Source organism: Passer domesticus, chromosome 2 (genome assembly GCF_036417665.1).
Source record: "Passer domesticus isolate bPasDom1 chromosome 2, bPasDom1.hap1, whole genome shotgun sequence".
Taxonomy (NCBI): domain Eukaryota; kingdom Metazoa; phylum Chordata; class Aves; order Passeriformes; family Passeridae; genus Passer; species Passer domesticus.
In genome coordinates this window covers 2,515,933-2,637,828 of record NC_087475.1, presented here as the reverse complement: position 1 = coordinate 2,637,828, position 121,896 = coordinate 2,515,933, and the positions used below count along the sequence as shown (strand labels likewise).

Below are 121,896 nucleotides of genomic sequence, written 5' to 3'. Positions count from 1 at the left end.
GTGGGTCCCTCCCAGCTCAGCATTTTCTGTGACTCTTTGAAACACCTCCAAAGGCCTTCAGCACACTGCTCAGTTTGTGGCTCATATTACAACAGGTAATATTGGGTAATATGGGCAACATGAGTGTGGACCATATTCAAATCATATTATTGAGTCTGTTAGAAGTGGTTGATGAATGACTGATTTTTTACCTGCCTGGATAAACTTACTCATCACCAAAGTGTGCAGGGGTAAATCAAACCTCCAAGGAGACATGGAAAAGAGGAATATTTTTACAGTATGGGCGGTGAAAGGCTGCAACAGGCTGCTCAGAGAAGTGAAAAATCCCTGGAAAAGTTCAAGGACAGATTGCATAGGGCTAGGAGCAACATGATCCAGTTGAAGATGTCCTTGCTCACTGCAGGGAGGTTGGATTAGATGTCCTTTTAAGGTCCCTCCAAATAAACCATTCTGGGTTCTGTGTCTCCATCTTTTCCTCTCTCCTTGCAGCACAGCCCTGTACAACTGCTCTCCCCTGCTGAGCCCTGAGCACAGTCTGCTGCTGCTGCAGTCTCAGGGCCCCCATTTTATTCCCAACACAGCTCTCAGAGGCTCTTTATTGAGCTCTCACTCAGCTGAAGCAGGGAAGAACTCGAGCTGCTGTGCTGAGCATTAAACACTCCCAGGAGAAAGCAGCCACACTCAGCACCAGGAGCTTCTCCTGTGGCTGGTGAGACACAGCAGCTCCATTGCAGCTTTAGGCCAGTGCTGGGTGCTTTTAGTTTTGTTTATTTTATTTTATTTTATTTTATTTTATTTTATTTTATTTTATTTTATTTTATTTTATTTTATTTTATTTTATTTTATTTTATTTTATTTTATTTTATTTTATTTTATTCTATTTTTAAATGTAGCCTCTGTGCTGCAGAGCCACTTCCCAAGTGTGACCCATGGGACCTGCTTGTGATGAGCACCAGGAACATGGAGATGAGAGAGCAGGAGGCGTTTGAGTCAGACCAGCTATCAAAGGCACCACTCCCTATATCTCAAAGGGAAATAAAAGCCCAAACCCACAGCTAAATCTATATAAAGGCAAACTCTGAGTATTTCCAGCATTCAGAAGGACGGGTGGCCGGTGTGATGCCAGCTAACAAATTCAAGCAGTCACTTGCAAGTGTGAAGAGTAACTAACACAAAAAGCTGAGTGTTGTGTTGCTTTTGGAAGTGCTGGTGCCTGCTGCTCCCTCATCAGCAGGTTGCTGACATGCCAAATTTCCTGGGAAACGGAGAAATACACAGCTTTTAAATAGAGACAGCAAAAAAAAAAACCCAAAAAAAAAAAAACCCTCACAAGTTGTGTTGTACTTGTTTTATTACAGTGAAAACCTGTGCAGTGCTAGCCTACAGAGAGAATAAAAGCTACCAGTAACTTTTCATCAGAAAGGAGTCAATCCCAGATAAGGAACAGCCTGGAAATCATGGCTGTTGCAAAATGTAAAGTCTGAGTTGGGACCTCCGCCTGTCGTTCCACTGGAGTAGATCCAAAGGTTGCCAAGTTCTCGGTGGAAGTTTCTCCTTTAACAAGCTGGGGAGGTAAAGAGGAGAAGCACATTAAGGTTTTCTCCATAAATCACACAAGATGCAGGAATTGTTTTGCCTAGGACATCCAAAAGGCAATTTTTTAGCCATCTCAACCAACCCCCACATGTAGATGTGTTTCCCAATTATGATCCAGATCAGTAAAACCAAATTATGGTGAGTTGCATGAAGTACAGAACACAGTGTGGCTGAAGCTACTGGCTATTAAATATGCTGAAAGGTCAATCCTAACTAAAACAAAGTTAGCTGGGAATCAGAAATTTCTGTAAGTTTCAGTCCACATTTCCCAAAGCAAAGCTTTTTATATCTCATGATAATGTGGATGTGAGTTGGGTGATTGCAGCTCTACCCTGGGATTAGTTGGGTTTTTAAACTCACACTGCCCACAAACCCTGGCTCAGATGCACCAGCAGCACCCCACTCTCTGCTGTACAAAAAGCTGGTTTTTTAGGGTTTAGCCACCTTTTTATGCTCACACCCTTAGGATTCTCTGGCTGGCACAGCACACCAGGCCTGGCAGAGCAGGGATGCCGCCAGGAGCTGGGGGCAGCCCCAGGGACACGGGGACACCTCCTGGGGGACATTACCTTCCTCCACGACACGGTGGTAGAAGCACCAGGGGACACCGGCGGGGTGTGCCCTGAAGCAGCAGCCCTTCCTTGTGCACTCCCTGGGCTTGATGCCAGGGTAGCCACAGTTTATCCTGGTGTAGGGATCGTTGGGACACACTTTCTTCACTGTGTAAAGCAAAAAAAACCCCAAACAAACCCAAATCAAAACAAAGGAAGGAAGGACAATATGTTACTTCATGCTCTGTCTGCCTGGTGCTGTAATTCAAGATGAAAGGACACAAAGGTGAGGACACTGGGCACATGGATGGTCACCTTGACCTTCTCTGAACCAATTTCAGCCAGCAGATTCACCCAAATCCTCACCTGACCTCCTAGGAATATTAAATTCCAAAGGGTGATGGATTGCTGCTGTGCCCCAGGGATAAGAGGAGGCAAAATTCACCCCTGGAAGTGTCTGGCAGCAGCCCATCTTCAATCCAGCAATGGGCTGAAAAGCCCTGTGTCTCCTGTAGTGGTATCACACACGCTGGCCTCAGAGCAGGTATGCCCATGACCTGACCCCAGGGCAGCCTGGCCAACACAGGGAAAGGACCACCCAGCCCTCTCTGCATGCCAGCTTCAGTTATAGAAAGGAAATAAGTGTTTTAGGAGGAAATCACAGCTTTTCCAGGCACTTAAAACTAAAAGCCCAAATAGAGAGATTATACAACCCAGCTTGAATACTTCAGTTTTGCTCTCATGGAGCAGTTCTGATCAGAAAAGCAATTCTATGGGAATGCCACCCTAAGTTGCTGCTGCTCCTTTTTCAAGGTTTACAAGAGTTGCAAGCAGTGCTCAAAAGCAAAACTATTTTTTCCTACTGTAATTCTGATCCCTGTTGACTAATTCCATTTTATATCAAGTTCTTCTGTTGGGTGACATTGCCTTTGCACCCTCATTTCCTTTCATGTCACCTGTGCAGCTGCTGAGACTGCCCTGAAGTTCTCCTAAGAACGAGTTGTGCTGTCAGCCCAGCAAATGTAGCTTACACAGAGTTAATTAACACAGCTAATTACACTCCATTACTTAAGACAGCTATGTAAAATATACAGCTAATCCTAGAAAGACTAGGAGAGCAGCTGTTATCCTCTCTGAGAAAATAATGGCAAAAAATAGAAGCAGGATGCTGACAGATGTCAAACAAATAACCACACAGCAAACCCACTTATTTAAGTGCTGAGTACCCCTTGCTCTACCCATGGACAAGACCACAAACGACAATGAAATGTCTCTAAGTAATCAGCACAGGCTGTTGGATAACTAGAAGCCTGAAGGAAGAGGAAATATATTGTGTGAAGAGGATGAGGCAGAAGTCAGGTAAGCAAGGCTGAACTTTGCATTTTACTGCCACTGGTCTCCTAACAGAGGTTTGTGCCCACTTTTCTTGCCTAAGGAGAAAAGCAGGACTGCTCCCTGATTGTACACGTTTCTGGATAATCAAACACGAGGTAAATCAGTGTTTCTGGCAGAGATATTACCTTTCTTTGGCTTAGGATTGTAGCACCAGGGGACGCTGGGGACTGAGGCGTTGAAGCAGCACCCAATTTTCTTGCACTCTGCTGCTGAGATCCCTGGGTAGCCACAGTTTGTCCTCTCCTTGGGAATCACTTTACACTGGCATTTTGCTGTTCAGGACAGAAGGAGCGAGTTACAGGCGTCAGTTTGCACACTTCTCATGGAGGGATGTTCATCAAATGCTCACTGGGAGCAATGCTCTTTCCCTACATGCTGTCCATCTTTTCAGTCCCCTGCTAAGACCATAACCTGAGAGGTTTAAAAGTTGTTTTCAGACCACTACCAATTTTGGTCAGGGCTGTACACGACATTTTGAGAGTCTGTGGTCTCACTGCAGCCAAGCCAGCCCAGCACAGTGGGGTTTGTGGGCTTCAAATTGACCACACCAAACGGAAAATCCCAAGAACTTCAAATATCAGGCTATTAAATGTTTGCTGCTTTGCCCATCTCATGTGAAGAGGAAAGGACTTAAGGATCCAGTGGATATTCAGTAGGTGTAAAGATACAAAACTTTGCAATATTATAAAATATAGGATGATGTGCAAATACCTGCAGCCATTCTTTTAAAATTTTAAGTCATTTGCACAGTCAGCCACAACCAAGAAAGTCTGGAGCTGTCCTCATTGTGCGACTTGCTTTCCACTTCTGGAGCTGTCTGAATGACTTGCCTTTAATGAGGAGGCAGACAGACTCCTTTTAAACTGTATTCACAAGGCAAAGCAGCATAAACCAAATGTCAGAAGAAAATTTAGACAAAGCTGGCTCGTGCTCCAGCCCTGGTCCTGTTCTAGCGACCACCTCTGCCTTTGCAGTGAGCTCCTGTTTATTCCAACAACCCAAGAGTCCAGCTGCAGTCTTTCTTTGCTATCGATCTCTCTGATAAAAATTAAAAAGTAGGCTCCACTTTGGGGATACCAGCAGCACAGGAAGCCTTTGCTGCCTGGTGTGCCAAAGCTGCCAGGCTCTGGCTGCAGTCGGTGGGATGAGGGTCCCACACGTACCTGGAAGGCAGCAGCACATGGAAGTACTTACTTGGAGGTGCAATTCCCTCTGCCAGGGTGCTGAGGGCTATGATGAGGGTGATGGAGAGTGCACAGAGCACCTTGAGGTCCATGGCTCTTGCAGGAGGAGAGGTGCTGCCTGCCCTGGAAGCCGCGGGTTTTATGCGCTCCCCGTGTTTGCCCAGCGAGGTCCGATAACATTGTTCCATCTGAAGCTTCACCCAGAAGGTTGGGTTTTCTTTTGTTTGGTTAGGAAGTGTTGCCATGCATATTTTGATATCCCAGAGATAAATTTCTGGGCTCCCATGAGCTATTGATCACATAACTATTACGTACCTATAGATCCATATCTATTACGTGATCCCATAATCAAATGGATGCTGCTGGGTGCCTCTGTGTGCCAGAGGCTCTGGCTCTGAGTGCCAGACTTCATTGTGCTCTGATTTCATTGCCTTAAGAGTATTTTAAGCCTCCAGGCAGTTTTGTTTTCCAGTCACTACTGAAGAACATGTACATATATTTTCTACTCAGTGCATCTTTTCTGCCTCGATTTTCCCCTGGCCTTTAGGTTTTGGTTATGCCCTTTGGAAGAGGGCTGGAGCTCTGATATCTCTAAGCTTCAGGAGAGCACTGTGCACCTGAAAACATACATAAACACAGAATATGGAAGGTGGGGCTGAGAAATACTGAGCATATGAGGCCACTGTTGGTTTCCACACAAGGGGATTTAGGAAAAGAAGGTAAGATCAAGGCAAAAAACAAACCCCCCAAAGCCCCAGAGGTCCAACAGCAAGAGACACAAGAGAAGAACTGAGAGTTTCTGTATGATCTCAGCCTGCCCCAGAGGTCATCCAAGCATCAGTCCTGAGTGTCCCAGCTTTATTTTGGAGTTGCTGCCCTGTGCAAGGTCCTGTTCCAGAGGTGCCACCACAGGGGCTGTCCCTCTGCCTGATCCCCAGGGCAGAGCAGCACTTCCCAACCCCTCCAACACCACCTGCATGTGTTTTGCCAAAACTAAACTTCTGAAGAACCGTGTTTGACCTAATAACTTCCTGATTGCTTTTCTCCTTGTTTCAAAGGTGGCCTCCCAGGCAGCTTTTGGGTTGTTTTGGGACAACAGGCCTTGGGACTTGGACTGCTGAAGGCTTTAATCTTCCTTTTGGACAATTTTCTCCCATTTACTGTAACATTTTTTAACTCCTAGCTACTTGTCAACTCTTAAAGACAATCAGAGCAGTGCCAGGGACGGAGGAGAAGCAGTGGGATGGTGGAACCATCTCCCCACGGGAGGCACCTGCAGAGCAGGCAGGGCAGGCTGCAGCCCCTTGGGTGCTCTGCAGCCTCACTTTTCCTACAGGAAAACCACCAGGTAACCCTTCCCGTTCATCACCAAAATAAAGAGATTTCAATGTACCTTTTGGATCTTTGACAGAATTGTGTCTTCTTGCTTTTGAATATAATATATTAATTAGTTTTGTGCATATTTCCATTACAAAGCTCAAACTGGGAACTTTCAGCTTCTATGGTTGTGCTTTGGAGGAAGTTTATTTGTCGAAAAGTATTTCCAACAAAGTGGGAGGGATTTTGTTCTACAAGGGAAAAAAAAATTAAGGTTCTTTTTCCTAAAGGTTAACTTATTCAATACTTTATGGACTCCATTTATATCCATGCCTACTTAAGACATGGGCGGCGTTTCTCATTGACAGTCACAATTGATAAATTAGATATTTTGTGTATCCTCCATGCCACAAGAGGATGCAGGAAGAAGAGGGAGATGGAGCAGAAGAGGGAGATGGAGCAGAAGAAGGAGATGGAGCAGAAGAGGGAGATGGAGCAGAAGAGGGAGATGGAGCTGCTGCAGCTCCATCACTCAGCAGCTCAGATCACACTTCTCATCTCCATCACTTAGAGAAAACATCGGACTGAAAACTTTAAAATCCAATTTTCCCCTCATGTGCAAAGGTCCACCTTGATGCCTGGTGCAGAGAAATCATGGGGAGCTTCTCCAGCAGCCTGGGAGACGGGCAGTGAGGTCGGCTGCAGGAGGAAAGCAGCGATCCCGAGGGGGACCATGGAATTCTCAGTAGATTATCAACCCATCGTGTGAGTCAGCTGAAACTGCCGATAACGTTTGTCGCTCCTGCTCCTTTCTGGACATTAATTAAACCCTTATCTGCTGGCTGTCACCTCTTGGGCCCGATCCCAGCTGCGGGCACAAAGGCAAATCTAGGCCCGAGCTCTCGCTGCGGAAAGAGCGTTTGATTGGCATCTCAGAGCAAACACAGGGCAAGGAATGAGCTGCCTGCTCTCTGCCAGGGGATTACTTAAAGATCTTTAATATGTTTATATAGCAAAGCCTTGAAAATTATCTGGGGTTTCCCTGTAAATGTGTTTCCTTCTGTGAGGCCGGCGCCTGCCTGAAGCTTTCGGTAACTCTGTGATGGAGCTCAGGCTCTGCAGGTGCCCATGGCCAGGAGGGGCTTGGAGGGTTCCTTCCTCCTCTCCAGGCTCCTTCCTCCTCTCCAGGCTCTGCTTTCTCCCTTATCATCCTCCCCTGGTCCCTTTTAGCTGCACTGTGGTGCTCTCATTTCCTTCCCAGCAAGGAGAGCCCAGAGCTGGAATTGGATTTTGATGTGGATTGGGGGCAGTCTGCAAATCCTTATTCTCCTAATCCAGAATTTTTGAAGGATAAAGGTACTTTTCTCTATATCTTTTCACTTAAAATAACAAGCAAACAATTACAACTTTGATTTTCGTCCTAAAGGGAGCGTTTTGCCCTGAAGGGAATTTCCTTTTGTGGTAACTCTTAGTTTGAATGCTGACATGAAGAAATCTGTCACTGAGCCAACATCACTGCTTATGAACCCACGAAGTAAATCCCAAGTTTTAAGTGCTCTCTAAAATAAATCATCATAACAGAGAAAAAAATTCAGTGGCAAAGGAGAGGGGTGTCTGCAATCGGCTCCTTCCAGCTGTGCCAGGCACATAAAAGTATTGAGTTGGCACAAGAAATTCCTCAAACCAGGACAATATCTGTCTGTCTGAGGGGTCAAAAAACAAACAGAGAGACCCCTACATCTTTATTTTGAAAATGGACAGCTCAAAATCATCCCTGAGATCTATAGCTTTGATAAAATCCCTACCAGAGATGTATTAATGCAGTTGTCAACATCAACGTGAACTTTGTGAGTTCAAACTCCTTCAGGGGAATTTTTTCAAGAATATGTCATTTCTGCAAACCACAGACAGGGCTGGAAGAGGACTTTTGTCACATTTCTGTGGCAAACATCCTTGCCCAAGGTGAAAAGAAAGATTTAATTACTGAAGTGAATCAAATGTGTAACTCAGAGCTGAGTCAGATCGAAAAGCCTGAATTTCAGCATCCAATACACTACAAAAAGGTCTGATTGTGACTGCAAAGCCCAGTGCCAGTTTAGAAATACTGATCTGAGCCAGTTATTTTCCTTAATGCTTCTGGGATCTCCAAGCAGTCCATGATCTCAGCATTGCCATCATTTTCTGTGAGCACCAAAATAACCCCAGAAAATCCTTATTGTTCCTGAAACGAGGTGGGGATCAGCCTGTGGAGAAGAGGACACACTGGCTGGAGCCAGCAAAGCAGGGAAATATGTGTTTTGTTTTTTTCTAGACCCCATCAGATTTGTAGTGACCCAGAGAAAGGAAGAAACTCCTGAGAAATGCAGATCTGATTCAAAATGTGGCCACTGAAAGTTCTTGTTATGATAATGGTGATGATGCATTCCAGTTTACCATGCCACAGGCAATGAGGCAGCCCAAATCCTGGCCTATTACCATCTAAAAAGGGAAAAATAAATCAAGAATACTTATTAAATTGGGCTTAAAGGAAGAGTAAAATGTGTGAGATGCTGGCAAACAGCAGGGTGCTATTGAAAGACACAATATGAAAAAGAGTAAATATTTACCATCGAAAAAAAATATGAGAAGGATGTCCTGAGGCACACATATAGACCCAGAATAATTAAATGAGAGAGAAAAGGAAACTACTAGAAGAAAAAAGACTTTTTTTTTTCAAAGTAAAATAAAGAAAATAGAAAAAAAATAATGCAGGGAAGTAAATTCACAAAGTGGTAAACAAATAACTTCAGAGAGAAGACAAAGGTCAGCAATCACAGGGGAGAGGAGAGGATTTTTGTTCAATATATTCATAAATGATCAGGAAAGCTTGGTGAATAATGAAGCAATGAATATGCTGATGATTCAGAATTATTATTTTTTTTTAAGTGCAGCTGAACAGTGGTGGAAATATTTCACAAGATTGACTGGGTGATAAATGGTAAATGAAATAAAAAGTAAAGTGCATGGAAGAAGAGTAACCTAAGTACATAATCACCAAGATGGGCTGCAAATTAGCTGCTGTCACTCACAGAGCTTCCCCTCACTGTGCGTGTGCCAGCTGAATATTCAAAGTCAAAAAAGACAAATTGCTTTCAGCAGTTATTAAGAAAGGAGTACAAAGGGGAAAACACAATTCTGGTTCGGTCCCAGTCCCTTTGTGACGTTCTGGCTGCCCTGGGTTAAAGAGGAGACAGTGTAATTAGAAGAGATGCTGAGAAAAGCCCTCTGGCTCACGAGAGCAATGAGCTACGGAAAAATGTTTTGAAGAGAGAAGGGATCTTAGAAACTGAGCAATCCCAGGCCAGATGGGGAAATTGTCTCAGCAGAGGGCAGGATGGTTTTCTCTGTGGGGAGAGGCCATGAGAGGGCTCCTGCAGAGTTATGCTGGGACCTTTGCAGCCTAACAGGCTCACAAAACCACCTGAAAGGGGAGGTGAGAGGGTAAAATCTGCTGGTGACACAGAATTTCCGTGGCAGTGAAAATACGAGGCAGCAGCTCGGATGGATTGTGGATTCCAAAATGGAATGACTGCAGGGTTGGACGGCACGTGAGGCGTCGTGTCTGGAAATGTGGAGTGATGCACACCTGGGAAAGGAGCAATCCCACTTTTTCAGCTCCAACAAAGGACCCTGAGCTGATTGTGATCACTCAGGTGAGTGCAGGGTGAGGATGGCAGGAGCATACGGAGGATAACAGACAGTTTTGGGAAAACACCAGCTCAGTGCTTAGCAACCATGACAAAAGCAAATGACAGACTAACAATTCTTAGGCAAGGAATCGAGAATCGCAGATTTACAAAGTTTTTTCCATTTTATAAACCCACTCTGTGTCTACTTTTTCATGCTGTGCTCTCACTCTCCAGCCTGTAAAAAGTTTTTTGAAGGGGACAGCAGTGTGGGACAGCATCCACATCAGGAATATTTGTGTACACCAGGTCTCTCCAGGTCCAGACAGGTCACAGCAGGCACAGCTCATGGTCTCATCTAACCTAAAAACTCAGTGGTAAGTTAGAAGCACATGAAGGAAGGTGGTTCATCACCTAGCACCGGGATGTGATGCAATTCAGCTGTGGATGCTAAAACTTCCCACAAGTCTGAAAAGCAATGGCATGAACTCAGTGAAGAAAAACTGTTTTGGGCTGTAAAATCCCCAAACTGCACATCTATCTCAGGAAATGTCTAAGCTGCAAATCCTTGGAGGTTGAAAGGGTATTTTTGGGAAAATATCATTGCCTGTGGCTGGCTGGACTTGAGCAAAAGTTTCTCATCAATTCTCAGAACAAAACAACCAGAAAGCATTTAATAAAATGATGTAGCAGGATTGGGAAATGAGAATAATGTGAGGGATGACTGCATTACCTTTGCTCCCTGTTGAAGTTTTCCTGTGAGCTCCTGTAACTGGCTCAGGAAACTGGGCTAGGGAGGGATTAATTTAGTTTGGCCAATCCCATGATTTTATCATTGCATCTTTTGATTTCCATCATTTCTCAGGGACATCTTTTCAAATAATCTAGTGAAAGTTTCAAGCTCAAAGCCAAGATAATCTAATTTGGGTTTAATACTGAATCTGGTAAAAATGTCCTGGTTTGGAGAATGGAAAATGCTGATGGGTGGAGCTTCACAGATCATTCAGAAACTCACCAAAACCTGAAGCAAACCCACGCCTGTGGATTGGTTGTGATTCCCAGAAGAAAGACCCAAATCCAGCACCACTCGTGATGTGGAGAGGGTTTTTCTGTGTCTGTTCTCTTCCACTGGTGGGAGGGAGGGATTTTTGCAGGTGCAGTGAAAGAGCAACACCTGCAAGGGGCACGAGCCAACACCTCTCACTGCACACAGGGACAGGGACAGGGGTGTTGTATTTGCAGGGGATGCCTCAACAAAGAGGGGAATGATGCATCTGGCTCCATGTTCTCAGAAGGCTAATTTATTACTTTATTATACTATATTATATTAAAGAATACAATACTATACTAAAGAATACAGAAAAGATACTTACGGAATGCTAAAAGGATAATAATGAAAACTTGTGACTCTTTCCAGAGTCCTGACACAGCTTGGCCCCAATTGGCCAAAAAGTCAAAACAACTCACAGCAGAGTCCAATGAAACAATCACCTGTGGGTAAACAATCTCCAAACACATTCCACACATGAGCACAACACAGGACAAGCAAATGAGATAATTATTGTTTTCCTTTTCTCTGAGGCTTCTCAGCTTCCCAGGAGAAAAATCCTGGGAGAAGGGATTTTTCCAGAGAATGTGAATGCCACACAGGGAGTCACTGAGATCACCCAGCAGCCCCAGACACTGATGTTCTGAGGGCAATGGCATGGAGCAGCTGATATATCTTGCCCATATTGCATCACTTTAGCATAATTCATTCATTAATGTCAGAGCAATTAGCAGTGGAAATAGGAGCAGGGTCAGCAGCCATTCACCCTGCAAGCTAAAATAAAATGTTACCCCTTTATTTTCCTGGCAGTTTCTTAGAGCAGATTGAGAGCTCTGGGTTTCACCTCACATGTCGAGGACTGAATATTATTTGGGACACATGAGATTAGAAAAAAAAAAAAAAAAAAGAAGAATCCATGGCTCTCATTTGCTACTATGAGAACAATGATCAAAACTTTGAAAACCAGGCAATGCAGGCAAAGGGCTGCAAGGTTATTTCTGACACAAATAACTAAAAGATAAATACAAATGAGAAATGCCTGAAATTGGAGAAGCAGGAGACTTAGGAAATAATAAGTGAGCCTAAGACCCCGTGTGGGAGGAAAAGGTCATTTCAGAGAAGTTTTGCCCTAGTGGTTTCAAAAGTGGGCAGCAAAAAGATGCTGCTTGAACAGCTGATGGTGAGGACTGGAAAGGCTGAGAGGGATGAACAGTGTGACAGGGTCTGTAAAAGAATTGAGGTCAGAAAGTGACCTGGGCTGGCTCAACTGAGCTGATAGCAAAAATTACCTACAGAGCTGCCAGAGTGGAGTCAAGATTATTGCTGTTTTTAGCAAGTTTCACTTACTGCTCTTTTCATTGATGGCTGTGAAGGGAGGAAATATTGGCTAGGAAGTGTTTCTTCTGCATCAATTAAATGTGGTTAAAAATAGAGGGAGAAATATTAAGCTCCAATGTTAGCAAGAGCTGATATATGATGATTAGTGGGAGAGCTACTTCAGGGGAAAACTGTGTCTATTCAGTTCAATTCTTCAAGGGATTTAACAAAATAATGATAGAGAAAAGTAGAAAGAAAAGAAGTAGAAATTTCAACAGAAAAAAGAAAGGCTAGCTACAAAATTCCTTTGAAATCATCACTTTAAAGATTTTAAAGAGACTGGGCATACAAAATGAACTGTAAAGTTCTGGCAAGAATCAGAAAAAAAATTCTCTTGAGATGGAAAAATCTTAACAAGAAAGAATGTCTTATTTTACTGTGGGTTTGGGGGTTTTTTTTAAGTTACTGCAGATGGGAGCATTGCAGAAGCCAGAGCTCAGCCTAGAGGAGCACACTGGAGGTTTCCAGCTGGGATGAAGGATGCCAAGGATGGCACAGGAAAAGGCACCTGAGGCTGCCCTTGCTGTGTCCTGCTTACCTGGAGTAACCCCAGGAAAAGTGCTGCCAACACTCACTGAGCTACAGCTGAGGGGCAAGAACTGGATCAAATGCACCCAGCAGCATCAAAATACAGCTGCTAGAGCTGGCTGGGATCTCTCCAACATAAAGTTTTGCCAGGATGAGTGGATTGAAGCAGAAATTGATGCCTGCAAGGATTGCATTGGCAGAACAGGCGCTGTGACAGCTCTTCCCACCCAAAGGTGCTTTGGGAGAGGGCAGACAGCAAAAAAGAGGAGTCCTTGTCACCTCAACAAAAAGCCATTTGCAATAGTTCCTGGGAGGGAAAATCCATCTGGGCTTTTAAAAACATCAAAAATATCACACCTGGTTCATGAATTCCCTGAGTCTGGAACAGCCAGCAGCGGGGAGGACACGTGGAGAGGACATTTGTCCTCTTGCTGTGGCCAAGTGTGTCCAGGCAGCACAGCTTTGCCCTTCCACACTTGCCAAGCACGTGGCACTGCCTCAGTCTTCACCACTCTCTCATGAAGTCCTATCTCAGATCTTCAGGGCAGAGTGAAAGCCAGAAAACCTCTCAGATACTGAGAACACAAAGCTAGTTTGGTGCAAATAGCAGAGCAATCAAATGTTGATGATGAAAGCTTTTGTTTTTTTGTTTTATTAAACATTTTCTCTATATGTTAAGCAGACAATGCAGCAGCCCAGGAGGGCTCTCACGTTGGATCACTGGCTTAAATCTGTCATTTGTAGCACAATAAATTGAATTGTCAAACATATTTCTGTCCACAGCAGCACAACAGCAATTAATTCATCCCATAAATACAGGGGGGGAAATGCTAATGCTGCAGTAACCCAAGCAGCTTCCCTCTCTAACATATTTTGCTTTTCGTAAATGAGACCTGAATTCTCAATGTCTCTCTGCTAATGGGAAAATTCTCAAAACCTAATTAAAAGGACTCTATTCAATAGGCTGTGGAGAATTTATAGCAGTGAAACTGCCTGTGTCAGACAGATAGGCTACTGATAGTCCTGTGGGAGCTGATGATGAAGGGCTGCAAGTCAGGATGGAGAGGAAAAGGAGCTGGGAGAGCAAAAATAACTGGGCAGCAGGGTGGGCATGGCTTCAGACAGCTGTGGTGGTGTGCAGGGAGGCTGGGGAAAGGACAGGGCTGGTGTGAGAAACAGCTGCTCACTTTAATTTAGAAAGGTTTTTAAACCTTATCAAAAATACAACAGAAGACTGAATAGAGAAAATGTTACAGTGCTGGGAGCAAAGGATTTTCCCCACCACGTGCTCACCCACACAATGGAGGTTTTGCCTTTTAACTCTTTAGCCCCTCCCAAAATTCTGTCCATTGACTCCTTCTTCACTGTCCAGTGGTGGAGTTTGCTTCCTCAAATCCTGATTGGAGGTCAGATGTCTCCATAGTGACAAGCCAGCCCTCCCAAAATCCCAACCCCAGCTGTCCCTTGATAAAAATACAGGGGAAAAAAGAACCCCAAACAAACAAAAAAACCCCAAAACAAAACAGACAAACAAACAAAAACAACAACAACAACAACAAAGCAAAACAAAAAAAACCCCCTTTTTCTTAACCCATATACCTAATATTTGTCTCTTAATTGTGAGAGTCAATCATCAATTACTCATCTATCACAGCTGGGGACGTGCTGCTGTCAGCTCTAAAATGTGCTGGTGAGATCCAGTGGCTGTGGTAAAAGCCACTGAGGCTTCTGAAAGGGCAACAGCAGCAGCATCTGTGAGGAAAAGCAGATGTGCTGAGGGCAGGCTTTGCCACTGATGACCTTCATGCAAACCTGGTGGATTCAGGGGGAGCTCACAGCATTTCTCATGTCACCAACCACAGAACAAACACTGCTTTTCTCCCAAGGTAAAACCAGTTTGCCCAAAGCTGGAACAGCTCTTGCCCAGCTTTACAGGCATGTTCATGCCAGGCAGGTAAACAAAGGAAAGCAGCCCAGCTCTTTCACCAGCCCTGCCCCACTGAAAATGCTCAATTGGTGGCAAATGTCCCCCTCCTGCACCTTCAGAGAGCCCTGTGCTAAATTCTGAGCTGGTCACCAGTGCAGAGCACAGGCACACAGCACTTTGCAGCCAAGGGTCTCTCACTGGAGATATTCCAGAGCCATCTGGACACAATTCTGTGCTCTGGGATGCCCCTGCTTGGGCAGGGAGGAGGGACCAGGTGAGCCTGACCCATCCTGTGGAGGGAGGGCTTTGCAGTGGCAGCACCCACTGCTGAGAGGAGACCAGTGGGGTTTAATTGCTAATCAACTGAGCTATGAGTTTCTGGTTGTTGGAACCCACTGTTCCTCTGCTCTGCAAATGCTCTTTCTGGGTTTTAGTCCCAGCCTGGCTGGACTTTGTTTGGAGTGGTTCAAAACCTCTTTACTCACCTCCTCGATAACAAAGGAGAGGTTTGGAAATGTGGAGAACATGAGGCCCCTGTAAAAGATAGGGGGCTGATTTCTGAAGAACCCTTCCCTGCCTGCTCAATGTCCTCCTCATCTGGCAACAGGAGCAGCCACTTTCACCTAATGCCCATTTAATTGTTTGCATTAAAAAGGGCCACCTGCAAGGGCAGAAGCTGAGAGGGGAATTATGTGAGCCAGAAGGAAGCCTTGGAAGTTGGGAGCCCCAGCCTGCTGCTCTCGCCTGAAGGTCTCAGGTTTGGGGCTTTTCCCTTCATTCTCTCCTCCAGCCTGGACTGGAGGTGAATCCCTGGCTCAGTCCCTTTGCCCCTTAAAGATATTTTAACTTAATAAAATTGCATTAGCAGTAAAAAAAAAAAAGTGCTGCCAATGATTTAAATTATTTGTTGCCACCTCTACAAGCCCTGCTGCTTGTGCTGGGATCTGTTCAGAGTAACTGTTATTTAGTAAATGCTTTGTTTGCTATTCCTTAGGGTAGTTTTATACAAACTTTGATTAGAACGTTCCCTACCAGTTATGGGAGTGAACACACTGGTCAGGAATTTTTAGTCAGAGGTTTTCTTCCCATGCTGGAACTAAACTTGGCCATTGTAACTGCATGATGTAACAAAATAATCACTACTGCAAGGCCTAATTTGGTGAATTCCTTGCTATTACATTGGTCTCAGAGACTTGCAGTGTTCAAAGCAAGTGATCCCTACTGCTGGCCTTAGGGAAGCACAGGGCTGCAGAGGGTGTGAAGTGCTGAGATACCCTCGGCTGAAATGCTCCTGAAAAACAGCTCCCAAACAGATTTCAGGTGAGAGGACAGCTGGGGAGTCCTTTAAAGGGCAGCCTTGGCAGTGAGGCTTTTTCCCTTTTTGGAGGAGCCTGTCGGGACATGGAAAGGTGAAATTAATTTGCTTTAGATGTCACCAGGGTCAGGATCAGCCTGGCATGAACATTTGGCTCCCATTCACATTAGGTGGGTCATCCCAGTGCCAAGAGGACTTTCTGGGACTTTTCTGACCTCATTCATTTCACATTTTCATAGAAAGAAACAAAACAAGTTTGCTTATATCCTTGGAGAGACCAATTCCTGTGCCATGGTGGCAGCAAAGTGAATGGGGACAGGATGTGGACAAAGGGCTTTGTGTGCTCCATCTGTCATCTTTATGTTCCTCTAGGATATAAAAATGTGAGTCATGTCTGTGGGACTGATAGAGAGAAAAGGAACCCTTAAATAATCTTTCTTCCTCTTTTGATTTGGTTAAATCCAATAGGCTTTGTGCATAGAGACCCCTACAAAGCAGATGTGCCTCAAATCCTGCCCTTCACTAAAGTTTGGGCCACTCCTCTCTTGAACTCATCCCTCTCTCATGCCACAGCTCAAAGCAGATTTAGGAGAAGGAAATAATTTTCTTTTAGCATCCTTTTACCTTTCTAGACATTTTAAAACAAAAAAAATTGCTCATGCCGTAGTGAATAGTTGCCCTAACAGGTGCAGGGCCCCTGCACTGCAGGTCACCCCTGTGATTCCAAGTCACCTGAAGCTCAGTGTGTGTCACTGGTGTGACTGCTCGTGGTCACCAGGGAAAACAGCCCTGAAACAGCCCCATCCTAATGTTCCTGCTTGGGCTGGTGGATTTCAGCCTGGTTCCAGGAAAATGCTACAACAAGCCCAGAGTGAGGTGGCCAGACCCTTTCCCAGCTCCCTGCACAGCCCAGGAGGGAGCAGGGTGTCCTGGGCCCCTCATTCCTGCTGGGTCAGTCATTGCTCCTGCAGGAGCAAGGCTGGAATTGCTGGATCAGCCTCATTCCCTGGTTTTGGGAGCCAGCCTTTTGCTCCTACCTCATTTTCCACACAGGAGAGAGTCAGCAATCCCTCTCCTCAGGAAAGCAGTGGGGTGGAAGCAGATTTCAGCAGGTTCTCTGCTTTGCCATCCAGCTAAACTTAGACGGTGCCTTTCCTCTCCAGTCCTAAAAGTTAGCAAAACTGGTTTTGAAATCACCAATTAATTAGGTTGGAAAAGACCTCTGAGATCACAGAGTCCAAAAAATTCTCCTCCACGTGCTGTGGGGTGTGGTTAATTATTCAGAGCTGAAGTCATGGGAGTAAAACCCGTCTGAAATGTGAGATCCCTGCAGGAGATGGGGAGGGATGAAGCCACAGCCCAGCACTTTTTGCCCCTCTTTCCCTGAAACCACAAGTGCCCAGGGATAAAGCAGCAGGAGTTAAGCCTTGCTGGGCCACAGGGAGGGCAGAACCTGCACCAGCCATGGCTGGACCCTGCCTGTGCCTGGGTCTGGGGCCATCCCTGACCTGGAGGAGCCAGTCCTCAGGGCTGCATGGGGAAAGGCTGATAATTCCAAATTCCATTTTTCCTCCAGCTTTCCCCTTCTTCAGCACTACGGGGACAGGAAGTATGAAGGGATCAGTTACCAGAGACAGAGGATTTTATTTTTTTATTGACGCCCAAGTCCCTGAGTGCTCTCTCTCAGGGCTCAGTTTGGTTGGTGCCAGCTGCAATAGCCCATCCCATCTCCTGGGAGGATGGAGGACCTGGGGAATTTGCACAACACCCCAGTGTGAGCACCCCAATCCATGCCCAGCCTCTCTGTCCTGCCGTGGTTCCTGTGCACAGGTGGGCCAAAGCTGCTTGTTTAAAAGATTCCCATAATCCAGGGGTTCTGGGGGGTCAAGTTTCCCCCTTGCCCTCCCTCCCTCCACCAGCATCTGAGCACATCCATGCCTGAGCTTGCTGCAGGAGAAAGGAATTTATTTTTTTCTGGTTAATTGGCTCAAGAAAAACCCCTCAGCTCCAGCATGGCACTGATGATGGGTTTGGTGGCTGCTTTTGGCCTGCTCTGAGGCAAACCAGCCCTTCTCCTCATGCCCTGGCAATGCTCTGCTCCAGCCACCTCGTGAGGATGCCCCAGGGGCCACAGGTCCAGCCAGGAGCTCTGAGGCATCACAGCTTGTGCCACCCTGCCTGGGCACAAACACCTCCAGCACAAATGCTTTTATCCTGTTTCACAGAGTACTGCCCAAAAAACACCTGAGAGACTCTTTGCCAGGTCAGCTAAAGGCACTTCCATAAGAAACCTTAAGGATTTCCCCATAAGAAACCTTCAAGTTAAAGGTTTCTCCATAAGAAACCTTTCTGAGCTGTGTACAGCATGGATTATACAGGATGATGCCACAGAAACTTATTTAAATAAACCTTACACTATTAGCAGATTAACTAAACGTTTGGAAAATCTCTTTTCCCTTCTGAATATTGGCTTGTTTTTTGAGTTCATTTATCTTGGGGAATGGAAATTGATTCGAACTTTTGTAGCACAGTCCTTGGGGTGTGTTCTCAATGCCACTTTTTTTTTTCCCTGTTGTCACCTACACAACAGAGTAAGAGGCTCCCATACAGAATTTGAAAGCATCAACACAGCTCTACTCCCTAATTCTCTGCTGGTAGGATGGGGCTGCTCCCTTTGAGCTACTGAATGGTTTAAATCAGCTTTTCACCAACTCAAGAAAGAAAGAAGCTGCAATAATTCCTGATCTGATTCAGAAAAATGTTATTTTTGATCTGCTCAACAAGCAGCAGATCTCTGTGTGAATGTGCTACCACAGCTCAGAGAAACACAAATCATTGGTGTCCCAACCTTTACCCCCAATCCTTTTCTGAGGAATAATGCTCAAATTGCCTCCATTTTCTGTGTCCATCATGCTCACCATGATCCTCTACTGAGCTACATTTCACTTTACAGCTCTAAGCACAGTATTCACTCAATGTTTAGTATTTCTTGATAGTGAAGCAACACTTTCCTATGAAATGCTATGCAGCAGCCCAGGCTAATTTCAGATGCTGGATTTTGCAGTTCCTGGATGCTGATAGAGAAACTCCTGAGCTTTGTCTCTGGGTCACTGCTGCCCCACAGCCAGGGAGGTGGTTGGATTCAGGATAATGTCCATCTGCAGGCTTTAGGAAGGATGTGTATCCAAAACAAACAATCCTTTTTGAGGCTTTCATTTTACACTGGTTGTGTTTACTCAAACACGCTGATTTTAATTGTGGGGCTTTGTTACTGTTTTAATTTTTTTAGTCACTTTTGATTAACCTGTTTTTAGCACATTTAAAGCAGGCTGGTGGCTGATTCGAGCAAAGGGAAGTTCAACCATCAAGCTGGGCATTCTCACCAGCCTGGCTCTCATTTATCACTGGGTGTGTGTGTGTTCTGCTAGCTGCTAAATAAGTTATCCAATTCAGTGAATCACCAGATCAATGCTTTCATATGTGTGTGCAGCAATATTTTCTATTTGCTTCCTCAATTATGCAAGTGATGGGGATCCTTCAAGCAGTGCTCAGTCCAAGGGACAAAATGAACAGGGGCTGCAAGTGATGAGGGGGAAAAGGGAGAAATTGGCTTTTTCTTTGTGAGGCAAATATGTGCAGACCCAAATGAGACAGGATTTGCAGAGGGGCTTTTATTGTTCCTCCTTTCTTTTGCCAGTGTTTGGTAGATTTGGTAGCTGTGCTTTCAGGTAAAAGGCAGAGCAGTGGTGCAGTCCTTCCACTCCAGGCTCTCCCTGCCTTGCTGGATAATGTGCAGAGGTTGTAGCACTGAGGAAATTGGGATTATGGGTCTGGTGGAGCTGCAGCTCTGCTGCAGAACCATCATTGGCAAAAAAAAAAGCCTGGGAGAAGCCCCATTCCTGTGTGTGCCTGTTGCTTCCTGGGAACTTGCACAGGGCCTGAAGAGAGCTCATTCAATGTTACACTCATTGCAGAAATTGCTGTCCACAGGGGCTGATTAGGGCTCAGTCAACACTGCAGGGCTGGTGACGTCAGTGGGGTACAAAAGGTGACACTGCTGCCTGCCAAGCTTTGGGGTGCAGGGGTTACCCCAGGCAGGCACCAGCTGGGTGCAGGCAGCACGGGGGAACAGGCAGCTTTTGGGAACAGGCAGCTTTTGGGAACAGGCAGCTTTTGGGATCTGGCAGCCCTTGGGATCAGGCAGCCCTTGGGAACAGGCAGCCCTTGGGAACAGCCAGCTTTTGGGAACAGGCAGCTTTTAGGAACAGGCAGCTTTTGGGAACAAGCAGCTTTTGGGAACAGGCAGACCTGGGGAACAGGGAGCTTTTGGGAAAGGGCAGCCCTTGCAGGACTGCAGGAGCCCTTCCTGGGGTGGGGGAAGGATGCCCTGTGGGCTGGGAGCTCTCCCTGACAGCTCCCCTGTCCCTGGGATGGCTCTGGCTCCATCCCTGCTCTGCTGCAGTGCCCACACTTGGGTTGTGTTGGTATCTGTGTGATTCTCATGAGTGACAAATCCCCCTGTCATGCAGGTCCCTGTGAGGACAGGTCTCACAGTGACATCCCTGTGTCTCACAAAGGGATGCTGGCAGCACTCAGAGGGCTGTTAGGAGCAGCAGCCATCACCCTCCTCCCCAGTAAAACCCTTTATCAGGCAGGGACCAGGATTTTTGGGTCCCAGAATCAGCATTTGCAATGGGAAGGGGATTAATTAATTACCTGAAGCAGCATTTCTGAATTTCTAGTCCTAATCTGTTGGTGACCAAAGCTGTTGCTGGCCACCACAGCAGCTGCCAAGGAGAGGAAAGGAAAGGAAAGGAAAGGAAAGGAAAGGAAAGGAAAGGAAAGGAAAGGAAAGGAAAGGAAAGGAAAGGAAAGGAAAGGAAAGGAAAGGAAAGGAAAGGAAAGGAAAGGAAAGGAAAGGAAAGGGGAAAGGAAAGGAAAGGAGAAAGGAAAGGAAAGGGAAGGGAGAGGAGAAAGAAAAGGAAAACTTTATAAATAGGAGCGCATGCCCATGCATATACATGGGTGAACAGGAAAAGGGAAGTCACATAAACAAAGAAGCATCTCTACTTGTAAATAAAGAATCATTTGGCTGCGTGGTCCAAGATGGTCCTGACTTTGTTTAAAATGACTGTGGCCCTCGGGCTGAGAAAGCTGGGAAGGGCTGATCCACAGGGCAGCACACCTGGCACTGCCCAGCAAGCAGGGCTGGCATTTGCCGACACACAAACTGGGATGCTCCCAGTTTGCTCCATCTGCTGCTGGCAGGGAGGGGAACAGCCCCGAGTCCCACAGCCCCCGAGGCAGTGAGGTGTGCTCTACCTCTGCTGCCACTGAGCTGGCCCTGAGTTTCTCTGTGGAGCCCAATCTCCACCAAGCACACCCTTTTGGGAGCTCCTGGACTGGGAAAGGGGGAGCAGAAGGTCCTGGATATAAACCACAAATGTAAAGCTCTTTAACTCTTCCAAGGCATTGGAAAAGTTTTTTTCCCTTTTTGTTTTCTGGCTTATGTTTATTTTCAAGCCTATCTGCAGTTTGAGGCTTCATTCCTTTCTCTGCTTCTTTCTCTGCAAACACCCAGGAGGCTCAGTTCCACAAGAGTGAAGGGAGAGGTGGCCAGAGGGGCTGTGGTTCCCTTGGGAAGGTGTCACCATCATTTTTTATGAAAAATCCCTTCACCGGGATTTTTTCTCCTGAGAAGCCTCAGAAAAGAAATGTAAACAACAATTATCTGCTGCTTTGGAATGTGGCAGGTGCATCTTTGATTGGTTCCATGGGAATTGTGTTGACTTCATGACCAATCCCAGTCCAGCCGTGTCAGACTCTCTGGTCTGTCATGGGTTTTTATTATTCTGTCTTTTCTAGATTTCTGATGTATCCTTTTCTATATAGTTTAGTATAGTTTTAGTATATAATATAATATACTATACTCTAATATACTACACTATAATATACTATACTATAATATACTATAATATGATATGATGTAATGTAATGTAATGTAATGTAATATAATATAATGTAATATATAATATAATATAATATAATATAATAATATATATAATATATATTGATATAATATATATCATATATCATATCATACAATATAATATCATATAATATAATACAATATAATATAATATAATGTAATATAATATAATATAATATAATATAATATAATATAATATAATATAATATAATATAATATATCAGCCTTCTAAGAAATATGGAGTCAGATTCACCTCTTCCCTCATCCTCACAACATCACCAACAGGAAGGAGCAGTGCTTGGTGCCCAGATGTGACAGGAGCAGGGACCAGGATCTGCTGCAAGTGGCACCTGTGCAAGGACAGCAGGACAAGTCCAGGGATGCTCAGGGACTGGCTGGAACTGTGATGGGGGCACAGGGCAGCGTGACAAGAGGCTCCACCCCAGAGGGGTGAGGAGCTGAGGAGAAGAGGGTGCTGCCTTAGGAAGGGAATGAAAGCTTAAAGTTTTCTTATATTTTGGTGTTCGCTGTTTCTTGCAAGCAGGGAGCACATCTGCCCTCCTCCCTCTGGGCTTCCCAGTCCCCCAATCACTCCATGCCCTGGTTTTGGCTGGGATAGAGTTAATTTTCTCCTCAGTAGCTGGTGCAGTGCTGTGTTTTGGATTTAGCAGGAGAAAAATGTTGATAACACACGGATGTTTTTGCTGTTGCTAAGTAGAGATCACCTTAAACCAAGGACTTCTCAGTCTCCCGTGCTCTGCCAGTGAGGAGCTGCACAAGAAGCCACGAGGGACAGGACAGGTGATCTGAAATGGCCAAAGGGATATTCCATGCTGTGGAACCTCATCCTCAGTGTAGAAACTGGGGCATTGGTCAGTGCATGGTGAGCACTGGGCATCATCTCTTGGGTTTTACTTCTCTCCCTCTCTCCTTTCCAGTGTTGTTGTTGTTATGATTAATATTATTATTTTCAGCTATTAAGCTGTTCTTATCTCAACCCACAAGGTTCACCTTTTCCTTCTGATTCTCCTTCTTCTGAGGCAGCTGCGTGGGACTGGAGCGAAACCTCAACGCTCCTGAAGCTGCTGGACAGAATTTGGGAGAGAAACTGCAGGAGAAACTCCTGAAGCGGTGATACCAACATCTGACACGTTTTGTGCCAATCTGTGACTGCTCCCACTGAGGGAAAAGCAGGGATGTGGCAGGTTTGGCATGGCAGCAGCTGCTGGGCTGGGGGTCTGGTGCCTGCCATGGGCAGGGGACATGAGGGGACAGCCAGCAGAGGGAAGGTTGGCATTTAGGGACACGGACCTGTGGAGAAAGCAAAGGGCTTGTGAGGCAAGAAGGTCTCTGAGAGGCTCTGGGGTATTGCAGAGGAGGAGCTGTAAAAATCAGGGATTTTCATGGCATGGATGGATGTGGGATGCAGAGCCACGGGGGGACAGGGACACAGAGCTCTCCAGCTGCCATGGACGTGTTTTCCTCCTTCTGCAGAGAGGAACAGGAGGAGGAGGTGAAGGAAATCTTGAATAGGTGAAGGAAATCTTGAAGGAAATCTTCAATAGGTGTCACCTTTCTCTTCCCTCTTCATTGCAGCCATGGTGCAATGAATTATTTTGCTTCTAAAGTTTAACTTCCACTTCCCTACCAGGGAATTTTTAAAATTCAGTTGTCTGTACATGGCTGTGTCTAGCACCAGGTACCTGTGCTGAAATATTTTTATGTGATGGTCTTAATTTTGCCCTGAGGACTGCAAGTTGTGATCCATCCCAGTCCTAGTAAAAGTGCTAATAAAAAGGAAGGTTGCTAAACCTCTAAATAAACTTTTTTCTTTCTGTCATCAGTGAGTAACAAAGTAATTTCTAAGGAGAAGATTCTTTTTCACTGCTAATGTCCAATTATAAATTCAGCCTCCAATGGGAATAGAGAGGTATTTGGAGATGTGGATAATAAACTGCTCAAGAGATCTCTCTGGATCTGCAGTGACATCTTACTGCTATTCCACTGTAATATTTTTATTTTAATATTTTGAAAATAACAATATATCAAAGCATGAGGAATCCTGAGGCTGTGATTTCCAGGGCATCCCACAGCGTGAGAAGCCAGCAGCACCAGCACACAGCAGTCACACAATTTGGGGAGCTGGGGCCAGCACCCCCAGAGGAGACCTGGGGAGGTCTGAGGATGCTCTGACCACACTCCCAGGTGCCTGAGAGTCCTCTCCTCTGCTGGGGGATCTGCATCTCCTCAGTGACCTCTCCACAGCCAAAAATGTGACAAGTGCTGTGACTGCATTTGCATTACCCACTGCTGGTGGCTGAGGCATGAACTGCTCAGCTTTTTTTCATTTATTTATTTATTTTTAACGGAGGGTGGAGGCAAAGTTTTGCTGTATGCTGCCATCTGCTGTGGGCTTCATATGATTATGAGCATTTCAAATTTGTTTCTGACAGAAATAATGCTGCTTAGAGTAAAGGGGATCAAATAAATGACACATGGAGTTGTAAGACAAGGATCTAAAACTCCCTTCCACTTGACCCCCTATGCAAAATGTCCTTCAAACCTGTAGGAAGGAATGATGATTTACTGGTGATTTTAAGGGCAAATTATTTCCTCTAAGTGCTTCATGCTGTGGTGCTTTAAGTCATTCTTGTTCTTTTCTCTTTCCTTCTCATTTTCCCCCCTCCCTGCCTTCCCTCTCTCACCTGAAAGCTCCAGGGGGATGAATTTAAGGCTGGCAGCCTCTGAGCAGAGCTCTGACCTGGGTGCCCGAGGCAAGGCCAGGCTCCTGTCTCAGCTGCCAGCCCTGTGCCTGCATCTACCTTGAGTAAATACACTCCAGCATTAGGAGGTGGGGAAATCAATAATCTTTTTTCCTCTGGCTCATTGCATTTTACAATTGCATTGCTCAGACTATCAAAGCTCTCTTCAGGGAAATGAATTGGTGATGGAGTCAGTTTCTTTTGATCAGGAAATACTGGTCTGGTTGTATTTTGACAGACCATAAGATTGGTGCATTTTTTACCTCTCCCTTGCCAGAAATGATGCAAACTATACAAAAACTTACTCATATACCTGATGTCCTCTACTGGGGCTGGAGCTCCACCAGCAAGAAAACGTGTGACAAAAGCAACAAAACAAACTTGGAAGCCTCTGCTGGTGTTAAACACATCAAAAGAGAGATTAGAGGCAATGATCAAGTGTGCTCTTTCAGTCCAGATAAGAAACATTTCCTTGTACCTTCCCTAAAGTCAAACACACCAGGTAAGCTCCTTTCTTACTGTGCTTTATGTAATCTGGGGCTCTTGGTGCCCACAACTCTGATACTGCTTCTCACAGGGCTTTTTGTTGGAGGAAATAAGTTTGGCCTGCAGGTCTTGAACCAGTGCTGCACTCCCAGAGATGCTGGGGTGTGTGCACCTTTCAGGGATGCAACCAGGCTGGAAGCAGCAGGATGCACAGTGCAGCACTTAGAGTGAAAGCTTTCAACCTGCTTTGTTTGGGTATTGGAGGCACTCTAAGAAGTGAAGAGCCAGATCTGATTTTTTTTAAGCTTAATGTGCAGTTCTTAAATTTACATTTACAGACTTACTTGGATCTTGTCCTAAGAGCAGAGCTGGGCAGATCCCCACCTCTGTGCTGGGGTGTACCCAGTGCAGGATGTGTTAAAAGCATGTCAAAGGCAAGTTAAATGCATGTCACCTCTTAGAAGGCACTTTGCCTTTCTCAGACACCAATCTTAGGCTGTCATTTTTATGCTTATCTCTGAAATTTCTTTACAGAAATTTCCTGCTTTGTACATCACAAGTGGAAAAAAAAAATTGGATTGGCCAAAGGAGAGTTCATCCATGTGATATTTCTCAGAATGTCTGGGAAAAATGCTTTTTGAATAAAAGTCACATGTGGTTCATCCAAACTTTCCAGCTCTGTCTCAGTTTCCTGGCTAAACTGTCACAGTGACAGGAACAGATGATGAATGGCAAAGGAATTTTTCTTTGTGTGCTGGACATGTCTCACAAAGTCCAGCATGTGGAGAACATTGGGTTAATTTCCTGACAGTCTGTGACATGTTGCTGCAAGGCTGTGCCCACAAGCAGGCTGTGCTTCTAAGGGATACTGTGGTTGTAATTTAACCCCGTATCACAGCAGTGATCTGAGTTCCCAAACCAGAAGCTGTTTCATCAGCCTCTTTAATAACGTGGCAAATAGACACTCCCCTAATAGAAAGGTGTTAAACACTCCCAAGGTGTTTACCATTAAACCCCTAATCAGGATTGCTTAAACCAGAGCTGCCGTCAGCCCCACCTGCTTTGGCAGCCCTCTGTACCTGCACGTGTGGTGTTGAAAGTGATTTTTGTTGGATGAAGAGAAGAAATCTCAAGGAAAAGGAAAAGTTTGGTAACCTGCCTTAAAAGCTCTCTGAAAAGTTGCTCTTCTGTGCACCAGTTCATTCCAGCTGTAACACTGATACCAGTTCATCAGCCCTGAATAAAACACAATGCCCATGTCCATCCAAAACACCTCCCACAGCAAATGTCCTAAACCCCCAGGTATATTCACTTGGCTTAATATAAATACATAGGTTAATATTGGGATTATATTTATTTTAAAGCATCTGGTGTGAACGTTAATGGCATATGGATGGAGAAGAAAATCCAGCTGTAGGGAGAAACTTTTTTATGTGGCAAGGGGGTTGGAGCTGGATGATGTAAGGTCCCTTAGAAACCAAACCATTCCAGGATTCTGTGATTCTGCATCCTGCCTGTGCATTATTAAGACAGCACAGCAAGGAGTCTAGCAGAAATCAGAAGGAAGAATGAAGGAAGATTTGCAGGCTCACTGGGCTGGGACCACCCATAAGTGATTGTCATTGATCTGGGGGTCAGTGTGGCTTTTGGTTGGGAAGATTTCAGTAGCTTTCCACATTTTACACTGGATTTCTCTTTAATACAAAAGCCGACTACAATGGATACTTATCATACAGTCTCTTTATAGAAACAGAAGAGTTCAAAAGGAATTTTCAGGGGTCCTTTTAGAAATATGAAATAACAACACTGTCAGTTCCAAAAGCAGCACTCTCGTCTCCAGACTGCTGACACTACTGAAATATCAGCCATGCTGGGCTGTGAAAATGTCATGATAACAAGCAATGAACATTAAAACTCTTCTGAAAATGTCTCAACTACACAAGGGTTCAACATACTTTGTTGTAGTTCTGTCGTGCTTCTGTTGGTTGAAATTAATTCCAGTTTTGGTGTCAGCTTTGCAATAACAATTCCGTCTTCTTTTTAACAACACCCAGGCTTGGGAAGTGCTGTTTCCATTGCACTGCAGTTTCTTCAGTCAGAGGGAAAGGTTTTGGAGCAGTGTCCTGTGATATCAAGGTTTGTATCCACAGAACAAAGTGGAGCCCGACAGTCCATGTGGGTTTGCTGTTTTCTCTCGGATTTGACGCGATGCATTGCAGCAAAAATTAAATTCTGATTCTGCCGGCGCTTTCATGCAGCAGTGGTGATGAAAATACTGATTGAGAAGCACAGAGACTGCATCCAAAACCACTTCTCAAGCAGATCACCACACCTGATCAGCTGATAAGATCAATTTTGGCTGATATTGGAATGCTCTGACAATATTATCCATTATTCAGCCCACACCATCCTTGGTGATCAATTCTGAAATTCACAACTTTCACCCTGGGATTTTTACAAAGGTCAAGTTCAAACAATCAGGCATTTTCCAGCCTAAAAAAAAAAAAGCTGAGACTGTTGTATTAAAATGGAAATCAGGAAACCACAGCAGCATTTCAGATATTTTGTCCTTTGTCTGGCTGGCGTCATTCCATTCCCACACTGATGTCACTAAGGGGCACAAAGGGTGGGGGATCTGTATTGTCCCATTAGCAGAGAAAAGGAGGGAAAGCAGGGCACAAAGAAGCTCCTCTTCCATTTAAGTTCAGTAATCTCAGAACTTTCCAGTCAAGTTACAACCTGATGCTCATTTCAGAGCTATTTACTGCAGGAAAACACAGAATAATTTGATTTTTATGAAGTTTGTTCACAGCAAGATAATATTACATTTGAATTCAGAGATTATTTTTTCTAAGAGTTGAACATACTTGTCAAAAGTGCCAACCCTCTGCTTCCTGCTTGCTTTTGGATTCAAAGGAAGCTGCTGCTGCCTGTACAACAGAGCACAGAACTCTTGTGCACCTATACCAATACTTTCAGGAAAAAAGGTATTTTTGTAGTCTGGTTCTTGGAAGGTAAGGACTAAAATAACAGTGAGCCACCTGATCTATAAATATTCTAGTCTTTTTCTGCAAAACTTCATTGTGACAGCATCCAGGGTTATCAGTCTTAGCTTTTTTCCTCCATGTAAAATCTGTAGCTGCCAGTAAACAGACATGCTGATCATCCATCATCCATCTGCTTCTTGCACCCAAAACAGGCTGAATGTGCAGCAGTTTGCATCAAGTGCAGCTGCCAGTAACAAAAAGAAATGGTGAAAGGTGCTCTGTGAAGGCCCAGAGCTCAGAGCAGGTGACCAGAAGAGTGGGCTGGGTCCTTCTGCAGGGCTGGAGTGTGATGTGGGTTTTCAGGAGCCCAGAGCACGGCCACCCCCCTCAGGTCTGCAGTTCTTCTCTCTGGGGGAAAGAAGAACATTTGTGCATCTGTTGCAAGTGCTGGTGTTGCCACAGGTTAAACTCTGAAAGGGTTTTCCCACTGCACTCAGGTCTCCAAGAGGACTGAGGGGCTGCTGGAGCTGGTCCTGCCAGCAGGATCATAAAAACATGGAATGGCCTGGGTGGGAAGAGACCTTAAAGCTCATCTCATTCCAACCCCCCTGCAGTGGGCAGGGACACCTTCCACCCTCCCAGGTTGCCCCAAGCCCCATCCAGCCTGGCCTTGGGCACTGCCAGGGATCCAGGAGGAACCACAGCTGCTCTGGGCACCCTGTGTCAGCCCTGCCCACCCTCACAGGGAAGAATTTATTCCTAACATCTAATTTAAATCTACTCTCTGTCACTTTGAAGCCATTGCCCCTTGTCCTGTCACTCCAGGCCCTTGTCAATAGTCTCTCTCCATCTTTCAGGCTCCCTCAGGCACTGGAAGGCTGCAATTAGGTCACCCCAAAGCTTCTCTGCTCCAGTTTGATCTGGGCTGTGCCCCAGTACATCTCTGCCAGGTACAAACCATTCCCTTGGCCACACTTCCAAAGGCACACTAATTCTGCTTTCTTGAGGTTTGCTTCAGAGTCCATTAAAAAGTGTTCAAGTCTCCATGCTGCACCTGAAAATCCTTTCTAAGGGGATAAACTTACATCTGAAGGATGTCCTTCTGAAAAATTCCAGTATTTTAGCACTTGGTTCAACAAAGATTTTGCTGTACTTTTTTTCTCCTTTGATTGCTTTATAGTGGAGGTCTTTGATTTCATGTGATATGAGCTCTTAATCTGAAATGTTTGTATATGCAAATAAATCACAATGATATATCCAGGGGGAAGAAAATCAAGTAATACTACAGGTGTTGAAGACTCAGAAATATTCTCTTTTCCTGTTTTCTTTGAGATAGGCTTGTGATAGCACAAATCATCATGTGCAACACAAGTTGTGAAAGCAGTGTGTGTCATCCAGCATTCAGATGTGGGCCGAGCTGAAATTGCACACACCACCTCATTTTGGGCATTTTCCCGTCTGTGAAGGTTTGATATTGGCAGTTTGCTTTGAGGAGGAAGTCTCACATATTTCACGAGTGAGATGGCCCCAGGGCTGCTTTCAGCATGTGCCTGCATTGCTGGGCTGCTGCTGCTGGAATGGCACCATTGCTATCCATGCATTTTGTCATCCCCCAGGCTGGCTGTGGGAGCAGCAGCTCTGTCTGCCAGGGCAAGGCTGCAGGACAGGATGCAGGCTCTGTGGCTTTGCCACATTGACAGGAAAATCACAACTAAAAGCCTGTGCACAGCTCTCTCCCTGTCCAGAATCCTCCCAGGGCACTGCAGGAGGGCTCTCCTTCCCCTGCCTAGTGCCACTTGAGTGCACTTGGCACCACCTGAGCCTTTGTAGGGTATCTGAGCCATGGGGATGGGTGGTGGATGCAGCCCAGGGTGAGCTGAGGACCCTTGCCTTCTGCAGGGAGACCTGTGAGCCTGCCAGGACAGCCTGAGATCTCTGCAATGGCTCTGGATGACCCTGCCTAGGCAATGGAGCCCTGCCTGGAGTCCCACCTGGAGCACAGTGCCTGTTTGTGCTCAGCTGCCTGAACCCAGCAGCTCTCTGGCAGCACTGGAGAGGTGCTGACAGCAGCAGAGCTGCTCTCCTCTCACTGGGCCACCTTTGGGTCAGCTGAAGGTGGCTGCAGTGTCCCCTCACTTCCCTGTCTCTGCTCTCCTTCAGCCAACACCGTGTTCCCTCTGCAATTTCTTTGGCCAGGCTCCTCTGGAGCAGCCCCACGGCTTCAAACCAAGTCACAGAATCACAGAATGGTGAGGGTTGGAAGGCACCTCCAAGATCAGCTCATCCCAACCTCTCCTGCCACGGGCAGGGACATCTCCCTCTATCCCAGGCTGCTCCAGGCCTTATCCAGCCTGGCCTTGGACACTGCCAGGGATGGGGCATCCATCACCTCCCTGGGCAACCTGTGCCAGGGCCTCCCCACCCTCACAGTAAAGGATTTCTTCCTGCCTAACCTAGATTTCCCCTCTTTCAGTTTGTACCCATCACTCCTTGTCCTGTCACTGCAGTTCCTGACAAAGAGTCCTCCCCCAGCTTCCCTGCAGCCCCTTAAGGCTCTGGACAGTCTCTGAGCTCTCCACACAACCTTCTCTCCTCCAGGCTGAAGAGCCACAGCTTTCCCAGCCTGTCTTCTTTGTGGAGGTGCTCCAGTCCTCTCAGCGATGTTGTGTCCCTTGCTCCCACCTTCCCACGCCCTTCCTATATTGGGGGCACCACAAGTGTACATGATATATTCCTCAGGGATCTCTTTCCTTGCCCCCATCTCCTGGCTCAGCCCTTCCACACCTCCCTGCTCCCTGTTCTGCTCCAGCCCCCCTCCCCTGTGATTCCCACTCCTATGGATGTGCTGTCCTCTCCTCTCTACCCCTGTGGGGTGCCCCCAGCCCCTCCCCAAACCCCTGCACCCTGCTCAGGACCAGTCCCAATCCCCAAACACCCCCTCCAATCTCACATGTCCATACAACACAGCTCAGCTTTGACAAATACGGGCCAAACCCCGTGTGGCACAAAGTGACAGCCCGAGGTGACAACCAGGGCAAGCCCAGACCTCCATCTGCTCGTGGATCCAGTCCAGGAAGGAGGTGGTTCTGCTGTAGACACCTGGCTTGTTCTTCTCTGCACAGCCCACTCCAAAGCTGGTGGTCCCCACCAGCTTCCAGACACTCATATCTTCACAGGCTAAAGGGCCCCCACTGTCCCCCTGAGGGAAAAAGAATTAAAATGTCAGTGTCCCAGAAAAGGAGGGAATTGTCTGTTTGGGGAGGTAGGGGGAGAGACCTAGTCCAGTAATTCAAAATCTCTTGTTTCTGCTCTGTTCTGGGTCCTGGGAAAAGCACCTTACAGCAAGGCTTGGAGACTTTTGAGACGTGGAGGGGACCATATTTTTCTTTCCCTGGCTCCTGGCTATTGAGCTGAGCTGAATCCAAGGTTGCAGCACCAAGCTCACATCTGGCCCCCTCCCTGCCTGCTCCTGCCTGCTTTTCCAGCCCTTCCCAGGCAGGAAGGAATCTTGCTATGCAGATTCAGCTCAATGGACTCACATCCAAGCACTGAAAACTTCCCACTTCTTCTTTGCTGGGGCAGTTTCCTGCCCTACGAGAATCAGAGCCAGCACAACAACTGGAAAAAAGGGAATTTGGAACAAGCCTGTCCCACTGGGGAGCAGGGCTCCTCCTGTCACATGGAGCTGTGTGCTGAGCATGCAGCTCTCCTGGGCACAGCTGGTTCCAAGTGCCTTTTTGGGGGGTTATGTGTAAAAATGGGATGAAATTCATATCTAGGCACCCACTGCCTTTGCTTTTTTTTTTTGTTCCAAGTGTGATTGGGATGGAGCAAATCTGGAAACATGAAGTTTGCAGAATCATAGAGAGGGTTGGGTTGGAAGGGACATTGAAGTACATGTAGATCCAAGCCTCCTGCTTGGAACAGGGACATCTTCCACTAGGAATTCCTCTCCAGCCCTATCTGGCTCCTTTTCACCGTGGTCTTTCTGTACCTTGCAGGTCCCTGGAGCTGCCCACAGTGCAGGGAAGTGCAATTGAGTGCAATGCAGAGGTCACAGCCAAGGCAGAGAAAGGATGGCACCGTGCTGCAGCACGTGCAGAAAAATATGTCTTAAGGAAATCTGGCTTCAGAAGTATCAGATAAGGCCCAGAGAAGAAGTATAAAAAGGAAATTGTAGCATGTGAGTGCACACGGTCAGTGATTGATAATTGTGGTAAGCAGAATGAATGGCACAAACCCAAATGTTTGCCCAAGAACAGCCTGGGAGTGCCTTCTGATAACTTATCACTCATGTTTTTCCATTTCCAATGAGCACAGTTGCAGTTTGGAAACTTCCATACCTGGCAGGTGTCCACCCCTCCCTTTAGGAAACCAGCACAAAGCATTGAAGAAGTTATGATCCCACCGTAGACATCCCTGTGATTGCAAATTGCATTGGAAATCAGAGGAACACCGGCATAATTCATGGTGTCAGATGTGTCACCTGTTAAAAAAAACCAGAAAAAAACCCAGGGAAAACCTTCCTGTCCTTGAAATTAATCTCCATTTATAAACAGAGAAATGTTTTATATACAAAGAATTGGCAAGGAAGGATGAAAGAAACATGGTTAAATGGCAAGACAAAAGTAAGGCAACTTGGTGTCTCATCACTTACAGAACACAGCAATTATCCATTCTGCAGAGGTGTGGATTATCACAGTGTATAAAATAACAATAAAATCTGCACATTGTGTGTTTCCACTTCAAACTAGACCATTAATGACATTAATAAACTAAAAAGCTTGTTGAACATTGTGTTCAATACTAGTGCCAAAACCTGTTCTGAATTTATTGCTTGTTCTGTTAGTCAACAAATCATCTGCAAACATCTGATTTACTTTATAAATATTTATTTTATTTCATTCAGAGCCTGAACAGATCCTTTCTACAAATGAGAGTATTTACACACTGCCTATTGTCAATTTAGGGCTGTTTTTTTTTTAATGTGGCAAACCTTGCTTTCATTTTCTCCCCACCTTTGGCTGTTATCTGTGGGTCAGGTAATGTTCTGTTCTTGTTCTCTGAACAACAGGAACACGTTCAGTGACATGAATGAAGAGTGATAAAAAACAATTAATGGGTGACAATTCACCCATTTTCGGGTGAAGGTGGTTCAGTTTATGTTATTGATTAACATGACCCATGAGTCATGGGAAAAAAAAAATCCCCTTTCTTTTTGGTTTTGTTTTATCCAATTTTACATCACCCAACCTGCCTTAAAATAACACATATGTTTTTTCTAAAAAAAGGGGATGGTTAATTCTTGAATTCATGCTGTGCTTCCTATGCTTGGAGTTTTAAAGCCTGTTTGACTGAGGCTGGGTACAACACTGGGGACATTTTATATGTGTCATTTTCAACCATTTCAGAGGATACTCATCCATTCCTTGTGGTAAGAGTTTGCACAGTAAACTTTTGCAGTACAGTTTGTGCATAAATTTTAGTATTATGTCTTCTTTCCCCCTCCAGATATTCCAGAAAATTTAGTGTTAAACAGTGCCCCAACCAAATCCTGTATTTACTGTATGTAAGATGTGTGCATGTAGTGAAATCATCAGCAGGCAATTTAAAATACCTCCTTCCACAGTTGCTCCCCATCCTGATACCCAACACATTTTCCCTGCTGGGAAATGTTCACCAAAATTGGGCAGACAGATCGGTTCAATGTGACCTATTTATGGAAAAAAAAAAATAAAAAGGAGAGAGAAGAGAATCAAAATTTAGCAAAAAAAGTTTATATGTCTCAGAGAAACTTGGGGATTTGGCTTGCAATGAACTTGTGATGAACACCACCCACTCCCTACATAAATAGCCTGGCAGTTTTCTGCAGGATTTTTGTCTTGTGGGCAACACTGAGGGTTTGAGACATCACCCACGGTAGCCCCAGAGAGTTTTGGGTATGAAGCAACACAAGGAGGTATCAGCAGCTCAATAAATTGAAGAATGAGCAAACAAGAAATGAAGATGAAGGGCAGATCAGAGGCCCTGGGTCTGCTGGGGTGAGACAAAGCACTTCTCAAGGGTGAGAAAGGTGTGCACATCCCTGAGAAGGCAAAAATATTCTTGGATCCTTTGCTTCCCACCCAGCAGCTCACAGAGTTTTGGTGCCTCTGCGCTCCAGGACATGGAATTTCATGGGATAAAATCAGAGCTTGATGCTTGCAGGGACAAATGGGTGCTGAGGAAAGAGAGGAAAAATACAAAATATAACTGGGCAGCTCCCAGGGGTTCTGTTCTGCACAGTGCAGTGATCCCTGCTCAAGGCATCAATCCCCCAGTGTGAGACACAGTGGGATCATGCTCAGGTGCACAGCCACTACTATTCCTTGCTATTCCTTCCTACTATTCCTTACTATTCCTTCCTACTATTCCTTACTATTCCTTCCTACTATTCCTTATTCTTAAATATTCCTTAATATTCCTCATTCCCAAAGCTGTTCATGAGCAGAAGAAATCAGCAGAAAACTGAGAGACGAAACAGAACAAAATCAAGCTTAATTTTCATTAAAAGTGAAATTTTAAACCATTACAAGAGAATTGATTTAGAAAATGACTGCCTAGATGTGTCAAAGAGGAACCGCTCCCCTTTGCAGCCAGCTCACAGTGATTAGGAGGCATTGGCAGGTATTTCAATTCATACAACATTATTACATATTATTTCAACTCACTGTATCAACTGCAGGTAGCATCCTGTCAAGAAAATAAAAGTAGTTTTCATTTAAATAATCATTAGATTCAAATTGCTTTCTCTTCTCTTTGAAATTCAGGCTTGATTTTCAGCTTTGGACCCTTGTGGATCCCCCAGTACTCATGGAAAGGACATGATAAAAATCTCTGTGACCTCCAAGCAGAATGAGGCAGGGTGTTTATTTTAGATAGGAAGAATATTTAGAAAGAATAAAGTTAATGTTTGCCTATTAATAAATGCCTGCAGTAAATCAATACCAGAGTGGAGTGGGAACATTTTGCAGCACGTTGTTGCTGTCCATGCCTGGATATGGAGTACAGAGGAGGAGCTCACACTGAGGCTGGGGGGTTTCTGCTGGTGTTGTGTGGACAGGGGTGTTTTAGCTGGGGAGGTGAGAATGTCAAATGCAAGCTCACAGAGACAAATTACCATTGAGAGCGAGAGGTGCTGCCAGTTTCATCAGTGCTATGTCATTCCCCATCGTCTTGGGTTTATAATTCCGATGGTAAATGATTTTTTCCACTGAATGGGGGTGAACCTGGGTGTCCTGCTGAGTCACAAAACCAACCTGAACACTCCATGAGCTCGGCAAGTACAAGCTGGAACAAAGAGGCAGAAGAGAGGGTCAGACCTCCAGGAAAACCCTCTGATTTTTCTAATTGTCCCCTGAGCTTATACATACAACAGGCAAATAACTCCAGTCTGCTGTGCTGGCTTACCTCCCTGTTAATAATGGCCATGTTTTGCATCTAATTTTTAAAAATGTAAAACTATTTTTAGTAAGACACTGGGTGAGAGATCTGAGTAAGACACTGGGTCACTGGTACATTATCAGGGCAATTATATGTATCTTACAACAAATATCTGAGAGTTTTCCATCAGCCCAGCTCTCTGTGCTCCTGTGAGACCCCACAGCTGCTGCCTGGCATTCCTGCACTCAGCCAGACCTCAGCAGCACTTGTGGCAAGGCATTTTCAAGGAGAAACTTCCCTTCTGGAAGGTGTTTCTGCCCCAGTTCATGAGCTGGCACATCCTTCAGCCTCCAGCACATGAGCAGCTCCTCTCCTTTTGGCCTCACTTCCCTGGGAAAAGGCTCCAGGGATGGGGGGTTGTGTTGCCAGTTCCCGTCCCCATCACCCTTCAAACACACCACAACCACCTGGGTTGGGTTGAAAAAGTCAAGGACAAAGGTTCTAAAATGCTGAATTCCTAAGTAATTATTCTTATGGCAACCCAGGGCTCTAAATATCCTCTAAATAGGAATTTGGAGTGGGGTTTGTCAACCCCAACTCTTCTCTCTATTGGGCATGAAAGCATCCCACAAGAACTTCTCAGAAGAAGGCATCCATGCTGCAGGTACTTAAAAGTGGGCAGACAAATCCCATTTTAGCTGTCTAAATGTCTTTGGTGAAAGTGGCCAGGAGTTTGTGAAAGCAAGAGGTGCTCCTGCACTATTAGCATCAAACAAGACTGCAAAACCAGACAACTCATTATAAACATGTTTGTAATTACACAGAGTTTAAATAACTATTTAGCATCTATTTACCACCTGAAGACCTCTTCAACTGCATAGAAAGGAGCAGTGAGTAAGTGGCAAAGGGCACAAAGCACAGTACAAGTGATTAATAATCACTGATTGGTCCTGGCAACTTGAAAAGAATCCTGTAATTTATTTTGGAGCTCCAGTGGATCAGAGGAGCCAAGTACAAATTCTGTACATGCAATTTACAGAAACTGCAGGTTGGGATACCTAAAATCTAGCACTTAAATCTTGTTTTAAAATGTTTTCCCAGGGAGCTAGGAGTGGCTAGAACATCTGGAAACTGGGATTCTGGATTTAGATCACTTCTTGGGGAAGCTTTTTTTCAATAAAGACTCATGCAAAAAGAGAGGAACAGCTTAAATGTTATGATGCCTTTTGGGACTACCTTAAAACAGATGTCAGTCAAAATTAGGGAATAAAAAGTAGTTCTATTTATTGAAGGGCCTTCAGGTACATTTAGGAGAGACAAACCCCCCTCCCAGGGGCTACACCCAAAATGGACAATGGGTCACGGGTTTTCACATTTTTGTAAATTTGGTCCATTTGCATATTGGGGGTGTGGTAGATGAGTAATGCAATGATTGACTCTCACAAGGCAAATATCTTGTATATATGTTCAGGGAAGTTTTGTAGATTTGTAGTTATGTTTTACCCCCCATGTTGTTATTATGGGACGGCCTGGGTTTGGGACATTTGGGAGGGTCAGCTTGTTACTATGGCAGCACCTGATCCAATCAAGATTTAAGGAAGCAAACTCCACCACTCGATAGTGAAGGAGTCAATGGACAGAACTTTGGGAGGGGCTAAAGGGTTAAAAGGTGAAACCTCCATTGTGTGGCTGAGCACGTGGTGGGAAAGATCCTCTGCTCCCTGCCCCTATTTGAATATTTTCTCTATTCAGTCTTCTGTTTTATTTTTGATAAGGTTTTAATAAACATTTAAAAATTTTGGAAGTGAGTATCATTTCTCACAGGGGTTAATATTCCAATTACAGCTTCAGATAATGAAGCCATTGACCCCAAGTTTGCTCCCCCCAACTCACTTTTGTCTACATTTCTTGGAGTTCAAGACAGTGAGGTATCCTTGATTCTCAGGCCTGGAGAGGAACTGTGTTGTCTGACAAAAATGGGAAAGCAGCTAACACTCTGTATGGAGTTTAGAGCTATAGACCGAAGAATCACAGCATTACAAATTCATGAAAAACATCAAACCCAAAACCCTGAGGATCAGCCGAGGGAGCGCATCCTGCAGGTTATTTTTCAGAGCAAGCAGAGTGTCCCCGGAGCAGGGGGGTTTGGGCACTCACTCGTAGACGCAGTGGGCAGCTGTGAGGATCCAGAGCGGGGTGATGACCGAGCCCCCGCACAGGTGGTGGCCCTGGAACTGCAGGCTGACCTGCCACGGCCACTGCTGGGGTGACGACGCGTTGCCCCCCACGATCCGCGGCCCGTAGCTGGCCCGAGTCCCACACGCTGCCAGGAAGCAAAGGTTACAGTCCAGAGAGGAAACACAGCCCTGGTTTGGGTCACATTCAGCCCCTCTCCTCCCAGCCTTGCTGAGGGTGGGAGGTCCCTGCAGCTGGAGCATCCTCACCCCATCCCCAAGGCCACATCCCAGAGGTTTCTCCTCCTCCCTCCCATCCCTGCAGGTCACTCATGGTCTGGGGTTTGTGGGGTCCTTGTCTCTCCCTTCCCTGCAGGTGCAGTGCTCAGCTGAGCTGTAAAACCCCCTGCTCTGCTCTCCTTAATCCTCAGGGTTCCACACAGGTTCAATCATCTCCTCTCCCCTCATGGTGATTTTGCTGTCGTATTTTGAATTTTTGTATCCCAGTCTGAAAATTAGGTAGCATGGAGAGGTGCAGGATGAGAATTCAATTAAGACAGAATTTCTCTTTTCCTGCCAAGATGCCAAAGACTTGGAATTACAGTCTGAGTCCCTGGACTCAACACACAGTCCTTAAATATACACTTCCTACTGGGATTCTCACTGAAATGATCCTGCTATCTGTTGCTCCCAATCTGCCCTCCATGCCTATTTTCACTTTCTGAAATTCTTTCAGATTTAACATAAAAAATACAATTTTTCTTTGGTGTGATAAACTGATAGTATACTATGCCCTGAGTACACAGCTGCTCCCAACTCTTGCCATGCAGTGGATAAAGAAGGAGAGTCTCTACTTTTATTTTCACTTTTTCTGATTCTTACCCAAACACTTTAAGATGATCACATTGCCAGAAGTGCATTCCTCCCTGAGATGAGAAGACAATGCAGCATTAGTCCTAATTCATAAATATCTTGTGTTTTTTCAATATTATATCCTTTTCCTGTGCACATAAAAATAAGTATCTCATATATTGAAAGAGGTGCAAAGGCATGAACTCATCCAGTCTAATCAGGGCCTTTAACTGGAATACTGAAGTCAGGAGCTTGGCCACCATCAGGAGGCTGCAGACCACATGCTGCCCTGCTGAAGAGGGCTTCACTCTTCCACCAGGGAAGATCTGAATTCTCCTTGGATCCATTGTTCCCTTCTCACTGGAATGTAACTAAAAAAACCCAGCATTTGTCAGGAGGAGTAAATGGACCATAAAGGGTTCATAAACCCACTGGGAAACGTGTGAGGATCTGCAAACTGAAACAAACTGCTTCATAATGGAAAAAGAGAAGTGCCTGGTGCCTATCCATTTGCAAAAAAGGCATCATGGGACAAACAGTCATTTCAAACAGCTCATTTGAAAGCCTTTGTTGATTTCAATGGGTCCTGGATCAGACTCTTAATTTATATTCCAGCAAGATTGCTGCTGAACCTCAGTCTAGCACGTGTACCACCACCAAACACTTACAATGTGCCTGAAAAACAGCAACAACCCCAAACTGTCAATAATTCCCCTTCTATTGATTGCTCTCCTCCTGAAGCAGCTGAGGCATACCTGAGGTTGGTGGCATTGTGCAGGGATGTCACTTGATCAGCTGAGAACCAGTGGCTGAGGGATACGAAATGTCTTTGGAACTGTTTTTCAACTGCAGCCACGGGCAGGTAACCTGAGCTCACGTAACTGCAAATAAACCATAAACACAGCTTCTTCCCCAGACAGCATTGCAGCAATCTGCTTAAACAATTCACCAGTTCTGCTAATGAAAACCACAATAATCAGATTCTGGCATTCGATAAAAGTAATTATTTCCTCCCCCTATGCTCCTTACCACGTGCATGTATTTTTGACATAATCATCATGCTGAGATGTATTTAAGTGGCAGAGAAAGTAAATTTTAATTATAATACTACAATGTACTTTTCATTGTAAGTGGTTGGCACACTACCTGAGCCACCTGCAAACTCATTGTCTCATTTTTCTAAAGTTATGTTTTGCAGCAGGGAGGATGAATAATTTTGAAATTTTTCTTCTCTTCTTTGTTGAAAAATTGAGATGTATTTTATACTAAAGGCAACAATAATTTATTCAAAGAAGATTTATACTTCTAACTATAACAGATATCAGAATAATGCCATGGTAAGAAATAACAGACATCATGCCAAATCATGACTTCAAATTTTTCTCAGTTTTATGAAAGTTTGGGAAAGAAATGGTGCTTTTTCAGGAATGGGATCAAGCCAGCAAGAACTGCCTTGCCATGCTCTTCTTTAATTATGAGGTGGACCTTAAATCCTATCAGATGTCATGACATAATTTTTATATTTATTTATTATAGGTATACAATTGTATACCTATATTTATTATAAGTATACAATTTACATATAGGGGAAGTAAAAGAAGTGGAAAATGCTCATATGTTTTTAGTGCTTCTCTGACAGGCTACTAGAGTGACAAATAAGATTTGGGCACCTGCATCACACAGGGAAGATTCAGCCAAGCCATTCTATTTAACCATCATGCAGGATTTATAGCAGTAATAAAAAGTATTTGCCCTGTACAAGTACATCACCTCAAATCCTCTCAATCATGTGACTCACAAAGGTGGATTGTTGAGTCATTTTTAAGGCACAAACTAACACAAGGTTTCATTAGAAAGACCCCAGAGCTTGTTCAAAATGCCCAGTGAAGCTGCTGGCACTTGGTGCCCATACCTGGAGAAGCCCAGGTGCTTGCAGGTGGTGTTGCCATACTCTGCCCTCCAGTCGTCGGAGCAGACCGTGCGCCAGGAGCCAAAGGTGAACACCTGCAGCACTGCCCTCTTCCCACTCAGCCTGACTTTGGGATGCAGGACAAGAAAAGCCTCAGTCAGCTGTGAAGATGGACATCAGGCACACAACAGGCACAGTGCCAAGGCACCACTGTGGTGTCTGTTTTCTGGCTCACTGAGCCACTATTTATATTTTTCATCATTTGGATTCTTTGACAGAATTTTCTGTGGTTTTTTTTTTTTTCTTTCCTTCCATTAAAGAAGGGAAATAAGTACTCTGAGCTAGGACAGCTAGGAGAAAAAAAAATCTTTGCTCATGGGAATGCCAACTCTAATACAGGTGGTGGAGGCTGCCTGGCCCTCCAGTGAGTTTGAGCAAGTCTTGCTGATTGCAGTGAGCTGGAGGTGCAGATGCTTTGCCCTGAGGATACCTGTGGTCAGGGTAAGGGATGAAGGTGGGCACCTCCTGTGTCAGAGAGGTGACACTCGTGCCCAGCTGTCCTGAGAAAAGGCACATCTGTGAGGGAGAAGGGAGGCCATGCACTTGGTCACTGCTGAACAGGGCTCTCCCACACGTGCCCAGATTCCAGTATTTTGGAATTGCAAAGGAAGACAGGAAAAGCAGAGGTGTTGCCACTGGATTCACAGACACCCCGAGCCTCCCTGGGGAAAACTCTCCAAATGCTGAACACATTGTGCAGGGTTAGCTGGGGCCAAAAGCTCATGGTTCTTGTCATTCCTGGTATTGCACAGATGGAAAGCTGTGCTGCCTCCTTATCTGTAGGTACAGGAGCCAGGATTACAAGTGCACTGAGCTAAAACCCAGTAATTCTGTTTATTAATATTAGAGTCCTTTCCCTCCAGGGGCTGTGAACACCACAGTCACCTTCCATAGAACAGGACAGGGAAGTACCATTCAAAACATCCCTGTGATTCCCAAAAATACCACAGAGCGAAACTCAGAAATAAATTATACATCTCACAAATGAAGCAGCAAATTCTTCAGCACTGAATGCACCAAAGTCTGATTTCTCCCATTCCCACATCCTTTAAGATAATACCAGGATTTTGCAGTCTTCAAAACTGACACAGCACAACAGTGTGCCAGTGAATTCAGAGTATTTTGTATTTACACACCATAAGACATTGGGGTTGCACCTTGCAGGCAGAGGAAATGTGAGCAGTCAATAAGCATCTGGGCTTCTAATGGAGATAATTATCAAAAATGGCAGTAACAATATTCAGCAATCATCACATTTATCCTAAAGGCATTTTGATTTTTTATGAACTGTAAATCAGTACCTCAGAGAGACTGTTCCTCTGAAGTGGTGATTTAGATATTCCATTGGTCTCTGTCTTTCTTGTCTCACCCAAAAACTTTACAACAAGCATTCCTTGATAACTTGCAGGTTCTACAGGAGGAGGTAAGAGGCATTTATAATCAAAATTGAATTACCACATCTGTACTCATCCTCCCCTTCTTTACAGTTGAAGACACCATTGCACCTGGCTGATTTCTGGATACACTTAAAGGATGATCGACAGCGAAACTTCCCAATGCAGTTATACTGGACTAAAAGGAATGAAAGAACACAGGCCAATGAAAACACACTTGGATTTTAATGTAACACTTCTGCATTCCATTATCTGTCCAGATTTCAGTCTTGCTAAGGAAAAGCCAGCTCCTGTACTCCAGGAAGTTTTGAAATACAACCTGGAGGTTGCTACATGGTGCTGCTAAAACTCATTTATTAATAATGACTGGTAGGAGGAGTCAGCCGTGCTGTGTGTGCTGACTCCTTCCCAGCTCCCTCTGCACAGTTTAAGTTTCACTCGAGGGTGAGTTCCTGCCTGGTGCCTCAGACCCTGAGCAGGAAATCAGGGAGACCCTTGGAAAACACATCCAGTGCTCGCTCTCCCGGGGGATGCCTCAACCTTTCACAAGCTGCTCCCTATTCCAGGTGTGGAGACACAACAACCCCTGGACCTGGGTTCAGCCACAGCTGAACTCATTCTGCATTTTCTTTTCCTTTGTAGAAGTTGTTTTTGATAGGGGAAAGTTCTTTCATTCTTTGAAAGCAAACTTAGAGAAGTGAATTACAAGACAAAAATATGGTGTGGGCTACCTACAGGAGCCTTTTTACCCCCAGTTTCTAAACTCAGCTCATTGCCTGAGGGGAGCTGACAAAATTTTACTGGAGAAAGGTTTCCTGAAGCTGCAGGTTCCCCAGTGTTGTAAATATGACACCAATCCTCCCAGGAGTGCCAGACCTATATTATGCCTACATGTAAATAAAATTTAAGCCATCACCTCAACAAGATTTTTTACTTCCACAAACAAGCCACAGTAGCAGTTTAATTCCATTCTCAGTAAAAGGCTCATGAAAAATTAAACATTTGAATGGCTAAGTGAGAACTTAATAAATAACTAATGGTACTCACCACCCAGGCCAATGGCAACTGCTAGGATTACTGCAAGGAATAAACCACAGATATATGGGAAGTATTTTAGGGAGACAAGAGCATGGCACATTGAAGGTGGTTCAATATCTCCTGGAAAACAGACAGAGAGAAAGCTTCTGTGAGATTAAACCAGCTGAGCTGGCAATCAAAAAGATTTATCTAACATTAAACGAGATGTCATCAATAACTCCTGGATATGCTTCCTGAGCTGATCTCACCTGAAGGGATTTAGATTTGCTCTTTCAGGGAATGAGGAGGTTCCAAGTGCTTTGGGGCTGCTGCTGCTCTCAGACATCCCTTGAGCATTTGCCTTGGAAGGGTCTGAGTTGTGTCCCTGCAGAGCACCTGGCCTGTCCTCAATACAATCAGCAATGTGAGCTCCAAATTTTCATTTTCATGGGCTACATGGGAGCTTTTCAACCATATGAGCACCTCTGCTGAAAACTTGAGTTGTGGGATAAAAATGAAATTCAAACCTCTTCTGTTTGTGTAATCAAACCGGTGTGCAGCTCATAAATAGAAGTTCAAGACAAGAAAGAGGAAATTCACTGGTCCCTTTGGTCTTGGAAGCACGGTTAACTGAAAATTATTGAAAGCTAAATACGAAAAAAAAAAAAAAAAAGCAGGATCCTCTACCTAGTCTCAAAAACTGTGAAAAAGTGTTTTGTTCAAAGTTTTGCTATAAATGCAAGAAGATAACTGAATGATGGCTTAAAGCTGAGTCTTGAGTTTTCAAGTACAAAAAGCTGCATCTAAAGTCAAAATATACATCAGTAGTTATTGCAGAATACATTTCATGAGCTGGATCTGTTTACCAACCACTGACCTCCAGAGCTGACCTCTGCTTAGTGATATTGCCAGTCTGGAAGATAACAAGAGATTCTGCTGAAAATAATGAGTGATTCACTTGTCTCAAATGTATTCTGATATACAAAGGGCAAACTGTGGGGAAATAGCAAACACAGCTGGGTCAAGAGTGCACACAGGCACTGACAGAACTTGTCTTTAATTTTAGTTCTTACAGCTCTTCACTTCCCCATTCCTCAGGCTTTATAATTGAGATTGGCAGATACAATCAGTCAAGGATAAGGAGTGTCTCCAAGGGTTTAGAGACTCTCTAGGTAAATCCCAGCTTCCTCAGACTCTCAGGAGCAGCTGAGTAACTGGTTTTGGCAATGGAGTTGGAGTCTGCTATGCCAAAAATCTTAGACAGCTATAGCAGCTAATGGACTAGAAAATGAAATTGCTCTATTTTCATTCTGGAAGCTCAGCCTGTCTCTGTTGGAACCCATGGTTATTTTGAAACCAATGGGAAGCAGCAAACAGACATGCTAATCCTCCAAGGCTGCTGCATTGTATATTCGGGTTTTTTGGTGGACCAATTTCCAGGTTGGCAAAATTTCAAACAAACCATTCAAAAATGTGTCTGGAAAGTGTGGGGAAACGTTTGCTTCTGTGTGAATAATCTGGCTGTGAAAAATGCTTGTGTGTTCAAGTCGACACAAGATGTCATCACATCACTGAGCTGGCAAACCTCACACCTGGGGGAGGGAGGGAGGTCGTGTTTCCTCCTCCTCGGTGTGATTGCTTGCTCTGGGTGGGCAAGCACAGATTGGCACACAGTGGCCACTGGGGTTGCAAAGGCCAGAGGGCTGTGGATTGTCCCTACCAGATCCATCTGCACTTGGGTCCACTCTTGCTTGTGGTATGAAGAAAAATCTTTTGAAGGTAAACTGAATTTGTGGTACTGGTGGTTCATCTTCTGTAACGGAGATGATTTCAAGACTTCCAGTAGTGGGATTTGTCTCTTGAACCTGGCTCAGCAGGAGAGGGAAGAAAAAAAGAAAAAGAAAAAAGAAAGAAAATTATCATTGTAATGTTGTCATAGAGGCACAGAATGGTTTGGCTTGGAAGGGACCTAAAAGATCTTCCTGTTCCATCCCCTGCCATGGGCAGGGACACCTTCCACTGTCCCAGGCTGCTCCATGCCCCATCCAGCCTGGCCTTGGATATTCCCAGGGATCCACGGGCAGCCACAGCTTCTCTGGGCACCCTGTGCCAGGGCTTCACCATACTCACAGTGAAGAATTTCTTCCTAACATCTCATCTAAACCTTCTTGTAGCCCCCTGTGTGTACTGGAAGGCTGCAACAAGATCTGTCTGGAGCCTTCTCTTTTCCAGGAGGAACAACACCAACTCTCTCAGCCTTTCCTGACAGCAGAGGTGCTCCAGCCCTCTGAGCATCTTTCTGGCCTCCTCTGGCCTCACTCCAGCAAGGTCCATGTCCTTCCTGTGCTGGGGACCTCAAAGCTGGACACAATACATCGTTATGTACTTAATTTTCATGAGAGAAGTACTTATAATTAATTTACCATATTTTTACCATAATTTATCATGTTTTTGTTCAGATTTGTCTAAGCACCAGAGCTACTTTTAATAACTCACACTGAGGCTGTGAATCCATCTCCTGCTCTATAATTGCAATAGAACACAAGAGAAAGACTAAAATGCATAGGACAGCAGCACAGAACCTGACAGGATCTTCATGCAAGGGAATTTTACTCCAGTAAACTTTTGATGACTTACTACATAGGGAAAAAATTAAAGTTAGCTACACTAGAATTTGGGGCAAATAGATTTGAAATGCTAATTTCTGACTGTGGTTCTGCACAATGGCAAAAATAATCAGATTTTTGATCTCAGAGTGATGTGAAATAGGTCCAGGTTTGTTAAAGACAGTGTAGCTGGTTAGCTGTAAAAGGAGCATGTTTGCAGGGTCAGTCCCATAAAATGCTTACAGTGACACATTTTAGGCAAAGAATACATGTTTTATCTATAATGGAAAATACCCTGGAGTATTTTTTCACCTTTCAGCAAGGTGAATGCTCTTTCATTGGGTAAAATTTCACCTACATTTCATTGAACATATATTAAACTTTCGAGAGAATCTGCCAGCATGATTGTTAAATATTAAAAGCAAAAAAGCCTTCTAGCTGGTGCATAGTTTTCCCATCAGGAAACAAAACAGCATTGTGAACTAAATTACATGCAAGCCAAACACTGACATTTCGCTTATTCAGAGGCTATCACATGCTCTCAAAGCTTCACTCACCTCTTCCTGAGAAGTCATAGTTAAAAGCAAAACTGTTTTCCCTCTTCATTATCAACAGCAGCCCAAAGGAAACTCAGAGTTTGCTGAGCCTCTCTGCTCGGGGAGGGTTTCCAGCCGGCCGCTGCGTGCGGCATCAAGGCCGCAGCCCGTGTAACCCAACCTGGAGAGGGGTATCGGGTGGCCCTGGATGGCATGGCTACGGAAAGGGGCAGATAAAAATTCAGCACGCTGTCTAATTAGCTGAAAACCACCAGGCAACACTGTGGGATCTGCAAACCTTCCCGTAAGCTCTTAGCAAAGGAGCCCCACGAACACCACGTGAGCGCTCGCTCATCCTCTGCCAAAAGCCCTGAACACCAAGAGCTGTGGGTGGCAGGGAGCAGCAGCCCCAGGGCTTCATCTCTTCATCTCTGATCTCACAGACTCATCTTTTGCTGGGTTTAGCCTTTGCCATGTGCCTGCACAGGGTTTGGGAAAAAGCAGTGTCTCATGTTGCTGAAGGATCAGCTCAGCTGTACTCTGGGATTTAGCGAATGGAAATGTACGTGCAGCTGCAAGGAATGCTCGAGAGTAGTAATAACTTGGCTGGGTTGTTTTCACTTAGAAGAGAGATTCCTGACAGAGGGAAGGATGGAGGGAAGAAGGAGAAGGAAGGATGATGCAAAAAGCCACAGGACTGTAAATAAAACAAGGCTCCTGAGAGGCCAGTGAGGAAATGAAAGTTTTCCGTGATAAAACCCATGTCCCTGGAATATGGCTGAGATGAGAGAAACTCTTCAGTCCCACTTCTGTGCACAATGGAGACTGGCACTTCCAAAGGAGAGGACACCATCTCATGATCTTGTTAATTTAAGCCATGACGTCAAGAATCCTTCATCATCTCCTGTGTCACTCTTTCAGCAGCCTTCCCTGGAAATGGGGACACTCCCCACCAGGCTTCAGACAGTTCTGATGGTTCTCCAAATGGCTGGAGAACCAGCTCAAGCTGGCCAGGTGTCCCAAGGGGAACTTCAGCCAAAGTGGGGAAAACATGAGGTCTCATTTCAGGTGACCAGCAGCTCGGGTGATTTTTCACTCCACGGGGTGAGGTGTCCTGTCCCCCAGAGGGAACACTGATACTGCAGTGAGGACAGAAAAAACTGTCTCCAATAAATTCACCCACTCTGGCCATGCTGGAAAGGCTGGGGACCAGCCAGGGCAGCTCTGAAAAGGCTCCCACAGTGGCACTGGCACCACTGGAAAGGACAATTTCTTCTCCCTGCTTCCACCCTGAGCTGCTCCAAGCTCAGCCTCAGGGTGTGATGTCTGTTTAGGACATTGGGTTTAATCTTCCACAGTTTGGTTGCTCATTGCCTTTGGCTGAGAAGACCAAAGCAGGAGCCACATTTGATATGGGTAGGGGGACTTGAAAACTGAGCCCAAAAGGAAAGTTTTGGCCCCCAGACTAACTTCCTACGTGCTGCAGGACAGCCCTACTTGTTCCCCCCTGGTGCAGTTGCAGCTCAGGTGGATTTTCTGGCTTTCAGAAGACAGTTTATAGTGAAAAGCTAAAAGATTCCACGTCAGCCCCTTCAGCAAGCCCACTCTGACTGTGGTGGTTACCTTTGGTACCCTCATCTTGTTCTGCCAGCGCAGATAGGAAAAGCTTTTGCTTTTTCAGCCACCCTACGACAAAAATTCAGAGGCGCAGATTCTATGAAAACAGGATGTCAGTTTTTGTCAGAAAAGATCACAAGGGGTGTAAGGTTGGTTGTTTTTTTTTTTTTTTAAACTTTATCTGCCTCCTTCTCTCTCTCTGTTTCATTTTCTGGCTCCCTCCCTCCCTCCTTCACACCCTCCTCCCAGTTTGTGTCAGAGCTGTGGGCACACGGAGAGGGGAGGACACGGAGGAGATGGCGGTGGCTGAGGCGCAGCTGTACGCAAAGGTGTCCAACAAGCCCCGGGGCAGGAGCACCTCTGCCCTCCTCGAGCCTCTCCTGGCCAAAGGATTCCCGGCTCATATCGCGTGAGTAGTGTGCTCAGCTGCCCTGGCACTGCCAGATTTAGTTAAGATATGAGGTGTTTGCCATAAAATCCCAATAGAGACAAACTGGTTTTTTGATCAGGAGATTGTGCTGCTCCAGGGGGGATGTCCCCAAGCAGGGATCAGATCTGTCTTGCTCTGAATTTCATATATGAAATTCTCATGTATAGTATGATATATGAAATATATTCTCGTATTATAAGTATTATATATTCCCATTTATATATTCTCATATACAGTGTGCATTGCCCATACAGCAAAACCAATCTGCTCAATACCCAATATTTTAAAACACTCTGTAAATCTAAAATACTGTGTAAATCTAAATGGATAGTATGATATGTATTCTCATATATATATTCTCATATATGGTGTATATTGCCCACACAGCAAAACCAATCTGCTCAACACCCAGTATTTTAAAATACTGTGTAAATCTAAAATACTGTGTAAATATAAATCTCTATTATGATATATGATATATATTCTCATATATATACATATATATATATATTGCCATATATGGTGTGTATTGCCCACACAGCAAAACCAATCTGCTCAATAGCCAATATTTTAAAATATTGTGTAAATCTAAAATACTGTGTAAATCTAAATGGATAGTATGATATATATTCTCATATATATATTCTCATATATAGTGTGTATTGCCCACACAGCAAAACCAATCTGCTCAATATCCAATATTTTAAAACACTGTGTAAATCTAAAATACTGTGTAAATCTAATTCTATAGTATGATATATGATCTATATTCTCTCATTTATATATTCCCATATATCGTATGTATTGCCCACACAGCAAAACCAATCTGCTCAATATCCACTATTTTAAAATACTGTGTAAGTCTAAAATACTGTGTAAATCTAAATCTATAGTATGATACATGATATATATTCTCATATGTATATATTCTCATATATAGTGTATATTGCCCACACAGCAAAATCAATCTGCTCAACACCCAATATTTTAAAATACTGTGTAAATCTAAAGGCACAAACCTTTCCACATCCTGAGTTTTGAGAGGCTTCTCAATGAGTTGAGAAGTTGACCATAGTTTGCTCTTAGGATACATCCTCTTTCATTTTTTTCTGCTTATTACTCTTATTATAAGGGAATTAAACATGGGTGTAATTTCTAGCCAAAGGTTTTTTCGGGACTGGCAAAAATCTCCTACTGGTTGGTGTCACTAAAAACTAGTTTTTTCTCCTTAAGATGCCCTCTAAGTATGTCAATTATTTTTTCCTGTCTTGAATCAGGATCTTGTTCCAAAAATCATGTCCTGCCTAGAAAATGTCGTAGTAAAGAATGAGGCTCTATTCTTGGCAACTCCAGTGGATGAGAGGATAACTGGTGGCAGGTAAACAAGTTAATGCAAAAGAAAAATGCCAGTCATTCCTCCCTCAAATATCTCTCATGTTGGACAGGCAACTTTTGTGGAGAATTTTCCAATTTCTGCATGGCAAGTAGGGACATTTTCATTCAAACTGTTAAAAAAAAATCTTATTAATTAAATATCAAAGAACCCCTCATAAAAATATTTTAGAAAGAAGAGCAATATCTGTCTACCTTTTGAATCAAAATTAAGTGAGTGGAAGAGGTTCCAACTCTAAGTACTGTGTTGTTTTTTGGGAACAGTTGTGGTAGCAATCAGTATCAGACACGATGGGCACAGCTCACAAGGGAACTGTCAGTCCCTTGTTCCCAGTGATGCACAATGGAATTTTAGCTGAAAATATGGCTCATAATTTCTCTATAAATATTGTAACTTCGGTCAGCTCAAAGTAATGGCTACTTTTTGAATTTTTTCTGTTTTATGTTATGCTTTTTTAATTCCCTTCAAAACACTTTCTGCTGTTACTGAGATGGCTTTGTGCTTCGCAGTGCAAAATCAAGAAGCAGCAGCAGAAATATAGTGCAAATTGATGTAAGATAACAAAATATCAAAAGGAAATTTAAAAATTTTTATTTCCTATTATTGACCTTAAGACCTTCAAAATTTTGGTGGGGTTTTTAAAAAAAAATTTAACTGTCTATGTTGTTCCTCAATTAAACCATTAATGAAAGTACTGAAAAGTTTCTTTTGAGATGTCCTGGCCTGAGAAATATGAGGTGGGATGGAAGTATTACAAAATTTTCCATCATGTAGAACCAACAGGCCACAGCATCATTTCCCCAATAAACAAAACTCAAATACGTGAGGGTCAAGTCTAGCCTAAGATCAAAAAATTTCCACAAGAAACTGTGCAGCCATTTTTATTTTAGGGAAGAACCAGCTTATTCTCATTGTAGATGCATTTTTAATCTACTTTCATTACAGACTCTCAATGGTTTATTCTTCTCTCTAGCTGAGCGAAATTGGTACATGCAGAACTTATTCTTTGCATTATTTTTCAGTTTTGACTTCTCATCTTGGAAGTGTGGGCTTAGTCACACCCCTAGTGCAAAGGGCTCTATAAACCTTGCTGGAAATCATGCTACTGGAATTTCCTGCTGGAAATCACATCCTCATATGTGATGAGACAAAAGGTGGGACAGGTGTGGAGAGGAACATGAGAGAACAATGAGGTAGGACTGAGCAGGATGGCAGTTCATGGCCTCAGGTCTCACTTGTATTATTACATTTAATTTTGAAGGCCCCGTGGTAAAGAAAAGCTGAAACCAAGCTCGGTTTATAGCTTCAGAGCTGTTTGCACTGAACTTGTGCCCAGGTGGGAGAGCAGCATGGCATGAAGTGGTAAAGCACTCCCTTGGATGTGCAATGAGTGTTTCTGAACCCTGGCATCATTGCCACTGACACTCCCACAAGGCGGGTGGGAAATAAGGTGTAGAGAATTCTCCAAGCCTGACAGAAGGCTCACACAGTGTGCATCTGTATGCAGACTTTGAGATAAGAAATGCTGATTTAGAAATGCTATGGAACAGGACAGATATTGTTGGGAGAGAAATGGAGTTAGAAACAAATTTCAAAGGATGGCCTTGCAAATACTGTGAAAGATGAATTGTAGTAGGAGCCATGAGGTGTAATTTTAGATGATTTGCTTTAATAACCATGCATTTACTGCATGGTGTGGCAAAAGCTGGTAGGCCAAGAAACACTTATAGTGTATTGTAAGTAGGAAATAGTCAGCTTCTGATTGTGATGGCATTAATTGTAACATCTGTATTGTCTCACCCTTCACATGAGACTGAAAATGGAATAGAATTTTTTAAAATGCCTCTCAGTTGCCCCATCTCTGGGTCAGAAAAGGGCTTAATCTGACAGCACATCAGGAAAGGCTGCGTGAGGAGAGGAACAGAAGGAGAACTCAGCAGAGGTACAGAAATTAAATGTGCAGTATTCAGTTAAAGAGGGCCTGGGCTGGCTTTAGACCTCGTGCTTGTGCGTTGATCTGGCCACAGGAGTTGATTTACTTTATAGAGAAGAGAGGTAGAAGGTAAAGTTTGAGTGGAAAGGCTCATGTTTGTCCTCATCCCTGCTGATTCCCACTGAAGAACCAGCAATGGCTGCATATAAATGTTATTAACAACCCAAGTGTAGTTTTTTGCACTGAAGAGAGGACAGAGGACTGGGAGGGAACATAAGGATGAGCCTGAGTCCTGCAGCTCAGTGCACACACTGCTGATGTGTGATGGTGTCATGGGGATGGATGAAGAACAAAAATGGGAGGAGACAACACAACTCAATGCCCTCCAGAGCCAGTGGCCAGAAAGGGTGGCCTCAAAAGAGAAGGAAAAACATCAGCAGATGGCAAGAAATGCAGTAGTTTTTTTCCAGTGTCCTCTGTCTCTACTTCCCCTTCACGTTTCTTCTGAGAAGTTTGTAGGTGGCTTTCAGGGGTGGAAATGGGGTTCATGAGTGCAGCTGCTGATTGAAAACTGGAGTCCTTCACCCATCATCCAGTATTTAGGAACAAAGATTTGCTCATGTGAGACACGTAGCTTTTTGAAAGCCCTAGTTAGAAAAGGAAACCAAATCCTACCCCAGAGAACAGAAGTTACATTAACAGAGAGAAACAAGAGATTTTGTCCCTCACCTTGGACTGAGTTGCTCGCTTAGACCTGGCTCTCTGCAGGCTCTGGGGGGTCCTCAATCCAGATTCCAAACCCCAATATAATTCTGCTTAGTTTTAATGTATGGGCTTGGCCCTGGCATCTTGAATCAGATCCTTCTTGCTATGAACCAAGAAAACCCTGTTCTTACAGTGCTTGGGTGGATGGTTCATCTAACCCCAAGGAAATTCATATAGTCAGTAAGGCTGCTAAGGAAACAATTCCAGAACACAAAGGAAGGCATCTCATGGGGAGGACAGGTTACCAATCTTCAAGGAATTAAAGACCTGCAGGGAGAAAAAAAGCTATTTGGAAAGCTTCAGGAACAATAACATTTGCTAGGAAAAACCTTCTTGTTAAAGGTACTGCCTGTGCTGGAAAATAGACTTGATGACCAAAGTCACTGGGATGCCTTTCCTTCATAAAAGTTTTCTTTCAGGAATTCTGAGGAACCAATTTTGTGCTTTTTCTAGGCAAAAAGCCTTGGTTGCTACTGGACAAAAGACAGTAGAAGATGCAGTAAAATGGTAAGTACCTGTGATTTCTAAAGTGTGCCTTTACATTCAACCTGCCTAAAAATCCTTGTTGATGTCCTCATCCTGTCACTGAATTTGAAGTCAGGTGCCATAAAAAAACCAAAAAACCAAACAAAAAAAAAACAAAAAAAACCCAAAAAAACAAAAAAAAAAAAAAAAAAAACAAAAAAAAAACACAAAAAAAAACCCAAAAAAACCCAAACAAAAAAAAACAAACAAACCCAAAAACACAAACCAGAATTTAAGATTTTTTTTTTCATTTATTTCACTCAGAGAGAGAAATATTTATATTTGTACTTATTCTAGGACACAAGGAAACTTGCAGAAGGTCCAGATAAATTAAAAACAAGCAGCTACTTTTATCAATGAGTCAGTTCTCAGGACCAGCTGGTCCGGTCAGAAAATCCTCCTGAGCTTTAAAGCCTCCTGAGAGAAAGGAACAAGGGAAAAGGGAAAATTTTTGTAAACCCATGACTGCACTTACAAACACATGCAGAAACAACAGCTGAAGGGGAACAGAAAGGCCCACCACAGATTAAGGTGAAAGGCTGATGGTCAGAGGGAGGTATTATTACAATTAAAATCACTTCTCTGTTTTGAACACCACAAAATTTTCTCCTCTCTACCAAGACTCTCACAGAGTATTTATATGTCAATCATGTGCTGATAACTGATTTTTTTTGTTGTTTTAATTCACCCTTCACATTAAATACAGTCTTTCCTTGCACTTTCTTTTGGGTTTTGTTTTGTTTTTTTTTTTTCTTTGCCTTTTTTTTTTTGCTTGGTTCAGTTGCTCTTTTCTTTTCTCTTTTCTTTTCTTTTCTTTTCTTTTCTTTTCTTTTCTTTTCTTTTCTTTTCTTTTCTTTTCTTTTCTTTTCTTTTCTTTTCTTTTCTTTTCTTTTCTTTTCTTTTCTTTTCTTTTCTAAAAAGCCAGAGGAGGCATTTGAGAATGGCATATTCTTTCTAAATAAATTTTTCAGGGATGCTGCCACACTTCTCAACAGTCATTCCCAATCCAACAGCTGCAAAGACAAACATACATCATGTGAAAGACATGGTGAACGATATCATCACATGGCATATAAATTTCTGACCTTTCCTTGTGTGTTTCTGATTTGTCTTGCTAGCTTTTCTTAGGGCTGAATAAAAAGGCCCATTCTGAGAGTTTTTTTAATCTTCAGCTGGTTTTAATTTCGTCATTCATCAACATGTTCCACTCATTGCCTTTTTCCTCCACTTCTCTGTTTCCAGTCATGAATAAGGGGAAAAAAAACCCCAAACCCTCAAAAGTTATTTTTTGTTTTCTCTCATTTTCAGACAGAAGTAAAGGCACATGCTAAAATGTAAAGTAGTCAAAATATAAGCAGAAAAAAAAATTTCTCAGTTATTTAGTGCTTCAGAGAGAAAAATGAGCTTTTACTTCAACTTTTCATTTGAAAGAAAGTAATAGAAGTGTATTTCCTTTTCGTGATCTCTGGTATGGAGGCCTTCAGCCACAGGAAACCAGAGCGGCGCACACGCTCACTCTCAGCGTTATGCCCTTGATTTCAGGTTGCATTCCCACTGCAACGACCCCTCCCTGGATGACCCAATCCCCCAGGAATATGCCCTTTACTTGTGCCCCCGGGGCCGCCTGCACAGCCGCCTGCAGGACTTCTGGAGGGAGAGCAAGCGCCAGTGCGGGAAGAACAGAGCGCACGAGGTTTTCCCACACGTCACCCTCTGCGACTTCTTCACGGTGAGGCAAGCAGAGTGCAAGGGTCGGGTTTCAGCTGGGTGATATTTGGTGAAACTGGGCCACCTGCTGTTGTCTGACACCAGAACTTGTTGGTGATCAAATGACATGACCCGGGTCCAAGCACGTTGCTTAATGTCTGAGTGATGCTGAATGTCTGAGTGATGCTGAATGTCTGAGTGATGCTGAATGTTTGAGTGATGCTTAATGTCTGAGTGATGCTGAATGTTTGAGTGATGCTTAATGTCTGAGTGATGCTGAATGTCTGAGTGATGCTGAATGTTTGAGTGATGCTTAATGTCTGAGTGATGCTGAATGTCTGAGTGATGCTGAATGTTTGAGTGATGCTTAATGTCTGAGTGATGCTGAATGTTTGAGTGATGCTTAATGTCTGAGTGATGCTGAATGTCTGAGTGATGCTGTTTGAGTGATGCTGAATGTGAGTGATGCTGTTTGAGTGATGCTGAATGTCTGAGTGATGCTGAATGTTTGAGTGATGATTAATGCCTGATTGATGCTGAATGTTTGGGCCACAGTTAATGTTTGAGTGGGATGTTTTGGGGTAGCTGGCAGCTGGTACCAGAATCAGATTTATTTCATTTCCTGAGCCTTTCATTTTCTTTGCTACAGTCATCTTGCCTTGGCCATCCTTAAGAAAATCTCTGCCTGCTCAGCACAGTGTTCCAAAAAACATGGTTGTTTCCAGTGCCATTTTGGTAGATCCATCTAGAGCAGCCTTGTGCAGTCCAGCTGCTGTCAGGCTTCCATGTGTCCACTGCTGCATGGATTTAGGATGATAAACCTTCCCAGCCAGGGCAGCAGTGGCTGCCATCAGCCAGCTGTGCAGCAGGGACAGTGTTATCCTAGGATGCAGACAGCTTTGGTACAAGCTATGGGAATCTCAGGAAATGCTCTACCTTCCCTAGAGGGCTCCATCAGCTGGTCACTGCTATGGTGGTGTGTCCCAGATTTTATTATTTTTATTGAAGCTGAAGATTTTGTGAAATCTTTTGTGATGTCCAGCACTGTACCGCTCTGGAAAAGAGCTCTGGAGCCTCCTGGAATCCAGTTTTAGCATGTTGATGGTGCAACACATGAACATCAGCTGTGTCTGGGATATGCTGAAACAGGCTTGGGCTAGAGCAGCTGGACAAAAATGACTTTGTTCATCATACTTTTGTGTTAAACCATTAAGTGTTTCCGTTCCCCTAAGGGTGGGTAATCTCAACCATGCCAAAAAGTAGAGACAGTGAAAATAAGACTATTTTGTTGCAAAATACTGAGTGGTGCTCTGTGACCATTAAACACAATTATGCAAAACAAAAATCATTAATTAATAATGAATGCCATGCTTTTGGGAGGCATTAAGTTTAAAGGCCTGTCTGGAAGAGATGACTACATTGCAACTCTCACCTTGCACATCTCAGTAAAGGACTGTAAGATAAAATAACACAAATTCCTACTTAGAAATGAAGAAGGAAATCGTGATCCCTGTCTCATTTCAGACTGGTTCCTGCATACCTGACAGATGGTAAAACATTTTGGCTTTTTCCTACCCAAGCTAGATAAACCTTGGGTTGAAGGCTCCATCTCCTGTGATAGAACCAGGACACTGTGCTGTTCCAACTGCCAAATACTGCTGGGTTTAACACCAGGAATTTCAGGGAAATTCCTAGGTATTTTGTGTTTCTCAGGAAGTTTATAGCCCCACAGTTTTCTGGCAGTGCTGTATGACAGAGGCTACAACACTGGCTGTGAGCTGGTGGGTAAAGCCTGCTCCTCCTCTGTTTTCTTTCAGTGTGAAGACCAGAAAGTGGAATTATTGTATGACATCTTAAAGCAAGTCGGTGACAGCTTTTCCCAGAGCTTTCCACCATCCATTTCCCTAACACTACATGCATCTCCCAGCTACCTTGGCTTCTTCATTGATGACAGCCAGGCAAATGTCCTCAAAGATTTTGCTGTGGCATTCTCATCAGAGGCTTCAGCCCTGGCAGGTACGACCAACACCAGAGGGAAAATGGGAAGGTTGTAGCATAAATGTGTAGCCACAGAACTGAAAACATTCCCTGTGTCTTCAGGGGAGCTTAGATGATGTTTTCCTACCAGCTAACAGCCTTTGCTCCTACAGATTTGGAAGCAGAGTAACTAGAGGAGCATGTTTTAATCTTTGAAGCACTTTTGCCTAGGAGCTGAAATGATCCTGTGTGCAACTCGGCAGGTGATTGATCGGGATATCCAGGATGGGCAGGGACATAACACATCCCAGATCTCCACCCTCATGGTGCTGTTTCACCAGGGTGGCCTGGCTGCATCCCTAAGAACAGGGCCTAATACCTTTTCCAAGGGTAGCTGCATCACCAGTAGAGACTGAAGGGGTACAGCCCCACCACAGCTTTGTCTGGGAGAAATGAGTTCAGTACACCTCAGGCTGGGAGAGGAAATCCAGCCATGATCATTTCTTTTCCTCACAGATGAAGCCAGGAAGCAAATCCAGTCCACATTTGTGAATGATTAAAACCATTACACCCTTCAAAACCATTATTCAGTAGATCTACTCTACCACTAGTTACTATAATATTTCTTACATCATGCAGATTGTGTAGGATAAAACAAGAGGAGCTTTAAATAACCTTTGTTCCTACGTTGTGATGTGATTGTTTCATCCCTAGACTGCCACGTGAAGCCCTCCTTGAAGCAGTTCCACCTTACCCTGGCTCACAGGTTTTATCCTCACCACCTGAGGACTTTGGAACAACTGGCCAAATGCATTAACCCAGGGGAGCCCTGCCAGTGGGTGGCTGCTCTCTATTCACGGGACATGCGTTTTGTGCATTACCAGGTACTGCAATCAGATTTATTTCATTTCCTGAGCCTGTCATTTTCTTGGCTACAGTCATCTTGCCTTTGCCATCCTTAAGAAAATCTCTGCTTGCTCAGTACAGTGTTTCAAAGAACATGGTTGTTTCCAGTGCCATTTTGGTCTGAAAAACTGCACTCCTGAATCAGTAGATAATAACTTTATTTTGGTAGGTTGCTTGACCTGCATGTCTCAAAATCTAATTCCAAACCCCAGAAGAAAAGAACCTAATCTTACCATGACATGAGAAAATAAGAGACAGGAAAGCATGATCCTTTAATATTTTCTAGGATTTGTCAGTTTAGAGTTTTGCAGCAAAATTCCCCTCAGAAAAATTAGTTTTCTTGATTGTTCCAGCCATGATGAAAACTGCAGCTGTGAGCAGGGGTCAGTTCTCGCTGATGATTTTCTGCTTGGCAGACCCTTAGTAGAAACCAGTCAGCATTCTTTCAGTTCTCATTTCCAAATTTAAATTACAGAATGTTCAACAGCTTTTTGTCAGATCGGTAAATCACTTTGTCACAAGTCTCGTGTTGGATTTTAGTCACACTCAGGAGAGCTGCAAGTAATCACAAAAATAGGTCAGATCTAGTTTGCTTTCAAATGAAAGCAGTTAGAGGGAAAAAAAAGTATTTTTGTGAAAACCAAGTGCCTGTTTTTAAACATATTGTAAGTGTGGTAGTGTCTTTCTTTTCTGCTGGAATCTGAAATGCAGGGATTTTTCAGAACTTTGGGCCTGGAAGCCAAAGAATTAAACACAGGACTTAATCTGAGACCTTGGAAAAGGCTTCCAAACATAGGTGCTAGAAGCAAGAATGTGTATTTATAGTTTAAAGCAGAGACACGTTGAGGAAAGTTTAGAGTTTTAGAGTTTAAGATATAGAAAAAATAAAAGTAGTTACAAAGGTAAACAAGAACTTTAGAATGCAGCACTGTAGGTTTGTGTCTCATAACATGATTGGCTAAGAAAGCTTACACTGTAGCATGAGTCCGTAACACAAAATATTTAAGGATTGGGTCAAAAACATAAATACTCTTGTTGGCAGTGTTTTATTGGTTAACAAATCATTAAAAGGTCTTGCAAGTAGAGGTCCTGTGACCTTCTGAACCATGCAGTAAAGATGTGAGCCAAACTCACCCTTGCTGTCTATGTAGAAGAAAAATAAATCGCATCATCACAAAACCTGAGAGATCCCATCTCAAATTCTTTCCAAGACCCCCATACTTTTCCTCTGCCAAAGTGCCACTAAAGAGCAGGCTCAGAGTGGAAAACAGAGCTGGTTCTGTGTCCAGGAGAGGCCAACAACCATCCCCTGAGCAGCTGCAGCACGGGGAGCACCTTGACCCTGCTGTGTGTCCCCGCAGAGGCTGAGGGCCCTCTTCCAGTACAAGCCCCAGAACATTGACGAGCTGATGATCAACGCTGGGGACCTGATCTACGTGGACCCGAGGCAGCAGAGCGACGCCAGCGAGGGCTGGGTGGTCGGCACCTCGCACCGCACCGGCTGCAGGGGCTTCCTCCCCGAGAACTACACCGAGAAAGCCCACGAGTCAGACACCTGGGTCAAGCACAGGTAACTGGGGATTCCATGGCTCTCCTTGGCAGCTCCTCCTTGTTGGGAATCCTGAGGGTCTGGGTGGGATGCTGGGACATCTGAGAGAAAAGAGGGCACACACCAGAGTTCATAAGTTCAGCTGCTCGAGGACTGACCCCTGCTTGCTCCTGAAGAACCTGAACGCCCATATGAATTTTGAAAGAGCACATTCTGCCAGGGCAGGCTCAGTCTTCAGCCTGGCTCTCTGCTCTCTTCTTTTTTTCTCCTCATTTCAAGGGCTTGTAAAGTTAGCTTGAAATAAAACCACATAAAGGTTGCTCCACCACCTTGGCACCACCCTTATCTTGTTGATGTGCCCTGTATCAGAAGGCACCTGCCTGGCTTCCTGCACTTCATGCTGCAGCTGACATTCTGCAGCACAGCTGATGCTACTTGTAGATTAGAGCTGATTTTTCTAAGCTGGGAAGTTTTGGTGCACTTCTTGATGTCTCAGAGAAAGGGAGGAGGCCACCAGGTAGTTATTTCCTGCTTGAAGGTCCCACTTTGGCAGGGTTACACCCAATATACACCATCAGTTCCTCATATTTTAACCTCATTTTTATGGGGCACATTCTAAATGAACAGCAAAGTGATGAGGTGAATTGCAAGTGTGAAAAAAGTATTGAATGGAACATGAATCCTGACTTGCTGGTCCTGTAAACAACATCATGACTCAAAAGTATCTTCTATTTGTGTGCCTGTATGTTTGTGTGTGTGTGTACTGCTTCTGCTTTTTCTACAGGGAATATGTTTTTGACACAGCTCCAAGATCCTGCACCAAAACTGAAAAGGAACCCAATGTAAAGCCAAATGGGGAAGTCCATAATCTCAGTATGTCAAGGAGTGTAACCAATGCTTTTTCTCTTCAGGTAATTGGTTTTTCCATTCCTTATCTTTGCCACATGCGTTGGCGGATGTGCTATTAATTAATGGCATTTAGTAAATTTAGTAGTATCTTCCTTTTCCTCCCTCATATTTTCATATTTTGTTGTACATTTATACAGTTTTTATTTATTATATAGTATATTTATATATACATACACACTCATACTCTATTGTATCTTATCTCATACATTTTTCTGTAATGTATATGATTTATGTCACACTTATGTTTCATAAATCTTTCCCTGTTCCTGTCAGAGTAGCACAACACATGAGTTCTCTGGTTTCTCTGAGCACAGCCTCAGTGGCTATGGAGACAGGTCTGACAGGTGAGACACAGGCACAACCTCCCCTGACTTCCACGTGGCTTCAGGAAAAGTAAATAAATCAGAATTAAGCTCACTGTTCATGGCTGCTCTTATGTTTGGATTCTACAGATGTTGTCTTGGATGTTTCCATGGCCCCAGATGAAGTTTAAATGTTCAATTTTCTTCTTTGTTTTTAGATATGTAGCTAGCACAGATAACTGCACAGAACAGCTAGCTGAAGTGGTTAGCAGCACTGGTAGGATCACATTTTTCACCCAGGTCCAAAATGTACAAGTATCAATTTTTCCCATGTCCACTGGTCTTCTGGTAGGAAGAGCAAAACAAATAAGGAATCTGATTTTTTCCTACAACACATTTTCCCCTGTGTTGCCTTTTTGGCTCTGTCAGAGATACCAACATGCATTTTCAGCACAGATGTGCCTCAGCAACCCCTTTAGCTTGCTGGCCCCACAGCTGTGCTGGGCAATAACCCTGAGCTGGTTTGTGTTAATATCAGAGAAACTGAGAGCACCTTGAGCGAACTTCCATGCCGGGGCCTCCAGGACACCATGTATATGACTGTAAGAACTTTCTGAATAAGACACACATCCTTCCTCTGGCTCTTGGCCTCTCTTATCCAGGTCAGATCTGTGGTAGAGCCAAGGCTTGGCCTGAGAAATGTGTTTTGCAGAAGGGCACATCTCTAGTCTAGAGTTTCCCTGGCCTCTGGGTTCCTCTCAAGGAGAAGAGGAAGACCACAAAATCTTGGGTTTATACTCTGATCTTGTGGAGGTTGATGGGTGTTTCATGGCAGAATTGCAAGTATTCAACAGAATGCATGAATATCAATCCTGCAGCACTGTCAACAATGCTGTTTTAAACAGTGATGCTGTTTTAAAGTTTTAAAACCTTTGGCCTGTTTCTCCTTGTCTTCTTCTCATTTGTATTTAATGTGCATTGTATACTAACCCCAAACTACTTCAAATTTATTTGTAATTCCATGCAGTCTGAGTAAAAAAAGGGTCCTTGTAGGAGATCTGGGCTCACAGTTGATTTGGCCACACAGTTACCAAAATGTAGAAGTAGTATTTTCACTAGGAAAAGGAGGAGAAGCTTGGTGTTAGTCCTGGTGTAAAAAAGGGCATTGCCAGTCAGACCTTAGCTAATTTCCTGCTTTTTGTTTATATCACCCATATGATATAAATTAAAGTTATTATTCCTTCCCACACTGAGGTTAAAAGATTTGTTACCAGCACCGTCCTTCACTTGTGCTAACACAGAATTAGAACCTGCAGCCCATGAGGGTCAGGAATGTGACAGGACGAGAGGAAGTGGCCTTAAGCCACACCAGGGGAGGTTCAGTCTAGATATCAGGAAGAATTTTTCCACTGAAAGGATGGTCAAGCATTGAACAGAATTCCCAGGTTGAATCACCAAAGCTGGTAGTGTACAAGAAACAAGTGGATGTGGCACTCAGTGCTGTGCTTGAGTTGACAACATGCTGGTCAGTCAAAGCTTGGACTCAATAATCCCAAAGGTATTTTTCAACGTTAATGATTTTATTATTCTCTTTCATTTGCTTTCAGTGGAGAGCCAGTCAGACTTATCACTGTCCTAAGATCAAGGATCTATTCTGCTGTCTCTTCTCCAGGAATCCAGGCTTTTTCTGCAGGTTGTAGATAACATCCTTATGAAACTCTCTTTTCCCAGCTGTCCCAGAACGCTGCCCTGAGGAGAGGGGTGCTGGTGATGCGCCACGGGGAAAGAGTGGATCAGGTCTTTGGCAAGTCTTGGCTTCAGCAGTGCCTGACTACAGATGGTGAGTAAGCTAACAGGAGGACCTTCAAAAACCAGGACCAAACCAAATTAACCCCAGTAATGGGTAGAAGAGATTCAATCTTTGTGTAAATGTCAAGGCTGCACAAAGGAGTGATAACAGTGCAAGTCAGGCACATCACTGCTTTAACCTGCACATAACCAGGTCACAGTGTCCTAAAGTCCTTCATGTTTATGCTCCCTACATTCTGCAGATAAACAAAGCTTTTGTGCTGCTGATGGAATTGTGTCTCACTGTACATGAACACATCACAGGAGCACCCTCATCACCTCTCATTACATGGTTCTTGTCAGACCCCTCCACCTTTCTGTGCCTGAGTCAGAATCATGGGCTCTTGATCACAGTCACACTCTGTCAGTAGTCCAGCTTGGGCAATCTGTGGTGGAAATGAAATGTCAGGATTGACCTAAATAAAAATTTCTTCTCTCTCTCCCAAAAATAAAAAGAAAAAAAGTATGTCTTCAGGTGAGGAAAACTGACCCAAAACTGGGAAATGTGTGTCAGGAGGAAGGAAGGGAACAAGAAGGTGGGAGTTCACAAGTGACAGCTTTATGCTGAAAGTCTGCCTTGCAATGCTGGAGATTCCCCATGTTTAGTGCATGGAATTCAGCAGATAAGGAGAGTGGTACCATATAGCTGCATAATCAATGCATTGTTTTCGTTTTGATTCAGTGGAAATGGGTTTATTGGTCATTTTGGCAACTGTAAAAGAATATAGATAGGGAGTCAATTTTTGTTTGTCTTTAGTCCCACAAAGCCAAATTGTCCTGATTTCCTGTTCTTTCTCTCCTCCTCCCCATTTACTCCTTATGAGCTTGAAGAAGAGGGGCTGGTCTCTTAGGACAGATAATTTCCCAAGCCAGTGTTGTGACCTTAAAACATGACCCCTTTAAGGTAATAGCACTGGCTGTTTTTCATCAGTGAGACACTGACTGTAAAACAAACATAGCACAGCTGCTGCCTCCCTGTGCCACAGCAAAATGTCCTGCCTTGTTTCAGGGAAATACTACAGAGCAGATCTGAACTTTCCCTCCTCCCTGCCAAGGGAGAAAGACAGCATGAAGCAGTTGGAATGTGATCCTCCTTTATCTTGCTGTGGTATGTTCCAGTCAAGGCTTATAGGTAAGCTGGATATTATCCTCCTGCAAATGTAAGGGTTTGAGAAGCAGGCTGTCATCCTCTGCCAAAGCTCATACTGGCCTTGCAGCAGAAAAATTTCCTACCAGCACTCAGTGTGGCCACAATTCTCTGTGGGCAGCCACTGCAATATCTTCTTAAATAGTAAACCAGAGAACACAGCTGGTTACTTGTCTTTGAGACTACCCTCTGCCAGTTCCTGGAAGAAGCCAGAACACGACCTGTGCCCTGCTTCTTGTCTGCAAGGGATGAATGTCTTATGCAACTGTCCCTGAGTGGACAGTGAGGAGTGAAGGGGCTGGCCAGAGGAAGCAGCTCCATGGTCAGCAGAGTGTGGTCACCTTGCTGCAGGAGGGTGGGTGGTGTGGGTTAGGCTGACTCAATTCACTCACCAGATGAATTTGTGCACCCTGAGAAAGAGGCATGACTGTGACAGTGCTGGTCTGCTGCAATTGCTTGTCTCTGATGGTTCAGATGTATGGAGACAGCCACATGCCTAACTGCTGTTTGCAGATTTGGGGGGAATCTTCTGTAATTATCTTTTCATTTTAAAATTGATGTTTCCACCAGAATGAGCTCAATCAGCAGGTAGTAGGAAAAAAATTAATAGGAAGGGATTGTCAATATAGCCCATGTTGATGAAATCACAAAGCTCTGAGGTGTTTTTTTTTCAGAAAGTGTTTTGTAGTAATTTCTCATCTGTCACACTTTGCTGTTGCCATCCAGGGGAAGCTCTGCTGGACCAGGAGGTGACAGTCAGCTACGTGTACTCGTCCCCTGCCCTGCGCTGCGTGCAGACAGCTCAGCATGTTCTGCAGGGTAAGGCAGCAAAACCTGCCAGGTGCTTCTGCCACACTGCAAACATCTTCACCAAACCTCTGTGAAGCCTCTGACATGAGCAATTAAGGAAGATGCACAACTTTGTGGTTGTTTGTGGTTTTCTTTAAGCAGCAAGATGAGGTGGTTTTGACTCCTGGTGGTGCAAGCAGCAACAAACCTGCTGGTGTGTGTGCATTCTGTGGGATATATCAGAGTAACTCTGGGCCTTCTTAGTTAGAATGGAACCTAAAGTTATATGAAACAGAGGTGTTTCATATCTGCTGGAATTCAACATTAGTAGGTGCTCATCAAATCACCACTGCTACCTCTTCCAGAAAATATTTTAACCCAAATATCAGATGTTTCCAGAGCTCTGAAGGGTCTGAATGTGAATCAGGGAAGACTGCTTCCATGCTTCCTTTTGCAAACCAAACTATTTTAATCCTTCATATTTCAGAACATCTTTCCCTTCCTTTCCTCTTCCTCTCTTCTTTTTTCATCTCCTGTTCCTTTCAGCAAGTTCACAGTTCATTACCATGTTTACATCAGAATGCATTCACTGCCACTCAGTAACCTGTCTTGAGAATACTCAAAATAAAATATTTCTTTTGACTAGAGAAGTCCATTTCTGGACAATTTGGACAATTTACTGCCCCACTGAGGGCAAATTTACTGAGGAATATGGAGCAAAATGCTATATAAAAATGGTAAACATATCTCCTGTCTGAAGTTTATTTAGATTGCAACAATGCAAAACTGAGTTTTTTCCTTCTAGCAGAGCATCACAAGAGAGCTTCAAAAATTATGATCATGATAATGATGATAATAATTTGCAGTGCCTTTATGTTAGTCATACAAGAATATAATGGTGACTTCCTTTAATTAATTGGTTGATAATAAGTAATTCATTTTCACTCATAAATGTACAACAGCAAACAAGGCAGAATGTATAGGCTGAATGTAGCACGTCGAGTGTATTTTTCTTCTAAGATCTATTTCTTGTTCTTGCAGGGCTTAAATTAAATCCAAAAGTCAGAATCAGGGTGGAACCTGGACTATTTGAATGGACCAAGTGGGAAGCAAGCAGAGCAATCCCTAAATTCATGACTGTGGCAGAACTGGTGGAGGCATCTTACGACGTAGATACAAGTTACAGGTAATTGCTCTGTGTCTGGCTGATAAAGCTGTGGGGTTTTTCCCTGAGGTATCTGGTCCTTTTATGTGTCACAAATCATTACAAAAGCTGCAAAGATGGGGTGATTCTGATTAAATTCAGATCAAAATGGGATATAAAAATAAGACATGCTGTCACCAGCACATGGGTGCACTAGCACAAATGTCTTGTGCATGGGACCAGCCCTCCTCTGGTGTTGCCAGGTCCAGGAGCTTTGCTTTTGTCTTTGGTTCACATGAAAAACACTTTGGAAATGTGAAGAATAACCTGATTTTCGGTGACAAAGAAACGTGACATTATATAAGGTCAGTCAGCGCTTGGCTGAGGGCCTGCAGGGCAGCAGCAAGAGGTTTTGGTGTCAGGCAAGACAAGAGCATTTCACTTCAATTGATGTTTCTGGCATCATTTTAAGTTGCTCAAAGATTAATACTGTGCTCAGCAAGGACCTTTTGGAGCCCTCATAACTTGGTGGGGTGAGGGTCGATGCCTTTTCTGAGCACTTGCAAACCACAGCCTGGCAGGAAATGATAAACCTCCAATTCAGTGTAGCTCCCCATCTTGTTCACAAACCAGGCTGCTCAGTGTTTGCAGTGCACAGCCAGATCCAGGAAATTACTCAGCTGTCTCTGGGATTTCCCACTTATTTAAGAAAGGGGGAAAGGAAGCATCTCATGTCTTAACACATTCCTTACAGCCAAGGATGTATCTTTGAGTCTGCATGAAGTCTCCAGAATCCTTCTCTTTTTAGAGCACAGGTCTTTCTGGTGTGTTCTTCACTAAAAGACTGTGTTCTCTAGGGGTTTTTTTTGGTCCAAAATCACCTCAAAAGAAACTGTGCAAATGCACAGCAGTGGGAGGTTCAGAGGGGAATCTCTAAGGCAATGTTAAGTACAGTGTTTAGGGCCCTCATAGCTCACTCAAGTCCAAGCAAAAACAGGGTGGATGAGCTATAAACTCACACATAGAATGCCAGTTTCCCATCACATGCAGGGCTAAAAAATCCTTGGGTGCCAGGTGTTATGAGTGAGTGAGGTCACTTAAAGAATCACCAGTAAACGGTATCAGCAAAAATCAGATATAAAATTAGGTGTCAGCACAACAAAATTCATTGGCAACGTTCACTCTACTACTGAGCACGTTGGACAGCAGGGTCTGGTTTTACCAATTCAACCCCTGCAAAAGCTGTCCATCACACAAGCCCCACCAGACCTCTGAGACTGCCCTGATTCACAGCAGTGTGAAGGTCTGGCTCTAAGTTTTTTGGGTGCCTAAAAGGCCTTGGTGCATAAAAGAAAGAAGAATGCCTGGTCTCAGCAGAAGTGCTCAGACATTCTGGAGTGATGCATTGTGATTTCTGTCCCTGGAAACACCTTTTTTTTAAACTCTAGCAGTGGAAATCTTTACTATCCATTTGGTCAGCAATGCAGATAAGCCTCATTCATTAAAGCTTTTTATTTATTTGGTTTGTTGAGGAGATTAATGCTGAGGTACCAAATGTTGCAAGCATTCTCATCATTATTGTCTCTCTTTTGGTTGAACTCAGGCAGGATTGGAAGACCCAGGCAGCTCTGCAGCTCATGTCTAAGCAGTGGTCCTTGCTGGCAGAATTGCTCAGAGCTTTTCTTAACCATAAATCCTGATTTAAATAATCTCCATTGTAAACTTCAAGTTTTTTTATTGAAGCCTGGTTTTCCCTGTATCTGGTGCTTTATGAGCTATGAGACTTAGCCATGAAATTTAATGGAAATTACTCAGAGAGAAGGTGATGCTTCAGACAGTAACTTCAGAGGTAACAGTGTGTCAGCCAAGCCAGTAGATAAAACTTTTAACTAAGTGCCTTTTCTCTGCTGTAGTCATTCAATGCTGCTAAGAGTGAATTAATCTAGATTAATACATATTTGTGATTTTGTTGTCAGGAGTAACTTCCCACTCTCCTCTCTGGTGCCATTGGAAAGTTATGAAGACTATGTCAGCAGAAGCTCTGCAGTTATAAAACAAATCATCAGTGCCTGCCCCTGCAAAGGTAGAGGTTTCAGGTCTTTGAATATTCTGTCAGGCCCTTGCAGTAACAGAAACTGGCCATCAGAACTTTGCCATGAGAAACACATGTAATGTGAGCTGTTGGCACTGCACAGAGCTTAAGGTAGACTCAGTGCTTGCCCTGGGCTACACTGAAGTAACATAAATGCAATTTATGGAACAGAAATGGAAAAAAAGTAAAATAAAACCGAGACAGTAGAGTAATAAATTGCAAAAGTATATGCTTTTCTTCATCTTTCTACATGAGGATGTAGATCAGCAAAAGATAATATGCTTTTCTGGAAAGCTTTTTTCTCCTTCCCTCACAAATGCCTTCTTTCAGTAGCTGGCATGCTCAACACACCAGATATTTTCTGCCCATCACAATGCACTCTGCCACATTATCATTTGCGAAGATGAACAGCCCTGAAGCCACTTCATCCCCATCTGCTGGTGGGGAACGTGGCAGTGCTGCAGCTCCCTTACCATGGCTCTTTGCTTTTCCTGCTGTGCCAGGTGTCATCCTCATTGTGGGCCATGGCTCCTCCTTGGTACCACTCACCCGAGCGCTCACAGGGCTCCCCAGCAGAGACAGCAGAGACTTTGCCCAGATGGTGCAGAAGGTGAGAGGATTTTATTCCATCAGGAAGCCTTTGGGTTGTTTCATTATATTTTTAATAAGGAGACTGCTTATGCAGCTAGGCGTGTGTAACAGCCCCAATGACATCAGCTAGATGTGTGTAACAGCCCCAATGACATCAGCTCTCTCGTTCCAAAGGGAGTCTCACACAGTTGTAGCAGAGCACTGGAGGTAAAGAGAAGGATTTTATTCTGGGGGCTTTGTATGTGACTGGCAGCTAAGTCTTTGGAAAAGACTTTCATCTGGAAAGTCAATGCCATACCTACAGACAAGAGGCACATTTGGAAGCCTCTCCACCTGGAGCTAATCTCCTTCCTTTCAAAGTGGGAAAAGAAGGCTTTGGGGTGAGCCTTCCAGTACCTGAAGGGAGCCTACAAGAAAGATGGAGAGAAACTTCTCAAGAGTCTGGAGTTACAGGACAGGGGGCAATGGCTTCAAACTAACGGGGAGTACGTTTAGATTGGATGCTAGGAAGAAATTCTTTACTGTGGGGGAGGGTGAGGCATGGGAATGTGTTGCCCAGGTATGAATGGGAAGTGGTGACACAAGTTCAGCTTTCACCCCTCGGGCTGCCAGCCGGGTTATAGTTAATTTCAGAAGTGACAGAATATCAGGGGCTGCTTTTTTTTGTAGCAAAGTCCCTCCTTCATGTCAAAACAATGATCCTGCTGGTAACTTCCTTCTCAGATCCCTGCCCTGGGCATGTGTTTCTGTGAAGAACAGAAAGAGGAGAACAAATGGCAGATGGTCAACCCACCAGTGAAGACATTAACTCACGGAGCAAACGCAGCATTTAACTGGAGAAATACTATTATGGAAGATTAAAAGGTCATCTCTGCCTTTGCAGTTGTCAAAAAAGAGCCAAAGGCAGGTTATGGTTCATCGCAGTCCAATGATTCATCCAGAAGACACACAGAAGGAAGGAAATGCCCTCCCTGAGTTGTCAATGCACAGAAAAACACTTCTGAGTTTGGTGCCTGGATTTTGTTTTTATTTTGGTGACAGAGAAAAATGAACTTATGAAGTGGCATTCAAGTGAGAAATGACACTTCTGGTTGTGATGAGAAAAGCACCTTTTAACCTTTCCTGAGAATACAAATGTTTAATAAATATGGATATATAACTCCACTCCAAGAGGCACTGAAGTGAACAATGTTGTATTTTTAAGACTGAACTACATCCAGCAAGAATTCCCCTTTTTTTTTTTTCTTCTTTTGTCATTTGTATATTTTCAGACAACAGAAAAACTGTGATTAAAAAAAAATCAACTTCCACCTGAAGAGGAGACCAGCTCTATCTAAAGCCCCTGTGTTTCCTGTTCACTCCGTCAATCCTGTGAGAGCAAATAGCACACTGACTCCTTATTCACCTCTTCTACAACAGGAGTCAATTTTCTACCACATCAGTTCCTCATCTAGCAATTCTCAAGTCATGCATATTACAAAAGGGTCTACATTGTTACTTTTTGAAGGGAAATGAACCGATTACTTTGCTATTTCTGGGACATAGAAAGATGTCCTGTGTTACTGTCCTGGTGAAAAAACTGTGACATGAGCATCTTTAACTCTAAACACTTCCCAAGGTGGCACTTGCAGCAGAAAATGTTTGCTTTCTGCTGGTTTGTGCTGAATATATTAATGATGACCCACCTTCCCAGTGGGTCATCTGGTAGGTTTCTGCATCTATTCTCTAGGTGAGAGAAGTTCTTCTTTGACGAAGTTGTAAGTGATATGTGGCATCAGTAGAGCAGTGACTCCCTGGCCACCCAGCGCTGCTTGCTTGCTTTCTTTCCAGTAAATGACATAAAAATGAAATTGTGTTTAGATATGGAAATTTTATCTCATGCTCCGTGTTGGCGTGGCCCGTGCGGGTGGAGCGGGGCTGGCGGGAGCCGCGCTCCCCTCAGAGCCCCTGAGGGCGGCAGCAATGGCAGCGCCGCTCCCTCAGCGCCCGGCCCCGGCCCCGGCGGGCGGGGAGCCCTCGGCAGCGCCCTGCGGGCAGCAGGGAGCGAGCCCCGGCCCGGCCTCTGTGCCCGTGGCGCCGCAGAGGCCAGGCCAGAGCTGCAGGAGCGGCTGCCTCAGGCAGCGGCCCCGGCCAGGGGCAGCAGCCGGGCCCCGGCCTTGTGGCAGCGCAGGAGGCTCTCGTGGTGCCGCTCCTGCAGCCCGGCCAGGTGCCCGTGCACGGCCCCGTCCTTGCCTGCTGCCCCTGCCCCGCTCGGCTTCCCGTGCCCGCCAAAGGCTGCACTCGGTGCCCCCGGCTGTCAGTGCTGAAGGCAGGGAGCAGCCCCGGTGCCCGGCACAGCCCTGAGGGACACCCCTGGTGCCCGGGCTCCCGCCGCTCCTGCAGCCGCTGCCCACGAGTCCCCGGCCCGTCCCTGCGGCCAATTCCTGCTGCCCTGGGCAGCGCAGCCGGCAAAGGCAGGGCTCTGTGAAATAAATGGGCAGGAGATCTTTCTCCTTTTTAATGCCTTTATTAAAAAGAATCAGCTCAGGTGGGGAGAAATCGACGGGTCGCGCCCACACCACCATTGCTCCCAGGAGTGGCACGGAGGAGGAGGGTGATGCAGCTTTGTCCGCTGGTCTGCAGGCAGAGCTGGGGATTCCGTCCTCACGAGAAATTAGGAGATTCCGCCTTGTCGGTCCAACACCTCGGGTCCTCTCTCTAGTCAGCATCCTTTGAGGTTAGGGAGAGAAACAAAAAGGATCCAAGCAGGCACTGGACTACGCTCCCATCCTCAGACATTACCTAGGTCCCCTAGTTCTATGTTGGCTCATTGTTTTTAGGGGTTTTCCTGGAAAAACTGCAAAATTTGGTGCAATGCATTTCTCATTTGCATACTAGCTCTGATGCCACTGCCATCCTCCTGGTACTTGCAGGGTCCCCGTGTCCCTCCCTGGCAAGCCTCAGGGGGACAATGGTTAATCACCAACCATTAACAGGTAATTGAAGAAGAACTCTTAACAATGAAGCAAACTTAACAGCAACTGGTCCAACTTGTTTTAACTGCAACCTTTAAAAAAATAGATAACTTTTTATTCATAACACTCTGCACTGTGGGGCTGGGGCTGGCGTGTGGCAGCGTGGCCAAAGCCTCTTGGGGCTCTGGGCACAGCAGGGACCACAAGGCCACAAGTGCGGGGGCTGCTCCCAGCCACTCGCTGTCTGCTGCACTGATGCTGGGCTGCCGGGGGTGGCCCTTTGTGACACAGGCAGACGGTGTCAGGGCCCTTTGTGATGTGGGATGTGATGCTGGCCAGAGACCTTTGTGACATCAGGGAGCCCCACCCTGGCTGAGGGTGTCTAAGGGGCGCAGAGCCCTGTTGTGCCCAGTGCCAGGAGAGCCGCTCTCTGTGCAGGAAGCAGCTCCCTGGCTCTGTCTGTGCTGGACGCCAAGAGCAATCAAGGCCGACAGCGACAGACAACGATAGCAACGAGCAAAAAGGCAACTCCAACTCCCGGTCCCCAGCCCCTTGCCCAGCTGGCTGGAGGCCCCCAGCGAGCAGTGGTCAGGGGCAGTGGTCAGGTCAGTCCTGCCACTGTCAGAGACTGAGGAGGAGGAGAGACCCTTTGCCGAAATGGACCGCCAGCTTTCCCGGTGGGAAGGTGACAGTGACGAGGAGCTTTCCCACTGGGAAAAGGTGATAGTAAGAGAGAGGTACCAACAGCAAGTGCTGAGATGCCAAGAAATTTTCCATCGAGGAGCCAGGAGGAGCCAAATGCTGTACCTATGCCAGGTATGTGTGTGAGTTTGAGAGGTTTCCCAGTACAGCAATGACACACATGAACAGCTCTATGAACGGAGAGAAACTGGCATAGCCCAGGAGCTGTACCAGCTGTAGGAGCTGGGCAGAAGACGGTGAGATATACCAAGAGGTGTGCAAATGGGAAGAACGTGTCACAGCCCAAGACATAAGCCAATGTGAAATAGATGGGAGTGAGCAGCAGGAGTTGGGATGGGAAGAAGACGAGAGATGCCATGAGCTGTGCTTACAGAGAGATGTGAGTTCCTCAGAGGATTCCCAATGGGACAATATGCAAGACCCAAATCAGAGGGAAGGTGAGAGGTGGCAAGGCCTCTCATTGTGTGAGCTGCACTCCCACATCTCTCAATGGGACAGTGTCCCAGAGCTTTCCCAGAGGGAAGGTGAGAGGTATGAAGATCTCTCACCATGGGAACAAGATGTGTGCTCCCACAAGTCCCAATGGAAAAACACCAGAGCATCAGAATTGAACCAAGTGAGAGACAGCAGTGACAAGGAGCTGTCCCAAGGACCAGATGCCCGAGCCCAAGAGCTGTGCCCATGGCCAGCTGTTAGTGACCAAAAGCTGTCCCAACAGGAGGAGCATGTGAGCAGTCAGGAGCTGTGCCAATGGAGAAGGGACATCCGCTCCAAGATGTGGGACAGAGCCTTGCGACCAGGGAGTGAGGAGGAGCCCCAGCCCTGTCGCCAGGTAGGACCCAGCTCTCCCAGCCTCGAGGGCACAGCGGTGGCAGCAGAGGCAGCGCCTGCCCTGCCCTGCTCCTCTTCTGCCCCACAGAGTCCCACAGAGGCTGAGCCGACAGCTGCTGCCCCAGCCAGGGCTGCTGAGAAGGAAGAGCTGCCTGAGATTCTCATTCCTGAGGAGGTAAAGGCAGCAGCTCCTCTCTTCAGTGAGGAACTGCCATCACCAGGAACACAAAGCTCATCCAGTGTCCCTACTGACACCCTGACCAGTAGCCATGCTTCACTATTCCAGGATGAGAACATCAATGAGGAGATCCTGATCCAGGGACTGACGGACATCTACAAACTGTTGGAGAAGCTGGAGGAAGAGTATGCCCTCCAACAACAGCTGAGTGTAGAAGAACAAACACAGCCCAGCTCTGCCAGCGCCATAGGCATGGAGGTGGCAGCAGAGGCAGCACCTGCCCTGCCCTGCACCTCCCCTGTCCCGGGCAGTCCCACAGAGGCCAAGCCAGCAGCTGCTGCCCCAGCTGCAGCTCATGAGAAGGAAGAGCTGCCCAAGCCTCTCACTCCTGAGGAGGTAAAGGCAGCAGCTTCTTCTGTCTTCAGTGAAGAACTGCCATCGCCAGGGACACAGAGCTCATCCAGTGTCCCCTCCGACACCCTGACCAGCAGCCAGGCTTCACTATGCCAGGATCAGGACAACACCGAGGAGATCCTGATCCAGGGACTGACTGAAATGTACCAGCTGATGGAGAAGCTGGAGGAAGAGTATGCCCTTCAACAACAGATGGCTGTAGAAGAATCACAGCCCAGCTCTCCCAGCCCCGTGGGTGCAGCAGTGCCAGCAGAGACAGCGCCTGCCCTGCCCTGCCCCTCTCCTTCCCCACAGAGTCCCACAGACCAGATCATCTACAGGGAGACCCTGAGCCAGGTGCTGCAGGAAATGCAGGCACTGAAGCAGCAGGTGGCAGCCCTTCAACAGAGCTTGGATGTAAGAGAGTCAGCAGTGGCAGCTAGAAGGGAAGAGAGATCAGTGCCTGCCCCGCAGAGCATCCCTCCTGCCCCACAGAGGCCCACCGAGCAAGACACCAACAGGGAGGTCCTGAGCCAGGTGCTGCACGAGCTCCAGGCACTGAAGCAGCAGCAGAACGAAGTCCATGCCCTTCAACAGCAGTTAGCAGACAAAATGGAATCACTTGAGACAGCCAAAAGGGAAGAGAGCTCAGTGCCTGCCCCGCACAGCCCCCCCAGCCCCTGGCCTGCCCAGCTGGGAGTCCACGCCCCCAGGGAGCAGCTGGAGGAGGCAGCAGTGGGGTCAGCAGCACAGGCAGAGGTGGAGAGGATGGATGATTCAGATGAAGAAATGAAATGGTGGCAGTTCTTGGATGATCTGGAGCCTTTCCTGGTGAGAGAACCAGAGCTGTCCCGGGTGTCTGTCACAGGACACACTATGAGATTTTCTTTGGCAGAAGGGATCCCGGAGCTTGTCCCTTGTGAGGCTCCTGTTGAGCACCCGGCACAGGAGCCGTGCAGCCAAGGGCCAGTGCCTGCCCCACAGAGCCCCCCCAGCCCCCAGCCTGTCCAGCTGAGAGCCCAGGCCCCCAGACAGCAGCAGCAGGAGGGGCCAGCATCAGCATCCGTGTGGGCAGTGCAAGAGAGCGAGGAAGGGAGCTTGGCTGGGGAGGACAAAGAGGGGGTATATGCCATCGAGACAGAGCCTTCCCAGTGGGAAAAAAAGGAAGGCCCTGAGCAGGAGGTGTCCGAGGAAGAGCTCTCTGACTGGGAAGAGAGCACAGAGGAAGATGTGTCCCAGGGAGAAGAGTGCCCTGAGCAGGAGGTGTCCCAGGAAGAGTTTTCTGACTGGGAAGAGCGCACAGAGGAGGATGTGTCCCGGGGAGAAGTAGCAAGTCACCATGAAGACTGTGCCTGGGAGGAGTACTTCCCTGAGCAAGAACTGTCCCAGGGGGAAGTCAGCAGCTCCCGAGACCTCTCCGACTGGGAAGAAAACACTGGGCAAGGGCTGATTGGAGGAGAGATCATCAGCTGTGCCGAACATTCTGCCAGGGAAGAATACATTGGGCAAGACCTCTCCCAAAGGGAAGCCTGCGTTGCCCAAGACATAACGAGAGAGAATGGCAGCAGACTCTCAGGATGCTCCAGTGCAGAAGATAATAGCTGTGAGGAGCTTGTGCAGGAGAACTGTGAAGATGAGAGTGACCATGGCATCAGGACTAAGCCCTCCTTCTTCCCAGAGGAAGAAGAGAGGGATGACATGAGCATCCTAGAGCTGCATCCAGAAGACCAAGAACTAAACTGGAGAATTTTTGCAGCAGACGGGCTCCGAGTACCCATCACTCATGAGGCCTGGGTTGAGGAGCAGGAACCACAGCTGCACAGCCCAGGGCCCCTCTGTGCCTCGGTCATGCCCCTGAAAGGCCAAATCCCTGTGGGACATGGAGCTTCTCTTCCTTTCAAGAAGCCAGAGGAAGGGAGAGAGAGCTGGGTGCCTGCCCCACACAGCCCCTGGCCTGGCCAGCTGGGAGCCCAGTCCTGCCATGGGCAGCTGGCTCCCTTTAGGAAACGTCCGTCCCGCTTCAGGCGGGCGCTGCGGGCGCTGCAGGGGCTGTTCCTCTGTCCCTGCCTGAGGCCACGGCCAGAGGAGTAAAACGACAAGGATAAGATGAAGAAAAGGAAAAAGATGAAGACAAAGAAAATGAAGGAGAAACAGATGAGAAACGGATGAAGAAGATGAAGACAAATAAAATGGAGATGAGGAAGAAGATGAAAAAGATGATGAAGAGGACAAAGGAGATGAAGAAGACAATGAAGTGAAAATGAAGATGATGATGGAGGCAAACAAGACAATGAAGACAAAGTTGAGAAAGATAATGAAGAAGAAGATGACTGTCTCAAGTTTGGAGACAAATTTAACAGAGGATACTCCAAAAAGAGCCAAAATTCCTGGAGACTGGGCAAACACTGAAGACATTCCCCTTCCTGACTTGGGCTGCGAGATGGCACCAGCTTTCACGCTGAGGGAAGTGGAGCTTGCACGGAGGAGTTCCATGCAGCAGGAGGCACAGCCCTGGAGGCTCTCTGGGCTCCACCTCCTGCCCAGGTCAGACACAGCAGCCGGGCTGGAGTCTCTGGCTGTACTTCCTCTGCTCGCCTCGGCTCCCCAAGGCTTAGGGCTGGAACGGGACGGCCCCACTGCCGCCGGTGCCGCTGCTCTGGTGTGGGAGCGGCAGCTGTTGGCTTCAGCTCCAGGGGCTGAAAGATTGCTGCTGCAGCTCCTCCAAGGCAGGCAAGGGAAAAGCTTTTGGATGGGCCAAGCAAGCCAAGCAAAAGTGAAGCAGGCAGATCCACCAAGGTTTTGGCAGTGAGGCTTGGAAAATGGCCAGCCAAAGAGCCCAAAGCTCCCCCCTTCCTGCCCCACACACACCCGGCCCCGGCCTGCAAGGGACAGCAGCCCTGTGTTGGCACACAGCAGAGGCTCCTGGCACAGACTCTCAGCTTCCACCACTCCAAGACATCGACCAAGAAGATGAAGACAAAGAAGATAAAGACAAAGACACAGAAGAAAACCAAGAGGAAGATGACATGGCAGATGAAGAAGACGAAGACAGTGAAGACAAAGACAAAGGAGACAAAAAAGATGAGGAAGAGGATGACAAAGAGGAAGAAGACAAAGATGACGAAGAAGACAAGGCAGAGATGTCTTATTTAAGAATAGACTGAAGAAGAATAGTAATAAGAATTTAGAATTACTTAGAAGAAGAAGATGAATAGGTATAGGAATAAGAATTAAAATGATATAGAAGAAGAAGAATAGCAATAGGAATAAGATTTTAAAAATATGTGGCAGTAGAAGAAAAAGAAGGATAGGAATAGAAATAGGATTAAGAATAGGAATTAGAATTTCAATATACATAGGAGTAGCAACGAAGAAGAAGAGTACTAAGAAAGAGTAGTAAGAAGATGAATAACATTAAGAAGGATAAGAATAGAAAAATGATGAGAAAATTGAATGAATAAATAAAACTTGAAAATCATTTCTTCTTATTTCATATTGTGTATTTATATTTCAGTCTATGATAGAAAAACATGAATATTCCATATGCTGTAATTACAATACATTCTAATGTCCCAACACTGTAGCAGGCCCAGAGCCTGCAAAACTTCCCTGGCGGTCAGAAGGCTGAGATGGGAAATGCCGAGTCAGGATGACTGGACCTTAGAAGCCCCTCTCTTCCGCCTTTGCACCCTTCTTAGCTCTCTGTAAGCCTATAGGTCCCTTTCCCTTGAACCTTGCTGTTGGACAATTTCCAAAGCCCCTGTAAGGTGTATAAAGCCCTACTTCTGCCCAGCTGGCAGAAGAGCTGTCACTGAGAGCCTTGGTGGAGGACCCCAAGAAAGAATTTCTTCACAAGCTCACACAGCGCTTCTCCTCTCTCCCGCTGGGTCTGCTGTGGCACCTGGCAAGCTAAGGAGCTGAAATCACAAATGAGCTGATAATCCCTGGGAGCTGATATCACTTGAGCTAGCTAAGGTTGGCTGGGAGCTGCTTGGGAGCTGGGACAGGCTGTGCCCAGCAGGACTGCGCTATCCGGACCATGGCAGCCCACGGGGCACACCCCGGCTGAAAGCCGCAGTGCAGCGCTGCTCCCGTTATTGAAGAATGGTTTTATTTCCTAATGAAGATTCTAAAAAGGCACAGGAACAGAGTGGCCAGGTGTCATTTGCTGTCTCTCAGCGGTGCCGATGTGTTTGCACAGGCAGCGGCCCTGAGTGCCCTGGCAGCAGGGAGTGCTCAGCCCCAGCCCCAGGGAGAGTTGGCGGCTGGGCCGGCAGGGCAGGGCTGTGGCTGCTCTCTGCAGGCCAACTGAAGGCGCACGCTGAGCCCGGCTGGGAGAGAGCTGTGCTGGGAGAGAGCCCTTTGCAGCAGGGCTGTGCAGCCGCCCCAGCGCAGCCAGCACAGCCCCGCTGGGACGCTGCCCGTGGCCCGGCAGCCGCGCTGGCTCAGAAAGGCAGCGCGGCTTTGGCGTGGGCCAGGAGCAAGGGCTGCTCCTTGCCGGCCTTGCTGTGCCTGGGAAGGTGCTGCAGAGGCTCTTCTGCCCATTTGCACTTCTCCTTTGCACACACAACATCCAGCAGAAGGAGCTGGCAGCTGAGCCTGTGGCTGAAGCCTTGCCCCCTCTGCTGCCCTGTCCCTGCCCGGGGCTGCTCAGCAGAAAGCAGCTGTGCAGTCACTGCTGCAGCGCGTACAACTTCTACAGCACACAGCGGCTGGGCTGGGCAGGGGCCTTACAGCTGATGGAGTTGCTGCTGGTGAGCTCCAGCTCTGCGTCTCCTCTCTGGGACAGGAGTTTCCTCTTTCTTTCTCCCTTCCTCACACTTCTTGGGCAATCCAATGCTTAATGCTGAATAAAATCCCTCCGTTGCGGTGCCATGGAGCCCTTGGTCCCTGAACTGGAGCAGAGCCATCTCTCCCTCATGGCATGGTGAGACGTGGGCAGGGACACCTTCCAATATCCCAGGGGGCTCCAAGCCCCATCCCTGTTTTTCCTTGCTCTAGGAGAATTTTCCTGCCCAGAGGAAAGGCCTGGGCCACATCAGGTGTGCTCCCAGCTGCAGCTTGGCACTTCAAAGCTGTGGCGGGAGAGGGAAATTGGAGATAAAATCCATGATCCAGAAACACACTTGATCCTCTAAGTCACTGCTCCCAGAGGCGGTTCTGGATAAATGATGCAGGGCAAGCCTAGGAAATCAGGAGGAACTCTGAGTTGAGTCCATGTGTGCTGCCATGAAGCCTGGCAAAGGAGAGGTGCTTTTGTGCGCAGCTGAAGCGTGTGAGTCCTCCGGGAGCTCCACAGCCATTGGGAAGCCTTGGAGCCAGCTGGTGGTGTTTTCCCTGATGGTGCTCAGGTTTGCTTCAATGTTTCCACAATAAAGAGGAGCAGAGGAAACAAATGGAAAAGTTGAAAAAGACAAGAGCAACAAATGAGAGAACTGTGCACATTTTTTAGAGCATAGCTTTCCTTTGGACAGTAGAGATGTTGCTAACTACCTGTTTGTGATTTTTGACCTCCATGGATTTTGAATGATACCATTGTAGAATTGATTGTGCCTTTTAAGCCCAATGTACAGGAGAGTAGTACAATCCAAAGCAGTTTTCTATCCTAATAACAATAAAACCCTCATCCTTTTATTGCAAATAGACTAAAGCTTGTGGGTTTAGTGTCATATCTGGCACAACTGGGCCCAGGGGTGACATTGGGGCAGCCCAGGCCGTGCTCGGTGCCCCCGGCTGTCAGTGCTGAAGGCAGGGAGCAGCCCCAGTGCCCGGCACAGCCCTGAGGGACGCCCCTGGTGCCCGGGCTCCCGCCGCTCCTGCAGCCGCTGCCCACGAGTCCCCGGCCCGTCCCTGCGGCCAATTCCTGCTGCCCTGGGCAGCGCAGCCGGCAAAGGCAGGGCTCTGCACTGTGGGGCTGGGGCTGGCGTGTGGCAGCGTGGCCAAAGCCTCTTGGGGCTCTGGGCACAGCAGGGGCCACAAGGCCACAAGTGCGGGGGCTGCTCCCAGCCACTCGCTGTCTGCTGCACTGATGCTGGGCTGCCGGGGGTGGCCCTTTGTGACACAGGCAGACGGTGTCGGGGCCCTTTGTGATGTGGGACGTGATGCTGGCCAGAGACCTTTGTGACATCAGGGAGCCCCAGGCTGGCTGAGGGTGTCTAAGGGGCGCAGAGCCCTGTTGTGCCCAGTGCCAGGAGAGCCGCTCTCTGTGCAGGAAGCAGCTCCCTGGCTCTGTCTGCGCTGGACGCCAAGAGCGATTGCGGCCGACAGCGACAGACAACGACAGCAAGGAGCACAAAGGCAATTCCGACTCCCGGTCCCCAACCCCTTGCCCAGCTGGCTGGAGGCCCCCAGCGAGCAGTGGTCAGGTCAGTCCTGCCACTGTCAAAGACTGAGAAGAAGGAGAGGCCCTTTGCCAACATGGACAGTGAGCTTTCCCAGTGGAAAGATGTGGAAGAGACTCAGCAGATAGAAAAACTTCTGAGAGTCCAAGAAATGTGCCAGCAGACAGCCAGGAGCAGCCAAGAGCTGTACCAACACCAGGTACGTGTGAGAGTTAGGGAAGTTTCCAGTCCAGAGGTGGGACACAGCAAGAGCGCTAGGAACAGAAAGAAAGTGTCACAGTGCGGGAGCTGTAGCAGTGGGGAGAGGAGAGTGAGATGTAGCAAGAGGTGTGCCAGTGAGAAGAATGTGTGAGGAGCCAAGAGATATCCCAGTGGGAAATAAATGTGAGTGGGCAGCAGGAGTTGGGATGGGGAGGAGACAAAAGATGCCAGGAGCTGTCCCTGCAGAGAGATGGGAGTGTCCCAGAGGATTCCCAGTGGGACAATGGCCAAGAGCTTTCCCAGAGGGAAGGTGAGAGGGAGCAAGAGCGCTCAGCATGGGGACAAGATGTGCACTGCCACATGTCCCAATGGGAAGACAGGAGGGAACTGGGATTGTCCCAGGTGAGAGACAGCAGTGCCAAGGAGCTGTGCCAAGGAGCAGAGGCTGCAGCCCAAGAGCTGCCCTGCTGGGACAATGGCAGTGAGCCAAAGCTGTCCCAATGGGAGGAAGATGGGAGCAGGCAGGAGCTGTCCCAATGGAGAAATGGCATCAGCTGTGAGCTGTGGGCCAGAGCCTTGCCAGCAGTGAGTGCCCAGGAGCCTGAGCCTTGTCCCCCAGAGGGCCCAGCCCTGCCAGCCCCGTGGGCACAGAGGTGGCAGCAGAGGCAGTGCCTGCCCTAACCAGCGCCTCTCCTTCCCTACAGAGTCCCCCGCAGGCCCAGCCGGCAGCTGCTGCCCCAGCGGGAGCTGCTGAGCAGGAGGAGACCCCCGAGCCTCTGGCTCCTGGGGCAGAAGAGGCAGCAGAGCCTCCTGCCCCCAGGGAGGAGCTGCCAGCAGCAAGGACACAGAGCCCAGTCCCTGCCCCTCTCAGCCCCCCAGGCTGCAGCCAGGCTCTGCTGGACGTGGCCTGGCTCATCAGCTACATGATCCTGAGCCGGGCACTGCTGGAGATCCAGGGATCTGGGCAGCAGCCAGAGGAGCAGCAGCAGCTGGGAGAAAGCCAGGATCCATCAGTGGGAGGAAAAGCCAGAGAAGAGAGGGAAGAGAGCCCCGTGCCTGCCCCCCAGAGCCCCCCCAGGTCCAGGTCTGCCCTGCTGGGAATCTCAGCCCCCAGGGAGCAGCCGGAGTGGGCAGTGCCAGAGTCAGAGCTGGCACAGGAAGGCAGCCAGGAGAGCTCAGCTTGGGACAGTGGCTGGGCTGCCTACTGCGAGGAAGAAGAAGAAGATGAAGAGTACTCAGAGCTGTCCCAAGGGGGAGACTCATCTCTGGAAGAGGTGTCCCAGCTGGGGGACAATGTGAGCCTCACTTCTTGGGAGAAGGTTGTGGCCCCAGTGAAGGAGGAGGAGGAGAACCAGCCTTGTCCCCCAGAGGGGCCCAGCTCTGCCAGCTCCGTGGGCACAGAGGTGGCAACAGAGGCATTGCCTGCCCTGCCCAGCACCTCTCCTGCCCCAGGCCGTGCCACGGAGGCTGAGCCGGCAGCTGCTGAGGAGGAGGAGTCCTCAGAGCTGTCACTGTCACCGCTGTCTCAGGATGGCAGCCACGAGACCTCGGTTTGGGACAGTGACAGCGAGGAGTACATTGAGGTAGAGGAAGATGACTGTGAAGTACAGTCCCTGCTGTCCCAATGGGTAAATGCTTCTCTGGAAGATGTCTCCCACCTGCAGGACAGCAGGAGCTCCAGTTGTTGTGTGAAGAATGTGGGCCCAGTGAAGGAGGAGGAGGAGAGCCAGCCTTGTCCCCCAGCGGGGCCCAGCTCTGCCAGCCCCGTGGGCACACAGTTGTCAGCAGAGGCAGTGCCTGCCCTGCCCAGCGTCTCTCCTGCCCTAGGCCGTGCCACCATGGCCGAGCTGCAAGCTTTTGCTCGCTCTGGAGCTGGTGGGCGGGTGGTGACATGGCTGGAGCTGCCCAGGAAACGTCCCTCCCGCTTCAGGCGGGCGCTGCGGGCGCTGCGGGGGCTCTTCTGCTGTCCCTGCCTGAGGCCACGGCCCGAGGAGTAAAAGAGACAAGGATAAGATGAAGAAAAGGAAAAAGATGAAGACAAAGAAAATGAAGGAGATGAGGAAGAAGATGAAAAACAAGATGAAGAAGACAAAGAAGGGGAAGAAGATGAAGAAGATGCAGATGACTCCTCCTGCCGCTCCCGCTGCTCTGCTGTGGGAGCAGCAGCTCTTGGCTTCAGCTCCAGGGGCTGAAAGATTGCTGCTGCAGCTCCTCCAAGGCAGGCAAGGGAAAAGCTTTTGGATGGGCCAAGCAAGCCAAGCAAAAGTGAAGCAGGCAGATCCACCAAGGTTTTGGCAGTGAGGCTTGGAAATTGCCCAGCAAAGAGCCCAAAGCTCCCCCCTTCCTGCCCCACACACACCCGGCCCCGGCCTGCAAGGGGCAGCAGCCCTGTGTTGGCACACAGCAGAGGCTCCTGGCACAGACTCTCAGCTTCCACCACTCCAAGACATCGACCAAGAAGATGAAGACAAAGAAGATAAAGACAAAGACACAGAAGAAAACCAAGAGGAAGATGACATGGCAGATGAAGAAGACGAAGACAGTGAAGACAAAGACAAAGGAGACAAAAAAGATGAGGAAGAGGATGACAAAGAGGAAGAAGACAAAGATGAAGACTAAGAAGACAAGGCAGAGATGTCTTATTTAAGAATAGACTGAAGAAGACTAGTAATAAGAATTTAGAAATACTTAGAAGAAGAAGATGAATAGGTATAGGAGTAAGAATGAAAATGATGTAGAAGAAGAAGAATAGCAATAGGAATAAGATTTTAAAAATATGTGGCAGTAGAAGAAAAAGAAGGATAGGAATAGGAATAGGATTAAGAATAGGAATTAGAATTTCAATATACATAGGAGTAGCAAGGAAGAAGAAGAGTACTAAGGAAGAGTAGTAAGAAGAAGAATAACATTAAGAAGGATAAGAATAGAAAAATGATGAGAAAATTGAATGAATAAATAAAGCTTGAAAATCATTTCTTCTTATTTCATATTGTGTATTTATATTTCAGTCTATGATAGGAAAACATGAATATTCCATATGCTGTAATTACAATACATTCTAATGTCCCAACACTGTAGCAGGCCCAGAGCCTGCAAAACTTCCCTGGCGGTCAGAAGGCTGAGATGGGAAATGCCGAGTCAGGATGACTGGACCTTAGAAGCCCCTCTCTTCCGCCTTTGCACCCTTCTTAGCTCTCTGTAAGCCTATAGGTCCCTTTCCCTTGAACCTTGCTGTTGGACAATTTCCAAAGCCCTGTAAGGTGTATAAAGCCCTACTTCTGCCCAGCTGGCAGAAGAGCTGTCACTGAGAGCCTTGGTGGAGGACCCCAAGAAAGAATTTCTTCACAAGCTCACACAGCGCTTCTCCTCTCTCCCCCTGCATCTGCTGTGGCACCTGGCAAGCTAAGGAGCTGAAATCACAAATGAGCTGATAATCCCTGGGAGCTGACATCACTTGAGCTAGCTAAGGTTGGCTGGGAGCTGCTTGGGAGCTGGGACAGGCTGTGCCCAGCAGGACTGCGCTATCTGGACCATGGCAGCCCACGGGGCACACCCCGGCTGAAAGCCGCATTGCAGCGCTGCTCCCGTTATTGAAGAATGGTTTTATTTCCTAATGAAGATTCTAAAAAGGCACAGGAACAGAGTGGCCAGGTGTCATTTGCTGTCTCTCAGCGGTGCCGATGTGTTTGCACAGGCAGCGGCCCTGAGTGCCCTGGCAGCAGGGAGTGCTCAGCCCCAGCCCCAGGGAGAGTTGGCGGCTGGGCCGGCAGGGCAGGGCTGTGGCTGCTCTCTGCAGGCCAACTGAAGGCGCACGCTGAGCCCGGCTGGGAGAGAGCTGTGCTGGGAGAGAGCCCTTTGCAGCAGGGCTGTGCAGCCGCCCCAGCGCAGCCAGCACAGCCCCGCTGGGACGCTGCCCGTGGCCCGGCAGCCGCGCTGGCTCAGAAAGGCAGCGCGGCTTTGGCATGGGCCAGGAGCAAGGGCTGCTCCTTGCCGGCCTTGCTGTGCCTGGGAAGGTGCTGCAGAGGCTCTTCTGCCCATTTGCACTTCTCCTTTGCACACACAACATCCAGCAGAAGGAGCTGGCAGCTGAGCCTGTGGCTGAAGCCTTGCCCCCTCTGCTGCCCTGTCCCTGCCCGGGGCTGCTCAGCAGAAAGCAGCTGTGCAGTCACTGCTGCAGCGCGTACAACTTCTACAGCACACAGCGGCTGGGCTGGGCAGGGGCCTTACAGCTGATGGAGTTGCTGCTGGTGAGCTCCAGCTCTGCGTCTCCTCTCTCTGACAGGACTTTCCTCTTTCTTTCTCCCTTCCTCACACTTCTTGGGCAATCCAATGCTTAATGCTGAATAAAATCCCTCCGTTGCGGTGCCATGGAGCCCTTGGTCCCTGAACTGGAGCAGAGCCATCTCTCCCTCATGGCATGGTGAGACGTGGGCAGGGACACCTTCCAATATCCCAGGGGGCTCCAAGCCCCATCCCTGTTTTTCCTTGCTCTAGGAGAATTTTCCTGCCCAGAGGAAAGGCCTGGGCCACATCAGGTGTGCTCCCAGCTGCAGCTTGGCACTTCAAAGCTGTGGCGGGAGAGGGAAATTGGAGATAAAATCCATGATCCAGAAACACACTTGATCCTCTAAGTCACTGCTCCCAGAGGCGGTTCTGGATAAATGATGCAGGGCAAGCCTAGGAAATCAGGAGGAACTCTGAGTTGAGTCCATGTGTGCTGCCATGAAGCCTGGCAAAGGAGAGGTGCTTTTGTGCGCAGCTGAAGCGTGTGAGTCCTCCAGGAGCTCCACAGCCATTGGGAAGCCTTGGAGCCAGCTGGTGGTGTTTTCCCTGATGGTGCTCAGGTTTGCTTCAATGTTTCCACAATAAAGAGGAGCAGAGGAAACAAATGGAAAAGTTGAAAAAGACAAGAGCAACAAATGAGAGAACTGTGCACATTTTTTAGAGCATAGCTTTCCTTTGGACAGTAGAGATGTTGCTAACTACCTGTTTGTGATTTTTGACCTCCATGGATTTTGAATGATACCATTGTAGAATTGATTGTGCCTTTTAAGCCCAATGTACAGGAGAGTAGTACAATCCAAAGCAGTTTTCTATCCTAATAACAATAAAACCCTCATCCTTTTATTGCAAATAGACTAAAGCTTGTGGGTTTAGGGTCATATCTGGCACAACTGGGCCCAGGGGTGACATTGTCACAGACCAGGCCGCGCTCGGTGCCCCGGCTGTCAGTGCTGAAGGCAGGGAGCAGCCCCGGTGCCCGGCACAGCCCTGAGGGACGCCCCTGGTGCCCGGGCTCCCGCCGCTCCTGCAGCCGCTGCCCACGAGTCCCCGGCCCGTCCCTGCGGCCAATTCCTGCTGCCCTGGGCAGCGCAGTCGGCAAAGGCAGGGCTCTGCACTGTGGGGCTGGGGCTGGCGTGTGGCAGCGTGGCCAAAGCCTCTTGGGGCTCTGGGCACAGCAGGGACCACAAGGCCACAAGTGCGGGGGCTGCTCCCAGCCACTCGCTGTCTGCTGCACTGATGCTGGGCTGCCGGGGGTGGCCCTTTGTGACACAGGCACACGGTGTCAGGGCCCTTTGTGATGTGGGACGTGATGCTGGCCAGAGAGCCTTGTGACATCAGGGAGCCCCAGGCTGGCTGAGGGTGTCTAAGGGGCGCAGAGCCCTGTTGTGCCCAGTGCCAGGAGAGCCGCTCTCTGTGCAGGAAGCAGCTCCCTGGCTCTGTCTGCGCTGGACGCCAAGAGCGATCGCGGCCGACAGCGGCAGACAACGACAGCAACGAGCACAAAGGGAATTCCGTATCCCGGTCGCCAGCCCCTTGCCCAGCTGGCTGGAGGCCCCCAGCGAGCAGTGGTCAGGTCAGTCCTGCCACTGTCAAAGACTGAGAAGAAGGAGAGGCCCTTTGCCAACATGGACAGTGAGCTTTCCCAGTGGAAAGATGTGGAAGAGACTCAGCAGATAGAAAAACTTCTGAGAGTCCAAGAAATGTGCCAGCAGACAGCCAGGAGCAGCCAAGAGCTGTCCCAACACCAGGTACGTGTGAGAGTTTGGGAAGTTTCCAGTCCAGAGGTGGGACACACCTAGAGCGCTAGGAAGAGAAAGAAAGTGTCACAGTGCGGGAGCTGTAGCAGTGGGGAGAGGAGAGGGAGATGTAGCAAGAGGTGTGCCAGTGGGAAGAATGTGTGAGGAGCCAAGAGATATCCCAATGGGAAATAAATGTGAGTGGGCAGCAGGAGTTGGGATGGGGAGGAGACAAAAGATGCCAGGAGCTGTCCCTGCACAGAGATGGGAGTGTCCCAGAGGATTCCCAGTGGGACAATGGCCAAGAGCTCTCCCAGAGGGAAGGTGAGAGGGAGCAAGAGCTCTCAGCATGGGGACAAGATGTGCACTGCCACATGTCCCAATGGGAAGACAGGAGAGAAATGGGATTGTCCCAGGTGAGAGACAGCAGTGCCAAGGAGCTGTGCCAAGGAGCAGAGGCTGCAGCCCAAGAGCTGCCCTGCTGGGACAATGGCAGTAAGCCAAAGCTGTCCCAATGGGAGGAAGATGGGAGCAGGCAGGAGCTGTCCCAATGGAGAAATGGCATCAGCTCTGAGCTGTGGGCCAGAACCTTGCTAGCAGTGAGTGCCCAGGAGCCTGGGCCTTGTCCCCCAGAGGGCCCAGCCCTGCCAGCCCCGTGGGCACAGAGGTGGCAGCAGAGGCAGTGCCTGCCCTAACCAGCGCCTCTCCTTCCCTACAGAGTCCCCCGCAAGCCCAGCCGGCAGCTGCTGCCCCAGCTGGAGCTGCTGAGCAGGAGGAGACCCCCGAGCCTCTGGCTCCTGGGGCAGAAGAGGCAGCAGAGCCTCCTGCCCCCAGGGAGGAGCTGCCAGCAGCAGGGACACAGAGCCCAGTCCCTGCCCCTCTCAGCTCCCCAGGCTGCAGCCAGGCTCTCCTGGACGTGACATGGCTCATCAGCTACATGATCCTGAGCCGGGCACTGCTGAAGATCCAGGAATCCGGGCAGCAGCCAGAGGAGCAGCAGCAGCTGGGAGAAAGCCAGGATCCATCAGTGGGAGGAAAAGCCAGAGAAGAGAGGGAAGAGAGCCCCGTGCCTGCCCCCCAGAGTCCCCCCAGCACCGGGTCTGCCCTGCTGGGAATCCCGGCCCCCAGGGAGCAGCCGGAGTGGGCAGTGGCAGAGTCAGAGCTGGCACAGGAAGGCAGCCAGGAGAGCTCAGCTTGGGACAGTGGCTGGGCTGCCTACAGCGAGGAAGAAGAAGAAGATGAAGAGGACTCAGAGCTGTCCCAAGGGGGAGACTCATCTCTGGAAGAGGTGTCCCAGCTGGGGGACAATGTGAGCCTCACTTCTTGGGAGAAGGTTGTGGCCCCAGTGAAGGAGGAGGAGGAGAGCCAGCCTTGTCCCCCAGAGGGGCCCAGCTCTGCCAGCCCCGTGGGCACAGAGTTGGTAGCAGAGGCATTGCCTGCCCTGCCCAGCACCTCTCCTGCCCCAGGCCATGCCACGGAGGCCGAGCTGGCAGCTGCTGAGGAGGAGGAGTCCTCAGAGCTGTCACTGTCACCGCTGTCTCAGGATGGCAGCCACGAGACCTCGGTTTGGGACAGTGACAGCGAGGAGTACATTGAGGTAGAGGAAGATGACTGTGAAGTACAGTCCCTGCTGTCCCAATGGGTAAATGCTTCTCTGGAAGATGTCTCCCACCTGCAGGACAGCAGGAGCTCCAGTTGTTGTGTGAAGAATGTGGGCCCAGTGAAGGAGGAGGAGGAGAGCCAGCCTTGTCCCCCAGCGGGGCCCAGCTCTGCCAGCCCCGTGGGCACACAGTTGTCAGCAGAGGCAGTGCCTGCCCTGCCCAGCGCCTCTCCTGCCCTAGGCCGTGCCACCATGGCCGAGCTGGCAGCTTTTGCTCGCTCTGGAGCTGGTGGGCGGGTGGTGACATGGCTGGAGCTGCCCAGGAAACGTCCCTCCCGCTTCAGGCGGGCGCTGCGGGCGCTGCGGGGGCTCTTCTGCTGTCCCTGCCTGAGGCCACGGCCCGAGGAGTAAAAGAGACAAGGATAAGATGAAGAAAAGGAAAAAGATGAAGACAAAGAAAATGAAGGAGATGAGGAAGAAGATGAAAAACAAGATGAAGAAGACAAAGAAGGGGAAGAAGATGAAGAAGATGAAGATGACTCCTCCTGCCGCTCCCGCTGCTCTGCTGTGGGAGCAGCAGCTGTTGGCTTCAGCTCCAGGGGCTGAAAGATTGCTGCTGCAGCTCCTCCAAGGCAGGCAAGGGAAAAGCTTTTGGATGGGCCAAGCAAGCCAAGCGAAAGTGAAGCAGGCAGATCCACCAAGGTTTTGGCAGTGAGGCTTGGAAAATGGCCAGCAAAGAGCCCAAAGCTCCCCCCTTCCTGCCCCACACACACCCGGCCCCGGCCTGCAAGGGGCAGCAGCCGTGTGTTGGCACACAGCAGAGGCTCCTGGCACAGACTCTCAGCTTCCACCACTCCAAGACATCGACCAAGAAGATGAAGACAAAGAAGATAAAGACAAAGACACAGAAGAAAACCAAGAGGAAGATGACATGGCAGATGAAGAAGACGAAGACAGTGAAGACAAAGACAAAGGAGACAAAAAAGATGAGGAAGAGGATGACAAAGAGGAAGAAGACAAAGATGAAGACTAAGAAGACAAGGCAGAGATGTCTTATTTAAGAATAGACTGAAGAAGAATAGTAATAAGAATTTAGAAATACTTAGAAGAAGAAGATGAATAGGTATAGGAGTAAGAATGAAAATGATGTAGAAGAAGAAGAATAGCAATAGGAATAAGATTTTAAAAATATGTGGCAGTAGAAGAAAAAGAAGGATAGGAATAGGAATAGGATTAAGAATAGGAATTAGAATTTCAATATACATAGGAGTAGCAAGGAAGAAGAAGAGTACTAAGGAAGAGTAGTAAGAAGAAGAATAACATTAAGAAGGATAAGAATAGAAAAATGATGAGAAAATTGAATGAATAAATAAAACTTGAAAATCATTTCTTCTTATTTCATATTGTGTATTTATATTTCAGTCTATGATAGGAAAACATGAATATTCCATATGCTGTAATTACAATACATTCTAATGTCCCAACACTGTAGCAGGCCCAGAGCCTGCAAAACTTCCCTGGCGGTCAGAAGGCTGAGATGGGAAATGCCGAGTCAGGATGACTGGACCTTAGAAGCCCCTCTCTTCCGCCTTTGCACCCTTCTTAGCTCTCTATAAGCCTATAGGTCCCTTTCCCTTGAACCTTGCTGTTGGACAATTTCCAAAGCCCTGTAAGGTGTATAAAGCCCTACTTCTGCCCAGCTGGCAGAAGAGCTGGCACTGAGAGCCTTGGTGGAGGACCCCAAGAAAGAATTTCTTCACAAGCTCACACAGCGCTTCTCCTCTCTCCCCCTGCATCTGCTGTGGCACCTGGCAAGCTAAGGAGCTGAAATCACAAATGAGCTGATAATCCCTGGGAGCTGATATCACTTGAGCTTGCTAAGGTTGGCTGGGAGCTGCCTGGGAGCTGGGACAGGCTGTGCCCAGCAGGACTGCGCTATCCGGACCATGGCAGCCCACGGGGCACACCCCGGCTGAAAGCCGCAGTGCAGCGCTGCTCCCGTTATTGAAGAATGGTTTTATTTCCTAATGAAGATTCTAAAAAGGCACAGGAACAGAGTGGCCAGGTGTCATTTGGTGTCTCTCAGCGGTGCCGATGTGTTTGCACAGGCAGCGGCCCTGAGTGCCCTGGCAGCAGGGAGTGCTCAGCCCCAGCCCCAGGGAGAGTTGGCGGCTGGGCCGGCAGGGCAGGGCTGTGGCTGCTCTCTGCAGGCCAACTGAAGGCGCACGCTGAGCCCGGCTGGGAGAGAGCTGTGCTGGGAGAGAGCCCTTTGCAGCAGGGCTGTGCAGCCGCCCCAGCGCAGCCAGCACAGCCCCGCTGGGACGCTGCCCGTGGCCCGGCAGCCGCGCTGGCTCAGAAAGGCAGCATGGCTTTGGCGTAGGCCAGGAGCAAGGGCTGCTCCTTGCCGGCCTTGCTGTGCCTGGGAAGGTGCTGCAGAGGCTCTTCTGCCCATTTGCACTTCTCCTTTGCACACACAACATCCAGCAGAAGGAGCTGGCAGCTGAGCCTGTGGCTGAAGCCTTGCCCCCTCTGCTGCCCTGTCCCTGCCCGGGGCTGCTCAGCAGAAAGCAGCTGTGCAGTCACTGCTGCAGCGCGTACAACTTCTACAGCACACAGCGGCTGGGCTGGGCAGGGGCCTTACAGCTGATGGAGTTGCTGCTGGTGAGCTCCAGCTCTGCGTCTCCTCTCTCTGACAGGACTTTCCTCTTTCTTTCTCCCTTCCTCACACTTCTTGGGCAATCCAATGCTTAATGCTGAATAAAATCCCTCCGTTGCGGTGCCATGGAGCCCTTGGTCCCTGAACTGGGGCAGAGCCATCTCTCCCTCATGGCATGGTGAGATGTGGGCAGGGACACCTTCCAATATCCCAGGGGGCTCCAAGCCCCATCCCTGTTTTTCCTTGCTCTAGGAGAATTTTCCTGCCCAGAGGAGAGGCCTGGGCCACATCAGGTGTGCTCCCAGCTGCAGCTTGGCACTTCAAAGCTGTGCCGGGAGGGGGAAATTGGAGATAAAATCCATGATCCAGAAGCACACTTGATCCTCTAAGTCACTGCTCCCAGAGGTGGTTCTGGATAAATGATGCAGGGCAAGCCTAGGAAATCAGGAGGAACTCTGACTTGAGTCCTTATGTGCTGCCATGCAGCCTGGCAAAGGAGAGGTGCTTTTGTGCGCGGCTGAAGCGTGTGAGTCCTGCAGGAGCTCCACAGCCATTGGGAAGCCTTGGAGCCAGCTGGTGGTGTTTTCCCTGATGGTGCTCAGGTTTGCTTCAATGTTTCCACAATAAAGAGGAGCAGAGGAAACAAATGGAAAAGTTGAAAAAGACAAGAGCAACAAATGAGAGAACTGTGCACATTTTTTAGAGCATAGCTTTCCTTTGGACAGTAGAGATGTTGCTAACTACCTGTTTGTGATTTTTGACCTCCATGGATTTTGAATGATACCATTGTAGAATTGATTGTGCCTTTTAAGCCCAATGTACAGGAGAGTAGTACAATCCAAAGCAGTTTTCTATCCTAATAACAATAAAACCCTCATCCTTTTATTGCAAATAGACTAAAGCTTGTGGGTTTAGTGTCATATCTGGCACAACTGGGCCCAGGGGTGACATTGGGGCAGCCCAGGCCGTGCTCGGTGCCCCCGGCTGTCAGTGCTGAAGGCAGGGAGCAGCCCCGGTGCCCGGCACAGCCCTGAGGGACACCCCTGGTGCCCGGGCTCCCGCCGCTCCTGCAGCCGCTGCCCACGAGTCCCCGGCCCGTCCCTGCGGCCAATTCCTGCTGCCCTGGGCAGCGCAGCCGGCAAAGGCAGGGCTCTGCACTGTGGGGCTGGGGCTGGCGTGTGGCAGCGTGGCCAAAGCCTCTTGGGGCTCTGGGCACAGCAGGGACCACAAGGCCACAAGTGCGGGGGCTGCTCCCAGCCACTCGCTGTCTGCTGCACTGATGCTGGGCTGCCGTGGGTGGCCCTTTGTGACACAGGCACACGGTGTCAGGGCCCTTTGTGATGTGGGACGTGATGCTGGCCAGAGACCTTTGTGACATCAGGGAGCCCCAGGCTGGCTGAGGGTGTCTAAGGGGCGCAGAGCCCTGTTGTGCCCAGTGCCAGGAGAGCCGCTCTCTGTGCAGGAAGCAGCTCCCTGGCTCTGTCTGCGCTGGACGCCAAGAGCGATCGCGGCCGACAGCGACAGACAACGACAGCAAGGAGCACAAAGGCAATTCCGACTCCCGGTCCCCAGCCCCTTGCCCAGCTGGCTGGAGGCCCCCAGCGAGCAGTGGTCAGGTCAGTCCTGCCACTGTCAAAGACTGAGAAGAAGGAGAGGCCCTTTGCCAACATGGACAGTGAGCTTTCCCAGTGGAAAGATGTGGAAGAGACTCAGCAGATAGAAAAACTTCTGAGAGTCCAAGAAATGTGCCAGCAGACAGCCAGGAGCAGCCAAGAGCTGTACCAACACCAGGTACGTGTGAGAGTTAGGGAAGTTTCCAGTCCAGAGGTGGGACACAGCAAGAGCCCGAGGAACAGAAAGAAAGTGTCACAGGGCGGGAGCTGTAGCAGTGGGGAGAGGAGAGTGAGATGTAGCAAGAGGTGTGCCAGTGGGAAGAATGTGTGAGGAGCCAAGAGATATCCCAGTGGGAAATAAATGTGAGTGGGCAGCAGGAGTTGGGATGGGGAGGAGACAAAAGATGCCAGGAGCTGTCCCTGCACAGAGATGGGAGTGTCCCAGAGGATTCCCAGTGGGACAATGGCCAAGAGCTTTCCCAGAGGGAAGGTGAGAGGGAGCAAGAGCTCTCAGCATGGGGACAAGATGTGCACTGCCACATGTCCCAATGGGAAGACAGGAGGGAACTGGGATTGTCCCAGGTGAGAGACAGCAGTGCCAAGGAGCTGTGCCAAGGAGCAGAGGCTGCAGCCCAAGAGCTGCCCTGCTGGGACAATGGCAGTGAGCCAAAGCTGTCCCAATGGGAGGAAGATGGGAGCAGGCAGGAGCTGTCCCAATGGAGAAATGGCATCAGCTGTGAGCTGTGGGCCAGAGCCTTGGCAGCAGTGAGTGCCCAGGAGCCTGAGCCTTGTCCCCCAGGGGGCCCAGCCCTGCCAGCCCCGTGGGCACAGAGGTGGCAGCAGAGGCAGTGCCTGCCCTAACCAGCGCCTCTCCTTCCCTACAGAGTCCCCCGCAGGCCCAGCCGGCAGCTGCTGCCCCAGCGGGAGCTGCTGAGCAGGAGGAGACCCCCGAGCCTCTGGCTCCTGGGGCAGAAGAGGCAGCAGAGCCTCCTGCCCCCAGGGAGGAGCTGCCAGCAGCAAGGACACAGAGCCCAGTCCCTGCCCCTCTCAGCCCCCCAGGCTGCAGCCAGGCTCTGCTGGACGTGGCCTGGCTCATCAGCTACATGATCCTGAGCCGGGCACTGCTGAAGATCCAGGAATCCGGGCAGCAGCCAGAGGAGCAGCAGCAGCTGGGAGAAAGCCAGGATCCATCAGTGGGAGGAAAAGCCAGAGAAGAGAGGGAAGAGAGCCCCGTGCCTGCCCCCCAGAGCCCCCCCAGGTCCAGGTCTGCCCTGCTGGGAATCTCAGCCCCCAGGGAGCAGCCGGAGTGGGCAGTGCCAGAGTCAGAGCTGGCACAGAAAGGCAGCCAGGAGAGCTCAGCTTGGGACAGTGGCTGGGCTGCCTACTGCGAGGAAGAAGAAGAAGATGAAGAGTACTCAGAGCTGTCCCAAGGGGGAGACTCATCTCTGGAAGAGGTGTCCCAGCTGGGGGACAATGTGAGCCTCACTTCTTGGGAGAAGGTTGTGGCCCCAGTGAAGGAGGAGGAGGAGAACCAGCCTTGTCCCCCAGAGGGGCCCAGCTCTGCCAGCCCCGTGGGCACAGAGGTGGCAACAGAGGCAGTGCCTGCCCTGCCCAGCACCTCTCCTGCCCCAGGCCGTGCCACGGAGGCCGAGCCGGCAGCTGCTGAGGAGGAGGAGTCCTCAGAGCTGTCACTGTCACCGCTGTCTCAGGATGGCAGCCACGAGACCTCGGTTTGGGACAGTGACAGCGAGGAGTACATTGAGGTAGAGGAAGATGACTGTGAAGTACAGTCCCTGCTGTCCCAATGGGTAAATGCTTCTCTGGAAGACGTCTCCCACCTGCAGGACAGCAGGAGCTCCAGTTGTTGTGTGAAGAATGTGGGCCCAGTGAAGGAGGAGGAGAGCCAGCCTTGTCCCCCAGCGGGGCCCAGCTCTGCCAGCCCCGTGGGCACAGAGCTGGCAGCAGAGGCATTGCCTGCCCTGCCCAGCACCTCTCCTGCCCTAGGCCGTGCCACCATGGCCGAGCTGCAAGCTTTTGCTCGCTCTGGAGCTGGTGGGCGGGTGGTGACATGGCTGGAGCTGCCCAGGAAACGTCCCTCCCGCTTCAGGCGGGCGCTGCGGGCGCTGCGGGGGCTCTTCTGCTGTCCCTGCATGAGGCCACGGCCCGAGGAGTAAAAGAGACAAGGATAAGATGAAGAAAAGGAAAAAGATGAAGACAAAGAAAATGAAGGAGATGAGGAAGAAGATGAAAAACAAGATGAAGAAGACAAAGAAGGGGAAGAAGATGAAGAAGATGCAGATGACTCCTCCTGCCGCTCCCGCTGCCCTGGTGTGGGAGCGGCAGCTCTTGGCTTCAGCTCCAGGGGCTGAAAGATTGCTGCTGCAGCTCCTCCAAGGCAGGCAAGGGAAAAGCTTTTGGATGGGCCAAGCAAGCCAAGCAAAAGTGAAGCAGGCAGATCCACCAAGGTTTTGGCAGTGAGGCTTGGAAAATGGCCAGCCAAAGAGCCCAAAGCTCCCCCCTTCCTGCCCCACACACACCCGGCCCCGGCCTGCAAGGGGCAGCAGCCCTGTGTTGGCACACAGCAGAGGCTCCTGGCACAGACTCTCAGCTTCCACCACTCCAAGACATCGACCAAGAAGATGAAGACAAAGAAGATAAAGACAAAGACACAGAAGAAAACCAAGAGGAAGATGACATGGCAGATGAAGAAGACGAAGACAGTGAAGACAAAGACAAAGGAGACAAAAAAGATGAGGAAGAGGATGACAAAGAGGAAGAAGACAAAGATGAAGACTAAGAAGACAAGGCAGAGATGTCTTATTTAAGAATAGACTGAAGAAGAATAGTAATAAGAATTTAGAAATACTTAGAAGAAGAAGATGAATAGGTATAGGAGTAAGAATGAAAATGATGTAGAAGAAGAAGAATAGCAATAGGAATAAGATTTTAAAAATATGTGGCAGTAGAAGAAAAAGAAGGATAGGAATAGGAATAGGATTAAGAATAGGAATTAGAATTTCAATATACATAGGAGTAGCAAGGAAGAAGAAGAGTACTAAGGAAGAGCAGTAAGAAGAAGAATAACATTAAGAAGGATAAGAATAGAAAAATGATGAGAAAATTGAATGAATAAATAAAACTTGAAAATAATTTCTTCTTATTTCATATTGTGTATTTATATTTCAGTCTATGATAGGAAAACATGAATATTCCATATGCTGTAATTACAATACATTCTAATGTCCCAACACTGTAGCAGGCCCAGAGCCTGCAAAACTTCCCTGGCGGTCAGAAGGCTGAGATGGGAAATGCCGAGTCAGGATGACTGGACCTTAGAAGCCCCTCTCTTCCGCCTTTGCACCCTTCTTAGCTCTCTTTAAGCCTATAGGTCCCTTTCCCTTGAACCTTGCTGTTGGACAATTTCCAAAGCCCCCGTAAGGTGTATAAAGCCCTACTTCTGCCCAGCTGGCAGAAGAGCTGTCACTGAGAGCCTTGGTGGAGGACCCCAAGAAAGAATTTCTTCACAAGCTCACTGAGCACTTCTCCTCTCTCCCCCTGCATCTGCTGTGGCACCTGGCAAGCTAAGGAGCTGAAATCACAAATGAGCTGATAATCCCTGGGGGCTGATATCAGTTGAGCTTGCTAAGGTTGGCTGGGAGCTGCTTGGGAGCTGGGACAGGCTGTGCCCAGCAGGACTGCGCTATCCGGACCATGGCAGCCCACGGGCACACCCCGGCTGAAAGCCGCAGTGCAGCGCTGCTCCCGTTATTGAAGAATGGTTTTATTTCCTAATGAAGATTCTAAAAAGGCACAGGAACAGAGTGGCCAGGTGTCATTTGCTGTCTCTCAGCGGTGCCGATGTGTTTGCACAGGCAGCGGCCCTGAGTGCCCTGGCAGCAGGGAGTGCTCAGCCCCAGCCCCAGGGAGAGTTGGCGGCTGGGCCGGCAGGGCAGGGCTGTGGCTGCTCTCTGCAGGCCAACTGAAGGCGCACGCTGAGCCCGGCTGGGAGAGAGCTGTGCTGGGAGAGAGCCCTTTGCAGCAGGGCTGTGCAGCCGCCCCAGCGCAGCCAGCACAGCCCCGCTGGGACGCTGCCCGTGGCCCGGCAGCCGCGCTGGCTCAGAAAGGCAGCGCGGCTTTGGCGTGGGCCAGGAGCAAGGGCTGCTCCTTGCCGGCCTTGCTGTGCCTGGGAAGGTGCTGCCGAGGCTCTTCTGCCCATTTGCACTTCTCCTTTGCACACACAACATCCAGCAGAAGGAGCTGGCAGCTGAGCCTGTGGCTGAAGCCTTGCCCCCTCTGCTGCCCTGTCCCTGCCCGGGGCTGCTCAGCAGAAAGCAGCTGTGCAGTCACTGCTGCAGCGCGTACAACTTCTAGAGCACACAGCGGCTGGGCTGGGCAGGGGCCTTACAGCTGATGGAGTTGCTGCTGGTGAGCTCCAGCTCTGCGTCTCCTCTCTGGGACAGGACTTTCCTCTTTCTTTCTCCCTTCCTCACACTTCTTGGGCAGTCCAACCGCCATTGCTAAATCAGATCCCTCTGTTGCCATGCCATGGTCTCATTTGCCCCTTAACTGGGGCAGAGCCATCTCTCCCTCATGGCATGGTGAGACGTGGGCAGGGACACCTTCCACTATCCCAGGTGGCTCCAAGCCCCATCCCTGTTTTTCCTTGCTCTAGGAGAATTTTCCTGCCCAGAGGAGAGGCCTGGGCCACATCAGGTGTGCTCCCAGCTGCAGCTTGGCACTTCAAAGCTGTGGCGGGAGGGGGAAATTGGAGATAAAATCCATGATCCAGAAGCACACTTGATCCTCTAAGTCACTGCTCCCAGAGGCCGTTCTGGATAAATGATGCAGGGCAAGCCTAGGAAATCAGGAGGAACTCTGACTTGAGTCCTTATGTGCTGCCATGCAGCCTGGCAAAGGAGAGGTGCTTTTGTGCGCGGCTGAAGCGTGTGAGTCCTGCAGGAGCTCCACAGCCATTGGGAAGCCTTGGAGCCAGCGGGTGGTGTTTTCCCTGATGGTGCTCAGCTTTGCTTCAATGTTTCCACAATAAAGAGGAGCACAGGAAACAAATGGAAAAGTTGAAAAAAACAAGAGCAACAAATGAGAGAACTGTGCACATTTTTTAGAGCATAGCTTTCCTTTGGACAGTAGAGATGTTGCTAACTACCTGTTTGTGAGTTTTGACCTCCATGGATTTTGAATGATACCATTGTAGAATTGATTGTGCCTTTTAAGCCCAATGTACAGGAGAGTAGTACAATCCAAAGCAGTTTTCTATCCTAATAACAATAAAACCCTCATCCTTTTATTGCAAATAGACTAAAGCTTGTGGGTTTGGTGTCATATCTGGCACAACTGGGCCCAGGGGTGACATTGTCATAGACCAGGCCACGCTCGGTGCCCCCGGCTGTCAGTGCTGAAGGCAGGGAGCAGCCCCGGTGCCCGGCACAGCCCTGAGGGACACCCCTGGTGCCCGGGCTCCCGCCGCTCCTGCAGCCGCTGCCCACGAGTCCCCGGCCCGTCCCTGCGGCCAATTCCTGCTGCCCTGGGCAGCGCAGCCGGCAAAGGCAGGGCTCTGCACTGTGGGGCTGGGGCTGGCGTGTGGCAGCGTGGCCAAAGCCTCTTGGGGCTCTGGGCACAGCAGGGACCACAAGGCCACAAGTGCGGGGGCTGCTCCCAGCCACTCGCTGTCTGCTGCACTGATGCTGGGCTGCCGGGGGTGGCCCTTTGTGACACAGGCAGATGGTGTCGGGGCCCTTTGTGATGTGGGACGTGATGCTGGCCAGAGACCTTTGTGACATCAGGGAGCCCCAGGCTGGCTGAGGGTGTCTAAGGGGCGCAGAGCCCTGTTGTGCCCAGTGCCAGGAGAGCCGCTCTCTGTGCAGGAAGCAGCTCCCTGGCTCTGTCTGCGCTGGACGCCAAGAGCGATCGCGGCCGACAGCGACAGACAACGACAGCAAGGAGCACAAAGGCAATTCCGACTCCCGGTCCCCAGCCCCTTGCCCAGCTGGCTGGAGGCCCCCAGCGAGCAGTGGTCAGGTCAGTCCTGCCACTGTCAAAGACTGAGAAGAAGGAGAGGCCCTTTGCCAACATGGACAGTGAGCTTTCCCAGTGGAAAGATGTGGAAGAGACTCAGCAGATAGAAAAACTTCTGAGAGTCCAAGAAATGTGCCAGCAGACAGCCAGGAGCAGCCAAGAGCTGTACCAACACCAGGTACGTGTGAGAGTTAGGGAAGTTTCCAGTCCAGAGGTGGGACACAGCAAGAGCGCTAGGAACAGAAAGAAAGTGTCACAGTGCGGGAGCTGTAGCAGTGGGGAGAGGAGAGTGAGATGTAGCAAGAGGTGTGCCAGTGAGAAGAATGTGTGAGGAGCCAAGAGCTATCCCAGTGGGAAATAAATGTGAGTGGGCAGCAGGAGTTGGGATGGGGAGGAGACAAAAGATGCCAGGAGCTGTCCCTGCAGAGAGATGGGAGTGTCCCAGAGGATTCCCAGTGGGACAATGGCCAAGAGCTTTCCCAGAGGGAAGGTGAGAGGGAGCAAGAGCTCTCAGCATGGGGACAAGATGTGCACTGCCACATGTCCCAATGGGAAGACAGGAGGGAACTGGGATTGTCCCAGGTGAGAGACAGCAGTGCCAAGGAGCTGTGCCAAGGAGCAGAGGCTGCAGCCCAAGAGCTGCCCTGCTGGGACAATGGCAGTGAGCCAAAGCTGTCCCAATGGGAGGAAGATGGGAGCAGGCAGGAGCTGTCCCAATGGAGAAATGGCATCAGCTCTGAGCTGTGGGCCAGAGCCTTGGCAGCAGTGAGTGCCCAGGAGCCTGAGCCTTGTCCCCCAGGGGGCCCAGCCCTGCCAGCCCCGTGGGCACAGAGGTGGCAGCAAAGGCAGTGCCTGCCCTAACCAGCGCCTCTCCTTCCCTACAGAGTCCCCCGCAGGCCCAGCCGGCAGCTGCTGCCCCAGCGGGAGCTGCTGAGCAGGAGGAGACCCCCGAGCCTCTGGCTCCTGGGGCAGAAGAGGCAGCAGAGCCTCCTGCCCCCAGGGAGGAGCTGCCAGCAGCAAGGACACAGAGCCCAGTCCCTGCCCCTCTCAGCCCCCCAGGCTGCAGCCAGGCTCTGCTGGACGTGGCCTGGCTCATCAGCTACATGATCCTGAGCCGGGCACTGCTGAAGATCCAGGAATCCGGGCAGCAGCCAGAGGAGCAGCAGCAGCTGGGAGAAAGCCAGGATCCATCAGTGGGAGGAAAAGCCAGAGAAGAGAGGGAAGAGAGCCCCGTGCCTGCCCCCCAGAGCCCCCCCAGGTCCAGGTCTGCCCTGCTGGGAATCTCAGCCCCCAGGGAGCAGCCGGAGTGGGCAGTGCCAGAGTCAGAGCTGGCACAGAAAGGCAGCCAGGAGAGCTCAGCTTGGGACAGTGGCTGGGCTGCCTACTGCGAGGAAGAAGAAGAAGATGAAGAGTACTCAGAGCTGTCCCAAGGGGGAGACTCATCTCTGGAAGAGGTGTCCCAGCTGGGGGACAATGTGAGCCTCACTTCTTGGGAGAAGGTTGTGGCCCCAGTGAAGGAGGAGGAGGAGAACCAGCCTTGTCCCCCAGAGGGGCCCAGCTCTGCCAGCCCCGTGGGCACAGAGGTGGCAACAGAGGCAGTGCCTGCCCTGCCCAGCACCTCTCCTGCCCCAGGCCGTGCCACGGAGGCCGAGCCGGCAGCTGCTGAGGAGGAGGAGTCCTCAGAGCTGTCACTGTCACCGCTGTCTCAGGATGGCAGCCACGAGACCTCGGTTTGGGACAGTGACAGCGAGGAGTACATTGAGGTAGAGGAAGATGACTGTGAAGTACAGTCCCTGCTGTCCCAATGGGTAAATGCTTCTCTGGAAGACGTCTCCCACCTGCAGGACAGCAGGAGCTCCAGTTGTTGTGTGAAGAATGTGGGCCCAGTGAAGGAGGAGGAGAGCCAGCCTTGTCCCCCAGCGGGGCCCAGCTCTGCCAGCCCCGTGGGCACAGAGCTGTCAGCAGAGGCATTGCCTGCCCTGCCCAGCACCTCTCCTGCCCTAGGCCGTGCCACCATGGCCGAGCTGCAAGCTTTTGCTCGCTCTGGAGCTGGTGGGCGGGTGGTGACATGGCTGGAGCTGCCCAGGAAACGTCCCTCCCGCTTCAGGCGGGCGCTGCGGGCGCTGCGGGGGCTCTTCTGCTGTCCCTGCATGAGGCCACGGCCCGAGGAGTAAAAGAGACAAGGATAAGATGAAGAAAAGGAAAAAGATGAAGACAAAGAAAATGAAGGAGATGAGGAAGAAGATGAAAAACAAGATGAAGAAGACAAAGAAGGGGAAGAAGATGAAGAAGATGCAGATGACTCCTCCTGCCGCTCCCGCTGCCCTGGTGTGGGAGCGGCAGCTCTTGGCTTCAGCTCCAGGGGCTGAAAGATTGCTGCTGCAGCTCCTCCAAGGCAGGCAAGGGAAAAGCTTTTGGATGGGCCAAGCAAGCCAAGCAAAAGTGAAGCAGGCAGATCCACCAAGGTTTTGGCAGTGAGGCTTGGAAAACGGCCAGCCAAAGAGCCCAAAGCTCCCCCCTTCCTGCCCCACACACACCCGGCCCCGGCCTGCAAGGGGCAGCAGCCCTGTGTTGGCACACAGCAGAGGCTCCTGGCACAGACTCTCAGCTTCCACCACTCCAAGACATCGACCAAGAAGATGAAGACAAAGAAGATAAAGACAAAGACACAGAAGAAAACCAAGAGGAAGATGACATGGCAGATGAAGAAGACGAAGACAGTGAAGACAAAGACAAAGGAGACAAAAAAGATGAGGAAGAGGATGACAAAGAGGAAGAAGACAAAGATGAAGACTAAGAAGACAAGGCAGAGATGTCTTATTTAAGAATAGACTGAAGAAGAATAGTAATAAGAATTTAGAAATACTTAGAAGAAGAAGATGAATAGGTATAGGAGTAAGAATGAAAATGATGTAGAAGAAGAAGAATAGCAATAGGAATAAGATTTTAAAAATATGTGGCAGTAGAAGAAAAAGAAGGATAGGAATAGGAATAGGATTAAGAATAGGAATTAGAATTTCAATATACATAGGAGTAGCAAGGAAGAAGAAGAGTACTAAGGAAGAGTAGTAAGAAGAAGAATAACATTAAGAAGGATAAGAATATAAAAATGATGAGAAAATTGAATGAATAAATAAAACTTGAAAATCATTTCTTCTTATTTCATATTGTGTATTTATATTTCAGTCTATGATAGGAAAACATGAATATTCCATATGCTGTAATTACAATACATTCTAATGTCCCAACACTGTAGCAGGCCCAGGGCCTGCAAAACTTCCCTGGCGGTCAGAAGGCTGAGATGGGAAATGCCGAGTCAGGATGACTGGACCTTAGAAGCCCCTCTCTTCTGCCTTTGCACCCTTCTTAGCTCTCTTTAAGCCTATAGGTCCCTTTCCCTTGAACCTTGCTGTTGGACAATTTCCAAAGCCCTGTAAGGTGTATAAAGCCCTGCTTCTGCCCAGCTGGCAGAAGAGCTGTCACTGAGAGCCTTGGTGGAGGACCCCAAGAAAGAATTTCTTCACAAGCTCACACAGCGCTTCTCCTCTCTCCCCCTGCATCTGCTGTGGCACCTGGCAAGCTAAGGAGCTGAAATCACAAATGAGCTGATAATCCCTGGGGGCTGATATCAGTTGAGCTTGCTAAGGTTGGCTGGGAGCTGCTTGGGAGCTGGGACAGGCTGTGCCCAGCAGGACTGCGCTATCCGGACCATGGCAGCCCACGGGGCACACCCCGGCTGAAAGCCGCAGTGCAGCGCTGCTCCCGTTATTGAAGAATGGTTTTATTTCCTAATGAAGATTCTAAACAGGCACAGGAACAGAGTGCCCAGGTGTCATTTGGTGTCTCTCAGCGGTGCCGATGTGTTTGCACAGGCAGCGGCCCTGAGTGCCCTGGCAGCAGGGAGTGCTCAGCCCCAGCCCCAGGGAGAGTTGGCGGCTGGGCCGGCAGGGCAGGGCTGTGGCTGCTCTCTGCAGGCCAACTGAAGGCGCACGCTGAGCCCGGCTGGGAGAGAGCTGTGCTGGGAGAGAGCCCTTTGCAGCAGGGCAGTGCAGCCGCCCCAGCGCAGCCAGCACAGCCCCGCTGGGACGCTGCCCGTGGCCCGGCAGCCGCGCTGGCTCAGAAAGGCAGCGCGGCTTTGGCGTGGGCCAGGAGCAAGGGCTGCTCCTTGCCGGCCTTGCTGTGCCTGGGAAGGTGCTGCAGAGGCTCTTCTGCCCATTTGCACTTCTTCTTTGCACACACAACATCCAGCAGAAGGAAGTGGCAGCCGAGCCTGTGGCTGAAGCCTTGCCCCCTCTGCTGCCCTGTCCCTGCCCGGGGCTGCTCAGCAGAAAGCAGCTGTGCAGTCACTGCTGCAGCGCGTACAACTTCTAGAGCACACAGCGGCTGGGCTGGGCAGGGGCCTTACAGCTGATGGAGTTACTGCTGGTGAGCTCCAGCTCTGCGTCTCCTCTCTGGGACAGGAGTTTCCTCTTTCTTTCTCCCTTCCTCACACTTCTTGGGCAATCCAATGCTTAATGCTGAATAAAATCCCTCCGTTGCGGTGCCATGGAGCCCTTGGTCCCTGAACTGGGGCAGAGCCATCTCTCCCTCATGGCATGGTGAGATGTGGGCAGGGACACCTTCCAATATCCCAGGGGGCTCCAAGCCCCATCCCTGTTTTTCCTTGCTCTAGGAGAATTTTCCTGCCCACAGGAGAGGCCTGGGGGACATCTGGTGTGCTCCCAGCTGCAGCTTGGCACTTCAAAGCTGTGGCGGGAGGGGGAAATTGGCGATAAAATCCATGATCCAGAAGCACACTTGATCCTCTAAGTCACTGCTCCCAGAGGTGGTTCTGGATAAATGATGCAGGGCAAGCCTAGGAAATCAGGAGGAACTCTGACTTGAGTCCTTATGTGCTGCCATGCAGCCTGGCAAAGGAGAGGTGCTTTTGTGCGCGGCTGAAGCGTGTGAGTCCTCCGGGAGCTCCACAGCCATTGGGAAGCCTTGGAGCCAGCTGGTGGTGTTTTCCCTGATGGTGCTCAGGTTTGCTTCAATGTTTCCACAATAAAGAGGAGCAGAGGAAACAAATGGAAAAGTTGAAAAAGACAAGAGCAACAAATGAGAGAACTGTGCACATTTTTTAGAGCATAGCTTTCCTTTGGACAGTAGAGATGTTGCTAACTACCTGTTTGTGATTTTTGACCTCCATGGATTTTGAATGATACCATTGTAGAATTGATTGTGCCTTTTAAGCCCAATGTACAGGAGAGTAGTACAATCCAAAGCAGTTTTCTATCCTAATAACAATAAAACCCTCATCCTTTTATTGCAAATAGACTAAAGCTTGTGGGTTTAGTGTCATATCTGGCACAACTGGGCCCAGGGGTGACATTGGGGCAGCCCAGGCCGTGCTCGGTGCCCCCGGCTGTCAGTGCTGAAGGCAGGGAGCAGCCCCGGTGCCCGGCACAGCCCTGAGGGACACCCCTGGTGCCCGGGCTCCCGCCGCTCCTGCAGCCGCTGCCCACGAGTCCCCGGCCCGTCCCTGCGGCCAATTCCTGCTGCCCTGGGCAGCGCAGCCGGCAAAGGCAGGGCTCTGCACTGTGGGGCTGGGGCTGGCGTGTGGCAGCGTGGCCAAAGCCTCTTGGGGCTCTGGGCACAGCAGGGACCACAAGGCCACAAGTGCGGGGGCTGCTCCCAGCCACTCGCTGTCTGCTGCACTGATGCTGGGCTGCCGGGGGTGGCCCTTTGTGACACAGGCAGACGGTGTCAGGGCCCTTTGTGATGTGGGACGTGATGCTGGCCAGAGAGCCTTGTGACATCAGGGAGCCCCAGGCTGGCTGAGGGTGTCTAAGGGGCGCAGAGCCCTGTTGTGCCCAGTGCCAGGAGAGCCGCTCTCTGTGCAGGAAGCAGCTCCCTGGCTCTGTCTGCGCTGGACGCCAAGAGCGATCGCGGCCGACAGCGACAGACAACGACAGCAAGGAGCACAAAGGCAATTCCGACTCCCGGTCCCCAGCCCCTTGCCCAGCTGGCTGGAGGCCCCCAGCGAGCAGTGGTCAGGTCAGTCCTGCCACTGTCAAAGACTGAGAAGAAGGAGAGGCCCTTTGCCAACATGGACAGTGAGCTTTCCCAGTGGAAAGATGTGGAAGAGACTCAGCAGATAGAAAAACTTCTGAGAGTCCAAAAAATGTGCCAGCAGACAGCCAGGAGCAGCCAAGAGCTGTACCAACACCAGGTACGTGTGAGAGTTAGGGAAGTTTCCCAGTCCATAGGTGGGACACAGCAAGAGCGCGAGGAACAGAAAGAAAGTGTCACAGGGCGGGAGCTGTAGCAGTGGGGAGAGGAGAGGGAGATGTAGCAAGAGGTGTGCCAGCGGGAAGAATGTGTGAGGAGCCAAGAGATATCCCAGTGGGAAATAAATGTGAGTGGGCAGCAGGAGTTGGGATGGGGAGGAGACAAAAGATGCCACGAGCTGTCCCTGCACAGAGATGGGAGTGTCCCAGAGGATTCCCAGTGGGACAATGGCCAAGAGCTTTCCCAGAGGGAAGGTGAGAGGGAGCAAGAGCTCTCAGCATGGGGACAAGATGTGCACTGCCACATGTCCCAATGGGAAGACAGGAGGGAACTGGGATTGTCCCAGGTGAGAGACAGCAGTGCCAAGGAGCTGTGCCAAGGAGCAGAGGCTGCAGCCCAAGAGCTGCCCTGCTGGGACAATGGCAGTGAGCCAAAGCTGTCCCAATGGGAGGAAGATGGGAGCAGGCAGGAGCTGTCCCAATGGAGAAATGGCATCAGCTCTGAGCTGTGGGCCAGAGCCTTGGCAGCAGTGAGTGCCCAGGAGCCTGAGCCTTGTCCCCCAGGGGGCCCAGCCCTGCCAGCCCCGTGGGCACAGAGGTGGCAGCAGAGGCAGTGCCTGCCCTAACCAGCGCCTCTCCTTCCCTACAGAGTCCCCCGCAGGCCCAGCCGGCAGCTGCTGCCCCAGCGGGAGCTGCTGAGCAGGAGGAGCCCCCCGAGCCTCTGGCTCCTGGGGCAGAAGAGGCAGCAGAGCCTCCTGCCCCCAGGGAGGAGCTGCCAGCAGCAAGGACACAGAGCCCAGTCCCTGCCCCTCTCAGCCCCCCAGGCTGCAGCCAGGCTCTGCTGGACGTGGCCTGGCTCATCAGCTACATGATCCTGAGCCGGGCACTGCTGAAGATCCAGGAATCCGGGCAGCAGCCAGAGGAGCAGCAGCAGCTGGGAGAAAGCCAGGATCCATCAGTGGGAGGAAAAGCCAGAGAAGAGAGGGAAGAGAGCCCCGTGCCTGCCCCCCAGAGCCCCCCCAGGTCCAGGTCTGCCCTGCTGGGAATCTCAGCCCCCAGGGAGCAGCCGGAGTGGGCAGTGCCAGAGTCAGAGCTGGCACAGAAAGGCAGCCAGGAGAGCTCAGCTTGGGACAGTGGCTGGGCTGCCTACTGCGAGGAAGAAGAAGAAGATGAAGAGTACTCAGAGCTGTCCCAAGGGGGAGACTCATCTCTGGAAGAGGTGTCCCAGCTGGGGGACAATGTGAGCCTCACTTCTTGGGAGAAGGTTGTGGCCCCAGTGAAGGAGGAGGAGGAGAACCAGCCTTGTCCCCCAGAGGGGCCCAGCTCTGCCAGCCCCGTGGGCACAGAGGTGGCAACAGAGGCAGTGCCTGCCCTGCCCAGCACCTCTCCTGCCCCAGGCCGTGCCACGGAGGCCGAGCCGGCAGCTGCTGAGGAGGAGGAGTCCTCAGAGCTGTCACTGTCACCGCTGTCTCAGGATGGCAGCCACGAGACCTCGGTTTGGGACAGTGACAGCGAGGAGTACATTGAGGTAGAGGAAGATGACTGTGAAGTACAGTCCCTGCTGTCCCAATGGGTAAATGCTTCTCTGGAAGACGTCTCCCACCTGCAGGACAGCAGGAGCTCCAGTTGTTGTGTGAAGAATGTGGGCCCAGTGAAGGAGGAGGAGAGCCAGCCTTGTCCCCCAGCGGGGCCCAGCTCTGCCAGCCCCGTGGGCACAGAGCTGTCAGCAGAGGCATTGCCTGCCCTGCCCAGCACCTCTCCTGCCCTAGGCCGTGCCACCATGGCCGAGCTGCAAGCTTTTGCTCGCTCTGGAGCTGGTGGGCGGGTGGTGACATGGCTGGAGCTGCCCAGGAAACGTCCCTCCCGCTTCAGGCGGGCGCTGCGGGCGCTGCGGGGGCTCTTCTGCTGTCCCTGCATGAGGCCACGGCCCGAGGAGTAAAAGAGACAAGGATAAGATGAAGAAAAGGAAAAAGATGAAGACAAAGAAAATGAAGGAGATGAGGAAGAAGATGAAAAACAAGATGAAGAAGACAAAGAAGGGGAAGAAGATGAAGAAGATGCAGATGACTCCTCCTGCCGCTCCCGCTGCCCTGGTGTGGGAGCGGCAGCTCTTGGCTTCAGCTCCAGGGGCTGAAAGATTGCTGCTGCAGCTCCTCCAAGGCAGGCAAGGGAAAAGCTTTTGGATGGGCCAAGCAAGCCAAGCAAAAGTGAAGCAGGCAGATCCACCAAGGTTTTGGCAGTGAGGCTTGGAAAACGGCCAGCCAAAGAGCCCAAAGCTCCCCCCTTCCTGCCCCACACACACCCGGCCCCGGCCTGCAAGGGGCAGCAGCCCTGTGTTGGCACACAGCAGAGGCTCCTGGCACAGACTCTCAGCTTCCACCACTCCAAGACATCGACCAAGAAGATGAAGACAAAGAAGATAAAGACAAAGACACAGAAGAAAACCAAGAGGAAGATGACATGGCAGATGAAGAAGACGAAGACAGTGAAGACAAAGACAAAGGAGACAAAAAAGATGAGGAAGAGGATGACAAAGAGGAAGAAGACAAAGATGAAGACTAAGAAGACAAGGCAGAGATGTCTTATTTAAGAATAGACTGAAGAAGACTAGTAATAAGAATTTAGAAATACTTAGAAGAAGAAGATGAATAGGTATAGGAGTAAGAATGAAAATGATGTAGGAGAAGAAGAATAGCAATAGGAATAAGATTTTAAAAATATGTGGCAGTAGAAGAAAAAGAAGGATAGGAATAGGAATAGGATTAAGAATAGGAATTAGAATTTCAATATACATAGGAGTAGCAAGGAAGAAGAAGAGTACTAAGGAAGAGTAGTAAGAAGACATTAAGAAGGATAAGAATAGAAAAATGATGAGAAAATTGAATGAATAAATAAAACTTGAAAATAATTTCTTCTTATTTCATATTGTGTATTTATATTTCAGTCTATGATAGGAAAACATGAATATTCCATATGCTGTAATTACAATACATTCTAATGTCCCAACACTGTAGCAGGCCCAGAGCCTGCAAAACTTCCCTGGCGGTCAGAAGGCTGAGATGGGAAATGCCGAGTCAGGATGACTGGACCTTAGAAGCCCCTCTCTTCTGCCTTTGCACCCTTCTTAGCTCTCTGTAAGCCTATAGGTCCCTTTCCCTTGAACCTTGCTGTTGCACAATTTCCAAACCCCCTGTAAGGTGTATAAAGCCCTGCTTCTGCCCAGCTGGCAGAAGAGCTGTCACTGAGAGCCTTGGTGGAGGACCCCAAGAAAGAATTTCTTCACAAGCTCACACAGCGCTTCTCCTCTCTCCCGCTGGGTCTGCTGTGGCACCTGGCAAGCTAAGGAGCTGAAATCACAAATGAGCTGATAATCCCTGGGAGCTGACATCACTTGAGCTTGCTAAGGTTGGCTGGGAGCTGCTTGGGAGCTGGGACAGGCTGTGCCCAGCAGGACTGCGCTATCCGGACCATGGCAGCCCACGGGGCACACCCCGGCTGAAAGCCGCAGTGCAGCGCTGCTCCCGTTATTGAAGAATGGTTTCATTTCCTAATGGAGATTCTAAACAGGCACAGGAACAGAGTGGCCAGGTGTCATTTGGTGTCTCTCAGCGGTGCCGATGTGTTTGCACAGGCAGCGGCCCTGAGTGCCCTGGCAGCAGGGAGTGCTCAGCCCCAGGGAGAGTTGGCGGCTGGGCCGGCAGGGCAGGGCTGTGGCTGCTCTCTGCAGGCCAACTGAAGGCGCACGCTGAGCCCGGCTGGGAGAGAGCTGTGCTGGGAGAGAGCCCTTTGCAGCAGGGCTGTGCAGCCGCCCCAGCGCAGCCAGCACAGCCCCGCTGGGACGCTGCCCGTGGCCCGGCAGCCGCGCTGGCTCAGAAAGGCAGCGCGGCTTTGGCGAGGGCCAGGAGCAAGGGCTGCTCCTTGCCGGCCTTGCTGTGCCTGGGAAGGTGCTGCAGAGGCTCTTCTGCCCATTTGCACTTCTCCTTTGCACACACAACATCCAGCAGAAGGAGCTGGCAGCTGAGCCTGTGGCTGAAGCCTTGCCCCCTCTGCTGCCCTGTCCCTGCCCGGGGCTGCTCAGCAGAAAGCAGCTGTGCAGTCACTGCTGCAGCGCGTACAACTTCTACAGCACACAGCGGCTGGGCTGGGCAGGGGCCTTACAGCTGATGGAGTTGCCGCTGATGATCTCCAGCTCTGCGTCTCCTCTCTCTGACAGGACTTTCCTCTTTCTTTCTCCCTTCCTCACACTTCTTGGGCAATCCAATGCTTAATGCTAAATCAGATCCCTCTGTTGCCATGCCATGGTCTCATTTGCCCCTGAACTGGGGCAGAGCCATCTCTCCCTTATGGCATGGTGAGACGTGGGCAGGGACACCTTCCACTATCCCAGGTGGCTCCAAGCCCCATCCCTGTTTTTCCTTGCTCTAGGAGAATTTTCCTGCCCAGAGGAAAGGCCTGGGGGACATCAGGTGTGCTCCCAGCTGCAGCTTGGCACTTCAAAGCTGTGGCGGGAGGGGGAAATTGGAGATAAAATCCATGATCCAGAAGCACACCTGATCCTCTAAGTCACTGCTCCCAGAGGTGGTTCTGGATAAATGATGCAGGGCAAGCCTAGGAAATCAGGAGGAACTCTGAATTGAGTCCTTGTGTGCTGCCATGCAGCCTGGCAAAGGAGAGGTGCTTTTGTGCGCGGCTGAAGCGTGTGAGTCCTCCGGGAGCTCCACAGCCATTGGGAAGCCTTGGAGCCAGCTGGTGGTGTTTTCCCTGATGGTGCTCAGGTTTGCTTCAATGTTTCCACAATAAAGGAGAGCACAGGAAACAAATGGAAAAGTTGAAAAAGACAAGAGCAACAAATGACAGAACTGTGCACATTTTTTAGAGCATAGCTTTCCTTTGGACAGTAGAGATGTTGCTAACTACCTGTTTGTGATTTTTGACCTCCATGGATTTTGAATGATACCATTGTAGAATTGATTGTGCCTTTTAAGCCCAATGTACAGGAGAGTAGTACAATCCAAAGCAGTTTTCTATCCTAATAACAATAAAACCCTCATCCTTTTATTGCAAATAGACTAAAGCTTGTGGGTTTAGTGTCATATCTGGCACAACTGGGCCCAGGGGTGACATTGGGGCAGCCCAGGCCGTGCTCGGTGCCCCCGGCTGTCAGTGCTGAAGGCAGGGAGCAGCCCCGGTGCCCGGCACAGCCCTGAGGGACACCCCTGGTGCCCGGGCTCCCGCCGCTCCTGCAGCCGCTGCCCACGAGTCCCCGGCCCGTCCCTGCGGCCAATTCCTGCTGCCCTGGGCAGCGCAGCCGGCAAAGCCAGGGCTCTGCACTGTGGGGCTGGGGCTGGCGTGTGGCAGCGTGGCCAAAGCCTCTTGGGGCTCTGGGCACAGCAGGGGCCACAAGGCCACAAGTGCGGGGGCTGCTCCCAGCCACTCGCTGTCTGCTGCACTGATGCTGGGCTGCCGGGGGTGGCCCTTTGTGACACAGGCACACGGTGTCAGGGCCCTTTGTGATGTGGGACGTGATGCTGGCCAGAGACCTTTGTGACATCAGGGAGCCCCAGGCTGGCTGAGGGTGTCTAAGGGGCGCAGAGCCCTGTTGTGCCCAGTGCCAGGAGAGCCGCTCTCTGTGCAGGAAGCAGCTCCCTGGCTCTGTCTGCGCTGGACGCCAAGAGCGATCGCGGCCGACAGCGGCAGACAACGACAGCAAGGAGCACAAAGGCAAATCTGTATCCCGGTCGCCAGCCCCTTGCCCAGCTGGCTGGGGGCCCCCAGCGAGCAGTGGTCAGGTCAGTCCTGCCACTGTCAAAGACTGAGAAGAAGGAGAGGCCCTTTGCCAACATGGACAGTGAGCTTTCCCAGTGGAAAGATGTGGAAGAGACTCAGCAGATAGAAAAACTACTGAGAGTCCAAGAAATGGGCCAGCAGACAGCCAGGAGCAACCAAGAGCTGTACCAACACCAGGTACTTGTGAGAGTTTGGGAAGTTTCCAGTCCAGAGGTGGGACACAGCAAGAGCGCTAGGAACAGAAAGAAAGTGTCACAGTGCGGGAGCTGTAGCAGTGGGGAGAGGAGAGTGAGATGTAGCAAGAGGTGTGCCAGTGAGAAGAATGTGTGAGGAGCCAAGAGATATCCCAGTGGGAAATAAATGTGAGTGGGCAGCAGGAGTTGGGATGGGGAGGAGACAAAAGATGCCAGGAGCTGTCCCTGCAGAGAGATGGGAGTGTCCCAGAGGATTCCCAGTGGGACGATGGCCAAGAGCTTTCCCAGAGGGAAGGTGAGAGGGAGCAAGAGCTCTCAGCATGGGGACAAGATGTGCACTGCCACATGTCCCAATGGGAAGACAGGAGGGAACTGGGATTGTCCCAGGTGAGAGACAGCAGCAGTGCCAAGGAGCTGTGCCAAGGAGTAGAGGCTGCAGCCCAAGAGCTGCCCTGCTGGGACAATGGCAGTGAGCCAAAGCTGTCCCAATGGGAGGAAGATGGGAGCAGGCAGGAGCTGTCCCAATGGAGAAATGGCATCAGCTCTGAGCTGTGGGCCAGAGCCTTGCCAGCAGTGAGTGCCCAGGAGCCTGAGCCTTGCCCCCCAGGGGGCCCAGCCCTGCCAGCCCCGTGGGCACAGAGGTGGCAGCAGAGGCAGTGCCTGCCCTAACCAGCGCCTCTCCTTCCCTACAGAGTCCCCCGCAGGCCCAGCCGGCAGCTGCTGCCCCAGCGGGAGCTGCTGAGCAGGAGGAGACCCCCGAGCCTCTGGCTCCTGGGGCAGAAGAGGCAGCAGAGCCTCCTGCCCCCAGGGAGGAGCTGCCAGCAGCAGGGACACAGAGCCCAGTCCCTGCCCCTCTCATCCCCCCAGGCTGCAGCCAGGCTCTCCTGGACGTGACGTGGCTCATCAGCTACATGATCCTGAGCTGGGCACTGCTGGAGATCCAGGAATCCGGGCAGCAGCCAGAGGAGCAGCAGCAGCTGGGAGAAAGCCAGGATCCATCAGTGGGAGGAAAAGCCAGAGAAGAGAGGGAAGAGAGCCCCGTGCCTGCCCCCCAGAGCCCCCCCAGGTCCGGGTCTGCCCTGCTGGGAATCCCGGCCCCCAGGGAGCAGCCGGAGTGGGCAGTGCCAGAGTCAGAGCTGGCACAGGAAGGCAGCCAGGAGAGCTCAGCTTGGGACAGTGGCTGGGCTGCCTACTGCGAGGAAGAAGAAGATGAAGAGGACTCAGAGCTGTCCCAAGGGGGAGACTCATCTCTGGAAGAGGTGTCCCAGCTGGGGGACAATGTGAGCCTCACTTCTTGGGAGAAGGTTGTGGCCCCAGTGAAGGAGGAGGAGGAGAACCAGCCTTGTCCCCCAGCGGGGCCCAGCTCTGCCAGCTCCGTGGGCACAGAGGTGGCAACAGAGGCATTGCCTGCCCTGCCCAGCACCTCTCCTGCCCCAGGCCGTGCCACGGAGGCCGAGCCGGCAGCTGCTGAGGAGGAGGAGTCCTCAGAGCTGTCACTGTCACCGCTGTCTCAGGATGGCAGCCACGAGACCTCGGTTTGGGACAGTGACAGCGAGGAGTACATTGAGGTAGAGGAAGACGACTGTGAAGTACAGTCCCTGCTGTCCCAATGGGTAAATGCTTCTCTGGAAGACGTGTCCCACCTGCAGGACAGCAGGAGCTCCAGTTGTTGTGTGAAGAATGTGGGCCCAGGGAAGGAGGAGGAGGACAGCCAGCCTTGTCCCCCAGAGGGGCCCAGCTCTGACAGCCCCGTGGGCACACAGTTGTCAGCAGAGGCATTGCCTGCCCTGCCCAGCGCCTCTCCTGCCCTAGGCTGTGCCACCATGGCCGAGCTGCAAGCTTTTGCTCGCTCTGGAGCTGGTGGGCGGGTGGTGACATGGCTGGAGCTGCCCAGGAAACGTCCCTCCCGCTTCAGGCGGGCGCTGCGGGCGCTGCGGGGGCTCTTCTGCTGTCCCTGCCTGAGGCCACGGCCCGAGGAGTAAAAGAGACAAGGATAAGATGAAGAAAAGGAAAAAGATGAAGACAAAGAAAATGAAGGAGATGAGGAAGAAGATGAAAAACAAGATGAAGAAGACAAAGAAGGGGAAGAAGATGAAGAAGATGCAGATGACTCCTCCTGCCGCTCCCGCTGCTCTGCTGTGGGAGCAGCAGCTCTTGGCTTCAGCTCCAGGGGCTGAAAGATTGCTGCTGCAGCTCCTCCAAGGCAGGCAAGGGAAAAGCTTTTGCATGGGCCAAGCAAGCCAAGCAAAAGTGAAGCAGGCAGATCCACAAAGGCCTTGGCAGTGAGGCTTGGAAATTGCCCAGCCAAAGAGCCCAAAGCTCCCCCCTTCCTGCCCCACACACACCCGGCCCCGGGCCTGGAAGGGACAGCAGCCGTGTGTTGGCACACAGCAGAGGCTCCTGGCACAGACTCTCAGCTTCCACCACTCCAAGACATCGACCAAGAAGATGAAGACAAAGAAGATAAAGACAAAGACACAGAAGAAAACCAAGAGGAAGATGACATGGCAGATGAAGAAGACGAAGACAGTGAAGACAAAGACAAAGGAGACAAAAAAGATGAGGAAGAGGATGACAAAGAGGAAGAAGACAAAGATGAAGACTAAGAAGACAAGGCAGAGATGTCTTATTTAAGAATAGACTGAAGAAGAATAGTAATAAGAATTTAGAAATACTTAGAAGAAGAAGATGAATAGGTATAGGAGTAAGAATGAAAATGATGTAGAAGAAGAAGAATAGCAATAGGAATAAGTTTTTAAAAATATGTGGCAGTAGAAGAAAAAGAAGGATAGGAATAGGAATAGGATTAAGAATAGGAATTAGAATTTCAATATACATAGGAGTAGCAAGGAAGAAGAAGAGTACTAAGGAAGAGTAGTAAGAAGAAGAATAACATTAAGAAGGATAAGAATAGAAAAATGATGAGAAAATTGAATGAATAAATAAAACTTGAAAATAATTTCTTCTTATTTCATATTGTGTATTTATATTTCAGTCTATGATAGAAAAACATGAATATTCCATATGCTGTAATTACAATACATTCTAATGTCCCAACACTGTAGCAGGCCCAGAGCCTGCAAAACTTCCCTGGCGGTCAGAAGGCTGAGATGGGAAATGCCGAGTCAGGATGACTGGACCTTAGAAGCCCCTCTCTTCCGCCTTTGCACCCTTCTTAGCTCTCTTTAAGCCTATAGGTCCCTTTCCCTTGAACCTTGCTGTTGGACAATTTCCAAAGCCCTGTAAGGTGTATAAAGCCCTACTTCTGCCCAGCTGGCAGAAGAGCTGGCACTGAGAGCCTTGGTGGAGGACCCCAAGAAAGAATTTCTTCACAAGCTCACACAGCGCTTCTCCTCTCTCCCGCTGGGTCTGCTGTGGCACCTGGCAAGCTAAGGAGCTGAAATCACAAATGAGCTGATAGTCCCTGGGAGCTGATATCACTTGAGCTTGCTAAGGTTGGCTGAGAGCTGCTTGGGAGCTGGGACAGGCTGTGCCCAGCAGGACTGCGCTATCCGGACCATGGCAGCCCACGGGGCACACCCCGGCTGAAAGCCGCAGTGCAGCGCTGCTCCCGTTATTGAAGAATGGTTTTATTTCCTAATGAAGATTCTAAAAAGGCACAGGAACAGAGTGCCCAGGTGTCATTTGGTGTCTCTCAGCGGTGCCGATGTGTTTGCACAGGCAGCGGCCCTGAGTGCCCTGGCAGCAGGGAGTGCTCAGCCCCAGCCCCAGGGAGAGTTGGCGGCTGGGCCGGCAGGGCAGGGCTGTGGCTGCTCTCTGCAGGCCAACTGAAGGCGCACGCTGAGCCCGGCTGGGAGAGAGCTGTGCTGGGACAGAGCCCTTTGCAGCATGAGTTTTGCAGATCCCAGGGGAGTCTTAAAAACTAATTTGTATCCAGCATTGGATATTTCCTGGCGGTGGTCAGGGTGGCCAGGATTCTTCCAGGCAGCTCCTTGCACTAAACAAGGCCAAGGTGTGGTTGCAATGTTTGGAGATGGCACACAGATGGACAGCCAGCTTTTGAAGCTCAGTCACTCAGGCAGCACTTGAGGGATGCAGAGTTCAGCAGCATTCCCCACTGCTGGATTAAGTCTCTTAAAGCTCTGACTAAACTCAAGAGCCGCCTTGTGTTTTCCTGAGATCCCAGCAACACAACTGCAAGGGCACACCCAAACTGGTTTTTCTCATCAGCAGGGTTGAACTACAGTGTAGCATCCAAAACTTTCACACCTTTTTTGATGGTTCTTGGCTTCTTTTTTCTTCTGTCAGGTCAGGATTGAAGGCACTTGAGATTATAGTTCATGCTCAGACTCAAATGTTTATTTTTTCTTATCTTTTTATTTTTATTTCTTATGTTACAGTCTCACAAACTGCGAGTTCTGCAGCATTTCATTAACAAGGCACAAAAGCAGCTAACTATCTTTCTCTACAGTCTTTTAAACTGTCCAATTAAGAAATGACACCTGAATTATTTTAATAATAACCAAGCACCTATGCCCGCAGTGGGGACTGTTTTATCCAGTGACACAAAACCACCCAAACTCATGGAGAAAAGGTGAAGAAGAAGGAGCAGCCTCCACCCTAAACCCTCCATATTCCTTTATACCTATTACTGTATTCTAAACCCTTAAACTCTGAGTTTCCCACCCTGTGATATCACACACTTCTATTCAAACTGCACACCCACAATCCCAGTTCAGTCATTCCATTTTGGAAGCCTGAAATACTCAGCATCCACGGTTCCAACACTTTTGCAATTTTTTCCCCTAAACCCAAGGCCTCTTCCCACAGAATAGATTTACCCTGAGAACTTCTGGCCTTCCCTTCAAGGAGCTCTGGGGCATGACTGAAGAGGTAATTCTTCACAAAAACAATGTTCCTGTATGCTTAAAAAAATTTTATAAGCAGCCCTTTGTTCTGTGTTGATATGCAATTAATAATCCCCCACAATATTTATTCCCCAATGCCTTTCACTCCAAGGCTTCCCAACCCAAACTGTTCTGGGGGAGGCCAATGTCAAAGCCAGCCAGCATCACCTCCCTGACTCCTGATTAACAATTAACAAGCCCATTATTGATTTGTCATTACTAACAACAGCTTTATGGGTAATTGTTTCCTGCTTCTTCAGCCTCGGAAGAGGCAATTTTCCAACTCTTGAGAGTTTGAAAGGCAATAAGCAACATTTCAACAAATGTAGAGCTCTCCATATCACCTACAGTTCTTGTTGCTGCCATGTGGAGAGCACTTAATTCAGATTTCATTAAGGAAACTTCTGGCTGTGCAATAAAGGAACTGAGGAACACTTTGCTGTGTCAGGTCTGTAGTTTATTTTCTCTGTTTCCAAAGCACACATCACAAATCCCAGCCACAAACTTAGCTGCAGAAAAAAACTTTTAAAGTTTTTAGTACCACAATAATTGTCAGAATATAAATCAGTAATTATTTATTGATAATAATTAATTATTATTATAATAATTATACCAACTGATTATGTCTGGCCACAAATGGTGGATCAGTGCTATTTTATTTTCACCTAATTTCATTTAGTTCTGATAGTAAGGAATGTCTGTCCAACAGTGACTCTGGTCTTGAGCCTCCCCCCAGACAGATCACAACAGCTCTAGAACAATCCCATCCTCTTTAGAAAACCCTGTGCAGCCTCCAGAGCAGCTCTGGATCCTGGGAAATTCTACTGTGATGAGAGATAAGGCACCTGCTTCCTCATCCCAGCTCCATGAGACCCATCCCAGGGGAGAGGGAAAAGGGAATGATGGAATTAGGAACAAAATCAGGAAAATGAGCTCAGCCCCCTTTCCATGCCCACCTCCCTGAGCTCACCAGGGTTTGACAGTTTTGTCACTGACAAACTGGCCATGAGGAGCATCAGCACTGGAAGGCAAAAGGGCCAAATAAACGGGGGTCTCAGCCCCCTCCTCTGGGGACTTGGTGGCCTTGGGGCCTGCCATGTCTGTCCTGACCCAGCCAGGGCAGCAGGCATTGAGGAGGATGTGGTCGCCTCTCCTCTGCTCGTTTAACAGCCGCGCTTGGATCCTGGACAAGACAGTGACCCCGATTTTGGACACCCCGTAGGCAGTGTTTGGCCAGCCCTCCTTCTCATGGACACCTTTCTTGGTGTCTTCCACGAATTTGGCCATGAGCTGCACTAGCTCATCCTCAGTGATGGTGTCACTGCGGAATTTCTGCTGCAGCTCCTGGCTGCAGCCTTTCAGGGCTGAGAAGCTCACCATGCTGGAGACATTCACCACCCGACCTGAAAAGAGAATAAAAATGGATTTTTTTCACACATTTTCAGCTCACACTGAAGTGGGGCTGCTTTCCAGTTCTGGATTCACTCCTCAGATGAATATCTGTGAAATATTTTAGGTGGGTTGTTTTGCAGAGCTCCTTGAAAATCAGATTAACTGACTATGATAACTGACAATGTTCTGATTTCTAGTAAATACCATGAGAGGTAATTTAAGGTGTGAATCTGCAAAAGTTTCAGATAAACCTCGAGGAAACAACTTCACAATCAGCAGGTACACTCTTACTACAGCAGAAATAATACCTGGAGATTTACAAATTTAAGAATTTCTCTCCCAGCACTTCAGTAAGAGGAACAAATCAGCTGAATCAGTAAACCACTCATCTCCAAAATTATGCTTCACTGTTTCCCTACTTAGCTGCTACTTCACAGCCATTCTGATGGTGAATTTGGGGATTTAATCTTAAAAGCCACAGAAATTAATGATGTTAATGACTTTATTAACAGTCATCCTTCACTGTAGTACAAGAGTTCTAGACTGCAACTTTGGCACTGTTTCCTCTCTCCCCAAAATTCGCTCACTCTGTTTATTCCTTCTCCCTCAGGAAATAAAAACCTGTTTTTCATATACTTAACTTCTTTTTTTTCCTTGAAAACCTTGATGTATTTAAATATCAGGAGAGACCACATTTCATTTATAGCAGCAAACACATCACAGCACCACATCTGAAACATTGGTGCAGTGCCTGAGACTGGAGAGGATTTCCCATTTAAAAGGGTCAAAATTCAAACAAAACTCTTTCCTCCACTTGTTATGTTTCACTTACCATAAGGCTTCACAAGAGGCAGCAATTCTGTGCAAACATTCCTGGTAGCAAAAAAGTTTGTCTTCAGTGTAACCTCAGCTTGGACTGCAAATGGAGTGGTGTCATGAACTGGTCATAAGAGGTAAGAAGGGGAAAAAAAAAAGAAAATTAGCATTGTAACACTGAATAGAAGTTACCAAACCCCAGAAGTTTATCTTAATTTCTGTTTTTAATAATAAGAAAGCAGGCATATGATCACAGACTGGGCAGGTGTTCATTGTCTACAAATCCAGCATAATTCAAAGGATAAATTGTAACAGGTCATTATTTGATGTGGTTTTTATTGCAAAACACATTTAATGACACATACTCATTTGCAAATCACTCACTTGCATTTAAATCTCACATGTGAAGCCAGACTCTGACCCACTGCCAGGGGGAGAAGTAAAATCCTACAGAACTCCAAATCCTGCTTCCATATCCTCCCTTCCTTGTGAGAGAGAATTTCCTTACACCCCAAACCCCACTCATGTGTCTAACAGAATATATGGTAACATCCTGAACTTCCCTGATTTAGGAAGCTTTATCAGACAACTCTTCCCAGAGAGGCTCGTCCAGAAGAAAACCACAGCTCCACCACCATTTGATACAGGAAGTTTTTGCTGGTTCAAGGACTTTGCTGAAGAAATGCAGCACAAAACCAAAATAACAAAACTTACTGGCAAATCTAATATTTGACAGACTGCAATAGCACATAATGCTACTAAGAAAGGAAAGCATAAATTCTGGGATGGCAGCAAAAACTTGGTTAGGCAAGAAGCAAGCTTGGGTAGAAACAGCAATCTGGGAAGCAAGAATTAAAACTATGAGAGAAACATCACAGCAAGTTCTTCCACAGATGTTACACCCTCCGTGCTTGATACTCACAGCAACAGTTCCTTTATCACATTCTAAATTGTGTGACTGCTGACTCAGCTGTAGTCAGCTTGAGGAAAGTCAAGGCTAAACATCTGGAAGTGATATTTTAACTGCTGCTGGAATCTTTCCTGAGCATGCCCTGAAGCTCAGACAATTCTATTAACAGCTGCCTCCTAAGAAGCTGATCTTATGCAATCTTCCTATAAAGTAACAGGCAAAAGAGTCAGAACATCATCACTGCACTCCCACTCCATGAGAACTTCCCTGCTCTCTTTAGTGTGAAGCTGTTCCCCCATGGAATGCCCCAATTAGGCCACCCCAAAGCTTCTCCTGTGCAGGTGAACAATGCCAGCTGTGCCAGCCTTTCCTGCCAGCAGAGCTGCTCCATCCCTCTGCTCATCCTGGAGCCTCCTCTGGGCTCTCTGCAGCAGCTCCAGCTCCTCCTGGGCTGGGACAGGGCTGGGGCAGCTCTGCAGGTGGGTTCTCACCTGTGGGGACACAGTCCCCTCCACAACACCATCATCCAGACTTGTGATTTCCTCTGTCTGGAGCAAATTCTGATTCTGCATTTCACATAGACAACAAAGATGCATCCTTCTGCCTTGAAACTGCTGTGTCTTTCTCACTTTCCCTGCCTTTCTGCCCACTGGGAGGTGTAAGGGTTAAATTCTTGCCCAGCACAGCAGGATTTGAGTGGTTTAGAGGTGACTGAAAGGCCTGAGAAAGTTCGAGACAGCAAAGCCCACCCAGGGACAATAAAGTTGCTTTTTCATCAGCTGGAATCCCTGAGCAGATAGTGCACAGAACAGAGCATGGGGGAGGAGAAGAGAGAACACACAGCTCCCTGAGGCACAGGGAGACATTCCCAGTGGAGATGGGCTCCCGTGGCTCTGCTGGAACTCCTGGGCACTGAGGCAATTAACCCAACCCAGCCCACCTGACCTGTGTGCCTCCACATTTCCATGTGGTGCAGGGAAGAATGTTTCTATGTTCCAGGGAAGCATGTTTACAGAATCATGGAATTGTTACGGCCACAAAAGCTCTCCCAGCCAATGGAGCCCCATCTGGGCCTGATGCCCACCTTGTCCCCAGCCCAGAGCACTGAGGGGCACCTCCAGCCCTTGCCTGGACATCTCCAGGGATGAGGACTCCAAACCTCCCTTGTGGGAATCTATAAAGTTAGAGGGTTTTGGGAAAGCTGCAAAAGGCAGGCCTCAGAGATAGCAGAACCGTGATTAGAGCTAAGCAGTGGCTGTAAGATAGGTCAGCAGAAAAAATATGTAAGTAGTAGAAAAGTAAGTACAAATACAACAATGGTCTGTGTATTAACACTTGTCAAATAACTCCTTAAGTTGCAGAAAAGTTTATCTAGTGAGATACTAGGAAGTTCTAAGCTTAATAATGGAGCTTTGTGCATTGTGTTTTAAGGCTTACATTGTGTTTTAGGGCATTGTGTTTAAGGCTTGAAATAAGCAAGCATTGTTTTAACTGAAGGTACGTGTGCTTATAGTGGCTGGATGGAACTACTGTCAATATGCTTTTGCTTTGTGTGATTGGGCAAAAAACTTTTAAAGTAAGTTGTAACATTAAGTTCTTAGTCTGCTGCCTGGGATGTGAGCTGATGGCATCTTCCTATTGTCAGAAGCATGTAATGAGACTGATGCTGGAAAATAAAACAGCTCAAGGCATGTTCTTAGCAGTCCCATCCTGTGATTTGTACATAGTCCCTGACCGGTGATATTCCCTGACCACCCTTTCCATGGAGAAATTCCTCCTGATGTCCAAACTGACCCACCCCTGGCACACTGTTCTCACAGCATCCTTAAGATGGGAAGTTTGCCCGAGTGAAAAAGCAGCATGGCACTGACACAGAAGTGTTGGATGCACCCACTGCCCTCTCCACAGAACACAGGACTACCCCAAGAGAGCACTTCCAACCTTTGAAAGCGATGCCAGCGTTGTTCACCAGCACGTTGAGCCCTCCATACTTCTCCTTGAGGAAGTCCCGGAGCGCTCGGATGCTCTGCAGGTCATCGATGTCCAGCTGGTGGAAGAGCGGGCGCAGCCCTTCCTGCTGGAGCTGTGTCACAGCAGCCTGGCCCCGGCCGGGATCCCGGGATGTCAGGTACACATCCCCCGGGAACTGCTGGCACAGGGCCCGCACGATGGCCAAGCCAATCCCTTTGTTGGAGCCTGTCACCACAGCCACCTGCACGTTGGACATTGTCCCCTCGGAAGGTGAGCCAATGTCACAGGAACTGCCAACAGAAAAGAAAAGTTCAGTCAGACAGACAAAATGGCTGTTTGGAAAGGAATTAGAATCATGGGATGGTTTGGGTTGGAAGGGACTTTAAAGATCATTTCACTGCCATGGTCACCTTCCACTATCCCAGGCTGCTCCAAGCCTCGTCCCACCTGGCCTTGAACATTTCCAGCAGTGCGCAGCCTCCCTAGGCAAGTGCTTTTTCTTTAAAATATAATTTAAAATTCCACCTTGGATTATGTGAAACTACACTCCTGTCCAAACTGTGTAAATTTCTAAGGCAACACAAGGTGTTCACAGAGAAATCTGGTGTTAAGCGTTCTGAAGAAAGGCAGTGATGGGTAAAAAGAAATGTCTCGACTAAAAAAAATGCCAGTGACTAATCTTTAGTAGTAAATTAACTTTTTGTAGGAGTAAGCTCTTCTGCATTTACACCTCACAGAAACATTTTCTACCTTTTGGGAATATTCAATTGGATCAGCTCAATTTTTGCTGAAAACTTCAGGCTCAAAACCTGAGCAACCTGGTTTAGTGCAAGGTATCCCTGTCCGCAGCAAGGGTTGGAAGAGGATGATCTTTAAGGTCCCAAACAATACAAAAAAAAAAAAAAAGGATGGGGTATCTTTATCTTCCAGTGCCAGGCAGGAGGAGCATTTACAGCCTTTTTGAGGGAAAATAGCAAAGCACAGGCTGACTACAATGGCTGGTTGTGTAACACAGCATTCGAAAACCTGCTTGCTGCCTTTCGAACCGACATAGTGCATTTTAAAAAGCTGCATTTCCCCCATAAAAGTAATTTTAAACGCTGGTTTTGCCCCCTTTTAGCATCATTACCATGTCTCCTCCAAATTTACTTGTAACCCTAAGCAGGCATCCAGCGAGTATCCAACACTCCAAGGATCTCCAGAGTGGCTGCCCAGGGTCAGGAGCGCCCTTCCCACCGCAAGTCTCCCTCTCTCCCCCTTCTCCCGTCCCCGTCAGGGGACGGAAACCGCGGGCCGCCATGAACCCCGACGCCCTCAGGGGGGACGCGGGGGTGAAGGGTCCGGGGAGACACCCAGCACCCCATCACCCACCTCCAGCACCTCGGACGCCTCTCCCTCGCCCCTCAGCTCCACACAGCGAGGACAGAACACGCTATACAAAAAGCACAGACTCCCACAACCCGCGGGGAAGGGAGATGGGGACGCCCCTAAGATGGCGGAGCAGCCCCGCCTCAGGGGCGGGAGAGCGGGCGGGGACTCGCGGAGAGGGACAGCGAGGGAATGTCGGTGCTTGCTTCCCCTTTGCAGGTGAGTTTGGGACACCGGGCAGCAGTTCCAGCCCGGGAGGGACTCGGGAATCACAGTCTGGGCTGGCAGGGGAGGATGCGGTTGGGGCTCCCAGGGGGAGTGCGCGGGGCACGGGCGGTCCCTCAGGAAGTTCCGCTCCCGCAGCGCTGCCGGGCCCTTTCTCTCCCTCCCGTCCCGGCGGTTTGTGCCGAGTGGGGAATGGGGGTCTGGTTAGCACAGGATTCCCAGTTACGGGGGTGGGATGGGATTTGGAGTTGATGATCTCTGAGGTCTTTTCAACCCAAAGGAATGGGATGGAGGGCCGGCCTCTGGAGGAGCCCGAGCGCCTGTGGGTGATGCCGGCTCCCTGCGGCCCTCTGTCCTGGCAGGGAAAAGCTGCGCTTTGAGGTTCAGTTCAGGGCAGTTTTGGAAAAAGGAAGGAGAGCAGGAAAAGGATCTTCCCCCAGAGGGTGCTGGCACTGCCCAGGCTGCCCAGGGAATGGGCACGGCCCCGAGGCTGCCAGAGCTCCAGGAGCCTTTGGCCAGCGCTGCCAGGGGTGCCCAGGCTGGGCTTGGGGGCTCTGGGCAGGGCAGGGTTGGCACTGGATCATCCCTGTGGATCTTTCCCAACTCAGGATGTTCCATAAGTCCATGAAATACCATCCCATCCCCTGCCATGGCAGGGACACCTTCCCCTGTGCCAGGCTGCTCCAAGCCCCTGGCCTTGGGCACTGCCAGGGATCCAGGGGCAGCCCCAGCTGCTCTGGGCACCCTGTGCCAGGGTCAGCCCACCCTCACAGTAATAAATTTGAAAGTGACTTTAAATGTTTCTAAATCAGTTGTTTTAAAATTTATTTTAAATTCAGGTTGTCTAAAAAAG

The 121,896-nt window shown here is 48.6% G+C and overlaps 6 protein-coding genes across 14 annotated transcripts in view; 3 read left to right on the top strand and 3 right to left on the bottom strand.

The window, feature by feature from the left end:
* Positions 1-1,371: 1,371 nt before the first annotated feature.
* Positions 1,372-4,847, bottom strand: LOC135295157 (trefoil factor 1-like). Its single transcript, XM_064411255.1, has 4 exons — positions 4,737-4,847; positions 3,668-3,814; positions 2,166-2,315; positions 1,372-1,564 (listed from the first exon to the last, which is right to left on the bottom strand). Exons 1-4 carry the CDS (start codon positions 4,816-4,818, stop codon positions 1,557-1,559), a joined length of 387 nt encoding a protein of 128 aa, XP_064267325.1. The 5' UTR covers positions 4,819-4,847; the 3' UTR covers positions 1,372-1,556.
* A 21,881-nt stretch (positions 4,848-26,728) lies between these two features.
* On the bottom strand, positions 26,729-46,136 carry TMPRSS3 (transmembrane serine protease 3). The gene is made up of 13 exons (XM_064411254.1): positions 46,119-46,136; positions 44,676-44,820; positions 42,986-43,096; positions 42,000-42,116; positions 40,488-40,611; positions 39,331-39,456; positions 38,606-38,649; positions 37,707-37,872; positions 35,287-35,456; positions 33,745-33,840; positions 32,471-32,613; positions 31,174-31,326; positions 26,729-28,535 (listed from the first exon to the last, which is right to left on the bottom strand). The coding sequence occupies exons 1-13, from the start codon at positions 46,134-46,136 to the stop codon at positions 28,515-28,517; spliced, it is 1,434 nt and encodes a 477-aa protein (XP_064267324.1). The 3' UTR covers positions 26,729-28,514.
* A 1,863-nt stretch (positions 46,137-47,999) lies between these two features.
* On the top strand, positions 48,000-69,532 carry UBASH3A (ubiquitin associated and SH3 domain containing A). The gene is made up of 14 exons (XM_064405695.1): positions 48,000-48,123; positions 52,689-52,742; positions 54,303-54,489; positions 56,285-56,483; positions 57,159-57,328; positions 58,712-58,920; positions 59,684-59,810; positions 61,842-61,950; positions 62,968-63,090; positions 63,832-63,924; positions 64,936-65,080; positions 67,015-67,121; positions 67,634-67,740; positions 68,445-69,532. The coding sequence occupies exons 1-14, from the start codon at positions 48,011-48,013 to the stop codon at positions 68,580-68,582; spliced, it is 1,881 nt and encodes a 626-aa protein (XP_064261765.1). The 5' UTR covers positions 48,000-48,010; the 3' UTR covers positions 68,583-69,532.
* Positions 69,533-71,100: 1,568 nt separating this feature from the next.
* LOC135291462 (titin-like) lies at positions 71,101-75,402 on the top strand. The gene is made up of 4 exons (XM_064405680.1): positions 71,101-71,491; positions 72,096-72,209; positions 72,297-72,383; positions 72,495-75,402. Exons 1-4 carry the CDS (start codon positions 71,333-71,335, stop codon positions 74,868-74,870), a joined length of 2,736 nt encoding a protein of 911 aa, XP_064261750.1. The 5' UTR covers positions 71,101-71,332; the 3' UTR covers positions 74,871-75,402.
* Positions 75,403-114,881: 39,479 nt separating this feature from the next.
* On the bottom strand, positions 114,882-120,961 carry LOC135291451 (carbonyl reductase [NADPH] 1-like). Of its 2 annotated transcripts, none has more exons than XM_064405671.1 (4): positions 120,822-120,961; positions 119,421-119,740; positions 116,586-116,693; positions 114,882-115,764 (listed from the first exon to the last, which is right to left on the bottom strand). In XM_064405671.1, the coding sequence occupies exons 2-4, from the start codon at positions 119,704-119,706 to the stop codon at positions 115,328-115,330; spliced, it is 831 nt and encodes a 276-aa protein (XP_064261741.1). In that variant the 5' UTR covers positions 119,707-119,740; positions 120,822-120,961; the 3' UTR covers positions 114,882-115,327. The 2 variants fall into 2 exon arrangements, with proteins under 2 accessions (XP_064261741.1, XP_064261732.1); XM_064405662.1 differs by having other exon boundaries at positions 120,818-120,959.
* Positions 120,920-121,896, top strand: part of SETD4 (SET domain containing 4) — an 8,647-nt gene continuing 7,670 nt past the window's right edge. For 3 of the 8 annotated variants that reach the window (XR_010354243.1, XM_064405605.1, XM_064405646.1), the window contains exons 1-2: positions 120,921-121,037; positions 121,883-121,896. The exon at positions 121,883-121,896 is cut by the window's right edge and continues 89 nt beyond it. The gene's annotated coding sequence lies outside the window, so the exon portion shown is untranslated. Of the gene's footprint in view, positions 121,038-121,149; positions 121,247-121,882 lie in introns of those variants that run through there. The other 5 variants (XR_010354246.1, XM_064405614.1, XM_064405623.1 and 2 more) reach the window with 5 other exon arrangements.

Bases quoted from the DNA above. Each gene is read 5' to 3' on its own strand.
- LOC135295157 (XM_064411255.1), bottom strand. From the start codon at position 4,818: ATGGACCTCAAGGTGCTCTGTGCACTCTCCATCACCCTCATCATAGCC. The intron at 3,815-4,736 runs GTAAGTACTTCC...TGTCCTGAACAG, and splicing joins AGAGGGAATTGCACCTCCAA to CAAAATGCCAGTGTAAAGTG. The intron at 2,316-3,667 runs GTAATATCTCTG...TGCTTTACACAG, and splicing joins CAATCCTAAGCCAAAGAAAG to TGAAGAAAGTGTGTCCCAAC.
- TMPRSS3 (XM_064411254.1), bottom strand. The intron at 43,097-44,675 runs GTAGGGACAATC...TCTGTTTTCCAG, and splicing joins CCCAAGTGCAGATGGATCTG to GAGATATTGAACCACCTTCA. The intron at 38,650-39,330 runs GTATGCCTCAGC...TTCTCATCTCAG, and splicing joins CACAATGCCACCAACCTCAG to GGAGGAATGCACTTCTGGCA.
- UBASH3A (XM_064405695.1), top strand. From the start codon at position 48,011: ATGGCGGTGGCTGAGGCGCAGCTGTACGCAAAGGTGTCCAACAAGCCC. The intron at 56,484-57,158 runs GTACGACCAACA...TTTCATCCCTAG, and splicing joins AGAGGCTTCAGCCCTGGCAG to ACTGCCACGTGAAGCCCTCC. The intron at 61,951-62,967 runs GTGAGTAAGCTA...GCCTTGTTTCAG, and splicing joins GCAGTGCCTGACTACAGATG to GGAAATACTACAGAGCAGAT.
- LOC135291451 (XM_064405671.1), bottom strand. From the start codon at position 119,706: ATGTCCAACGTGCAGGTGGCTGTGGTGACAGGCTCCAACAAAGGGATT. The intron at 116,694-119,420 runs GTTGGAAGTGCT...TCTTATGACCAG, and splicing joins CGCTGGCATCGCTTTCAAAG to TTCATGACACCACTCCATTT. The intron at 115,765-116,585 runs GTAAGTGAAACA...TTCTCTTTTCAG, and splicing joins GCCTCTTGTGAAGCCTTATG to GTCGGGTGGTGAATGTCTCC.
- LOC135291462 (XM_064405680.1), top strand. From the start codon at position 71,333: ATGGACCGCCAGCTTTCCCGGTGGGAAGGTGACAGTGACGAGGAGCTT. The intron at 72,210-72,296 runs GTAGGACCCAGC...TCTGCCCCACAG, and splicing joins AGCCCCAGCCCTGTCGCCAG to AGTCCCACAGAGGCTGAGCC. The intron at 72,384-72,494 runs GTAAAGGCAGCA...TCACTATTCCAG, and splicing joins AGATTCTCATTCCTGAGGAG to GATGAGAACATCAATGAGGA.